Source organism: Melanostigma gelatinosum, assembly GCF_949748355.1.
Source record: "Melanostigma gelatinosum genome assembly, chromosome: 21".
Lineage (NCBI taxonomy): Eukaryota > Metazoa > Chordata > Actinopteri > Perciformes > Zoarcidae > Melanostigma > Melanostigma gelatinosum.
The window spans coordinates 13,248,179-13,390,078 of record NC_136654.1 but is presented as its reverse complement, the minus strand read 5'-3'; the positions used below and the strand labels follow the sequence as shown (position 1 = coordinate 13,390,078).

Genomic DNA, 141,900 nt, shown 5'->3' with positions numbered 1-141,900 from the left:
AAAACAAACATTTTACAGCATCAGAAAATATCAGATATTGTCTTTTGTCCTCGTACGCAACACGCCAATAACCGTACGTAGACGCACCTGTTCCTGATCTGAGTTAATCCCTTTAGTTCAACAGTTGGTGGTTTTCCAGCTTTGTGGCGACACTTTGTGTTCGTCTTTTTCTCATTTCAGCACAACAATCCAGCACAAAGCCAGCTCCATGAAGAAAAGGGTTTGACAATATAACAATGTTATTGACCCCACATCGGGGGAAATTCAGTTGTTACAGCAAAGGAATAAAAGTGATGAGGTGATAAAAAGACAAATATAACATATAAAATTACATTTATACAGCTTCTATTTATTGATGTGAACTTGACTGGTTTGCACAGAGCATACAACACCTCTGGGATGAACTGGAACTACATGTGGACCACAGATTGTTCCTCTCGGATCACGAGCTCTGATAATAACCCTGCAGTCTCTTTGTGTCTGTGGGAACCACCTCAGGAATGTTTGATCTGCTATCTTGTCTTTGTTTCAGTCACCCATTCTTACTCTTTCAATCAAAAGCCAGCGTTGGAATATCCAGTGACAGGTTTCTTTATGTGTGTGCTGAGCAGCGAAAGCTCCAGTGGGAACCTCTCCCTTATTTCCCAAAGCGGCGGCTCATGTTTCACATAAAAGACTCTCATTTCTCTTTGTCCTCACATCTCATGATGGTTATATAACGACACGGGCTGTTACTCAAACATCTTAATGATGTAAAGGCGGCTAAAATCAAATTTGCTGCACCCAAGATGAAATCTTATCTTTCAACACGTCACCCGATTGAGATCAAACTCGCTGCGATGAAGGAAGCAAAGTCGGGCCGACACTCGGTTATTTAAGAGTCTGTAGACGATGAGATTCCTTCAAAGTAACTGCTTAGAAGTGATTGAAAAGTACTTGTGCATTTACTCGTCACAAAATTGTTGTGAAAATTCAGAGAGTTAAAATTAGCATTTTCATCTTGTGAAATGTTCTTCTTGCTGAGGATTCCCTCATACTAACTGTTCTGATCCACTGGAACATCTTGAATAAAGAGTGAGAATTGAAGAGGAAGCGCCAGTCTGCTAATTAGTCGCAGCCAAACCTTTTCCAAGTAGAAGCGGTTCAACGCGAGGCTGAACATTTCCACAGTGGGCCGATCACAAGCGTTCATAAATGGGTTTTCTGGCTCTGTGCCACCTCCAGCACTTTCACTCGTATGATGGTTGCCATTTTTAGACTGCTGGCTCTGTGTGTCCATCCAAGTGTGTTCATCCGTGGTCATATCCACAGACGCTTACGTAACGAGCACTATGTGGTAAAGCCGTTCAGCGATCACATGTTCTGTGAGGTTGAATGAAACGTCAGTGATCAGACGAACTGAACGCACACAAATGTCGCTCAGTCTGTTTTTGTACGTTGTTACATGTAGAGTAAGTTTGAGTCAGTTCTATTTTTATCGCCTAATATCACAAATTTGCCTCAGAGGGATTTACAATCTGTACAACGTACAACGTCCTTGGACCCTTAAGGGGAAACCGAACCAAAAAAATACTTAAAGGGTACAAAGATACAATCACCATCCTGGTGAAGGAACCTCACAAACAGCTGTATTTCTTAAGGAAACGTAATCAGGCAAAATTCCAAGTTTCAAGTTCTTGTTAACTTTTACAGAGGAGCAACAAAAAGCATCCTGACTGGAAAGATTACAAACTGTCATGTGATGTGCACGGCCCAGGACAGGAAGGCTCTACCGCGGGTGATGTAAACCGTCCACAAAATCATTGGAACCCATCGACTGAGCATCAGTGATATTGGTGACAAGAGGTGCAAAGAGCCAAAAAGGATATTAAAAGACGAAACCCACCCAGACACAGGCTGTTCACCCTGCTGCCGTCTGGAGAGAGGGACAGGAATGTTGGATGAGATTTGTTGTTAAGGAACGTAAATTAAATTACTTAAAGAACAGAAATAAATATGCACATAGATTGAAAGGCTATGACAATTACAACTCACTCAACAGCAGCGGTAGGTGATTGTGAGTCTGTGGAACATTATCTGGGTCAGAGCTCCAGTGGCCACACGCAATAAAATAAAGATAAACATGAGGTGGAGTGCATGGCGACCTCTTTCTGTCTCCACTCTGTTCTCTAACTCCTCCTCCTCCTCTTGTCTCGGCCCTCAGCTGCCAGGAGGCCCAGGAGGAGCTGCTGGAGTTCCAGGAGGGGAGCAGGGAGCTGGAGGCCGAGCTGGAGGCTCAGCTGGGCCAAGCAGAGCACCGCATGAAGGACCTGCAGTCTGAGAACGGACGACTCAAGAACGAGGTCGACTCGCTCAAGGTAACGACAAAGTGATCTGTGTCTCTGCAACAGTGGACTCGTGGTCGTGTCATCTCAGGGTGACGTCCTATTGATGAAGAAGATGTGCTGATAAAGACATTGCTGTAATAAGTGACTGACAGTATAGCTGTTGTTTCTTATTTATGTACAAATATCTATATTATGAGAGAAAATATCAGTTTAATGTGTCCAACATATATTCCAAAATGAACTGTCAGAGACTGTGACTGACAAAGTGACTTCATTTCAGCTGTTACCAAAACTCAACTTGCTTTCAAGGATTTGAAAACAATAAAAAGAGAACATTAGAGATAGAAATAGTAGAAAGCTTTCGCATCACAAGACAACGTCTGATGAGCTTCAAGTGTTTAAGAGTGAGTGTTATTGATATGTGTGAAAACAACCGATTATGCTAACTGACGCTCGGCACAAAGTTTTTAAATTTGAGGTACATTGTGTTATTTTTGTGAAATGTAATTTAGAGCAATCTCAGTCAGTATCGGTATGAAACAGCATTTTGATTAAGTGATTAATTATTAATTTATATGTAAGAAGTAGTTTGTGTGGTGCAACACGTTTTCATTCAGTAAATCTCATAAGTAGAAAAATAATTTAGAATTTACAAAGAGGTGCAACCTGCTTCCAGATCGTTTAGTCTTAAAGGAATAGTTCTACAATTTGGGAAATACATTTATTTGCTTGCTTGCCGTGAGTTTAATGAGATATGCGTGCGGTAAATATGAGAATACAGCAGATACAATACAACAAATGTTTTCCTGTCAACTTGTGACCTCTCACATTCGCCTCCATGTTAAAAATCACTGATCTAAGCATGAACAGTGCAGTTAATGCACACTGACTGAATCAGATGATTGAGAAATACTCAAAAACCTCACTGTGCTGTAAGCTCTGAACCAAGCCAGTACAGCGTGTCTCCATATTTACCCTTGAAATTAATATTTGATGCTTGTTTTTGTTTTTTACATCACCACTCGTCCTCTAGTGCAGTCTCTTGGGAGAAGACGTGAAGTCTCGCTGTAACAGCTGCCGCTCCCCTGGATGCAGTGCTTTTATTTATTGTTTTTAACGTGGACCTGCAGCTTTGCCTCTCGGATTACAGGTCAAAGGTCACAGGAATATTGAGATCAAAGCCACACAACAAAATAACAGCTGATAAGTTGTCATCCATGACTCCATGTGCAATCTAAATGTAAAGCTCACCTCAGGAAGGTGCTGATGTGACTCTCTTTTCTAATTTCAACACTGAAGCTGATCTGTGTGACTCTCATACATTATGCATCAGGTTGTGTCTCTCGGTCTTATTCTCGCTCCATAATTACAGACAGGCGGGAGGCTCATTTGTGCGTCCATGTTGCCATCAGAGATGAGATGTTTGTGCCAAAGTGTCTGTCAGCTTTTAGCTTCCACACATTAGGTGGGAGAAAACACAACAGTGATAGTTTTCGCAGCAATATTGCACTTTTCTTTTGCTTTTTGGACATGTGTTTTTGATTTTCATGATACAACACTGTTAGCTCAGTTATATGGTTTCCCCACTGATGTTAGTCGTCAGTTCAAACAAAACATTTTCAGGAAAAGTTTTAGAAAAGTCAGCCAGTGAGACACTAACTTCGTGGTTTGCTACAGAAAGGCCTCATCCCTGCAGCACTTTATTGGAGACAGCCTAAAGTACAACGCTACGGTGGCCTTGAGGTGCAAAGCGTAACAGCACATCACACAACACGACAGCATTACCGAAAAACAACGTTTCACAAACAAATCTGAAAACACAACATTTTATAAAACAATGCATCACAGATAAACACTAACATTTCTGAAAAGATGATATTTCATATTAATTAAGTAAAAAAAAATGCAACATTGCAGAAAACATCAACAACAAATTCTTAAACCAATGTAGAAAACACAACATTTCCGGAAACGCAAACTGTAGAAATAATGCATTTTTGACATGTTTGTGTTTTGCACCGCAAGGCCACCGTGCAAACCTCACAGCACGGCATAAGATACGTCTAAACTGCTCAAATATTTCACTGCCACGTCAAAGGGACGAGGCTCAGAGTTACAAAGGGCTGTGTGGCTGCAGTCGAGTCAGACGCCTCAGTAGCAGCAGATGTAGGTCAGCCATGCAGTCGAGCCTGCCGGTACTTATCGAGCTGATTGTCTCGGAGCTGGTGGATATTTAGGTCACACTTCCAACAGAGGGGGAAACGAGGGGAGCGATGAAAAATAGATGATAACATGTAGATGGTGAGTGTGGGGAGCTGCTGAATAATGTCCTGACATGAAGCTCCCGTGTCCTAGATTAAACACATGTGATCAATAACGTGCTGAGTCTCTTCTGTCGTCCTCCTCCTCCTCCTCAGGAGAGGTTTGAGCATCAGTACTCTCAGAGCTACAAGCAGATCTCCATGCTGGAGGACGACCTCGGGCAAACACGCAGCATCAAGGAGCAGCTCCACAAATACGTCCGAGAGCTCGAACAGTCCAACGACGACCTGGAGAGAGCTAAGAGGTCTGAACGGGCCCACCAAAATAAAATACCAAAATCACTTTTCTTGAGAGTTTGATGTTCCTGAGTAGCATGTGATCATTTTTATGTGTCGCTAAATAAATATTTATTTCTTTATTTTAAGGACAATACAAGATTTAAAATATGTATTCATTTTTGTTTGTTTTATTCACTATTTCAAACAGGCTTTGTTACATTTAAATGAAATGCAACCAATGCATGTAAGATTTTTAAAAACAGACCGACAACTACTACAAACATTAATTGAAACAACAGCGACTGAAAACAACAATTAAGAACAACAAAGATGGAAAGAATTTATGTTTCCTCATAAAAGCTCATTTTTATGCCTCACTAAATAAATATGTATTTATTTGTATTCATAGGATAGTACAGTACAGACAATATTGTGACCAAATCAGCTCCTTTGTGTTTCCCTGTTTAATATTTATGGAAATTTAAAATTAGCAAATGGGTCAAATTCAATTAATATCTTCCCCTGAATGGGATTAAAATCAATGCTGCAGATATTGATCCCTTATTCGTACTTGAATAACCGGTAATAAATAGATGGGACGTGCAGGATATCAGAGGATATTTAATTAATGTTGCTTCCTCTCTGACTCTCTCTCAGAGCGACCATCATGTCTCTGGAGACCTTCGAGCAGCGTCTGAACCAGGCCATCGAGAGGAACGCCTTCCTGGAGAGCGAGCTGGATGAGAAGGAGTCGCTTCTGGAGTCTGTGCAAAGATTAAAGGACGAAGCCAGAGGTGATTAATGACTCGATCCTTTTATTTTTTACTAATGAGCCACGCTGTCAATCGCTCTCTGCTACTCATTAGCATACAGCTGCTGCAGCTTTCCCACAGATCTGTAATCAGGAGTTTCTTTGTTTTGTGTACTAATCTGCTCTCTGGGAGGAGCTAAAACTCATTTATTTATTTATTTATTTGTAGACATGCGGCAGGAGCTGGCCGTACGAGAGAGGCAGTCGGACGTGACCAGGATGTCTGCTCCAAGTTCGCCCACACAGGAGAACGAGAAGATGGACACTGCCGTTCAGGCCTCCCTCTCTCTCCCTGCAACCCCACTGAGCCAAGGTCTGGACAACGCCTTTGCCAACCCGACAGGTAGCTGCAGCCCGTCTTCCCTTGAGTGCTTTCTTTTCTCCTCTCATTCTGCAAGTAGTTCTTTGTTGTTGTTTTTAAAAGCTTTTTTCATGTAATTGTGTCCACTGATGAAATAAGGAGCACTTCTGGTGCTCTCTGAGACGAAAAACGTCACCTTAAAGAGGAGGAAATGAAATTATTTGACTATTTTTAGGGTGTAGCATAAAAGAACAAACATTTTCAGCCACTCAAGAGGATAGTTAAGAATAAAAAGCATTGATAACTTTGACAATCAGTTATTATTGGGTTAATTATTCACGTGAGTGCAAATTGTCAAAAACTAAACATTTTAGATCGTCCATGTAATTCCCAGATACCCTGCAGTATAACAATGACATCTTTATACAAATTAGAACCCTCCAAGATATTCTGTATATGCGCATGAAATGATTTATTGTCTCAATAAATTTCTGCTGGATTGGTCAGATGGTCTTTTAGGGAAAGGATTACATTTTCATATGCTTGTTTGTACACATTTTGTCGTGGTTGAGTGTAAGATTGGAAGGTGAATATCACACGTCGTACGTCAGTTACTTTCCACCATTTCATTTGAATGTGTCACATTTTAAAGATATGAAAGATGGTCATTTCACCTGTCAGAGGTAACGTCTGAAATGTCATTTTGCGTCTGACTGTCGAGTAAACTACTGATTGTTTATTTGTCGGGAGATGTTAACGAGTGAATATATGTATATTTAATAAAATAAAAAACATTTTCTGTTGTACAGCTCTGTCAAACGGTTTTGGTAGCAACTCTCCGTTGACTCCTTCTGCCAGAATATCGGCCCTCAACATCGTCAGTGACTTACTCCGGAAAGTCGGGGTGAGTCACTTCCTGTTTGCAGTGATTGACATGATTTCTTTCCCTTTTCTCCTCTACATCACAAACGTGATGTGGAAAGTCCTCGTCTGTCCTTCATCTTTACGTTCATGTTCATGTCTCCACCACAGGCTCTGGAGTCCAAGCTCGCTGCTTGCAGGAACTTTGCCATGGACCAGAAAGCCAGGAAGGCGTACGGTCTGGACAACAGCAACGCGCTCAACGCAAACACAACCAACTACTCGCAATCGCTCCACATGTCGTATTATGAGAAAGCGTGAGTGAAACCAGAAAACCCACCTGGCTTTTGTCAAGTGCTTCATCTCTTAGTAAGAAGTGAGGGATGAGTCTTGACAGTGGCGGCTGGTGGAAACTTTTCTAGGTCGGGCCATCCTATCAATTTCAGCAAACATCCCAGTATGATTTAATGCAAAAAAAATGAAAGGATCAAACACGCATTATTACTTTGCAGTTAAATATTTAACATTTATTCCAACACGAAAAAAGTAAATAAAACTTATATAATATAACATGTTACCTCTCCGCCAAATCTCCGCCAAAGTTCTCCTCTCAAACGGGTCTTGGAGGAGGAGTGCTCGCGCTCGCGCCCGCCTGTAGAGACTTCTCCTGACGAGAACGCGCAGCGAGGGGAGCAAAATCGTTTTGGCCCCACGCTGAATCTATTTGATGGCGCTGATTGGCTAAATTGTATGTCACTCATTTATATCTTCAATCAGCAATTGGCTAAACTGCCTCATAGACCCGCCTCTTTTGGGCCAAAACGATTTGGCCCCCCAAACTGTGCGTTCTGAGACGTGTCTACACACAGGCGGAGAGGACGAGCAGACGAGCACACAGGCGGAGAGGACGAGTAGGAAACGCATATATTTTGCGCAGATATCATATTTTACACACATTACTGGGTACATTCCATAGTTCAAAAACACAAATATTGACAATTTGTATAATTTATGATTTTTTTTTTTTTTTTTGTGGGGCCATGCCCTCTATTGGCCAGCCGCCACTGAGTCTTGACGAGAAGTTTGTAATTCCAGTCCCTTGTGTTTATGGGATGCCTTAGTTGTGTTATAATGGTTAAAGGTCAAATGTGTCTGATGTGTCCGCCGACTGGAGGAGAATCTGAGATCTGTGTGCGTTTCTTTCCCAGCAGGACAGAGATGGTCACGTTCCCTGCATTGATTCTGGGTAATCGTAGCTCCTCCCGTTACCTGAGTGTGTCAGGGCGCGTTCATGCATGCTGCTGGTGGTTTTAACAAACCTCTTTTCCCATTTGGTGAATAACGTAGAAATAACCATGACTGTGGGATAGATGGTGTCCACTAACTGTAATGGTGGTGGAATTTTACCGCTGTCCTTTTTAACTCTAAGGTGAACGAATAGATCTCTTTTCCTACTAGTGTGAGTTGTTTATGCTTTGTGTTGGTCCTAGGTCTAACCAGGTCTTCTTCTCCTTCATATTTTAAGCTACAGAAACCGTTCAACTATTAAAATGTTCAGCTCTTTCACCAGAGGGGTGCTATGATTTTTCATATTTTGCATATTCTAACCTTTTAACTTTTTGAATTATTAAGCTTTTTATTTTCAATGGGATCTCTATGGAGAATATTTTCAAAACTTCTTCAACTTTCAAATCCTTCAACTTCCTCATACTTTCAGCTACAGACACCATTTCAACTTTACAATGTTGAGAAAACCCTTAACTATTGCCAACATGATTCCGCTTTTTGATGTCTTTTAAACTTTTTGAACTGCAGCAATTTAACTTATGATTTTTCAGCCCTTTTCTGACTTTATAATGGGTGTGTATTGCGCAGCTTAGAGTGCGTGATGTCACCGCTAGAGTGAAGAGCAGCTTGAGATTCTTGTGAAAAAAACATTTGTGTTTTGCCACTGTGTCCACAATCTTCACTCTTCATGCATAATTTCTGGATGTAGAAGTAGCTAATATTGTCCTTGTCGTAGAAGAATTACTGTGGAATCCCACAGATTTCCACATTTGACACAGAAGCCGTTAATTGAGAGGAAAACCAACTTTCTGCTCCATAGAGACCAATGTTAAATTTTGCTTCAAAAACATCTTCCACAGAACACGGTACCCCATTTCTAGATCGCCAATTAAGCCACATTTCTTACACTACAGACACAATTTTTATAGGATCTGTTCTTCAACTCATCCTTCCTCGCACTTATTAATATCGGAGCAATAGGCGCTACGGTTATGGGAGTTTTGAGGATTTGTTTGAGAGGTGTTTCCCTGTTTTATCTCCATGACATGGCTTCAGGCACACAGGTGTTTGCGATTGACCCAATTAGTGATGTTGATAAACACACATGCACCTCTCGCTCTCTCTCTCTTTTTTTATTTATTTATTTATTTATATATATATATATATATATATATATATATATACATACATACATACATACATACATACATACATACATACATACATACATACATACATACATACAGTCATTTCAGGTCTTGGAGATTTTTAGAGGACACACACACCCCATTTTAAAATAAAAGCCGCACACATAATTTGTTGCAGCTGTTACGTGTTGCAGCTTGGCCAATCAGATATGAGTATTCTGATAAGTTTCCTGATTCGAGTGACATTTACACACACCGCGACACAAGAGGGAGAGGCGAGGAAAGACATGGCAGAGCAGGACAATAGTCATGTAAGCTGTAAAAGATAAAACATAGTACAATCTCCAAATGAGAAAATTTGCCAGCGATATCAGTCTCTCTCTCTCACTAATTCTTTCTTCTCTCTCTCTCTCTCTCCCTGTCTGTGTCTCTCTCTCTCATAGTCATTCAGGTCTTAGAGACTTTTAGAGGACCCCCACACACACACACTCCATTTCAAAATAAAAGCCCCAAAGAGTGAATTCTAATTGAAATGCTTGTGATGAAGCCAGGCATTTAATAACCTATGTTTATGTGTGTCAGACATTATGATTATGTCTCCCCCCCCACCCAGCACCACCCTTTCAAAATAAAAGCCCCATGGATTAACTGTATTTAAACAAGCTCAAAATTAGGCTTTTTGGTTAAAACAATTAATGCTCTTACTAATACTGCGACAACTACTACTGCTGCTAATATAGTATTACTATTGCTGTTACTACTACTTCTACTGTAACTTTTGCTGTTGCTACTATTACTACTACTGCTACTGCTATTACTGCTACCATCAATATTATTACTACCACTACTGCTATTACTACCACTACTACTATTACTTATACGACAACTGCTACTACTACTGCTATTCATGCTACTAAAAGTCGTAATACTACTACAGCTATTAGTACGACTGCTACTCGTACTACTACTACTGCTACATCTTCTACTGCCATTACTACTACTACTACTACTACTACTACTGTGATATTAAATACTACGACCAATACTACAGCTATTACTATGACTACTGATACTACGTCTTCTACTACTTCTTCTAATTACCAATACTTCTACTACTAATAATACTTCTACTACTACAAATATCACGACTACTACTACTAGTAGTTGTTCTAATACAAATAATACTTCTACTACAACTTATACTACTACAAATATCACCACTGATGACTTTTTTTAAGCCACAGAAACTGTTCAAATATCAAAATGTTCAGCTCTTTCAGGAGAGGTGTGATATGACTTTTCATATTTGTAATCTTTAAACCTTTTGAATTATTAAGCTTTTTGCAATTTGTTTTTCAATTGGATATCTATTTTCAGCAATGTTGCGATTAATTTCAGTTTTCAGCATTCCAACGCATTTTCAGCAGGAAATGCTTATTCTAGTTTTATTTAACAAGGTACATTTTAAAACAATGTTTGTCAGAAGCCTCAAGGAAGAGAAACTTGATGACAAAAACTACAACAACGGTGAGGCTCATTGATGACTCAGAGTAAGAGAAATACAGAATAATCACCAGACTTCTCCTTTTAAAAGTGAATCCTATTTGTTTCCCTCTGCTCATGTTGTTGTGTGAGGCCAGTGGTGTGACGCTGTTCAGTGTCTCTGCATATTGAGACGCACAGACAAACAAGGTCATTGTCCTTCTGGTGTCAGGAGGAGGGCATTTGTTATGTTCACCTTCTGGCAGTTCTTACTGTGATAGAGGACAATGTGATGAGAATAGAGCAGAGTGTTGAACCTCCGTACTTTTTTAAGTACTGACCAAATTGTTTACACATTCATTCATCAGATACTCCCTGTTCTAAAACGAGGAATTATATTTAATTGTATTTAACATTTTAAAATCTGTCCATGAATCATAAACATAAATTCTGATGCCTAATCTTCCATGAAATAAAGTTTCAAAAGAGGAACATGTGTTGTGTTGACACTGCCATGGAATGTTTTCAAACTTTACCAGCCCTCGATTTAGAATGATCTATCTTTCATTCATACTGAACGGTGCTGAGTCATGACTCAGGTCTCAACCAAACAAAGAGATACTGCTCATAGTGGGACTATCGCTCACAGAGGAAACCAGTTCAACCAGTCGGTCAGACTAACTCTGCAGCTTCCTTTTCTACTTTCAAGTTCCATTCATAGCAACAAACGCATAACTTTAAAAGACTTCATCGCTTTTGAGGAGCTGCAGCGTCCTCTTTGTGTGAAAGGATGATGATGATGATGAGTTCATAATGAGGAGGAAGAGTTTATTTCCAATCAGCGTCCCTTATTATGGGAGTCCAAATCTGCCAGGAAAAGATAAATAGACTAATCACTATATTGAATTTAGTTTTTCATGTTGTCGTTGAACATAAAATAGAAGAGTGAAGGTCGGCTAACTTTATAAGCAAACGTTAATTTCAAAAAACCTTAATAATTTGGGCAATTCATTCAATAAAAGAGATGCACTTGTTAACCCAACTGAAAATGATTTGTAATTAAAGTTTATGTTCCCTTCTTGTTGAATTGTTTGATCAACTGAAACTTTTTGAACTCAGCCTAAACTTTTTTTAGTTTTGTGTAAAAATGTATTTCACAATTCTGACCTACAATGAGTATTGTTCATTTTTGTCACTCCTAACTGTTCCTGTCACGAATGGGCTTCCATACTTTTCAGCTTGTTTCATCATCGCTGATTAAAAACAAGTAGCTTTCCTTTGGAGGCTTTGATCTGTAACTCATCAGCGGTTGGTTGTTTTACTGAGACCTTTCAGTTTAAATGGAACTCTGTTCTGTTTTTGCAGGAGGACCGTGAACGGACTGAAAGCCGGTGCCCTGACAGCCATCACCGCCCCTCCTGCTGCCTCCTCCCCGGGCTTAGTGCAGCTCGCTGTGTGACGGTGAACCCAACACATCTCTTAAGAAAAGAAAAAGAGGGAGGCCCCACACAAATACTGTAAAACTTTATTGATGTACTGTTACTCCGGGCCCTCTCTGTTGTTCTGGGTCCCTGTCTGTATATTTCATGTGTTACTGTATCTGCTGTTTGCTCACCGGCTTCTACAAAGATCTGCTCTTCACATATTTAAAGATTCCTCCAGGAGCTCACCCTGATTTGTAAAAATGTGTGCACCATATCTTCTAAAAAGAGAAAAATATTATGCAATTAAAATGTTTGTTTTTTTCTCCACTACTTTAAATAGCAATAACTTCAGTTATGGCCACAGTTAAGTGCACTCGGAAATAACTAGTTTCATGGGTTTGCAGATGTGCTGGATGGCTTCCATCAATTATTGATGTCTTCAAATTGTCCAACATGTGGTCCTCAGAGGTTCAATGTTTCAAACGTGATCTCTGGTGGTTTTGGCTTCTTACTGTTAAATCGTAACGCTCTGATTTGATTGCATTTGGTCTTTAGAAGAAGGGAAGGGGAGTCTTTGTAGTGGGTCAAACACACCATCTTTCCTCTGGACTGTGTGACAGGATGTGTACAGTATTGGTCATATTGATCATTCTCTATAGACATGATGCTGTCGTCGTGTTCGGACCAGCGTTCTTGTCTTCTGTTGTCAAAAGTGTTTTGTTCTGTTTTTAAAAGCTTTTCAGTTATTACTCGACACTTTTCACACGAGTGAAGCACTCCGACATCGTGTGAACTCACTTTTATTTTCATGTGCAATATTGCTTGTTTGTTATATTTTGTGGGTTTAATTTATTTCAGATTTCTTTTACGGCATGTTTTAATAAAATGTGTAATTAAACTTTGAATTTTGAATTTGTTTGTGTTCGACATGAAAATCAATCAGCCGTCTCTTTAAACTGGTTTGTTTTTCATTCTCAAAGTCACATTTAATCAATAATGTAACCGACTAAGGTGACTGCTGACTCAACGGTTCTTGTCAGGGTTTAGACCTCTAACAAGTCTGAAGATTCTGCCATCTGATTTGTACGCCCAATGACAACGAATGGAAGACGGGAAGGAAAAAACCTGCAACAATCTCAAACTCTATGTTGTGCGTTTGAAAAGGTCAGAAAAATAAAAGAAAATCTTGTTTGATTGATAGTTAAGGAGCTAAAACAGCAGTATGACCCTTTAAATTATCAACACTGCCCCCTGGTGGGCTTAAATGTAAGCACAAGAAAAAGGCAGCTGATTTTTAGCAATTTGGTCATTTCATAATTATTCATGTCTCAAAACAGACACAAAATAGTATCTTTAGCCTCGATCTTTAGCCTCGATAGCGCGCGGAAATATATTTAACGTTAACCTAGCTAAACTGCTATGCTTCTGCCTGTGAAATATATTTGAAATGTCAATAGCTGATCAATTAACACAGGTTTATGTTACTGTATGCTAGATGTGAACTAAGTTATATAATTACTTCAGCTCTCAACTATTATTTATTGGGACCGGTCTACTTTCTGTTCCCAGAGTCAGAACTAAACATGGAGAAGCAGCGTTCAGTTTTTCTGCTCCACATATCTGGAACAAAGTCCCAGAAAGATGCAGGTCTGCTGAGACCCTCAGCTCATTTAAATCAAGACTGAAGACTTTTCTGTTTGCTGCTGCCTTTAATTGAACCACATTCAATTCATATATTAATCAATGTCCTGCATTTCTGCATTTTACTACTGCATTTTATTTCTTGCACTGTTTTTTTATGTTTTAATGAATGTTCTTAATTGTTTTTAAATCTCATTTTCTTTTGCCTTATGTTTTGATGCTTTTAATGGTTTTATGTGAAGCACTTTGAATTACCTTGTTGTTGAAATGTGCTATACAAATAAACTTGCCTTGCCTTGCCTTGCCTTTATTAAAACTTTTTTACGAATTAAAACATGATGCCATTGCTACACGAGCAGTTAACTGAATGCAATGTTTGCTAACATTAAAAAATTCCCTTCGGTTAGAGCGGCTTCGGGCTCCATGTTTATAGCCGCTGTCTGGTGGGGTATGTAAGAAATTTGAGCAAAAAACTGTAGTTAGTAGATATAATAAAAGTGTTTAATAATTCATAATTAAGAATCCATAATTAGTCATAATCATAAGGGTTTTGGGAATGCATAATTAAGATAAACATAAAGTGATGTAGGATTAGTAGCTAAAAGAAATGAAGCTTCTGCCAAGTTTGCAGAAGTCTAGTTTATATACTGAAGGATTATCATAGAAGGAATTAAGCAATGACTGAGAATTTGAATGTGTTAGCTGCTCAGGGAGAGAGAGATGTGGAGGCAGGCGTTTACTGAGGTGTGAGAGGAGGTAGCCAATAGAAATTGAGATAGACGGAAGGGGAGGAGTCGCGAACGAATATGTGGGCGGAGTTAGAAGTGTTTTTTATGCCTCTTTCTAGCATGCGGTTTCCTGGGACGGCTGTGTCTCATGGGACCAGAGGTAGTTTTTTTCCAAAGGGGGTTAATATTGTAATATTTCGTAGGAGTATGTACTCCAATGTTTAACTGTAATCGTACTTTCATCAGTGGAATTAAATTCCTTATAATTGTAAACCAGCCTTGGTAGATTTCTTATTGCAACGTGTCGTCTGCACAAAGCAGCCGGACACACGTGCTCCGGCCTTCTCCCTGTGGGGTGTGAGTTTCAGCCTCGACAGGTAAGACAGTAAATAAACGTGTGTTTGTAACTGTAGCTTGCAAGTTAAGGTCAGAAAGCGGTGTTAACTGTTGAAGATCAGTCCTGACAATTTCAGGCACAGTGAAATGTAGTTATTTAAAATTAAAAGCTCTTTGTCCCGGACTGATCTTGTGTAGATTTAAATCCTTGGTGAAAGTGTGTGTATATAGTGATTTTATTCTGACCATACTTGTGTCTCTGCCCCAACAGGAAACCAAGAGGGAACAAAGTACATGTTCAACTCCAAAGGACTGTTTCCTGTTCCCTTCGGAAGGATAACCAGACGACGATACAAAATCAGAGTGAAGCTCGGCTTCTTAGGAATGCTGATGGCCAAAGCCATTATGGACTTCAGATTGGTAAGCACCTCTATTTTCTGTTCTGTTTTTTAAATCCATCAGTACATTCATCTTATTTAGATCTGTTGCAGTCAGAGCTTTCAGGCATCAAGGTGTCTGCTGGCAGTCAACTACACTGTTGTTATTTCAAATATTGGTCCTAATATATCTTTCAACATTTAAAACATTGTATTTTCATGCACATTTTCATTTGAACTGACTTCCTAAACCACTTTCCTCTCGCTCCTTCTGGCTGGACCTGCCTCTGGGGCTCCGTTTTTTAAGTGGATGCTCCGGCACGAGGAGTCCATCAGCTCCCATGACCTGGTGAACATTGACCCCGGTGTGGCGAAGTCCATCCAGCACTTGGAGGATGTTATCCACCAAAAGAAGAGGTTGGAACAGGACCGGTCACAGGTGAAGCACAGCACATATGACTTTTCATGAAAGCAACTAAAAGTACATCATTAGTCTCCATTGTAGTCCTGAAATACATTATTTTTCCATCTGTCTCTTTGTTTGTGTGCAACAGACAAGGGAGACCCTACAGCAGGCCCTGGAGAGCCTGAACATGAACGGCTGCTCAGAGGAAAACTGAGGCTGCTCCTCGTTTCTTCTTCCATACATCCCTTCATCCCTACCCTACATCCCTTCATCCCTCTACCTCGACCACTACCCCACATCCCATCATCCCTCTACCCTACTCCCCTTCATTCCTCGACCCCTTCCGCTTCTTGAATTTAACAATCACTCCACTATGCAATAAACCTCTCGAAACTCATACTGTTATTGGCCTGGTCCTTGTTAGTGAATAATGGTCTGGACTCTTTAACTGATGGTCTATACATCTTTATTGAACACACCGTAAGAACTATGAGGAAAATAAATAAAGACAAACGTTATTGAACACTGTTCAGCATCTTCCCTATCCTTCCCTCTAACATGCTACATTTAACCACACGGTGGAGCCTTCGAGTGGAAACAGCAGTTTGTTAGCTTGAGCTCTTTCATCAATTGATACAAAACAGAAAAACAGTAGCAACCTAAAACAATATTTTCCAAAGAATAAGTTTGAACAGGTACTAAATCATATCGGCCAGGTGCTAAACTAACAAACCCGTAACCTTCATCCTTGTTTTTAATCACTTTTTCCGTCCCTTTAGTGACTTTTCGTTTCGTACCGCTTCTTACTACCTACTTCCGGTTTTGTACCTTCAAAATCAAAGCGCAACAGGAAATGCACCGACTGCAGTGACAAAACATCCAAAATAAGACATACAAAATGAACACTTTAAATACCCTACATTCTCAGAGATCGTTTACATGATATTTCTTATATGTTCTATACAGCTAAATCAGCCTGGGGTCAAATTGACTCCAAAGAACACCGATGTGTACAGGACATTGAAAACATATGTTAATTTCATGTTTACCCAGTTGTCCCCATTAAATTAGGAGAAGTCATTAAATATGAAGCAAAAAAAATGTAAATCATTTATTTGGAGACGTTGAACATTGAATGGGGTCAAATTGACCGGAGGGTTGAGATCAGGAAAGGTAGAGACTGGCGCTCGTGGGCCGCAATCAACAGTTTCTCCTCCAATCTCTCCATGCTTTTTTTTTTTTTTGTGGGGCCATGCCCTCTATTGGCCAGCCGCCACTGAGTCTTGACGAGAAGTTTGTAATTCCAGTCCCTTGTGTTTATGGGATGCCTTAGTTGTGTTATAATGGTTAAAGGTCAAATGTGTCTGATGTGTCCGCCGACTGGAGGAGAATCTGAGATCTGTGTGCGTTTCTTTCCCAGCAGGACAGAGATGGTCACGTTCCCTGCATTGATTCTGGGTAATCGTAGCTCCTCCCGTTACCTGAGTGTGTCAGGGCGCGTTCATGCATGCTGCTGGTGGTTTTAACAAACCTCTTTTCCCATTTGGTGAATAACGTAGAAATAACCATGACTGTGGGATAGATGGTGTCCACTAACTGTAATGGTGGTGGAATTTTACCGCTGTCCTTTTTAACTCTAAGGTGAACGAATAGATCTCTTTTCCTACTAGTGTGAGTTGTTTATGCTTTGTGTTGGTCCTAGGTCTAACCAGGTCTTCTTCTCCTTCATATTTTAAGCTACAGAAACCGTTCAACTATTAAAATGTTCAGCTCTTTCACCAGAGGGGTGCTATGATTTTTCATATTTTGCATATTCTAACCTTTTAACTTTTTGAATTATTAAGCTTTTTATTTTCAATGGGATCTCTATGGAGAATATTTTCAAAACTTCTTCAACTTTCAAATCCTTCAACTTCCTCATACTTTCAGCTACAGACACCATTTCAACTTTACAATGTTGAGAAAACCCTTAACTATTGCCAACATGATTCCGCTTTTTGATGTCTTTTAAACTTTTTGAACTGCAGCAATTTAACTTATGATTTTTCAGCCCTTTTCTGACTTTATAATGGGTGTGTATTGCGCAGCTTAGAGTGCGTGATGTCACCGCTAGAGTGAAGAGCAGCTTGAGATTCTTGTGAAAAAAACATTTGTGTTTTGCCACTGTGTCCACAATCTTCACTCTTCATGCATAATTTCTGGATGTAGAAGTAGCTAATATTGTCCTTGTCGTAGAAGAATTACTGTGGAATCCCACAGATTTCCACATTTGACACAGAAGCCGTTAATTGAGAGGAAAACCAACTTTCTGCTCCATAGAGACCAATGTTAAATTTTGCTTCAAAAACATCTTCCACAGAACACGGTACCCCATTTCTAGATCGCCAATTAAGCCACATTTCTTACACTACAGACACAATTTTTATAGGATCTGTTCTTCAACTCATCCTTCCTCGCACTTATTAATATCGGAGCAATAGGCGCTACGGTTATGGGAGTTTTGAGGATTTGTTTGAGAGGTGTTTCCCTGTTTTATCTCCATGACATGGCTTCAGGCACACAGGTGTTTGCGATTGACCCAATTAGTGATGTTGATAAACACACATGCACCTCTCGCTCTCTCTCTCTTTTTTTATTTATTTATTTATTTATATATATATATATATATATATATATATATACATACATACATACATACATACATACATACATACATACATACATACATACATACATACATACAGTCATTTCAGGTCTTGGAGATTTTTAGAGGACACACACACCCCATTTTAAAATAAAAGCCGCACACATAATTTGTTGCAGCTGTTACGTGTTGCAGCTTGGCCAATCAGATATGAGTATTCTGATAAGTTTCCTGATTCGAGTGACATTTACACACACCGCGACACAAGAGGGAGAGGCGAGGAAAGACATGGCAGAGCAGGACAATAGTCATGTAAGCTGTAAAAGATAAAACATAGTACAATCTCCAAATGAGAAAATTTGCCAGCGATATCAGTCTCTCTCTCTCACTAATTCTTTCTTCTCTCTCTCTCTCTCTCCCTGTCTGTGTCTCTCTCTCTCATAGTCATTCAGGTCTTAGAGACTTTTAGAGGACCCCCACACACACACACTCCATTTCAAAATAAAAGCCCCAAAGAGTGAATTCTAATTGAAATGCTTGTGATGAAGCCAGGCATTTAATAACCTATGTTTATGTGTGTCAGACATTATGATTATGTCTCCCCCCCCACCCAGCACCACCCTTTCAAAATAAAAGCCCCATGGATTAACTGTATTTAAACAAGCTCAAAATTAGGCTTTTTGGTTAAAACAATTAATGCTCTTACTAATACTGCGACAACTACTACTGCTGCTAATATAGTATTACTATTGCTGTTACTACTACTTCTACTGTAACTTTTGCTGTTGCTACTATTACTACTACTGCTACTGCTATTACTGCTACCATCAATATTATTACTACCACTACTGCTATTACTACCACTACTACTATTACTTATACGACAACTGCTACTACTACTGCTATTCATGCTACTAAAAGTCGTAATACTACTACAGCTATTAGTACGACTGCTACTCGTACTACTACTACTGCTACATCTTCTACTGCCATTACTACTACTACTACTACTACTACTACTGTGATATTAAATACTACGACCAATACTACAGCTATTACTATGACTACTGATACTACGTCTTCTACTACTTCTTCTAATTACCAATACTTCTACTACTAATAATACTTCTACTACTACAAATATCACGACTACTACTACTAGTAGTTGTTCTAATACAAATAATACTTCTACTACAACTTATACTACTACAAATATCACCACTGATGACTTTTTTTAAGCCACAGAAACTGTTCAAATATCAAAATGTTCAGCTCTTTCAGGAGAGGTGTGATATGACTTTTCATATTTGTAATCTTTAAACCTTTTGAATTATTAAGCTTTTTGCAATTTGTTTTTCAATTGGATATCTATTTTCAGCAATGTTGCGATTAATTTCAGTTTTCAGCATTCCAACGCATTTTCAGCAGGAAATGCTTATTCTAGTTTTATTTAACAAGGTACATTTTAAAACAATGTTTGTCAGAAGCCTCAAGGAAGAGAAACTTGATGACAAAAACTACAACAACGGTGAGGCTCATTGATGACTCAGAGTAAGAGAAATACAGAATAATCACCAGACTTCTCCTTTTAAAAGTGAATCCTATTTGTTTCCCTCTGCTCATGTTGTTGTGTGAGGCCAGTGGTGTGACGCTGTTCAGTGTCTCTGCATATTGAGACGCACAGACAAACAAGGTCATTGTCCTTCTGGTGTCAGGAGGAGGGCATTTGTTATGTTCACCTTCTGGCAGTTCTTACTGTGATAGAGGACAATGTGATGAGAATAGAGCAGAGTGTTGAACCTCCGTACTTTTTTAAGTACTGACCAAATTGTTTACACATTCATTCATCAGATACTCCCTGTTCTAAAACGAGGAATTATATTTAATTGTATTTAACATTTTAAAATCTGTCCATGAATCATAAACATAAATTCTGATGCCTAATCTTCCATGAAATAAAGTTTCAAAAGAGGAACATGTGTTGTGTTGACACTGCCATGGAATGTTTTCAAACTTTACCAGCCCTCGATTTAGAATGATCTATCTTTCATTCATACTGAACGGTGCTGAGTCATGACTCAGGTCTCAACCAAACAAAGAGATACTGCTCATAGTGGGACTATCGCTCACAGAGGAAACCAGTTCAACCAGTCGGTCAGACTAACTCTGCAGCTTCCTTTTCTACTTTCAAGTTCCATTCATAGCAACAAACGCATAACTTTAAAAGACTTCATCGCTTTTGAGGAGCTGCAGCGTCCTCTTTGTGTGAAAGGATGATGATGATGATGAGTTCATAATGAGGAGGAAGAGTTTATTTCCAATCAGCGTCCCTTATTATGGGAGTCCAAATCTGCCAGGAAAAGATAAATAGACTAATCACTATATTGAATTTAGTTTTTCATGTTGTCGTTGAACATAAAATAGAAGAGTGAAGGTCGGCTAACTTTATAAGCAAACGTTAATTTCAAAAAACCTTAATAATTTGGGCAATTCATTCAATAAAAGAGATGCACTTGTTAACCCAACTGAAAATGATTTGTAATTAAAGTTTATGTTCCCTTCTTGTTGAATTGTTTGATCAACTGAAACTTTTTGAACTCAGCCTAAACTTTTTTTAGTTTTGTGTAAAAATGTATTTCACAATTCTGACCTACAATGAGTATTGTTCATTTTTGTCACTCCTAACTGTTCCTGTCACGAATGGGCTTCCATACTTTTCAGCTTGTTTCATCATCGCTGATTAAAAACAAGTAGCTTTCCTTTGGAGGCTTTGATCTGTAACTCATCAGCGGTTGGTTGTTTTACTGAGACCTTTCAGTTTAAATGGAACTCTGTTCTGTTTTTGCAGGAGGACCGTGAACGGACTGAAAGCCGGTGCCCTGACAGCCATCACCGCCCCTCCTGCTGCCTCCTCCCCGGGCTTAGTGCAGCTCGCTGTGTGACGGTGAACCCAACACATCTCTTAAGAAAAGAAAAAGAGGGAGGCCCCACACAAATACTGTAAAACTTTATTGATGTACTGTTACTCCGGGCCCTCTCTGTTGTTCTGGGTCCCTGTCTGTATATTTCATGTGTTACTGTATCTGCTGTTTGCTCACCGGCTTCTACAAAGATCTGCTCTTCACATATTTAAAGATTCCTCCAGGAGCTCACCCTGATTTGTAAAAATGTGTGCACCATATCTTCTAAAAAGAGAAAAATATTATGCAATTAAAATGTTTGTTTTTTTCTCCACTACTTTAAATAGCAATAACTTCAGTTATGGCCACAGTTAAGTGCACTCGGAAATAACTAGTTTCATGGGTTTGCAGATGTGCTGGATGGCTTCCATCAATTATTGATGTCTTCAAATTGTCCAACATGTGGTCCTCAGAGGTTCAATGTTTCAAACGTGATCTCTGGTGGTTTTGGCTTCTTACTGTTAAATCGTAACGCTCTGATTTGATTGCATTTGGTCTTTAGAAGAAGGGAAGGGGAGTCTTTGTAGTGGGTCAAACACACCATCTTTCCTCTGGACTGTGTGACAGGATGTGTACAGTATTGGTCATATTGATCATTCTCTATAGACATGATGCTGTCGTCGTGTTCGGACCAGCGTTCTTGTCTTCTGTTGTCAAAAGTGTTTTGTTCTGTTTTTAAAAGCTTTTCAGTTATTACTCGACACTTTTCACACGAGTGAAGCACTCCGACATCGTGTGAACTCACTTTTATTTTCATGTGCAATATTGCTTGTTTGTTATATTTTGTGGGTTTAATTTATTTCAGATTTCTTTTACGGCATGTTTTAATAAAATGTGTAATTAAACTTTGAATTTTGAATTTGTTTGTGTTCGACATGAAAATCAATCAGCCGTCTCTTTAAACTGGTTTGTTTTTCATTCTCAAAGTCACATTTAATCAATAATGTAACCGACTAAGGTGACTGCTGACTCAACGGTTCTTGTCAGGGTTTAGACCTCTAACAAGTCTGAAGATTCTGCCATCTGATTTGTACGCCCAATGACAACGAATGGAAGACGGGAAGGAAAAAACCTGCAACAATCTCAAACTCTATGTTGTGCGTTTGAAAAGGTCAGAAAAATAAAAGAAAATCTTGTTTGATTGATAGTTAAGGAGCTAAAACAGCAGTATGACCCTTTAAATTATCAACACTGCCCCCTGGTGGGCTTAAATGTAAGCACAAGAAAAAGGCAGCTGATTTTTAGCAATTTGGTCATTTCATAATTATTCATGTCTCAAAACAGACACAAAATAGTATCTTTAGCCTCGATCTTTAGCCTCGATAGCGCGCGGAAATATATTTAACGTTAACCTAGCTAAACTGCTATGCTTCTGCCTGTGAAATATATTTGAAATGTCAATAGCTGATCAATTAACACAGGTTTATGTTACTGTATGCTAGATGTGAACTAAGTTATATAATTACTTCAGCTCTCAACTATTATTTATTGGGACCGGTCTACTTTCTGTTCCCAGAGTCAGAACTAAACATGGAGAAGCAGCGTTCAGTTTTTCTGCTCCACATATCTGGAACAAAGTCCCAGAAAGATGCAGGTCTGCTGAGACCCTCAGCTCATTTAAATCAAGACTGAAGACTTTTCTGTTTGCTGCTGCCTTTAATTGAACCACATTCAATTCATATATTAATCAATGTCCTGCATTTCTGCATTTTACTACTGCATTTTATTTCTTGCACTGTTTTTTTATGTTTTAATGAATGTTCTTAATTGTTTTTAAATCTCATTTTCTTTTGCCTTATGTTTTGATGCTTTTAATGGTTTTATGTGAAGCACTTTGAATTACCTTGTTGTTGAAATGTGCTATACAAATAAACTTGCCTTGCCTTGCCTTGCCTTTATTAAAACTTTTTTACGAATTAAAACATGATGCCATTGCTACACGAGCAGTTAACTGAATGCAATGTTTGCTAACATTAAAAAATTCCCTTCGGTTAGAGCGGCTTCGGGCTCCATGTTTATAGCCGCTGTCTGGTGGGGTATGTAAGAAATTTGAGCAAAAAACTGTAGTTAGTAGATATAATAAAAGTGTTTAATAATTCATAATTAAGAATCCATAATTAGTCATAATCATAAGGGTTTTGGGAATGCATAATTAAGATAAACATAAAGTGATGTAGGATTAGTAGCTAAAAGAAATGAAGCTTCTGCCAAGTTTGCAGAAGTCTAGTTTATATACTGAAGGATTATCATAGAAGGAATTAAGCAATGACTGAGAATTTGAATGTGTTAGCTGCTCAGGGAGAGAGAGATGTGGAGGCAGGCGTTTACTGAGGTGTGAGAGGAGGTAGCCAATAGAAATTGAGATAGACGGAAGGGGAGGAGTCGCGAACGAATATGTGGGCGGAGTTAGAAGTGTTTTTTATGCCTCTTTCTAGCATGCGGTTTCCTGGGACGGCTGTGTCTCATGGGACCAGAGGTAGTTTTTTTCCAAAGGGGGTTAATATTGTAATATTTCGTAGGAGTATGTACTCCAATGTTTAACTGTAATCGTACTTTCATCAGTGGAATTAAATTCCTTATAATTGTAAACCAGCCTTGGTAGATTTCTTATTGCAACGTGTCGTCTGCACAAAGCAGCCGGACACACGTGCTCCGGCCTTCTCCCTGTGGGGTGTGAGTTTCAGCCTCGACAGGTAAGACAGTAAATAAACGTGTGTTTGTAACTGTAGCTTGCAAGTTAAGGTCAGAAAGCGGTGTTAACTGTTGAAGATCAGTCCTGACAATTTCAGGCACAGTGAAATGTAGTTATTTAAAATTAAAAGCTCTTTGTCCCGGACTGATCTTGTGTAGATTTAAATCCTTGGTGAAAGTGTGTGTATATAGTGATTTTATTCTGACCATACTTGTGTCTCTGCCCCAACAGGAAACCAAGAGGGAACAAAGTACATGTTCAACTCCAAAGGACTGTTTCCTGTTCCCTTCGGAAGGATAACCAGACGACGATACAAAATCAGAGTGAAGCTCGGCTTCTTAGGAATGCTGATGGCCAAAGCCATTATGGACTTCAGATTGGTAAGCACCTCTATTTTCTGTTCTGTTTTTTAAATCCATCAGTACATTCATCTTATTTAGATCTGTTGCAGTCAGAGCTTTCAGGCATCAAGGTGTCTGCTGGCAGTCAACTACACTGTTGTTATTTCAAATATTGGTCCTAATATATCTTTCAACATTTAAAACATTGTATTTTCATGCACATTTTCATTTGAACTGACTTCCTAAACCACTTTCCTCTCGCTCCTTCTGGCTGGACCTGCCTCTGGGGCTCCGTTTTTTAAGTGGATGCTCCGGCACGAGGAGTCCATCAGCTCCCATGACCTGGTGAACATTGACCCCGGTGTGGCGAAGTCCATCCAGCACTTGGAGGATGTTATCCACCAAAAGAAGAGGTTGGAACAGGACCGGTCACAGGTGAAGCACAGCACATATGACTTTTCATGAAAGCAACTAAAAGTACATCATTAGTCTCCATTGTAGTCCTGAAATACATTATTTTTCCATCTGTCTCTTTGTTTGTGTGCAACAGACAAGGGAGACCCTACAGCAGGCCCTGGAGAGCCTGAACATGAACGGCTGCTCAGAGGAAAACTGAGGCTGCTCCTCGTTTCTTCTTCCATACATCCCTTCATCCCTACCCTACATCCCTTCATCCCTCTACCTCGACCACTACCCCACATCCCATCATCCCTCTACCCTACTCCCCTTCATTCCTCGACCCCTTCCGCTTCTTGAATTTAACAATCACTCCACTATGCAATAAACCTCTCGAAACTCATACTGTTATTGGCCTGGTCCTTGTTAGTGAATAATGGTCTGGACTCTTTAACTGATGGTCTATACATCTTTATTGAACACACCGTAAGAACTATGAGGAAAATAAATAAAGACAAACGTTATTGAACACTGTTCAGCATCTTCCCTATCCTTCCCTCTAACATGCTACATTTAACCACACGGTGGAGCCTTCGAGTGGAAACAGCAGTTTGTTAGCTTGAGCTCTTTCATCAATTGATACAAAACAGAAAAACAGTAGCAACCTAAAACAATATTTTCCAAAGAATAAGTTTGAACAGGTACTAAATCATATCGGCCAGGTGCTAAACTAACAAACCCGTAACCTTCATCCTTGTTTTTAATCACTTTTTCCGTCCCTTTAGTGACTTTTCGTTTCGTACCGCTTCTTACTACCTACTTCCGGTTTTGTACCTTCAAAATCAAAGCGCAACAGGAAATGCACCGACTGCAGTGACAAAACATCCAAAATAAGACATACAAAATGAACACTTTAAATACCCTACATTCTCAGAGATCGTTTACATGATATTTCTTATATGTTCTATACAGCTAAATCAGCCTGGGGTCAAATTGACTCCAAAGAACACCGATGTGTACAGGACATTGAAAACATATGTTAATTTCATGTTTACCCAGTTGTCCCCATTAAATTAGGAGAAGTCATTAAATATGAAGCAAAAAAAATGTAAATCATTTATTTGGAGACGTTGAACATTGAATGGGGTCAAATTGACCGGAGGGTTGAGATCAGGAAAGGTAGAGACTGGCGCTCGTGGGCCGCAATCAACAGTTTCTCCTCCAATCTCTCCATGCTGGAATAGTCGGGCAGGATCAGGCAGTTGTAACAGGTCCTGACCATCGGGAAGAAGTCATCCTGGTTCTTTGCCTCGATTGTCTGCCGCATAACCGTCAGATGGGGTTTCAGGCTCCGGAAACCTGAGACACAAGAGCCAGTTAACGGGCAAAGTTTATGACCACAATGATTATAGTGCCCACAATACTTTAATAGTATTTGGGGAAACCGGATTGAAAATGATATATATATATATATATATATATATATATATATATATATATATATATATATATATATATATATATATATATATATATAATATATATATATATATATATATATAATATATATATATATATATATATATAATACTTTAATACTTTAATGAGGTGATGTGATACATAATATATATTTATGATGGAGACGTTGACTTCCTCTTTCACATTGGAACTGGACAACTTTAATAGTATTTGGGGAAACCGGATTGAAAATGATATATATATATATATAATATATTATATATATATAATATATTATATATATATATATATATATATATAAATATAATATATTATATATATATATATATACATATATATAATATATTATATATATATATATAATATATTATATATATATATAATATATTATATATATATATATATATATATATATAATATTATATATATATATAATATATTATATATATATATATATATATATAATATATATATAATATATATATATATATATATATATAATATATAATATATATATATATAATATATATATAATATATATATATATATATATATATATATATATATATATATATATATATCATTTTCAAGAAAGTGAAAGAGGAAGTCAACGTCTCCATCATAAATATATATTATGTATCACATCACCTCAACCTTAGGTACCTCTGTCTTAAGCCATTGTCTGGTAATAGCTTTTTATACTCTTCATTAATGTACCTAAATATATATTTGTCTCCCAATCTTGTAATTCCTATGTTCATTTTCCCCAAATATAACACCTCAATGTAACCCTCAGTATCTTCTCCATACCTTTGGAGTTCATAGATTTGAATGAACACGATGAATTCAAACCTTTGCATATTAGTTTACATTAGTAGTTTACTTATTTAATTATTAATTTTAACTAAGCATATCGATCTCCACTGTTCGCACTTTTCTTCGGTTGCATGTCCCGATGGCAGCCGGCCGATTCTACGCATTGTTTGCAATAAGCGAAATCCCGCTCTCAATAAATCATCAATGTGGGACGGACAAAGGAAAAGACCGCTTCACACATCAACGTGGGACAAACGTTTCACTCAGGAACTGGTACAGAAGTGCACTTACGCGATGGAAAACTCCGACCTAAGTTGAAAGGACGCGCGGACCCGGGCCAGAAAGAATTACTGCCGACGGGCCTCCAATGGCCGTCTGTTTGTTTCTTAGTTTGCTGGTACGTAACGTTACATATTATGGAGGATGAGTATCCAGCAACCCAGGTGACAGATGGCTAACTAGCTGTTGTATGTGGAGTGGATGTGAATGAGGTCCACATTAATACATAGACGAGCAATACAAATCTCAAAATGAAGAAAATCTGATTGAGAACTTGGCTGCTTCTTGCATTTTAAAAAGGTCGTGTACTGTGGACCTGTCATTGCTTGGTATGAAATGAATAATTAAATAAGTAAATGTAAACAAATATGCAAAGCTCCTGGTTAGCTCTAGTCGTATATTTACAAATGTTTTACATCCAACCATGTTCTCCTGAAGGAGAATGTCTTTGTTTGTTTGTTTGTTTCTTCCATGAATGATAGGGGTGTAACAATACGCGAATTCGTATTGAACTGTTCGGTACGAGGCTCACGGTTCGGTACGCATGACGAACCGAACAATACGTTTGAACAAAAAAAGATTTTTTTCTTTTTTTTTAACCAGGTAGTCCCATTGAGATTAAAAATCTCTTTTGCAAGGGAGACCTGGCCAAGACAGGCAGCAACACAAGAAACACATAGTTAGACAGAAAAACACAGAACAAGACAAGTTAAAATAAATTAAAAGTTATAATAATAGTATAATATAATAATAGTAATAGTATAATAATGCTAGTGCATTTGGAAAATGCAGAATCTTAAATTGTGGGAAATATTATGTTTTCGGTGGAGCCACTGTTCTCAAACTGGCAGCGTGCTCTCTGACACGCCCACCACCAAAGAAACACGTTCTACTCCTGTCGGCACTTCTGCGTTGTGAGACACGCTACAGTGTAGCACAGTTTTAATGAATAAATATATTTTAAAATCAAGTACATTTCTCTGGCATTTATAGTTTTCTACTGAACCGAAACATATCGAACCGTGGCTCCACTGTATCGTACCCAACCCAACCGAACCGTGAATTCTGTGAACCGTTACACCCCTAATGAATGAATGGCTGAGAGGTTTGTATTTAACAGTACATTGTTCCAGCCGACGGAACAAATATTATTTAACAGTACATTGTTTGCATCTTGCAATAAATATTGATATGTTCTTGGATCACTTTGTGTTGTGTCTATTTGCCTTTTCTGTTCAAAAACGAGGCACTGCTGGCCTTTCAATGTCATTCATAAATGCTTTGTAAGGCATAAATAGTCCTCACTTTAGATGAGGTCACACAAAATACTTTACTAAGGAGTAGTAACTACCGTAATAAATCATGAATTGCAGTATTAATATGCGTTTACAAAGCATATATTAACATAATAAATCATATATATATATATATATATATATATATATATATATATATATATATATGCATGAATAATGTACATCTAAATAAGTTATTAATCATTTACTAACACTTTATAAATCATCTTATTAATCATCAACAACGCCTTAATAATTTGTTTGTAAAATATATAATACTTCATTTACCAATGGGGAATCCATCATCAAGTATGAAAACACAATAATGAAAGACATAATAGACAAGCTTATTAGTCAAGAATAAAACATTTATAACTGTTGTTATGAACTGCATACTAATGAATTATTAATGTGGGAACAATGCTTTATAAATGATGAATTAAGTGTTTACTCATACTTAACGAATGCTTCATAGTGTGTAGTTATTATAAAGTGTTACCGAAGTGTCCAGTACAGAAGTCTTCAGTACACAGATGTATTCAGGCTGTGTACAGGAAGTTGTGTCCACATCCGTAGAGTCTTTAGAGTTGTGTAGTACAGCAGGGAGGTTATTCACCGCTGCTCCCTCCTCTCTTCTTCTTGGCCACCTCGTCGATCTGCCTCATCCTCCTCTCCAAGACCTCCAGCCTCTTGGCCTCGTTGCGTTCTCGCTCCTGAGCCCGGAGCTCCTCCACATCCTGGAAGAACCTGTGTCTGCATGATGGAGGAAGAGGAGGAGGAGGAAGAAGCATTATGTTGATGAATGATGGGGGGTAAAACACTGCATCATTATGGAAGTGCAGGATTCTGTGTATTTGGAGTTTAATCCATGCATTTCCATGGATTAACAGTCAGGAGATCTTAAAGGACATTCTATGCAGCTCTTTGTCATCTTTTGGTTTTAGACTGTTTTATGTTTCAGTTGGGAAAAAGAAATCCTGAGGGAACAACTTCTTCAAAGATGTATCAATCAATTGAGTAAATAATTAACAGATTTACCAATAATTAAAATAGTAATAAATTGCAACCCTGTTTTGTTTGTTTTGCGGTTTCTTTATTTCTAATATATAGTTTATTTGGTGTCATTAACATTATACCATCGTTAAATACACAAACATCCACATAACTGTCTAATATTGCATATGTATTATATAATATAGAGTGATGTTCTTATGCACTTTGTAGGTTACAGTATGTAGCTGCTGATTACTGATATCTGTAGTTTCATATTATAAAGATGAATAAGGGAATGAGGGGAAACACTTCAGACGCATCAGAAAACACTGCAGGTTTACGATACATGGTTATCTATAAGGCCCCCTTTAATATTATATACTTAACACTTCCAGGTGACAGTTAATGCAACCAAAACATGCACTAAAATCATAACTTGCCTGTTGAAGAAAGCGGTGGCTAGTCCCACGATCAGCGTCCCAAATAAAATGGGTTTAGTTCGACGCTTCACAGCTGACAGTTGGTGTTGCTTCATGACAGCTAAATACTAAAGAAACAGCTACAGGCCGAAATATAAACAGTTTTTAGCTGACCTCCAAAGCGACCATTAGCTAACTGCTACAGTTACACGCCTCCTTCTTGGAGTGCAGTTAGTCACGTAACACCACTTCCGTTTCCCACGTTTTATGAACCCAAATTATCCCGCCCAAAAAAATATAATACACATTCAACCAATAACGCCTAAAATGTATGATGGTGTATTGTGTTTTGTAGTGTCGATGTTGTAGGTTATTTAAAACGGTCAAGGTTTCGGTGGCTGGGAAGTAGGAACGGGGAGACGCGTCGTCGTACGGACACATTTAACAGACGGACCAAAACAGGAAATAGCGGTAAATTGACCGAGCTGGGATTGGCGTTAATTTGTTTGTTGAGCTCCTGCTCTAGTTTATTTGATCTGCTAACATTAACTTCACACTGGAGCTAATGCTAAGCTAACTATACTAAATATGTGGAAGAAAGGCTCGTCCGAGGGCTCCGACCGGTTTGAATATCTTCAAACTCTGGTCACTGAGTTTCAGGACACAGACAGTGACGGTGGGTCCACTGTTTACGTTTTAAATGTTGTGATTCAATGGATTGTATCATGTAAGTTCCACGAGAACCACAAAGACACATTTCAGAGGGAAATATTGTACTTTTTACTCGACTACATTGTATATTTAGATTACACAAAATATAAGTTATGATATATGACTATCCAACTAAATATAAATCACTTTTTTACTTGTAGTATATTCTACACTTTGGTAATGCTACTTTTACTTGAGTAAAAGATCTGATGTGTATATATATATATATATATATATATATATATAACCTTGGATTTGCAATAACTTTTTTTGTACATTCATAAACAAGAAATAAACGCCAAAGTAATTGCATAAGAGCCATACGCTCTGGTACTTTCACCACCACTGATATACTGGACAGAAGATATTATTATTTTCTATGTAAGTTGAAGCTTCAGTATCAATATCAATATCAGTGATTGTATGTAAACACAGTAGTCAGATCCCTTTTCCTATTATCCATCAAGACAGGTGACACACACACACACGCATATATTTTCTTTCCGATACATTTGCCTTGAAAAACTGTAAAGAGGGTGTTTGACATAATTAGATTTGTTTTTTGTTCGTTTTTATTGTCGAATGCAAAACAATTACAGAGATTGACTTTGGAGTTTTTTAGATCCCTCCAACAATCCTCATTCAAATACTTTTAAAAAGAGAATATAAGACATAAAATAATGAAGAAGTTAAAATATAACGTATGCAAAAAAAGAGAAATATTTGTGGTAGACAGGAAAAATAAACTGTAATGTAATGAGAAGTTAGGCTGATAAGTGCTGTGATTTTGATTATTTTGTTCTTCCTTTAACCTTCCAACATAACTTATTTCACATCGTCAGAGGCTAAGGAGCAGGTGCTGGCTAACCTGGCCAACTTTGCGTACGACCCAAAGAACATTGAGTATCTGAAGGAGCTGCAAGTGACCGACCTCTTCCTGGACATGCTCACTGAGGAGACAGACAACTTTGTGGAGTTTGCCATGGGTGTGAATATGTCATTATCTCTCTCCCGTTGGTTTTACATTGTGCAAATGCTGACTCCCAACCTTTAAATGTCCTCCCTTCTCTTGTGTGTGTCATGTTTTCAGGGGGGCTGTGTAACCTGAGTATGGACCCCGAATGCCGACACCTGATCCTGGAGAGCAGGGGGATCAGCTTGGTCACAAACTGTCTGTCGAGCCGGAGGGAGGAGACCGTCCTGTCGGCCATCACCACGCTGATGAACCTCACAACGCCCTCATCCCGCTCGGAGATCACGGATCCGGCCGTCCTGCAGTGCATGTTGCGCTTCTCCCTCTCAGAGAGCCCCCGCCTGCGCAGCCTGGCCGCTGTGTTTCTGCAGGACTGCTGCACTCAGGAGCAGGTGGCCCGAGCGGAGCAGCAGATGCAGGGACAGCAGACTGCAGTCGGGATCCCGCTGCCCAAGAGCTAAGATGGGGTGTTTACTCTATATGGCCAAAAATATATACAGGCGCCCGAACATCACACGCTGGTTTCAGTCGAACCTGCAGATGTTTGAACCTGCTACAGGGATTTGCTCCCATTCAGCCACAAGAGGTCCAACACTGACGTTGGTGGTGAACTGGCTCACAGTCCAGTTCATCCTAAAGGTGTTGGATGGTTGAGGTCAGGATTCTGAGCAGAACAGTCAAGTTCCTCCACACAAAACTGGGAGCACCATTTATTTTGGGAGTCTGCTTTGTCCTCTGGGGAAAAACTGTAAAGAGACAAACTGTCGCCACAAAGTTGAAACTGACTTTTTTTAAATATATTGACATTTAGACTTTCCTTAATTTGAATGTACTTTTGACGCTGAAGCGCTTTAATTCTAATGTTTCAATTAGAGAATGTTAGTGTTGTGCGCTCTCTGACCACATGAGGGAGAGTGGATAGTTTTTAAAGTGAAGGACCATTCTGATGTTCTGTGAGATTAATAAATTGCTAAAAGCACAAAAAATTACACTTTTACTGAATTCCAATCTGTTTACAGAAGGTGTACAAAGAGAACTGACTAAATCAGGCACACTGACTGTAGGATCAATATTAGTACTTATTTAATAATACTTTAGTATACTTTACTTTAGTAATACTTTATTATTATTATTCCCCAAAAATGTACATTCCTTTGGCATTGAAGTGATTTCTTAAGACCCGGGTTTTAGGAAATCGGATGCTGGAGCACCTTCAAGCCAACTGGTTGACTCTCGGTACTCTGTACAAGCGTACTATGAATCCAGACCCAAAAATATGTAATATGCTAAATAAACCTTGAGGTTCCTTCTGAAGAGCCAGGAGCGCAGTATGTTTTCTTCAAAGCTATTTCTGGGCCGAGTCCTTCAGGTCTAGACAGACGACATCCGATCCTGCGGCCCGGCCTCGTTTGGACTGCACGTGTAGCCCGTCGGACTCCAGAGGAAATTCTTTACGGCTTTGAGAGCCCGTGTGTGTCCGATACTCGCTCTCCTTAAATGCCACAAAGTTCTCATTTTCAGTAAGTGCGTTTCTGAATGGCATTCCAGGGGGTGAGTACCTGCCACAGAGATCAATATAAAAAAAAAAAAATACCCTCATTCTTCCTGGAAAAAGAAACACCCACGTCTGGTTCTAATAATGTGGTAGACGTTTATTTCGAGTTGAAGTAAAAATATTTTAAGTTTTTTTGCAGAATAAAACAGAAGACTTGTGGAGAAATGAGTGGTTCAACATCTACCACTAGTTCTGATCTTCGGTATGTATGTTCACGTTTATATTATTAAACATGAGGATGTTAAAGCAGAAGTTCGGTGTTATTCTATATTTTTGTTGTTGTCAACCCATGAAAGTCAGCTGCCATCTTGACCAATATTAAAATACTCTCGTTCATCCTGATAAAAGAGAAACGCCTAGATTTTAATAATGTGATTTATTTCAAGTTGTAGAAAAAAATATTGGTTCTATTTCATCCTTACTGACCGCCAGAGGCAGTGCTTCACACTGGATATCTTCCGTCTCGCGCATGCGCAGGTCGAATATTTATATCAACAAAGTCACGTGTGACCTCGGATGACCACCGTCGTCTATAAGTTCCGGTGTCATCCTGAGCTCAGTCCTTTTTCATCTTCTCACTACGCAGGTTAGCTACCATGGTAGCATAAACAAGGATGTGTCTACGATCAAGACATATTAGAGCTCGTCGCTGTAGCCTTGTGACCACCGGTCGGAGTTGCGGTTCTCTCGCCCTCCAAAGGCTGCGACGAGCTGTCCCTCTTCGGATGGAACATGTGTGTTCGCCGTTCGGACATCGAGCCCCGGACTGGTGGACGCCCCTATCATCGGTCGTCACCAGTCTGATAAGGGCCACCTAAGTCGTGATGACAGCAATCGGTGAGATCGATTAACATTGTTTTCTATAACAGTTGTTTGTTCCACGGCTGGCAGAGCGCTTCCGCTCTAGTTAATCGAGTGGCGCGCTAACGAGAGCGTAGAATTACGCTGTCGGCCCGCCCTTCACAGTGTTACGGCTATCACAGTTAGCAGAGTGTTCCTGCTCAGGCAAACTTGGTGAGACACTAGATCGGCATTGGCGTTGTGTCCATTGAGATTTAATCTTTACATCTGACGTAATTCGCAGTTAGCAGTGTCTTCACTCAGGCTAACTTGGTGAGATGCTAACTGGGGCTGTGGCCATCAACTTTGTAAACCTTACGGCTGTCACAGTTAACAGAGCGTCCCCGCTCAGGTTAACTCAGTGGGAAACTAGCTAAACAAAGCTGATACTGGGGCTGTGGCCATCAACTTTGTAGCATTACAACTATCACAGTTAGCAGAGTGTGCTCGCTCAGGCTAACTCGGTGAATGCTAGTTATACTAAATCAACATTGAGGTTGTGCCCATTGATGCTTTTATGCATTACGGCTGTCGCAGCTGGCAGTGGCCTCACTCAGGCTAACCTGGTGGGACACTAACCAGACTAAGTTAATGCAGGATTGTGTCCATTGATTGCTGTAAACATTACGCCATATCAGTTAGCAGAGCGTTTCGCTCCGGCTAACTAGACTAAGCTAATACTCTGATTGTGTCCATTGATTGTTGTGAACATTATGGCCATATCAGTAGCGGATATCAGTTAGCAGAGTGCCCTCGCTCAGGCTAACTGATAGCACACCAAGAGTTACAGCAACTGTCCAAGTGAAGAGAGTGTCCTCGCTCCCCTCTCACTATAAGGACTTTGCCTGACCTGTTTCCACAGTAGCAGAGTGCTCTCGCTCAGGCTAACTGGTGGGTCACCAATATCTGCAGCGGCTGTCCAAGTGAAGAGTGTCCGAAGGATCATTCTCCTCTGACTGCCCCCTGCCTGTTCTCTCAACATTCAGCAGAGCGCTCCCGCTCAGACTGATTTGGAATTCCGCATCAACTAGTGGGACAAGGGTTCCACCAGAATCGCGGCCATGTTAAACTCTCCCGGCTGTAGGACCTGTATAGCTCCTCTTCAGCCTGAGGACGGCCCTGACCTCTTGCCTTAGCCTCGAGCTTCTGAGGCAGGGCCTCTCGGAGAACCCAGGCAGGACCTGCGGCATCACGCCTTGAGCAGTAAGGTCTGCTAGGCTGGCCGAAGTGGAACACCTGATGCGTGAGGTCTACCTCCCCCTGTCAGGGCAGCTGAATCCAGCCCAACCTACCCTGGTCATTTGTATGGCGCTTGCACGCCTGGCATACACAGTAGCTGGAACATCCACCTGTGAGTGCCTTCTTCAGGCGCCTTCCCGCCCTCACCACCTTTTCTGTTCCTCCCTCCGAGGAATATCTGAGGGAGTTGCATGCATGCTGGAGACACCAGGGCTCTCTCCCGCCTTACATCAGACCATGCAGGAGGTGGCAAATCTGGCCTTGCACGTATGCCAGCCAGTTAGACGACTATTGCGTCCATCATAGTTTCCCCCGAGGAGACTCTGAGGCCCGATGCCAGGTGCCCTCGACCCAATGTCGGGTCAAAGATGACCTGCTATCCAGGGCTTATGACACAGTAGCGCTGTGCACCGTATCGACAACTCCCTCTCCCACCTCATGCTTTCCCTCGCAGATTCTCTGCAGCAGGCTACTTCGACGCTTCCGTTCAGTGATGCTTCATTGCAGGCGTTTGTGCTCATGTCGAGGGAACTTGGACGTATGATGTCCACCCTGGTTCAGACTCGCCGCCAGGTTTGGCTGGCGCAGTCACCCCTATCTGAGACATGTAAGAGGACCCTCCGTACTGTCCCAGTGGAACCTGGTGAGCTGTTTGAGTCAGCTGCTATACGGGCGCTTCAGCGAAGTGTTAGAGCTAGCCAGACCAGGCAGCAGTTCTCTGGTCTTTGCAGGGACATGCCTGCACCCCCACACCTAGGGGTCCCACTTTGGCCCCACAAGGCCGTCTTCTCAGCCTCCAGCTTGCCCTAGTAGCCGCCAGAGCCCTCGGCGTCCTGCTGAGAGGCCGGACCGCTACCTATACAACCCTACCTACGTTTCCCGCCCCCCGGGGCGCTGTACTGGGACCTTGTTCTAAGCCGCCCGAGGGGGCAGACTGTTGTCCTACATCCTTTTCTCCAACTATTGGGTGAACTGACAGCTGCCTCAACTGTCGTTCCCTTGGGTTTGCAGATGGCTGAACAGCCTTCACTTGGATGCCAAGTGGCAGATACAGGGCAATAATATTATCAAGACAGTGCCTATTCACTATCCCCATGGAGGGAGTGCATATCTGGCAAACAGTGTTCCAATCCCTGCCGCCTTCAACTATGGGTCACGGGAGGGCCCGACCGGATGCTGAGTGGCTGCATAGAACCAGTCTGACTGACTATTCTGAATGCCAGTGCGCGGTCTACCTGCCTGCAGTACAAGGAACAGGTGGAAGCTGTTCTGACTGGTGTGCGGCTTAGAACAAGGTCCCAGTACAGCGCCCCGTGCCTGCTGTACTGAGTTTCTACAGTCCCTCCTAGATAAGGGCCGGTCTCCCCTGCATGGGACCTACGCTTGGTACTGGACACCTTATGCTTGTCTTGGTTTCTGTAGAAGATATTCATCTTGTCAAACATTTGGGCACTGTGGTTTCTTTTTAACAAACGCTACAAAGACCGGAGTAAATTGTGAAATTGAGTCAAAATATACTACAAAGTGTTCATGGTAATAAAGGCACATGTCACCCAGCGTTAGTTTTGTGTATACACACTATTAGTTACTAGGATTCATTTATTGTTGGTTTTGGTCTCTCTGTCATGTTAATTAATAAACATGTTTCTTATCAGTGGGTTACAGGAAGTGGCTTCATAGCCTGCTATAGCACCTTTGATATGTTCTGATGGCTGGTTTTTTAATCCCTGTTCAACAGTATTTGAATTAAATTCATTAATCAGCTGAAAATCTCATTTGTCCTTCTTGAGTCCGAGCTGCTGCTCAGCCTCCTCGCGTAGTTCGTATTTCTGGATCTGAAAGACAAGACAGAAAATTGTGTTGAGTATGACAAAGAAAGTTATAGTATATTCTTGTGTCACCTATCTGGAATCACAACAGAAATAGGACATGGGACAGAAATAGTCTCCAGGCTCTTAAACTTGACCCCCGTGGTGATGTTTTGTACCCACTGAATACTGAGTGGATTATAAATAAAGTAAAATGAACTAAAGGAGCCTCCGATTAAAGGGCTGGTTTTATCTGATACGCTGCTGTGGGACGAGGTCCTCCGCCCCTCTGGTTTCATCTAACAGGACGCGGTGTTCGTGCAGACGAGCTATTAGCTCCCTTTCCCTCCCGTCTGGGGGGCCTGTTCAAACACCACGCCATGTAGACAGTAAATTATTTCTAACAGCATCCCATGAGGGAAACACAAGAACCAGAGGGGAGTTGGTGTTCTGGTGTTTGGACTAATTTATCACAGACTGCTGCTAATTATCTGCATTTCTCCAGATGCATGATATCGAAATAAACAGAGTCAAATAAACCTTGTTTGTTTTGTCATTTATACGAGTATATGAGCTCTTACCTTTCCAGTAACGGTGAGTGGGTAACTGGTCACAAAACGTACGTAGCGAGGGATCTTGAAGTGAGCGATCTGAAAGGAGCAGTCATTCAAACATGTTTGTCAGGAAGTAAAAGTATAAAATAATTCCAGCTCATTATGAAAGAGTAAAAAGCTAATTGGGCCTCACGTGTTGTTTGCAGTAAACTTTGATTTCTTCTGCAGTGCATTCCTCGCCGTCGATCACTTTGATACAGGCACAGATCTCTTCACCCATACGGGCATCCACAACGCCGACCACCTGACAAACAACAAGGAAACATGTAGCTCTTGTACATGTAGTTCTTCTTACTTTCAGTGTACAGAAACATTAAGATCACACCCAGACACATTTTAAGAGATTTGAAAATACACTTCAAATTACAATACCTCCTTCTCTCTCATTAAAAAAATCTAAATATAGAACTAATGCAGCTGGACACAAGATGTCTCCTGATGAACTCCATTCTCAGTTTATGAGACCTGGAGCGACTAAGTCAGGAAATAAAATGTGAGTTGCCTATTACATCACTGTGATGTGACAAAATGCTGTCAATCTCAATAAAAAGAGAATAAAAAAGTAAACAACAAAGCAGGCGTAATATTGATCAAGATCAGCACCAGTGTTTGATGAATTATTATAATTAATGATGCCTCTCCAAATAAACATTTGGAAAATATTCCTACTTTCTAAAAAAAAATATCACCTCATTAGGCAAATAGGGGCATTTAAAATGTAATACTTCAACTGGACAAAAGTGTAAACATCCATCTCTTTCTCGACATCCAGAACTATTTAAAATGTTGTAAAGTGCTGGCTGGCTGAGCTCACCTGTGCCTCCTTGACTTTGGGGTGCGTGTGCAGGAACCGTTCGATCTCCGCCGGGTAAACGTTCTCTCCTCCTCTGATGATCATGTCTTTAATTCTGCCCTTGATTCGGCAGTAGCTGAACGCGTCCATCGAGGCAAGGTCTCTGCAGGAAAACAACAAAACATCAACAAAACTAATTATATATTCATATACTTTCACATTCCATCCGATGCTTCTCAGTCGCGCCAGTAAAAACTAAAGTTTTTGTGACGAGATCTGCAGTAACCGACCGCTTCCGCTCACCCGGTTTTGTACCATCCGCATCCGGTGACGCACTCTTGTGTGTTGGCTTCGTCGCCCCAGTAACCCAGCATCACGCAGTAGCCTCTCGTCATGAGCTCCCCCGTCGCCCCCAGAGGCACCACCTGACCCGTCGTAGGGTCCACGATTTTAGCCTGTTGAGCGGTCAATTATATATCAGTTATAATACTTGATGATTCTCTTAAAAGGCTTGAAGAACAATTACATTTAATGTAATTAACCTTTAGAGGAATAACATTGTTTTATCATTTAATTCCAACAATATTACTTCATAAATGTCTCTTTTTACACACAAACTGGTTTTTTTCTGATTTAACTGTTGCATTAAACACTGGTAATTGTTTTTGATTGACACTCCAGTTTATTAGGTACACCGTTCTAAAATACATTACAAGTTAAAGTCTTGTGTTACATTCAAGATTTCACTTTAGTAAAAGTTCAAAAGTATTAATAGCTAAATGTACTCGTCGGGCAGAATGGTCCCTTTCAGAGAGTTATATTATTGTTGGAATGCTGTTAAGCATTCCAACTATTGTTATCCTGTTTCTTTATTCCACTGTTTCTTCCGTCCCCCCCATTTTTCGTTGCAACTCTTCTTCTTCATTTTTTAAGCTACAGAAACCGTTCAACTATCAAAATGTTCAGCTCCTTCAGCTCATCTCTGCTATGACTTTCTATTTCTAACCTTTAAACTTTTTGAATTATTAAGCTTTTAGCAACTTTATTTTTGAATGGGATGTCTATGGAGAATATTTTCAAATCCTCTTAAACTTCTTCAACTTCCTCATACTTTCAGCTAAAGACACCATTTCAACTTTCAAATGTTGAGAAAACCCTGAACTATTGCCGCATAATTCAGCTTTCCGATATCTTTTAAACTTTTTGAACTGCAGCAATTTAACTTTTATGATTTTTCAGCCCTTTTCTGACTTTATAATGGTGTGTATTGCGCAGCTTAGAGTGCGTGATGTCACCGCTAGAGTGAAGAGCAGCTTGAGATTCTTGTGAAAAAAACATTTGTGTTTTGCCACTGTGTCCACAATCTTCACTCTTCATGCATAATTTCTGGATGTAGAAATAGCTAATATTGTCCTTGTCGTAGAAAAATTACTGTGGAATCCCACAGATTTCCACATTTGACACAGAAGCCATTAATTGAGAGGAAAACCAACTTTCTGCTCCATAGAGACCAATGTTAAATTTTGCTTCAAAAACATCTTCCACAGAACACTGTACCCCATTTCTAGATCGCCAGTTAAGCCACATTTTTTACACTACAGACACAACTTTTACAAGATCTGTTTCTCAAGTCATCCTCCCTCTCAATTATTAATATCGGAGCAATAGGATATACGGTTATGGGAGTTTTGATGATTTGTTTGAGAGGTGTTTCCCTGTTTTATCTCCATGAAATTGCTTCAGGCACACAGGTGTTTGCGATTGAGCCAATTAGTGATGTTGATAAACACACAGACTCACAGACTCACAGACACACGTGCACATACACTCCTCTCTCCCTCTCTCTGTGTCTCTCATACAGTCATTCAGGTCTTAGGGATCTTTAGAGGTCTTTCCCCCCTCCACCCCCCCCACACACGCCATTTTTAAATAAAAGCCCCACAGAATGAATCTTAACTGAAATGCTTGTGATGAGCCTGTCATTTAATAACCGGTTTGTGTTTGTCTAACATTATGATTCTCTCTCCTCTCCCCTTCTCCCCCACACCCCATTTCAAAATAAAAGCCCCAGAGAGTGAATTCTAACTGAACTGCTTGTGATGAAGCCTGTCATTTAATAACCTCTGTTTACGTGTCAAACATGATATTATGTCTCCTCTCCCCCTCCCTTTCAAAATAAAAGCCTCATGGATTAACTATTTAAACGTTTCGCTCAAAATTAGGCTTTTTTGTTGAAATAATGAATGCTCTTACTACTACTGCTAATATTTCTAGTATTACTTCTACTACTACTACAACTTTTGCTGTTGCTACTATTACTGCTACTGCTATTACTGCTACCATAAATATTATTACTACCACTACTGCTATTACTACCACTACTATTATTACTTATTATTATTATTATTACTACAACTGCTATTCCTGCTACTACCAGTACTAATACTAATACAGCTATTAGTACGACTGCTACTAGTACTACTACTACTGCTACTTCAAAAACTGACTTTACTATTACGACTACTACTACTACTACTTATTATACTACTACTACTACTACTGTTATATAAAATACTACGACCACTACTACAGCTATTACTATGACTTCTTCTAATTACTAATACTTCGACAACAACTTCTACTACTACTGCTACTACAAATATCACTACTGCTACAACTAGTACTTATTCAAATGCTACTCATACTTATACTGCTAATAATACTTCTACTACTACTACAACAAATATCACTACCGCTGGAATTCTTTTAAGCTACAGAAACCGTTCGAATATCAAAATGTTCAGCTCTTTCAGGAGAGGTGTGATATGACTTCATATTTGTAATCTTTCAACTTTTTGAATTATTAAGCTTTTTGCAATTTTTTTAAAATTGCATATCTATTTTCAGCAATGTTTTTGAGATTCATTTCAGCTTTCAGCATTCCAACGCATTTTCAGCAGGAAATGCATTTTCTAGTTACTACTCATTATTAATAATTATCATTATCATCATTCTTCTTTCTCTTATTGTTAATGTTATTATCATTATTATATATGTCCATCTTCATTTATTTGTGCTGCACTTTTTTGTATGAAACGTGCTATAAAAATATGATGAGAACATTATTGAGGCTTTAATGTGAAACTAATCTGTTAATGTCACAGCTGGTGGAGGCGGAGCAAATTTTGATTACTTTGTACAGCACGACATCATATTTAATAAACTGATAATCATGTTTTGTTTGTAAAATCTCAATATGTAAAGAAACGTAAGCTGTCAGACAAATGGAGTGCAGTAAAAAGTACAATATTCACCCCTGAGATGTAGTAGAGTAGAAGTATCGTGAGCTCGAGATACTCAAGTTACAGTACTAAAATTTGTACTGAAAGTACAGGACCTGAATAAATGTACTCCGCAGCCTTTTTAGTCTGTGGTGGGAAATAAGTGTATAAAGTTTGTTGACAAACGTGTATTAAATATTTGTTCTTCTTTTGGTTGTATGCATTTGACACAAAGTGATGATGTAATGGTGTCATCAGCAGGTTGGAGTACCTCTGTGTGTTCCATGATGAAGCCGACGGTCTCAGACTTCCTCTCCAGGTTCTCTGTCGGCGACAGGCAGAACGTCGCGGGGCTGTTCTCCGTGGTGCCGTATGCAATCTGTCAATCACACAAACAGGAAGTGATGAGCAGCAATTCTTAAATTATACCCACAAACCAACAAACCGTAAATCAAAACCAATGTCTTTAATTAACTGATCATTAATAACCTAAGATAGACTAAGTTAGACTAAAGTTAAAAGGGCTCATAGATTCAGAATTAAATTGCTCTTTTTCACTAAAAATGTTTTTTCGTTCGGAGCGCCACAAAAATACCAACATATCTTTTGACAGATTATTTTTCCATTCAAATTTTTCTTTAAAATGTCAAACTAGAAGTATGTCAAGTTTCAGTTCCATGTCTGTCAACACCATCAATTTATTCTATGAGACATTTGTGTGAAATTGTCATAATTCCAGGTGTTCCTGAGAAATCAAGTTTATAAGAATGGACCGGACAGACTGACAGAAAACCCCAAAACAAAACGTCTGGCATGAGGACTATAAAGGCCTGTGGTTGAGCCTGACATGGGATCATGGTGGTGGAGTGAGTGTGGATGAGTGGTCCCCCTGCCCATAATTCCCAATGAGTTGATGTCTTTAAACGTCTTGTTTTGTCTGACTTACAGTCCAGAACCCAAATTTATTCACATTACAGTTTGGAGTTTGGCGTAAATCATTAAAATGCAGCAAAATCTTCACATCGGCAAATTCTAAACGACTAAATATTTGCCAATATTGCTTGAAAAAGTGGTCATTTGAATTGAACTTATCAAACAGAGATATTTAAGTATGGTAGTTGAGTAAATCTACTCAGTTTAGAGCTGAAGGGCTGTAAACCATATAGTCCTCCACATCATTTCAGAGGGAAATAAAGTGCTTTTCCTGATAAGGGACTGGTGGGCCCCATAAAATAGTGTTAACGTGTCCACAGATGCAGATTCAGTCAGAGGGACTGGTGGACAAACCGGGCATTTTAGAGGTGAGAACTTCACCTGGGAAGTCAGGGAGGGAGACGATGTTCCCGATAAAATGCCAGATTTGTTAAGTAAACTCGAGATTCCATTCGCCCTGGGTGGGTCCATCCATCTTCTCAATGCTGCCACCTGAAGCCAAACTGACCCGAGCCAGTCAAAGCCCTCAACCTTCCTTTCTTATTGAAAGCAGGTGTAACGAACACCAAAAGCTTTGTTCTGGTTGTGCTCAAGTTCATCATTCATTTTTTATTTTTTCCACAGAGACCAAAATTACTCAGTTGAAACCCGAGAGCCACTAAAGACCATTACATAATACTCCATTCCGAAGGAAAGAATGCACGCAGGAATGTAAAGCGCCATCTGAAACTTTCCTTTGCATCTTTCAGCAATTGTTATGACCTGAAACAGCATCTCACGTCTTTGCCATCTGGAGACTATTAGAGGTTATAAAGCAGCGGCTCGTTTTCCTTCGACCGCAGACTGAAAACACAATAGAGACGTCTGGGCGCGTGAGCCTAACCTGCCACGTTTTTTTAAATTTAAACATTCACCTAGTAACTAAAACTAGTAGACAGCATGTGTGTGTTCCGTTAGGATTTGTCTGCACACGTGCATCCAGCTGAACTTAACCTTCGTTTAAGTTCTGCACAAATACAGGCAGCAAAAAGAAAGTGTGTCCCGCGTCGTCTTCCTGCTCATTCAGGGTTAAATTCTCACAGACACTTGACTTCCTCTTGCAAACCTCTCACCCCGACAATCCCTCCTCGTTTTTTTCCCCCCCTCAAGTGAACGTTATAAATAGTGCTGTGTGTTCTGTTGAGCGGCCATCCTCCTCTTAAAGTGCGTCGCCCACCTTTCTCTCAGTCGCTCACCTTTTCACTCCTTCTCCCTCCGTCCGTCCGTTTCTCTCTCAACACAAACACACTTCAGTTTGACTTTTCTTCCTCAAAGATCTTCTCCATTTCCCTCTTGGTTGCTTTTTACAGGATATTTCCACTTCTTCTGCTTAAAAAAAAAAAAGACCGGAAGATACTCCCAAGTGACTCCAACGTCAGTATGTGTTGTGTGAGTTGGTTGCTGCTGGGGACATGCCTCCTGGTCCTGGGCCCCGCGGTGCAGGGCGCCCCGGGCCAATGCCCCAGCCTGTGCCACTGCCACGGCGATCTTCAGCACGTCATCTGCGACAGCGTCGGGCTGAAAAAGATCCCCCGGGTGTCGGAGGTCACCCGCTTGCTGAACCTGCAGAGGAACAACCTGGGCAGCATCCCCACAGGGGCCTTCGGCGAAAGCAAGGGGCTCATCTCTCTGCACATGCAGCACTGTCAGCTCCGAGAGATCGGATCCCAGGCCTTCAAGGGGCTGAAGAAGCTCGTCTACCTCTACCTGTCCAACAACGAGATCAGCAGCATCAAGCCCGGCGCGTTCGAGGACCTGACCGAGCTCACCTACCTCTACCTGGATGGGAACCAGATCGGCGACCTCGCCAGGGGCATCTTCTCCCCCATGATCAACCTCTTCATCCTGCAGCTCAACGACAACAAGCTCCGGGAGCTGCGACCGGGGACTTTCGCGGGCGCCAAGGACTTGCGCTGGCTTCACATGAGTGGGAACGAGCTGACGACCCTGCAGCCGGGCTCCCTGGACGACGTGGAGAACCTCGCCATACTTCACCTGGACAGGAACAGGATGTCCAGCTACCCCACTGCGGCCATGAGCAAACTGCGGGTGGTGGAGGAGCTCACGCTGGGGAAGAACCCCATGAGGACCATCCCTGACATCGCCTTCCAGAGCTTTGGGCGCTACATGGAGAAACTACACCTGGACAACATGGGTCTGGAGAAGGTCAGTCTACGGTTTTACTCGACAGACGAAGCATGATTTAAAAATCTGATGCAAAACATGTTGACATTCAAAGCAGTGGAAACTGCTGCAGCTAAAAAAGAAAAAAAAAAGAAAGCCAACCGATCTTTTATTTTCAACTCCATAAATAGCACCATAACTGTAAGGTACGATAGATCAAGTGCTCCTCATGTGTCAAAATATCACACATGAATTAAACTACTTTTTTCAGACAGAAGGAAAAGGAAGTCATCCACGGGACATGATGGAGAGGTAACTGTTTCAAGACAAATATGCCAAAAGAAACAATTGCAAATGATTTCAATCCTCGGCATTCAATGAAATAGTTTAAATTAAGTTGAGAATAACAAGTTCATCTCATGAAAAAGGTCTCTGTGTGTGTCTGTCTTCATATTTGTTGATTTATTTTGGTCTGGCGAACACAACTCAACTATATTTCATCAGCAGATTTGTGTTCGTAAGTCAACAGGCTTTTTCCACACAGTATACGTCTGGACAATTGGCTCAAATTCATTAAATCCAATTAAAAACCGATCTTGTGACTGAATCTTCCAAACAGTGGTTGGTTTATGTGTTCCTGCTTTATCTCCATCCGTCTCAGTGTGTCCTGATAATACAAACATTATGCTGCATCTTTCAATCTTTGGGACGTGAATCTTTATATCTCTCTAGATGTCTTGCGTCGATTTGTTGTGAACATAAAATTGTCTCCATGGCCGTGGCTAAGCTCAACCATCACATGCAAAGTTACTTTTGAAAAAAACTAAAAATGTAAAAGTCTGTTTAAGAATAATTGTCTTAATATAATTAATCAACCGGGCAAGTAGATTTAAACCTTTTCACCCGTCATGTCTTAATCTTCATCATGACATGATGTTCCAACATCAGAACCATGAGACAGATGTTTCCACAGCTGCCTGTAAAACACCCATCTGTTCATCCAGATCGTTGCCAGCGTGGGTATAATTGTACACAATATAAGCTCTATGTTACACCACACACTACTTCTCAGACATTCCTGAGGGCACATTTGCTTCATACTTGAGGTTAATCCAATATGTGAGTGTACCTGTGCCACAGCATAGCGTTATCCCAGAGGGGAAAACTGTAAAATAACAACCTTCTCACGCTGGGTCTGTGTGAGAGCCAGGTGAATGCAGCAGGACACGGCGAGTAGGGGGAGATTAGAACATTTTTCAACCAAACGCAGGTATTTTTAGGAGTGTTTTTGTTTGCTGGACCTCGGCCAAACAGTGGCTCAGAGTCGAATTATTACACAAGTCTTATTTTCAGCAAAGGTGTGTTTTCTACTGGAGGGTCTTGTAAACAGGTCAGGAGGGGTGAGGAGACAGGTAAATAGAGGTAGGGTGTTCCACCGGTGCATGAAGAGGAGTATTTTTAGCTTGCCATCGCCCCCGGTTGAATGGACAATTGGGCCCTTTGCGAGCCTTCCTGGCAAAGAGACGACAGAGCGAGCGAAAAACACCTCGGCCACGCTGGAAGTCATCCATCTTCCATTGCTTCAGAATACCAGAACCCTCGGCGACTTGTCGCTCCACGGTGGAAATTTCCGAACAGCCTCATCTCCTCCAGACTCACATAAAACTACCCCTTCAAAGACCAAAGCTCCTCTCTCTCATCCGCCCTCCTCGTCCTCCTGCAGGAGACAAAACTTGACACGACGAAGACCTCGCACCTCTCTGAAGCTTTTAGCGCCCTCGCAGATGCGTATGAAGTAGAAGCGGGAAGAAAAAAGGAGGACAGTGACAGACTGTGTTTACATAAGTGCTGGTGCAGAAGCAAGGATGAGAGGAGGCTTTCATGCCAGAGAAACACTGGCGGGATTCCCGCATTCTGCATCTATCTGACGGACAGGATGGGTGTGAGCCATGTTTTTATGCAAGCTAAGAATAGTTTTTGGAAGATGTGCATCGATTGATTCATGATTCCTTAAGGCTTTGATGCCCTTTGGGCAAGAAACTAAAACCCAAATCATTCCCGATAGCTGGCAGCTTGCATGGTAACTCACTGCCATTGTCGAGTTTGTGAATGACTCAAATGGTCTATAAAAATGCAGCCATTCACCAAAAACAAAACTAGATAGATGCACTCAGTGGAGTGCAGATTTCCGCCAGTTGTCTCTGCAACCACCACTGCTGTATTGTGTGATTGAAGGAATAAAACCCACAACTGGCTAACACACCAATGTACAACACACTTCATTCAAACTCAAAAACAAGCATGATGTATGCAGGCAATTGGCTCGAAGAATAAAACAGGCAATAAAAAGGTGTTTTGAGAAAGTGTGAGTCACCGCAACCATGAGATGTCCTTGAGCATGCGGCCACAAATTGCCACCCAAAGATATTACGCAATTTGCTGCAGCAGAATAAGAGATTAGCAGTGGACAGACACAGAGGTGCACACACACACACTCACACAACTGAATGCATGATCCTCCTGCCGGAGACAAACAGCAGCTCATGTACGGCTCCTCCCTCTCTCTAGTTCTCAGACGGTGCGTTCATCGGTGTGACGGCTGTCAAGTCACTGAACCTGGACAACAACAAGCTTAAGTCTCTCCCAAAAAGCCTCGACTTTGGCACCATCACCAACCTCACCCTCTCCAACAACCTGTGGAGCTGCACATGCCAGCTAGCTCCACTGCGCAGGTCAGGGCACTCTACAGCCATGCTTAGCACCTTTGTTAGGCAGCGCTAAGTAGCTAGCACAAACCCTGTCTTATCCCCCTGGTTTTCTACCTGCAGGTGGATGGACTCTATTCGCATTCGTCCGGACGCAGTGTGTGCATCTCCGCCTCACCAGAAAGGAAAGCAAGTGAGAGACAGCGCCTCCTTCAGTGGCTGCAGAGTCAAGCCGAAGAGAGCCAAAAAGGGCACGCGCCATTGAACACGCTGCTGTGCAGGTAACCGCCACTGAAACACGTGACCCGGTGCTAACATCTTCAAATCAAAAAGAGTAAAATACAGAATGAAGGATGAGGGCGATAATTCATTTAATAGGCTTGTTTTTTTGTTGAGAAAACACTCATGTCTGTGCGGTTGAATATGAAGCTGCAGCCAGGACGAGATTAGTTTGGCATACAGTGGCGGCTGGTCAATAGAGGGCCATGGGGCATGGCCCCACCATGAGCCACACAAAAAAAAATTAAAAATAAAAATTATAATAATCATAAATTATACAAATTGTCAATATTTGTGTTTTTGAACAATGGAATGGACCCAGTAAGAAGAAGAAAGAAAGAAGAAACTATTTTTATTGTCATATACATTTTTACACATACACGAAATTTGACTACTGCATTTGACCCATCCCTGTATACAGGGAGCAGTGGGCTGCCATTGATCGGCGCCCGGGGAGCCGGGGGTTCAGTGTATTGCTCAGGTACACTTCGACACGTGACACGTCCCAGTCGGGGATCGAACCGTTGACCTTCCGGTTCCCAGACGACCCTCTTAACCCAGTGCGCCACGGTTACCCCACACGACCACACGTAATGTGTGTAAAATATGATATCTGCGCAAAATATATGCTTTTCCTGCTCGTCCTCTCCGCCTGTGTGCTCTCTGCTCGTGCTCTCTGTCTGTGTGCACGACACTCTGAGAACGCGCAGCTTGGGGGGCCAAATCGTTTTGGCCCAAAAGAGGCGGGTCTATGAGGCAGTTTAGCCAATTGCTGATTCAAGATATAAATGAGTGTCATACAATTTAGCCAATCAGCGCCCTCAAATAGATTCAGCTTGGGCCAGAACGATCAGGCCCCCCTCGCTGCGCGTTCTCGTCAGGAGAAGTCTCTACAGGCGAGCGCCAGCGCGAGCACTCCTCCTCCAAGACCCGTTTGAGAGGAGAACTTTGAGGAGATTCTGCAGCCAAAGAGCTGATATCAGATCAGCCTGACCTCACAATCAGACAGCAGACTCGCGGGAAAGGGAAGCAGTACATGCGAAGCTTCTGTACTAGCTGAACACCAGACAGGTTTGGCTAGCTGGATGACGTCATGCTAATCATTTATTTAGCTTTTAAAAACAACGGGGACGGATCCAGCACGGACAGTTACGGGAGTGAGGGATGAGGAGGTAAGGAAACATGAGAACACCAGGGTAGGGAGTGAGGGATGAGGAGGTAAGGAAACATTAGAACACCAGGGTAGGGAGTGAGGGATGAGGCGGTAAGGAAACATGAGAACACCAGGGTAGGGAGTGAGGGATGAGGAGGTAAGGAAACATGAGACCACCAGGACACACATGAGAACTCTGTCAAGCTACATATTCGACAAAGTGAACATCTTTTCTTCTACATAGCTGTCCTCAGTCTCATCTGCTTAACTTGGTCATGGAGGCATCAACATGTAATAGAGATGTTAAATTAACAGTGAAAACTCATCATAGCTTAATTTAACATCAGTATTCATAATTACACTTCATGTTTACTTCTCCTGATCTTTACCTCCTATAACAAGGTCCATAGGGGCATCTCAATAAATGAACATGTTATATTATATTATATAAGTGTTATTTACTGATTGTTTTCGTGTTGGAATACATGTTAAATATTTAACTGCAAAGTAATAATGCGTGTTTGAGACTTACATTTCTTTTGCATTAAATCATACTGGGATGTTTGCTGAAATTGATAGGATGACCCGACCTAGAACATTTTCCACCAGCCGCCACTGTTAGCATAGCATAAAGACTGAAAGCTGTGCACACAAACCCACCACCTCTAAAGCTCACTAAGATAAGATAACATAAAATGGAAATAAGAACATTTCCCCAAATGCTGAACCCTTCCTTTAAAAGTCATTATTTTAGAAGGATATATTTGTTTGATTATCTTTAAAATACACATAACACTGCTTCACCTAAAGACAGTTATTACATTTGTTTACAAAACTGCTAAGGATTCAGTTCCACAACAAAATACTTTTTTAAAAGCTTCGTAATTCATCAGAGGCGTATATTTACTGACCTATTTTACATCAGAGAACTAAACGTTCAAATTGTTTACCACATTATTTCAGACATCTAACCAAAAACACATCGAGGGAACAGGAAGTGTAAAAATGGCGGCTTTAGCAATGTTACTCATAAATCAGCAACATGTGAGAGAAACCGTCGTTTGCAAAAATGCATCTAAATGTGGAACCTTCTTTATAAAAGTCAGTTCAGTTAAATGTTTTGATGATGGAACCTGGAGGTTCAGTTTTGTTCCCCACTATTTGAGTCCCTCCTGCGGTGGTTTGTTGTCAAGGTTTTCAGCTGCACTTCTCTTCAATGCGACATTGGATTCAGACGCTACCACACGAGGTTGGAGTTGGTTTTGGACCGATCCACAGACAGCTTTGAATGATTTTATTTTCCCTCTCTCTTTCTAAACCACAGAACGTTCTGTCCTCCCGTCTGAACTTTTCCATGTTGGCCCTGGGGTCCAGTACACAGAGTCCAGGTCATGATAGTCTCTGGGTTGGACGGCAGACTTTGTTTAATTTGGCTGCTGATTTTGTGTCTTTTCCTACAGGACACACCGAAGGAGGAGCCTGTCCAGGTGACTGGCTACACATGCGACGAAAAGCAATGCTAACTCATTCTACTTCAAGACTGTCCATCTATTCATCTGCCAAATAATGTCACTAGTTTAAACACATTCATGTACACACACTTGCTCTGTCTGTCTCCAAAACGCATCAAGAGCTTTATGGACCTGATACGTAACCGTTCTCTTTTGATGATCATCTATTTACATCAAAGACGAAGACATTCAGGTAACCACCAAAATACAGGACGCATTCGAGTAAATGAAGGGGCATGTTGTCTTTTCATGGTGCATTCAGGATCTTCAGGATAAACCGTGAATACAGTCTGAATGTTATGAGGATGATGGTCAAGAAAAGTTTCAATGTTTTTATTAGGATGAAGATAAACTCAAACCAGATGAGCTTAAAGGAAATATTCTTAGAGAGATCAATACCACTCTTAGGTTTTGAAGCTACAGCCGGTAGCTTAGCTTAGCATAATGACTGGAAACTGAGGGAAACAGCTAGCCTGGCTCTGTCCAACTGTTACAAAATACTCGCATCAGCACCGTAAAAGCTCACTAATTAACATGTAATATCTTGTTTATTTAATTCATACAAAAAGTTGAAAGGAACTCTTTCCACACACTCATTTGATCCACTAATGATAAAGAGAATAATTATTAGTGCAGCTTTAATATACTGGACATGAAGCCTCCTTTATTTTGGTGTTTACCTGTGTTAAAAATGAATAAGCAATGGCTCTAACAACGATAAAGAGGCAGAGAAACATCTTCCAAACCACAAAAAAACAATCAGTTGAAGAAGACTCTTAAAAGACAATAAGACTTTTAAGATGTGGGTCGGCTTATTAGATGAATCAATCTACAAATCTGCTTTCTTTTAGCATCTGTGAAACTGGATTTGGTTGTTTTTGATAAGAAGAAGTTAATCTATTACTAGATGTATACGTTGTGTTATTCTGTCTTCACTTTAATGCAAAATCTTAATAACAGACTAAACATTTTCTCAAACGCTTCACCGATTTAAATCGTACTGCCTGTTCTGCATATCTATATGTATATTCAATATCTTCACATTTCCTTGACTTTTGGAAGTGGTGGCAGGTGTTCACGTCCAATAAACCTTTTACAAAATCAGGTCTCCTTTTTATCTTGCATATGTACTTATTTCCTTTACTGACCGACTAAATGTTCATGCTGTTGCTAAATCTAACGGATGTTTCTCCAAGGATGTGTCTCCCCCTGGTGTTTGGAAGCTGAACTGCATCATTATGTAAACAAAACTATAACAATAGTATTCTGCGTCTGTTAATCGACTCACCATTATTTCCTTGACGCCCATCACAGAAATGACCTTCTTCACGAGTTCTGGAGGACACGGGGCGCCTCCCATGACGCCTACGGTTGCACAAACAAATAGAAGAGCATGTAACCTGAGAACGTTTATGGAAATAGTCTCAGACAAAAACTAACTATAGACAGGAAAGAGGCTTAATATCATTGAAAAGGCCCCTTCTTTTATACAACAGCAGAATATCAATCTTCTTCTCACCTGCCAGGACTGACGACAAGTCATGTTTAGCCACTTCCTGCTGGCTGACCATATCCACAAACATGGTGGGGGTGCCGTAGATGAAGGTGCACCTGTGAGGGAAAACACAAAAATATCAGAATGCATAATAATCACTTAGACAAATAAAACCTCAAAACCAATGGGCATGTCTTTATTTTTCATTTCAAACTCAAAATCATTATTTGAGGCAATAGAGGCTCTCAAATTCACAAGTTAAAAGTTAAAGCAACAGTGAAGATTATGCATGTGCGATGCACATTTGCACACTACATAATGTGCCCGAATGCTTTGATTAGTTTCTTTCAAATTCACTTCTATTTACTTTAATTTATTAAATTTATTTATTTAATTTTTTATTAAATTTATTTTAAATGCATTGAAGTGAAACTTCAAACAGTCAGTTTGTGATGCCGGGAAGCTTCTCTGTCGTTATGGCGCTGTGTGACTTAGGTCAAAGGCAAAGTTTGACATTTTGGGATGTATGTCTATTTGCAGAGAGTTAGATAAGAAAGATCAATATTTCCACACATGTTGCCTAAATATGAAGCTACAGCCTGTAGCTGGTTAGCTTAGCACACAGCCGAAAGAATACGACTGTTGATACAGTGACGGGGGTCAGTGGGGTTTATGTCTTTATATATTTATGTTTTTCACAGTAGAGTCTTAACAGTGAAGCTGACGTCAATAAATGTCACACCTGTGCACTCAACGTTTGAACCTTTGCCCCAATATTTCTCCACTGTGTAACCTTTTAGCATAAAAGTCCACTGCATCATTTTAAGGACGTGATAGTGAAGACTGATCCACAAATTTGAATTATGTGTAAATAAAATATATACGTCAGTGCAGATCCTTTTGTATTTTAACTACTGCTTAATGCAGGCATGTCAAACATACGGCCCGCGGGCCGGACCCGGCCCGTTGGATGATTTAATCCGGCCCGGCATAGATTTCTGAGAATGTCAAAAAAAAAAGCGAGTCTCTAGCTCATTTCTATCAAAAGTTGTGATTTTTTAAAATAATAAATACAAATCAAATGCTCCCCCCGGCCACTAGAGGGCAGCAAATGTAAAGGAGCTCACGTCCAGCATGCGGCACCGCCCCCTGATGTGTCCAGGTAAAAACTAACCGGCAATCTTGCTTCACCATTCACCACTAACACACTTGTCAACACACCCTTCCCAAAATGGCACTGTCAAAAAAAAGAAAAGTGGACACGGAGTGCAGAGTTTTCCAGGAAAAATGGACTGAGAATTACTTATTCACAGAAGTGAATGCAACACCGGTGTGCCTGGTATGTAATCAGCCTATTGCAGTGTTCAAAGAGTTTAATATTAAGCGCCACTATGAGACTCTTCATAAAGAAAAGTATGACCACTTGAAAGGACAAATAAGGAAAGACGAGATAAACAAATTGGTCGCTGGTCTGAAGAAACTACTTTTACGCGCAGCCGCGATATCTCTGATGGGGCTGTAAGAGCCAGCTACATTATTGCCAACGAGCTGGTGCAGGCATCCAAGCCGTTTTCTGATGGGGAGTTTGTAAAAACATGCATGCTGAAGGCTGCAGAAGTCGTGTGCCCTGAAAAGCGACCTGCCTTTGCCAATATCAGTCTAACGAGGAACACTGTCGCAGATCGGGTGACAGCTCTCTCAAGTGACTTGAGCAGCCAACTGAAAGAGAAAATCAAGTCATTTATCGCATTTTCAATTGCAATAGATGAGAGCACCGATGTCACAGATATTGCTCAACTGGCCATATTCATTAGAGGTGTTGATGAAACTTTGACCATCACCGAGGAGCTGCTTGAATTGGTGCCCATGAATGACACCACAACAGCAGATGACATTTTCAGCGCTCTCGTTGGAGCGCTGGACAAGGTGGGAGCGGACTGGTCCCGTGCCGTGAGCCTGGCTACCGACGGTGCGCCATCAATGGTCGGGAGAAAGGCAGGTGTTGCCACAAAATTCCGTGACAAAGTACAGTCAAATGGAGGACAAGAGTTTTGGGCATTTCACTGCATTTTGCATCAGGAGGCGTTATGTTGCAAAACACTGAAAATGGACCATCTTATGAGTGTGGTTGTGAAAACTGTCAATTTCATCAGAGCGCGTGGTCTAAATCACCATCAGTTTGACACATTTCTCAGTGATAATGACATTCATGCTGGCCTCCCATACCACACTGAGGTGCGGTGGTTAAGCAGAGGTGCAGTACTCAAGCGCTTCTTTGAGCTGCGAGGGGAAATAGGACAATTTATGGAGAAGAAGGGACGCCCAGTAAAGGAACTTAAATGCAAGGAATGGGTGCAGGATCTTGCGTTTATGGTACTGCTTATGGCACTGCTATAACTTTTATTTTGTATTTTATTTATTTCAAAGCAGTATGACATATAAGGCAAAAATATTTTTTTCATAGCTCCCACTTGAGTTTGTTTAGTGTGGTGAGTTGGTTCAGGTGTAAAACTGCATTCACTCAACTGTCAAATAAACCAGTTGTTAACACATTCACAGCCAAACATGAAAATCATTTTTTTCTCCATTGTTTGTGAATAAATGTGTTGTGCTTAGAAAAGATCCCTTGTCATCCGTGATTATAATATGTAGGGTGGGCTACAAATGTAGGCTGAATGATAAAGCATAGTACTGAAAAACAAAGCTAAATATTTGGAGTTGACATTCTTTTACTGATCCGGCCCACCTGAGAACAGAAAGTCTGGATCCGGCCCCCGAGCCAAACTGAGTTTGACATGCCTGGCTTAATGTTTACACTTTGTGGTTGAATTATTCTAACAGTCCAAAAGAAAGCAATGGTGTGTGAAAACCGGTTTGCACAGTTTAAAGTTTAAACCTTCCTACAGCTTAAGACCGAAGTCCTTCAGATTTGATGATTCAATGTGAAATAACCCCCCCCCCCCCCCTCCAAGGTACCATGAGGCTCCATAATTACTGGGGATTCAACTCTTAGCACATTTAATCCTTTTTTTAACAGAACATTAAAAGTTCAAACAGCTTTCTGTGGAACAAGTTTCATACGGTCTTTCTGAGACTAAATTTTACGGACTTGGCGAAAGGATTTCTGACATTACCTTTCGCTCTCCAGAGCTGCTAAGTTGGCCTTTCCATCGTACCCCGCAGAGGGAAAGATGGCGGAAATGCCATGGACGGCCACACACAACCCTCCACCCACGGAGCCGAAGCAGTGGTACAGAGGCACAGGAAGACAGACACGAATGTTAGGCTGCGGGACAAAACCAGGAGACAAAAGGGTCAAAATATTGGACAACGGCAAGCCTCCAACTTTTTCCCATGTTTTAGTACCAAATAAAAAAATATATATAAATATATAAATATATATATATATATATACACACACACACACACAGTATATATAACAAACTTTACTCAAACAGGGGTAACTAGTGCATTTGTTGGGGACTATTTTCAACAACAGACAAAGACAAAAAAGAAAATGTACGTGAAGAACAAACGCTGACAAGATAAGTTCAACTTTATCACTGTTAAAATCATTTTAGTAAGTTAGAGGTGCCTTTGTGCTTGTTTGTCCTCAGAAAATTCTCAGAAAAGGGCCCAAAAATAAACATTATTTGTGTCTCTTTGTAGTCATTTTGAGTCTCTTTGTAGTCGTTTTGAGTCTCTTTGTAGTCGTTTTGAGTCTCTTTGTAGTCGTTTTGTGTCTCTTTGTAGTCGTTTTGTGTCTCTTTGTAGTCAGGTTGTTTTGCTCATTTTCATACTTTTGTACTTGTGAGTCTCTTTGTAGCTGTTTTGCTTCCCTTTGTAGTCTTTTGTTTCTTTGTGGTGTTTTTTCAGTCTATTCTTGGTTGGTTTGTGTCTTTGTGTGACACTTTGGGCCCCTGGGCCTGAGCCCCGGTAGGCCTGTGTGGTAATGAATCCACAACCATGAATTCCTTGGATGTAAGATGTTTTCCCAAGGGGAAAGCCTCGAGCAAACTCAGAACATAGTCTTTAAAAAAGAGAATCCGTGCTTTGCTGTCATACAGTGCTGGTGCAGAATGGGGAAGACATTTAGTAATTCTGTAGTTAGTGCTGTTGAGGAAAAGAGATGTTTTAGTTGTTCCTGAGGGAAGCGTTATTAAGAGGGGCTGCGGCTGCTGCTTGGAGTCCTGTGGAGTATTTTTAGGTCTCGTAGATATCAGAGATGGGAGTGAGTTTGCAGCTGTTGACTTTTGAGGCGGAGCAAACAATTCTGTCCAACTGCTTCGTCTGCTGAGCTGTGGAGGTACAGAAGCACTTTCTATCAAAGCTCTGTAGAGCTGCAGATCAAGTTGTCGTCCCATTTAAAAGAGGAGGAGATCGTTTTTCAGAGGAATGTGAGGCTGTCCACCTCCAGGCCGTTAATGCTCAGTGGTGGGAACTTCAGTTTTAGTCAACCATCTCATTGTAGAGGCCTGTTAACCACCTTTAAATATCACTGAACTAATCGTTTCGTCATGGTATTATTTAACAGTCTATTGATTACCATAATGTGTTAAAGGATACGGAAAGGATACTCACTCTCCTGGCGTATCCCAGTCTCTTCCCCACAAAGTAGGCGTTGTTGACGATGTTGTGATGAGACAAGGTGACGCCCTTTGGAGCTCCAGTGGTTCCCTGGTAACACATGATTACAGAAATAAATCACCGCATTTAGAAAGCCATAACAATGGATCGACAGTGTGTAGAGGTGACTCTGATAGGCTAAGACTGCTGGTCACCAGTAAAGGTCGATAAGCTGAAAACTGTCCGGTTTCGATCGCTAGCCGATCGTTCTGTACATCAAAAAATTCCAAACTATCCCTTTAAGGTCAGCAGGAATTAGCAACGATTACCGAAGTGAACTGGATGTTTATCGGGTCGTCAAAGGAGAGCTGCTTCTGCAGGTCCTGAAGCTGCTGCATGTACTGGCTGCTGCCGGCCTGCATCACATCCTCAATGTGGAACATTCCCGGTTGTCGACTATCCAGGAGGATCACAGAGCGGAGGTCTGGGAGTCTGAGGGGGGGAAACAAACAAATGTGGGAGTCATGTTTTGAAAACTAAAGAGCTTCAAGTTACACTTTAATATTCACTTTGACTCGTTCCCTCTCTGTTTAAGCAGCGTGTTACTGTTCAATCCATGTATCCTGTGTGACGACCCCTCCCTTCCACCAGGGGTCTGTGTCCTGTTTCCTGTCAGCTTGTCTTTCAGGATGTTAATCGGCCACTGATGGGCGACACCCGAGGTTGGTTTGGTCCCAGCTATCAAGGCTGCCCCTCTTCTTTGTCTGACTCTTCTTGGCTGATGCTTTGTTTTGTTGGTTTAGTGAGGTTATTTGTGATATTTTTATCATATCATTTATTTGTGATATTTGTATTTATTTGTTATTTACTGGCCCAGGTGTCTCCTGTTGGCAATCACCACTATCTGCTGACTTAAAGGAACACAAACAAGTAACCAAGGCAGGGCACCGTCGGTTAGAACGATAAGCTGCACTAAGATGCTCCTTTTCTGACTTTTGTTGTTGTAACCGATTGAGGACTTTAAGAGCAGCTATGTTTTTATACTTTATACTGTACTTTGTTCTCTGCATTTGACCCATCCCTATACAGGGCGCAGTGGGCTGCTGAGAAGCACCCGGGGAGCAGTTAGGAGTTCAGTGTCTTTGCTCAGGGACACTTCGGCACAGGTCTCGTAGCAGCCGATGATCAAACAAATAATCTTGTCATCAGACGAACTTCATTCCTCTTCATCCTCGTGTCTAGGGGCTACTCCAGATCAGCAATGCATACGATGATCTCCTTTCTGAGTTTTTACTTTGTATTCTTTAAATAAATGTCTTTATTACTGTTATCACTCGTCTTGTCTCCCTTTTTGTTACAGCCTTGGAGCCGGGTTGTGACACCTGTTCAAGTTACTCATCGTTCTGTAAATGTAGAATCAGGACTGTAGCTTGAATGTTTAGCACATTGAGGTCAGGAGCCAATTACACCGGCTTGGCCCCATTCCCCTCAAAGGAATGTTTCACTTGGCACAACAAAAACCTGTATAAAGGCCCCGTCACACCAGCATTAAAAAAAACAGCTAAGTTTCCTTCGAGGGAACGGAGATCCAGGCAGTCCAAAATCTGAGCGAATGTGGATTATTAGCTGTGATGCACCACCAACGTTTGCCTCCTCTTTCAGACTCTGCTCCCCGAGAGGAGAACTGTTCGCAGACATGAGTCAATGTCTCAAATATGGCACTGAAAAGTTTTGAATATTTTTTGAATGCACGTCTAAAATAAAACCTGTTTCCAGCGACTCGTCTCAGTGTGATCGGTTTCTCAGGCAGACATTTTTGGATGTGGAATGTGTGTGTTTGCAAGACGGTAACCTTTGTTTTTGATGCTTCTATGTTGTGTGATGGTTTCTCTGATGTTTTTTTATATGTTTATACGTTATTCTGCAGATTGTTTGGAGCACCTGTTGTGAGACAAATTTTTTGTTTGGACGAAAAAATAAAGTTTTATCTTTTCTGTGTAGAAATGAGACATTTGATCATTTGCAGCAGCTCCATGACTCAAACATACAGAACAGTGAAAGAGTTCAGAGCGGTGAGGATGACGGGTGAGCACCAAGCAGCTGTACCTGGCGCTCCTGATGTCCCCCGGCGTGGACGACTCGATCTCCGGACATAACTGCTTCAGCATGTCACTGTACTTCTGAGTCCTGAACTTTGTGGGGCACACTACAGCTTTACAGCCAGACTGTGAACAGAGGAGCAGAGGACCCACCTCAATGTGATGGAATGTCTGTGTGTCTCAACAGAAAAAAAAGAATACAGGCGAGTAAAAGTCACCCACCTTCCGCAATGCGAACTCCACCTCCTGCACCTGGTACGCTGTGTTCACAGACACCTGTTGAGTAAAACCATAAACAGCTGCTCATGATGGAGAACACACCGGAAAGTTGACGGATTCAAAATTGGACAACACACAAAGTGAAAACAATGTGTGTGAAAAACAAACTGCTGAAGAGAGAAGTCTGACTTTACCTCTGTTAGTGGCTGTTTCACCAACACGATTTTAGTTAAAGGAGCCCGTGTGGACTGTACATATAGATAATGATGCGTGTCAGCAGTTTGTTCAACTTCATTCCTGATGTTTGTTTTCACCAATATCATTTTAGTTAAAAGGTGACCGCACGTTTGTTTGTCCTCTACTTTCTGTAACTGTTTTCTAGGGCTGACCCCCCCCCCCCCCTTAAGTTTAGTCGGTGAGTGTTTTTTTAATCTCTTTTCATGCTGAATGACTTATTTACAAGAAAGTAATAAGTACATCTCTGGTAAACACAATAAGTCTTCTCCACTGTGTAACCTGTGAACCACAATTATAAACTACTGAACTTCTTTATTTTCAAGATAGATTTACTGTATTATATTAATAATGTGTGGTTTTTTTCAAACAAACAGGAGGAAATAGTGCATGTGTTGGGGACTAGTAAGGAACATGTCTCCCAGTGCACCACTGAGGCTCTTTGATGTGTTTTTAATGGAGGTTTATTTATTTATTGGTTTATTTGAACGGGACAGTGCACATTAATAAAACGATTTCTGCAAATGTACCAGAGTTAGCCAAAAGGCTATTTTTCATCTGTCGTCCCAAGAGGCAGATGTTGCACAATAAAGCTAAAAACAATGTAAGATTAAAGTTAAACAATATGGCTCAGAGGAAGAAGCGATATCTTTCCGACAGCGTCAATTTAGAGCAGCGGTTCCCAAACTTTTTAGGCCGCGCACCCCCTTCTACATCCCGACCGGGTTCGCGCACCCCCCCCCCCCCCCCCCTTAAAAAAAAAAAAAAAAAAAAGAAGCAACAGAGCCTTTTAAGCCTTCATAGCCGCATAATAATCGGACCAATGAGAGAACAGTTTGCTCCCGGTGGCATTTGTTTACAAGATTTAGTCCGCTGTTAAATGTTGCAGTGTGAACACAAACCGAACAAAGGAGCAACTGCAACAAAGCAAACGAACTGAAGGTGTGAAAACGCCCTGAAACACTGCAACAAAGTTTCAATAACTTTCAGTGACACAAGGCGTCACTTTTAAAGAGCAATACGGATGCGAGGACACACGCACAGGCTCAGAGGCAGATTATCACATTTCATTTACAATTAATGAGCGACTAATGTAGCCAGGATGTCTTCTGACAAAGCATCGATGCGGCGACACAGTGTTGTTGGACACCGGGATCATGTCCAACTTTTTTGCTTCTTTCTCCCCAATCATACATTCCACCATCTCTCTGGCAGCTGGCAAGCTCACGTCTTCAGTGATTGTGTGCGGTAGCCCCTTTCTCGCTATTCTGTAACCAGATATGAAGCCCGTAGTGCGTCATTTATAGACCCAACACATGAATGAGACTGCAGTTGTTTTTGGCTGTTTTGTAACTCCTCCAATTTGGATATAAACAATGTAAGGGGCTTTTGACTTGCACTGGCATGCTTGGTGTTCAGGTGGCGACGTAAATAAGAGCTTCAGACTGTTAGCCAGAACCTCACTGCACACCACGCACTGTGGCTTTGGGGAATCTGCGTTGCCAATCCAAGTGAAGCCCAGACACACATACTTTTCATCATATTTCCTCTTTTTTTCCCAGTCTGCGCCGTCTCATCTTCCTCTGACTCTGGCTCGATTTCTTCTCCCGGTCTCTCCCCAATAACGCACCTCTCCGTTCCCCTCGCCTCCGATTCCTCTCTCTCTCTCTGTCCCTCTCCTCTTTTACGACTGATAGCTTCAGATGTCCCACCTGACAGTTTTTAAATTAAAATTACATTTTTTTTTTATATTTAATATTATTACACCATCAGACCGCCATTACACTTTTCCTCTCGCGCACCCCCTAGAGCAGGGATTCCCAAAGTGGGGTGCGCGCACCCCTGGGGGTGCGCGAGCTGCCTCTAGGGGGTGCGCGAGAGGAAAAATGTAATGGCGGTGCAGTCCTGTCTCCTAAAAATTATGTTCCCCCAAAACTAAAATGCATTCTCAATTACGTTTTACCACGAACGTATTTTCTCCCTGATTACGTTTGTGTTTGACGTACAAATACGCTTCTCATCAACATATCTTTGCTGTACTCTAGTCTTTATGTTTCTGTGATCTGCCTCGCCTCTACCCCGCCACCCACAAGTTATTGACCCGCGGCCTGTTCCGAGGGCTGAAGACCTGACGATCGGGTGCCTCACGGCGGGGGCGGCTGGAGACCTCGCGTCCCAGCGCCAACGGGTGAGCGCCGGCCACTCGGAACCATAAAACCAAGTCCCTGATTTCACCCGGGGGACATTCTGGAGGTATTGTGACCGGGTGATGTGCCTCGTTGCTGGGGAGGTATGAGCCGAGAGTGGCGGGGTGTTATGGAGGTATATATTACAACTCGGTGTTGTTCCCGTGCGTGGATGAGCGCATTTCTGCCGGAGACAGGCGGCGTGTTGTGGTAGTATTCTGACCGCGTAATAGGGAGGAGAGGCGGTGGTGGAGAGGGAAAAATGTTAAAGAGATGGTGGAATGTATGATTGGAGAGAGAGAAGCGAAAAAGTTAGACGTGATCCCGGTGTCCAACAACACTGTCGCGCGCATCGATGCTTTGTCCGAAGACATCCTGGCTACATTGGTCGGTCGCGTGAAGAAGAGTGAGTTTTACTCTCTGCAAGTAGACGAGCCTACAGATGTGGCCAATCTGGCCAATCGTCCGTTACCTTCGTAACGTTACGTCCGTTACCTTTTCGAAGGCACGAAAACAAACGCCACGCGCGAGCAAACTGTTCTCTCATTCGTCCGATTTTTATGCGGCTCTGTTGCTTTTTTTTATTTTTACGGTGTGTGTGTGGGGGGGGGGGGTTGGGAATCTTCTTTGGGAATCCCTGATTTAGAGAATCACTACCATTTTTCTCTCATAATGTTATTTTGCCTTCTTTCCATTGCACTGTGCCGTAGCTGTGACTCACCAGTATGATACCAGCTCTGGCTGTGGCGAACTGGAACAGGATCCATTCATAAGTGTTGGGTCCCCACATGCCGAGGCGGTCTCCTTTCTGCAGTCCAAGTGCCAGCAGCCCCGCTGCAGCCTGATCCACCTGTAGACACATGAACAGGTTTAACTTGTTTGTTGAAAAGAAGGTAACACAATTCCAGCGTGCAGAGTTTCCTTCAAGCAACACACCTCCAACCTAACGAATAAAGGAAAAGCACAGCAGCAGCAGTTGTTATAGCAGTCTTCCTACTGACGCTGGACAGTTTCTCAGTGCTCGCACAATAAATGGCAACATACAAATAATGTAAATAAAGAGTATATCAACATAATGCTAGCCTCCTCCTGGTCCTCTCTGGGAGCAAACACCGACACCACGCTGCTGGAGACCCAGGACGTATTGCTGGACCCTGTTATGGGAAAATATGTCAGTCTACTGCTTTAGGGTTAAAGAATGTAAGTTTTAGAAGAACAGGCACTAAACCTTGTGTCTTCTAAATGATTCTAGTAAATTTCGGATCCAGGTGTCTTGTTATCTTGTGAATTGTTATCTTGTGCATTGTTTCTGTCTTTAAAGACGGGGACACACACAGGGGTCATGATTGCGGTATTTCCCTTGATGGGCATCAGCTGAAGGGCATGACCCTCTGCAGGCATATATGATGGGTGATGGTTCACAGGCTTATTCCGTCTCTGCATACTGTGACTTAACTCTTTGACCAGGTCACAGTGACATCAAAGGACGCATCTGACTGGGTGTATCCATGATTTATTGTGGGGCAAACTGATAACAAAGGGATTTGTAAACAGGCCGTAAAAGCGCCTTCAGGTTATCGTAAAGACAGGACACTGTGCTTCAAAGAAAAACATCTGCCTTGACTGGTTTCCTTCTTCTGTTTATTCTTGTTTGCGAACCAAGATAACAGCATTCTAGCTGGGTATAAATGTCCATGCATTTGAATGTGTCGTCAGAGCACCTCCTGCAGATGACGGTCATGTATTTGTGAGACTGTGTTCTCTTTGCTTGCAAGCAAATAAATTGACTATTACAACTTTGATCGTTCATCCAGACTCTGTTTCATTTGACATTGATTTGATAACACTTTGACACTCTTCTCCTGACTATTCATAGAAATATTCTACAACAACCCGCTGGAGGGAAGGAAGGCACGGGAGAACCAGAACCAGGACTGAGAGGGGCAGACTGTCAGACCCTGCTGCAGTAATGAGGTTTTCTAAAGGGAGTCTGGTGCTCAGAAACACTGCTCCAGAGGGAAAACCAAATTTAACACAAGATCAAAGTTCCTCGTAGTAGCTTTAATATTAATAAAGAAACTAAAAATATTACGCTACTAGATTACCGATAAATATTTATACATAGATATATTTACAGATGGCTAGTTGGATAGACGTAAAGTATCTTGTTGTATTTTTTTAGCATATAAATAATAATACAGCAGAGCCCATTTATCAGATGACAGCTGAGATCTGAGCGCTGTTTACTGTTTACTCTCTGTGCAGGTTAATGACACCAAACTGATGACGATTCCCCTTTGACTGTGTACAACGTTCACTGGGTGAAAGTTTACAGACTGAACACGACTGTGCATGCAGGTGACTCAAGCAGCACTGTTTTTTTACACGTCATTGCATTTCTGTGAAAAAACAGCACACTGAAAGCTCCAATATTCCTTTAACCTACAGCAGACACAAATACAGTCAGCTGTAACATATAGAATATGTCTGAGGACAATAAATAATGTTTAAAGACAGTTGGGCTTTTTGTAAAGTAATGAAATATAGATTATTTTTCTGTCTTTCTTGTTTGTCTATTATAAAAGACAATTACAAAATATTAGTCAGAAACAAAATTACAAAACTAAAAAGTAGTAAAAGGAGTATCTGTGTGTTACTTCCAGCTATGGGACGGAGTAATGATTATCTAACTCTGTATAGAATGAGTTGTTAACAAGTTAATTACTGACAGGGGTGTTTCCGGTGAGGGTGACATGGCATTTATCTCCCACCGCACTTTTACAATCAGTTTGAGTTTATGTCTTTAAACAGAGTCCTCTCACCGTCAACCTGCCAAAATCCAGCTCTCATTGATGACAAAGAAAAAAAGAATGTTGAAATACTCTTCGAGGTTAATTGTCATTGTAGGTGACAGCAATGAGCGTACGGTAATGAGCAGCAGCAAGGTATTATTATTAATACTACTATCATTTTTTGGCCTTCGTTTTGCCTCTCCTGCTTCGTCCAGGCGTATGGAACCCTTTGATCGATGGAGCTTAATAGGATCAGATGAAATGAGTAAAAATCCTTAAATTACATTTGATTTATATTATGAAATTCACCTAGAAAAATTACATAATTTCAATCAACGGACACAATGAAGTAAACATGTAAATAAAAGGACTCTTCCAATAAATGGGATTAAGGATTTGGGTTTAGAAAACATGGTTGTTATTAATTAAAGCCTCCTCAAAATCTAAAATGTTTAGTCTCCTTGTGAGAGATCTGATACTTCAAACTTTCTCTCACTTTATATGGATGTAAAGCAACATGTGGGTTAGCAACAATAGCTTTCTGTATTTCATTTGGATTCACAAAGTACAAAAATTGTTAAAACACAGTCAGAGGCTACAGAATAAGAATAAGAAATTGAAGTAATGTTCCTCCCAGGACTTTCATGTTTAGCTTCAAGAGCCAAGTTTAAAGTTTTGGACCATTCGTAAAAAAACATGCAAACATGGCTACAATTGATAAGTTTGCTTGTAGGCTTTCCAACGTCCAACCTCAACATTGCCAGATTGACATTCATCAGTTGGAGCTGGAGGTTGGCACACCGACTCTGGACACACAGTGTACTTTGAGTAGAAAAGACTCACATCCTGCTGAAGCTGTGCAAAGGTCTTGCGGACTCCGTCTTGTAGGAAGATCACGGCCTCTCGGTCGGGCCAGCGCTCCACGGTCTGCAGCAGGGACTCTCCAATGGTGGTGTGGAGCAGAGATGTGGAAGATGTGCCGTGGGCGTAGCTGGTGGTGAGAGTCGGGATGATGGGTGGAGATTCCACATGAATGCCACTGCAGGAAAACAGGAGTTAGTGCTGGGCAAGTTAACGAGTTAATTTCGTGCTGACTCATTCATTAATTAACGCCGACAATTATTTTATCATCGCACGTTCACGCATTTTTTAAATTTATTATAAAAAAAAATAAAAATAATCTTTTTTTTTTCTTCTGTTTTTTAAAATTGAAAGACAAGGGACAATACATATACATAACAACAAGAGGATGACAACAGTGGGATAAAAGCCAGCAAACATCCTATAGTCAGTCATTTTAGTGCACCTATATGCTGAAATTCATGGTAAACACATTTAAATGGCGCAGATCGGGAGCGAAGGAAGGACTTTTGTCAAGAAGAGTTGAGCCCACAGCGCTGCCTCGGTAACATGCTGGCACATTCAAGGGAGTCAGGATATAAAAGTACAAAGCATATACTCAGAATAAAGTGTAATCAAGAGATAAAGTGTATGATCATTATATAACAAAATGTTTAATCAATAAGTAACGAATGTTTAATGCATAGAGTGATTTAACAAATGTAAGAATTGTTTAACAAATGTTCTGTGGAACCGGAGCTGCGATAAAAGTGTTTTGTCAGGATGAGTTGGCAGAAAGTAGAAACAGATGTTATTGGGTGGGGTTAGGAAAAGACTGTCGCAAGAGATGAGTCATAGAGGCATAACACAGGATAAAGCCTGGACTTGTCCGGACATGTTCAGGACCCAACGCCCACTCAAGTGGGTGGGGGGATGAGATCATGTATTGAACAGGAGGGGGCCGACTGAGCCCAAAAGTGTTATAAAAGAAGTAACTTGCAATTTCTCAAGTGCATTCATTTGCTCAAGTAGTAAAAAGTGCCTTGTGGCAGTAAAAAGTTAAAGCCATTGTATGTCTAACAACTGAGTTCTGTAAGGTTATCCTAGAGACCGAATCCACTTAACAATCCCTTACGGTTTTAGAAGTAATCCTAGCCGTTAAAACCTAACCTGGCATTTACCAAGAGCACGGATCCATAAGAGGGAAGCTGCCATAACCGACGCGACTGGTAGGAGCGCCCGGGGCGAGGCTGGCCCCTCAGCTGAGTGCACTCAGACCGGAGGAAGCAGGGTAGACGTCGGGAGTAACGGCAGTTAGAAGAGCCAGGCGAGTTCCCTCGCAAGAACACCAGCTCGACAATCTTTTAATAGAGAGCTGAGTCAGTAAGAAGCCCCGTATCGGGCCAGAAGTACCCCAGGATCTAACACTTTCAACATACAAACATACAACATCACACTTTCTGATTGAACCAATCTATGAACTGTCTGAAACAATAGATATCCGTAGCCCCAAATGGGCCCCAAAACAAATTGCCACGCACTATGCGTGCAAACGTGGCACTCCCCTTGGGGCTAAGCCCCCCCTTTCTTTGAATCCTAGAAACGCCCCTGGTAAGAACTATATACATACAGGTCTATCTTGGGTGCTTCTCAAGTCTCTTAATTGCATCCCCATTTCCCTCACTTGGGTCATTTCCTTGCGGCTTAGTCCCTCCCACCAGGGATGCATGAAGGAAACCATGCAAGGAGAGAGGAACGGGGGCGTGTCGGCCTCTCAAAACGCTTTTATATTCGAATATTTTTGTTATTTATATGATTTGCACACAAACACAGCGGAGGAATAGCTGTTAAACATAATGCACAGTCGAGATGTGCAACACTGAACATGGGTTTGTCGAAGAAAATATCTTTAATCAATCATGTGATCTTTTCCAAGCTGTTACATAAATAGAGTGGTCTCACCGACGTCACGATCTCCTTAGTTAGAGGTCTGTCCGCCATGTTGGAGTACATACAGTTTACTCAGTGCAAACAGACACGTGTGTTTGTTTACATTGTACATGCACGTCATTGTGTGCGTGTGTGTAGGAATTCACTTTCAACTAACTCCTAACTTCATCCCCCCCACACACATATATATACACATACATACATACATACATACATACATACATACATACATACATACATACATACATACATACATACATACATACATACATACATACATACATACATACATACGATCTGACGTTAAACTCATATCAAGCAATGCTGAGGCTGCATCCATGTGTTTCGCCTGTTGTACACGCTCGACACGTCTCTGGTACCGACTGCTGTCACGGGCCGATGAAGCTTCGGTAACCTTCTCATGTCCAAGTTTAATTTATATTTCCTTTATTAAATACTGTTCACAAACGAATTAGTAAATAAAATCACGTACCACTTATAAAGTGATCCGCACATACTCTAGTGTACGCCAAATTCCATTCCTTTATATCTCGAGAGATGCGTGACAGCCATTTCTCGCGACGTCGCTTGGAAAGCGCCTTCGTGTCATTTCCTTGATGTGTAATGACCGCTGGCAAACGAAAGAATGATTTCTTGTCTCTATCAGCTCTGCTGCCACAACCAAAGACAGCACAAAAGTTCACCACCGATAGGTTATGCGACTCAGCCGTGCATGCCAGTGGCTTTGTGTGTACTCCAACATGGCCGACAGCTAAACTGTGACGTCACACGAGACCACTCGTGACCGACCAAAAGAGGAACTTCATGCTTTTAAGAAATACCTTAAATATCCAGTATAAGTTGCCTCTGCAGCCATGTGGGCTTCAATTAAAAACTAAAGTGGTCTCGAACCAACATAATTCCCTTTTCTCATTTATTGCATGATACATATTGTATGTGACTCACCGACTCGCTGCAGATAAGCCTGGATGATGCGTCCATGGTCTCTGCAGAACTCCTAAAGATCTGGAAAAGACACAGCTGCTCCGAAGAGACTGTGAGCTCAGCACAATCCTAACGATCATTGTGTTTCGCTGCAGCTCACCACGAACCTGCACACAAAAGCTTCAGATTGTTCAGATAAACTCAAGGAAAACTCAAAACTGAACTGCGGGAAATGCAGTTTTTATAGTAGAGTGGAGCGCCTTCCTCGGACCTTGATCCGCCCCCTCCAGCGTGGAAAGAATAGTTTTCTCTGCGCCTCCAGTCCCGTCCCACTGTGGTAAACTCATGCCCTAAATTGCTTAGCGATGCGTGTTTATACCAGGCATGACGGTAAGAACTGACTTCAAGATAAGATCACAAGCATAGTTCACATTTATTCAATAAGTCAGTCTGTCAATGATAAATAAATGAACGAAAAAGGAAACAAATAAATACATACAGGAAGCTAAATTAATAAAAAAGGAGATTAAAACAAAATCAAATCATCACAAATCACGAGTCATGCACTGCAAGAAATACATCATTTAGATTCACCCTCTTATCGAGTGTCTTATCAACCCAAATCCAGACATGTTTTAACACATACAAATACTCTAACTAGTTCAACATTTAAATTACCTAACTATCCTAATTATCCGAACACTTAATGTCAACCATCCAAAATTCTAAACGCTATCCTTTTATTTTGTTAGTCTTTTATTGTGTTTATTGAAATAAATCACACAATTCAAATGCTTAGGAAATAAAAGATTGTATTTTTATTCAAATGTATTGATAAAAAAAACACTTTGGGTATTCGTAGATATTATAAGCTGCTTAGAGATACCTAAAGGAAGTTAAACAGGTCAAATCTCTAATATCTGTTTTGTAATGTGAAAACATCTCCTTCAAACAGCTGGATTTATTCATATCTCTCACAGAAAACATTTTACAAGAAACAAGTTACAATTTTACAAGATTACCTTTGAACACATGATAAAGTTATAATTTACCATACAGCTTGATTACATCATAATGTAACTTAATGCAGCCTCCTATAGGACCATGTGACCCTGCGGCTGCTAACCGCTAACGCTAACTAGCTCTCCTCCTGCACATTAACATTTTACTCAAGTAAAAGTGCAAAGTATCATAAAAGTAAGTATCTCAATCCGTAGTGGATGAATCTTTATTTTTGAAACACTGGTGACAAAAAACAAACATATTTTTATTCTCAAATGAAACTTGAATTCATAAACAAAAGCAAATCCTGGTTCTATTAAATACACTTGATGGTGTGGCTACTTGGTCTGGTCAGTAGCTAACCGTAGCTGCACTATTAGCTGATATTAATGATTATTCTATGTTCCAGCAGTTAGAATTACGAGACAACACTCTTTGCAGATAAAATTCGTGTAGAAAACAGTACAACTTCATTTATCGAGGTTTACTGAACAGCTCCTCCTTCAAACGGTGGTAGCGACCCCTCGTGGCCATGAGTTCTCGGTGCGTCCCCTCCTCCACGACGGCTCCCTTCTCTATGAAGACGATGTGATCCGCCTTCTCCACAGTCTTCAGCTGATGAGCCACCACCAGGACGGTCCGACCGCGAGCCAGAACCTCCTGCAGCACCTGAGCCCACGAAGCCCGACAGAGAAAGACACAGTTACTGGATGTGGATGACGGCGATGTTAAAACGTTGTTATTAAACACAGAGTCGTCCTCCTCTCGTCCCACCGTGTCTTCTTTACTTACAGCATGCTGCACTTCCACATCCAGTTTGCTGGTGGCCTCGTCCAGTATGATGACCTGCGGCTCTCGAACCAGAGCTCTGATGATGGCGATGCACTGCTTCTGTCCTTCTGAAAGCGCTCCACCACATTCCCCGACATCTGTGGAGACCAAAACATGGAAATATAGATTATTCACCTGTTGTGAATTCTTCACAGACAGAGACGATAAAGTTACGGAGCTTTTATTCTGAAATTGTATTTGACGTTGAGAACTAGTTCCGCTTCCGGTTGCGCTAACCGTAGATCCTACGTAGGACCAACGGTCGAATCAGATCGAGTCATTGACGAAGTCATAGAACCTATGTGGCGGAACTGTTCCGTTTGTAGTTGTACGTGGCGGAACTGTTCCGTTTGTAGTTGTACTTAATGTCCTTAAGTGCATTTACTGTCAGTAAGTGTTTTGTCATGGAATACAGCCGTTGAAATAATAGCCCAAAGTTGAGCTAAGTGGCTAACAAGTGGTCTCGTTCTTTCGTTTGCCAGCGGTCATTACACATCAAGGAAATGACACGAAGGAGCTATCCAAGCGACGTCGCGAGAAATGGCTGTCACGCATCTCTCGACATATAAAGGAATATCCTGCCTCTGCTTTTGTTTTGAAAAAAAAAGTTAAATAATTGATAAAAGTAAGTCGATAGAACATGGGAATCTTAAATAAATTTTCTAGATATCCACACCCCTGATAATATATAGTCATTGTGTGCATGTGTGTAGCCTGTAGAAATTAACTTACTTCACCCCCCCCCACACACACATATATTATATGATTACATATATACGTTATATATATATGTGTATATATATATATATATATATGTGTATATATATGTATATATATATTTATATGTATATATATATTTATATGTATATATATATATATTTATATGTATATATATATATATATATTTACATGTATATATATATATATATACATATATATATATGTATATATATATATATACATATATATATATATATATATATACATATATATATATATATGTATATATATATATATATATATACATATATATATATAATGAGGGGTTAGTTTAAAGTTAATTCCTACGCACACAATGACGTGCATGTACAATGTACACAAACACACGTGTCTGTTTGCGCTGAGTAAACATTGAATATTGCTAAATATCGGACCAGATCTGTATATATTTACCCTTCCAGTGACGAGATGAGAATTCTCGACGACCGTTGCTTTGACGTCTCGGACCCATCCACTGACAAACTGATTATAAGCGTCGAGTCCTTTGTAGCACTCCAACTCGTCTTTTGTGTAAGGACTGGGGGTGTTCACGAGATACGTGTAGATGTTGGCGTAGTTTACCGATGGAAGATAAGTAGGATCGGCACTGAAACCATCTGCTCTCATCGTATAGGGATCCAAATTACCAATAACCTTCAATTTGGCCAGGTAGCGAACCTTTGATGCACTATCCAGTGATTCAAAGTATGGTATTTTCGCCGCACTTCCTTGTTTACTCGCCACCATGTAGGATCTGTATGTACTCCAACATGGCGGACCGACCTCGTAACTAAGGAGATCGTGACGTCGGCGAGACCACTCTATTCTGTGAATGTATGTCTGTTTGCTTTAGTCAAGACTATTGCTGGTACTCAATTCGTTAATTGTGTTTCTTTCAGAAACTCGGTCATATATTGTCCAAACTCATTCATCATCTGTAAATCTGTCACCAAACTATAAGACTGAATACAGAAAATGTATGGATCAAACAGATGTCTGCGTGTTCTCTGACCGGAACCCTGTAGTGGTCAATAATCATCTTTAAATCAGCAACTCCGGGGTCGAATCCCCAACATCACCGACCCACTGTTTTGGCGCGAGTGCATTACAAAGTACACGGTGCAAGTTTTATCAACACAAAATGCATCTGCAGAAAGATTTCTTGATTCTTTATGTCATCATTTCTATCCTACATTCACAGACTTGTGTATCTTCACTGTCGATTACGACAGCTGTTCTATTTTAAGTTGAACCTACAATGTTGATTCAAAATAAGTTTTATTTTCTTTTTACATTACTTAAATAAAAGTCTGTGCCTCACCTCTCTGCCCCTCATACTATGGTCCAAATACATATATAAGAATAACAATACTACGAATGCATCAAACAGAATATTAAAACAACACAAAGACACCTTAGTGGCATTAAATGAACAATAAAGAAAACAATAAAACAACATTAGACACTTAACCTCACACTTAATAGGATGAAAAAACAATAAAATGCGCTTTATGTTTGCATTTACAGTATATCGATGCATCTTTCCACACATCTGTACCTGTGTCGTATTGGTTCTCCATTTTAGAGATGAAGTCGTCTGCGTTGGTTTTCTTTGCAGCTTCCCTCACCTTCTCGATGGTGCAGTCCTGCAGGCCGTACTCTATGTTGTATCTCAGTGAACCAGAAAACAGCACAGGATTCTGGGATACCAGGGCCATCTAGATACATGGGGTTCAACCACACACTTGTGTTAGTGCAGTGCTGGTTGAAAGGGTTTCATTTATGGTGTGCTTTGGGTTCAAATGTATTTAATTACATTTGATTAGAAAGTTGAAAAAAAGCCTGTATGCTATGACTTGCTATGACCTTTTGGGGTGTAAAAAGGTACTTTAGTAAATAAACTTCACTTTCTTGAAACTGTCTAAGCAAAAAAAAAAAGCTGCGGGCTGCAGCGCCTTCATGCTCTCCCCTCATTGGGAACAATTGAAAAGAAAAAAGATCCTATGTGAAAAAGACACGATGTGACAAAGACGCTATGTGGGCCCTTAAGCCTCCTTCCACTGAGCCACCGGTACCTTTTGATGGAGGTATTTGTGTTTGTAACGGTGTAGCGGCTCTCCGTCCAGCAGGATCTGTCCCTCTTGAGGCTCGTACAGCCTCTTCAGGAGGCTGACACAGGAAGTCTTTCCCCCGCCGGAGGGACCCACCAGGGCTGTCATCTTCCCCGGCTGAAGCTCCATAGAAACAGACTGCACAGAATCACCAATCACGAGGATTTGGATTATTGTTTAATCTAGATATATTGATGCTGTCGAACCACAAGCTACAACTCTCGGTTACCTTCAGAGCTGGTTTGTCTTCGGGAGCTGAGGGGTACGCGAATGTGACGTTTTGGAAAACAATTCTCCCCTCCAGCCTCTCAGGAGCTAACTGTCCCTCCTTCTTCCACTTTGGTGTTCTGTCAAGATAACTGAAGACTTTGGAGATGACGCCAACTGTCGACATCGTCTCTCCGTAGCAATACATGATCTCCTGTGATGAAAACAAGTCATCTTCATCAACAACAGGCATCGGATACTTAAATATGGGATGTATTTGTAACTCCGCTCACCTTTAAATTGTTTGACATGGGCTTCTGGTACAAGAAGAAGGACACGAGGCTGCCGATGCTGAGCTGACCCGACGAGATGAGAGCGCGGGCCTGAACCAGCATCAGTATCTTTATCCCCAGACTCACCAGCTGCAGGAAACACAGAGAGGAAAAAAAGAAAATAGATGAAATGTTAGAGAAGACAACTACAAAAATACTCAAATATTATGAGATATTATGTCACAGTTTTGGCTTAGTAGCTCCTCAATAAGTAAACTCGTATGGTCCTTGGATGTAGATCGCTGCCCTCTTACCCTCCGTACGAACAGGAAGACGGCGCTGTAGATTCCCGAACGAGTCTTCACGGCGCACATGCGGTCCAGAGCCTCGTTGTACCTCCTCAGCTCGTCTTTCTCTGCCTTGAAGCTGCGGACCGTGCGGATCCCGCCGATCGTCTGGTGAGCCAGGTCCTTGTTCTGAGCGTGGCAGTTCTGGATCTGGTCCTTCAGCTCCTGTTTGACAGAGACAGGAGAACACACATGAGCAGACTGATGCTGCAGTCGACACCTCGTCACAGTCTATCTAAAGTAGTCCAGGGGTCAGTCTCATCACACCTACCTGAGACACGGTGATGTATTTTTTCTGCATGATGGCCAACAGTGGCATCTCCATGCAGGTGAGCACCGTGAGCTCCCAGGACAGGTTCAACATCACCGTGAGCATGAGGCCGCTTTTCACCGTGCTGCGAACCAGCGCATTGGAGTTCAGCGCAACGGTGCGGCCCATCCGGTCCACATCCGAGTGCAGGCGGGAGGACAGACATCCTGAGTGGGGAAGGGGACAAAAGGCACTTTTTTGAGTCGGTGATCGGAAAAAACAGACATGTTGTGTGTTTACTGACAGCAGGACAGAGAGCAGGACTCTGTGTTTACATCATGATGCTTGGTGCTCAAACATTACTCAAAGCAGACGGACAATATTATCTTTCTCATGTTAATGTGAAGATGTCGGCCATATTATCTGCCCAGAGAATTGTTTTTGTTGCTGCTGTTTACATTCCTTATGATGCAAATAAAAAAATATGTTTGTTGTTGTTAGAAATGGGCTACAACTGAATTTCACTGTGCATATCTGTGTTGCATCATGACAATAAATGATCCTTGAATCCTTGAATGTGTCACCAGGGTTGTTCTCCTCGAAGAAGTGCACCTCCTGCTGCAGGAGGGTGTGAAACAGCAGACGCTTCAGTCTCTTGTTCAGTCTGGCCAGCGTGCACATAAATGTTCCTCCTCTTAAGCCAGAGAACAGAGAGCTGTCAAGATAAGAGACATTAAAAATGATTATGTTATCAAATCCCTCAAACAAATCACATCTTTGCAATCAGACAGGTGATTAGTAATCGTTGCATTTCATTACCTTCCAAGAGAGATGAGTGCCAGCTGTCCAACAGCATAACAGAAGCTGGTTTGAAGGACTGGACCTCTGAGCATATCGATGACCTTCCCCTGATACAATGGGATGAATGTATCACCTGTCAGGAAAGAGGAACATATTAGGAATACAGGAAATTATATACACCATGGTTCTGTGGTGTACATCCTAATTTCAATTATAACCTTAATAATAATTGTGTGCCGTAGAATGTCCATATTTCACTTACAGACAACACCTAAGATGAGGAAACTGAAAGCTGCGATCAGGTAAAAGGTGTCTGGTTTGAAGTATTTCAGCATCCTCACTAGCAGCCGCCTGACATCCAGTTTGACGTTGACCTTTGTCAGTTCTGAACCACCACAGAGGTACTTTTCCCAAACCACGCAGGCCAGCGATGCGGACACGGGGCCCAGGAGCAGCATGCCGAGGTCAGGAGACGGTCCCGTGTGAGGCGTCAGGAGGACACGTCCACTTTCAAAGACCGGAGAGAGGAGGCAGAGGAGCGCCACCAGCTTGCAGAGCACAGCCTCCGGCCTCCCGTCAGTCAGCGTGACGGTGAAAACATGGAGAACGGCCCACTTCACGGCCCCGAAGGCCCACACACCTGGCAGCCCACCGCAGCCGGAGCTCTTCAGCTGCACCAGTCCGACCCACAGTCCCAAACAAAGCACCGTGTCGAAAATAAGAATGAATAACCCACGAGCTGCCACGTCCCCCATTTTCCTTTGGTGGACGACGAGATTGCAGGACGTTGAATCTGACAAAAGGAACGAGAAATGTTTCTGTTAGTTTACTTGTGTACTTCTGTTTGTAGAAGTACACAAGTATCGGGGAACAAAATATAAAGTAAAAGTACTCTGCTACTGGAGTGTCTGGAGTCATTTGATTATCATCACATTCATATTTTATATTCTTTGTGTTTATTCTATACACCATATTTAAAAAACTGATGCTTCAAAGTACAGCTGTACAATATGTGGAGTTAAATAAAAGTACAATACTTCCTTCTGAAATGTAATGTAGTCGAAAAATAAAGTAGCATAAAATAGAAACATTCAAGTATATAGCTCCAAGTTGAACTAACAGTGCTTGAGTTCATGAATATGAGTGTAAACCACAACACAAACACAGTACTTCAGTTAGTAGTCTGGTACAGTCTACTGATGGTAAAGTAACTAAGTACATGTACTCAAGTACTGTACTTAGGTAGAATAGTAAGTAATAATAAGTAGAAGTATAAAGTAACGTAAGTATAAAACAGACAAGTAGTTCGAGCACAAACGGTGACACAACATAAACATTAATTTCCCGTCTTTTTTGTTAGTAGTCTGGTGTGTAAATATGAATACTGTTAACGTTAGAACGGTAACATTATGTTTTCCATAGCATGAATATGTAGCGTTAACAGCCTAAACTAGCCTTTAACATTAAACGGTCGCTTCTGTCCTTCCTGCTGTTTAGCATTTAGCTAAACGAACCTGTCACGCATTAACACGTCCACGTAGTTCATGTTGAATTTATTTATTTGAATGACTTACTGTGTGTTTTCCCCCTGAACCGTGTCCACTGCTAGCTAACTGCTAGCTGCAGACATGCATCTGTTACATTCAGTTTCACTTTCACTTTGGTGACACGTTCACACGTATCGACTACGTGCACCTGAACGAGGACACGGCAGAGCAAACACGTGCCCTCATCTTTTCCGTTTTTAGTTTTACAGTTTGTAAACTCGACTCTTTGACGTCCTGTATTTAAAACGGACTCAACTGCTGTCCGCCACAAGATGGCGGTAGTGTGCATGTTCATGAAGAAGCCCTCTTTCAAAAAAGCTGTTGAAGTACTCGATATGTTTTAATACTAGTGAAAGTAGCAGTACATCTGTGTAGAAATACTCTGTTACAAGTAAAAGTCCTGCATTCAAAATTTTACTTCAGTAAAATAATGAAACTCTAAAGTATAATTTTTAGGTACTTGTACATGATTTGAGTATTTGAGCGCTGCTTTATTGCACTAGATCTATTTAAAACAGTTACTCTGCAGACTCAGATTAATGATAAAAAATGAATAAATTAGGATAGATTATAAAAGCTAAGTTAAAATGACTAAAAACTAAAAGTGATGAAAACATCAATGCATCAATACGTCCAGTAATAGAACATACATTATTCTGAAATGGGCCACTCTGCACAAAGTACTTTTACTTTTGATACTTCAAATATATTTTGATGCCGACACTTTTACTATAGTAGTTTAAATGCAGGCCTTTTATTTGTAACACAGTATTTCTACCCTGTAGTATTACTACTTGCATATTGTATACTGAATATCGTTGGACTGCAACTATTGATGCATTCATGTGTTTATCCCTTTAATGTTGCAGCTGGTAAATGTGGAGCTCCTTTGATGTTTTTGGAGCGCATGTACATGTGAAAATTACTAAAAACACAACAAAGACTGATATTCAAACATTTATTCCCCCCCCCCCCAACCATAATGTATAAATAAAGACTATTTAAAAAAAGCTATAATTTGGCCCAAAGCAAGACAAGACCCTGAAAAGGACAAATAAATCCTGTCATTGCAGACACTTTACAGTTCATAACTGAAAAATGTAGATTTATTTTTCCATCACGTCGGACATAAAACAATCGCTCTGTTCAACAACTAAAAGATAAGTCGGTCACATTAAACCTCTGATTGGGACTGAAGGTAAACTCAGGTACAGTGTCATAAAACTCCTCTGAAATACTCTGTGCTGCTGGCAACATGAAATCATCTGCTTCTATCATCCTGAAAATACTTTTCATTTCATCCTGTGGCAGTAAATGCACCAGCTCTACAAAAAGGCACTGTTCCATTAAGGAATGAAAAACGTGAGAAACACAAGAAAAAAAAAAAAAAAGAAGTAGCAGCAGTTATAAAGTACGGACATTCATTTTGTACAGTGAAAACAAACCGATTCAATGATCTAAAGCAACCAATACTCATAAACATGGGTGTAATGTGCTCAACATGCTGCGTTTAACGCCTCCACCACACAAAGAAAATACATTTTTCTACTTAAAAAAATATCAAAGATGACAAATACTTATACTTTAACTCTTAATATAATGATTTCACCCATTTCTATGCTTGTTATTTCCTCACAACCACGTGACCTACTATAAGCTCATCATTAAAAACTCCATAAGAATGTTTTCGTGAGGTCTTCAACAAAAGGAGCATGTGTGTAACTTGGCTTGACGATACAGATTGTGTGATCACAGAGATGAGATCAGCAGCATTTCTTTTGCAATAAATAGTACAATCTCGTTGTAGCTGTAAGTGCACATCTGTTCATCTTGGATCTGACTTTGGTCAGACAGCGCAAATGTATTCACCTTGTTTGTTTTAACTTGCATCGGATCGGCAGAAAAAAAGTAAAGTTTGCAACATCTGGTGCACCGAGACCCAAACATTAGGAGATATAATCTGCAAAAGCTGTCAGAGCCAGAGATGCCTGAGGGAGTCGTTCAGATGGTGCTGATGTTCTCCGCCCCGTTGGACGAGGCCTTATCTTTGTCTCCCTCGGTGGGGACGCTGCTGTACTGACAGCCGGGGGCCAAGTCCACGGAGGGCCTCGCCGGGCCGGGCAGTGTGGACGGTTGGCCCCGCTTTGACAACTTCCTGTCCTTCGAGTCCAGCCAGTAGAACGCCACTATGAGGAACACGGCGGCGGAGGAAACGATGGCACTGCAGACGAAGAAGACGTGGAAGTAGTGACCCGTCCGGTCGATCAGGACTCCTACAGAAACAAGAACACATTATTAGAGTCATGTTCCGTTTTTCTCTTGTTTTACTTTACAGGTCTTACGTTTCTCTAAAAAAAAAAAAAAAACCCTCCTCAAATGGAACTCATAAATTCATAGGACGGTGTGCGTGTGTGTGTGTATGTATATATGCATGCAGACGTATTCACTACTTGCTTAATTATTGCTATTATTTTGTTCATGTGCCTTGTTTGTCATTTTAAAGTGGTATTTATTAGCAGAAAATAGTTAATTGCAGATTAATTAACTAATTGCTAGAGCAGTGGTTCCAAATCTGAGGAAGGCAGAATTGTGTGAATCCTTAGAAGACTTGTGAAAATGGTTCAAATGAAGCAAGAGGGGGAAAATAGATATTTGGTTTAAGGTATGACAGCTGGTAGAGACACGCAACCAGTCACAAATGTACACATTCCTTCAGCTTCAGGGGAGCAGATGTCAAAACATTTGGGAATCACTGAGTGTCAGTCGGTGCACTTCAGGTCAGCTGAACATGCAAACATGGGGAATTTGTCTGCATGCAAATGTCGACTGGCCAAAGATTTGGAATGTAGTTTCAGCCCTTTCTCCCTCTTTTCCTACTTTATGATTTATAATACCAAATATTGATTTTGCAGGAAACTTATAAAGGAATTATGATAAATTTATGGACCAATAAAAAGGGGTGACTTTGCAAAAAAGTGTTTATCTTTTTTTAGATTCAGTTGTGGTCACATGGAGGAGCAAACCCAGTCAGACTTCTGTGTGACGGGATCTGGTTGAGACTTATGGTTTCACTGCGGCCCGGCTGTCAGAAACCAGATAAACACGACGGTGCATAACCGTGATTTGAGACGAGGCCTCGTCTGACCTTTTCCCCGCTGAACTGAGACTCCAGAGTGACGAGCAGACTCCGTTCCTTTGTGTGCGCGTGGCGGTTAAACTGACTGCGAACATTGTGTTATTTACAGCGTCAGCTTCGAGCTCTCTATGTGATTTTACCAGTCACATAAAACATACAAGCAGAAACATGGCTTTAAAGAACATCCGTCTACACACAATGTCTCTGTGACATTTCTAATGTTCTTTGCATTCATTGGGGATTTGCACTGTATAAAATATGCAGGTACCAATCCTTTCCTCATAAAGGATGGGGGGGGGGGGGTAGTTCACAGTTTTACACAACAAAACCACAGCAGCAACATATGTAGTGTTTGTAATGTTGTGCATTCTCAACTAAAGGAAAAAAAGATTTGATTTTTTTCTCTCACTTTCAAAGTGTTTTCAACTGTTCGCAGTTTCATGTCAAATTCATGATTTCCTTTCGTACAAAACAGAAAAGTGCATTGACTTCTTGTGCACCAACTGCATTATACTATTAGGAAGTATTATGGGACACAGTGGTGTCTTTTATTCGTTTTGTGGGTTCCACCCCTGTTGTCTTAGACCGGTGGTTGGTTGACAATGCACCGGTCTTCCTCCAGTGCAGCTCTTCCATTCATAAAACTCTTAAAGCTCCAGTCTGCCTGAAGCCTATAAAACCAGCTGAGGCATTTTATCTGCTCCACCTGTGATGGCGACTGTGTCCCACATGTTCCCGCCATATCTTCCTTCCCCATACGTTACCTGCCAGTGGAGGCCCGATGAGCAGCGTGACGCTCTCCATGATGGCGAGCAGGCCCAGCGCCGAGGGGAAGCGGCTCATCTCCACCACATCCATGAGGACGGTGAACATCAGGGAGCCCACCACGCTCATGGAGAGCCCGTAGACGATCACGTACGCCACCAGGACGTGGAAGCCGGGCCCGATGCAGCAGATGCTGTTACTGAGCCCGTTGACCAGCAGCGCCCAGGCAAAGACATAGATGTGTCGCCCTTTGAACCAGGGCATGTTGAAGAGGATGCCGAAGGGCGGCCGCACCACGATGTTCACCAAACCCAGGATGGAGAACAGCAGCGCGGCGCGGCTCTGCTCCATGTTGTTGGCCGTGGCGTAGGGAACCAGGTAGATTAAGGGCACCACGAAGCCGAGCATCATCCAGGTGATGCCCACGGCATACACACAGTAACGGGGGTTGTGGCACAGCTGGTCAAAGGCCATGTGTTTGCTCAGAGAAGCCACCAGGTAGCTCCACATCCGTCTCATCATCCCTCCCTCCTCCTCGGGCGGAGGCGGTCCGTGGTTCATCAGCGGCTGGCCCCGGCGCTCGGGGGCCCGCAGGGGCCTCATCAACGCGCCGCACACGCAGCAGTTCAGCAGCACGCCGCCGAGAACGAGGAAGCTCCCCCTCCAGCCCAGCTCCGTGTGGAGGTAGTTACCCAGGACGGGCAGAGTGCACAGCCCCAGCGCCGTGCCCGTGGAGGACAAGGCATTGGCGAACGCCCGGCGACGCAGGAAGTAGTGGCCGAGGATCGTCACCGCAGGCTGGAAGCTGAAGCAGAAACCGAGTCCTGTGACCATGAAAGACGTTCAGAGTGGGACGAGAGGGGCAGTATTGCATTTACTCATTTGAAAGATTATGTTTCGAAAATGTGCACACAGATTTAGTGGTGAAGAGCTTTACTTTATACTTCTACTCTAGTGGAGGGAACCAGAAGTGCCAAAATGCTGACTCATTTGTGTTCCTTCCTGCTGCTTTCTACAACATCCTGTCTGTTTAGAATTACATGATGAGAAGAGGAGTGCAAGTGCAGCTGGATTCTGTCGTCTTTCCCTAAATTCTGATGAATTCTCCTTCACATCTTTCCTTGACCTCGCGGTAAAGTGGTTCTCAGCAATTATCTTCAGTCATAAATATTTTCCAAAACTATGAAAATTAGATCCAAGTTGTCAAGTTTAAAATTAGTTTTGTTTCTAATACCTAAAGTTTCAAGTTGCATTAATTGAATGACCAACTAACACACTCTCACATGGAGCAACATTAGCTTTCATGTTTTTGTCCCATATTTCTGTTTTGGTCTCCACCAATCCCGAGAGAGCTGCTGGACGTCTCCAGCTGCTGTTTCGGTGACAGGTTGCCTACAGTCGAATCATCCCGGGTAATAAATCAGCCGAATGTTTGCTGACCTGTGATAACCCCGGCGGTGACGTAGAGCTGCTCAACTGACTGGGTAAACGAACTGGCAGCCATTCCCAGCCCACTCAGGACGCCGCCCAACATGATTGTCGCCCGGCAACCGAGTCGCTCCACCAGCACGCTACAAAAGGGACCTGTGGATCAAACATAATGCTCTGAGTGTTAATGCGTACCGAGCAGGAACCAGCACAGGGCTTACACCCGAGGCCTTGATCCTGCAGCACACAACTTGTGTTGAGCTGTAATCTGTACCAGTGGAATGAAAGCATGACTGACCATATGTTTTCTCTGTGTGCGCGCGCGTATGTGTGTGTGTGTGAGAGAGTGAGTGAGTAAGAGGTGTGTAACTGATGCATGGCAGTTGGCCGACCCATATAACTCCAATTCTGTTTGCTGCGTCGTTTCAGAGCAAACTCATTGGTTTCCCATCTCTACCGTCATCTGGCCTCATAAGGCCTGAAGAGGAAGTTGCATATTCTGAGGCCTTAGTGCTAAACACATCGGGTATATTGGTTAAAAAGGTCATCGAAGGGGCCACCGCCCTTCGTAGTTAGGAAACACTGAGGCTCCGTTTGCCAAAATAAAAGGATAAAAGATAAATCATTAAAACCCTTAACTGTATCTACTTGTTTCAATTGCCGCTGAATCGATTCTCCAACCTGCAGAAATTCACATGTCTGAACTTTGTGCAGCTTAATGAAGATAAACTTCAGATTCTAGTCACATTCATGTCAGCGCAGGAAGATTTCTAAGATCAAAGCATTCCTGTTGGCAAGAAACATGAGAACTGGTCAGAAACAGAAAACAGGCCCTGTAATTTAGCTCTGAATGCAGCAGCTTAAATAAATCTGGTCTATAATTAACTTAAAAAAAATAAACCTGTGAAGAACAAGACCGAATACTTTTAGTTCATTAAAAAGGTGCAATGTAGCCACCTGCTCCAAACAAAGAGGGGCAAAGTCCCTCCCCTTCCAATGGACCACCATGGGACCGTATAATATGTATGGAGTCGATGGCGAGAGACAAACACTTCTTCGATCCCGTTTGAATTGTGCCATGCATTTCACATATGATGTTTGTCAATTTAAAAGATTATTTTGCACGTCAACAAAGTCATTTTGTCGTAAAGCTGAAGTGTCAGACTGTGAAACTACGTCATTAGAAAGACGACACACCCAAGCGTCGTCTCTCTGAAGCTACGATGCGTTTCCTACCAACATGTTCTCACACCAACAGCACGTCTCACTCCTCCTCTCCTCCTGGTCGATAAAGAGAGTCGCTGGAGAATCGTTATTAAACCGATCTGATAACAGATGTTACAATTTATTGACGGACTTTAAAACACTTGTTCTAGAAACAACAGTTTGCGATTTTGCACTTTAAAAACTGTTCAAATAAAATGGTAAACTTGTATTATTTGGATCTATCCCTCCACCAAGATATCCACTTACACAAAACAAACTGTTTTTCCTTCCAACATAAAAGGACTCCTGGACTGAATTAGAGGGCTCGACTAACATTCCCTCCGGTTAGTGCGTTCAAGGGTTGGATATCCTGTCGTGCCCTCACCACACTCCTCTGTAGTTTCACTGCTGCTTCAAACAGACAGAAACATGAAGGCATTCACCTTGATCCTCTAGAGCAGGGCTCTCAAACTCATTTTCACTCCGGGCCACATCAGCATCACGGTCGCCCACAAAGGGCCGGTTGTAAATGTAACTACTCGTAACATATTGTTAAATAACTCTCTGCATTCACAGTTTAAAGTAGTCTTTAATGTGCTCACAATACATTTCCATGTTAAATGTACAGTAACCAGCCAAAGAGCTGCTTCTAACTGTTTAAGTATCTCATCATTTTGACTTTCAATCTCATCATTTTGACTTTCTATCTAGAATTATGGCTTTCTATCATAGTTATGACTTTCTATCTCATAACTTCGACTTTCTATCTCATCATTTTTATTATCAAGTCTAACTTTAAAAAAAAACGAAAAAAAAAACATTTTAAACATTTTTATTTATTTTTTTGCTGGCGGATTCGCGGGCCACATAAAATGACGTAGAGCCGGGAGTTTGAGACCCCTGCTCTAGATTGACTTTGTTTGCCTTTGCACAGCCAACACTACTCCCTGTTTAATGCAGGTTACATAATGCTCAGAAGAATGTGTGAAAGAGGAAGGAAGTAGATATTGACGAGCGAGCGAGCCTCACTTTGAGCACCACACTCAGGACTTGTGCGCTGACAAAAGGATAAAGGATCAGCAGACATTTGTGTCAATACGTTTGACACTATTGATGATCACCATGTTTTCAGCAATAGCTATTCAGTGTATTTACATTCTTACATAACTTATGAATAGCTTGGAGCAATGGTGTGTTTCATTGTTCATGACTTCAACTTTTCTTCTGTAAAGGAGTTAATGTGCCATTTCATCTCTTAAAAATGACATAACATCCCTTTAAAGTTTGCATAACCCTGAAGTCCTGATTTGTAGAACACTAAAGTCCCTGTGAGCTGTGGGTAACAAGCGAGCTACAGCCTCTCATGGAATAATCTTCTTTAAATCAACACAGCAAGACACTTTAAAGCCTTAACAAATCGTTCAGGTTTCACATTTTCCTCGAAACAGGTAGGAACTAAACTTACCAAACCAAAGTTAGGAGGCATTAAAGGGTAACTGAAATGTTACACACTGAATAATGTCAGCTAATAAAGACGTCACGGTAAATGAGGCGTGTACAGTATTTAAAGTTACACCTTGACTAAACAGAGCCCAGTTGTCTACTTTACCTCCTGCGTGGAGCACTGACATCATGATGGAGGGCACCCAGGAGGTCTCGCTGTTGGAGGCGTGGAACTCATTCTGCAGGTCGGTGTAGAAGATTCCCACGCAGGAGGGGAAGCCCAGGGTCAGAGCCAGGACTATGATGGTGGCAGTCAGCACCACCCAGCCCCAACCGCCATCTGGAGCCGTGACTGCGGCCGTTGCGGCCGCCGGGTCTCCGCATTCACCTCGCTGCATAACCCCCTCCTCGGAGTCACAGTCGTTGGCCTTTTGAACTTTCTCCACACTATCGGCGTGCTCGAGGTCGCCGAAGGCCTTCGGGCAGAGGCAGCCATCGCTCGTCCCTCTGATTCCATCTGCCCGAGTCATTTTCTGCTCTGCAGTTCAGAGGAGGCAGCTGCGTTGGCTCTGCAGGGTGTGTATTTACCTCTGCTGCCCATGTCACTGTAGCTGCTGCAACCTTCAGGGACACCTAAAGCAACAAAGGAAACAATCCATCAGGTTGTGCAGAAGAAAAGTTTCTCTCAGGTCCAGTTCTGTGGCTGTTCAGCTGAGTTTCATTCACCACGCAGTGGAAACAGAAGTTCACAACAAAGCTGTAGAATTCTCTCGAACCGGTTAGCACATTTAAACAACAAGGCAATTCAAAGTGCTTCACGTAAAACCATTCAAAGTATCTGCAGTCTGCTGGTAGGGAGCTCTATTGTGCAGAGAAATTGTTCCCGTCAGTCCCCGTCCCGCACATGTTTCACGTAAACGAGTAAAACTGCTTTGTTTGCGGTCTTTTATACTGGGCCCCCACTCTGCTGATTGGCCCGCTTGAATCTGTGGAACCCAATCACCTGATTGGCACCTGAAGCGGAAACAATGGAAGGAGAGAGAAAGAAAGGCAGGAGAGGAGAAAAGACATAACACGTAACAGAACTCAACTTACGAGTCTGTAGGCGTGGATTAGCAGGGGCTCAATACAGGTCTGTTTTACAAAGCAATAGGTGATTAATACATGAAGGTGTGACCGCTTACACGGCTGGTTTCACTCAGAGGTTTGTTCATTGTTGTAAAATAGATTCTGTCTGCACAGACTTTACTGTCACAGACAGAACTGGAAGGAAGACACAGGCAATATAAAAGAATAGAGTTCATACAATTTAAAGACAGAACATTTTCTTCTACGAGAGCAACTGAAGCAGCGAGAGGACATTCATGTTCCCTATTCATGAACTTTGATTCCAACTCATCTTAAATTAAACTAATCCTTGTTGGTGTAACCCAGCCTGAATGTCTGCAGGTCAGAGTGTGAGTAAACAGAGGGGAAGTCTGCTGGCTTAAATATACCTGTGCGGATGCAAAGGGAATCTCAATCTGGCAACCATGAGGCTAACATGCACTTGTGGAAACCCTCGAGAATGAATGAACCTTTGTGCAAATGCTGCAGTAGAATTTCCCCTCAAAGCCTCTCAATCTCATTTCCAGATGTACCAACGGACTGAGCGGAACAACGTGTTCCTAGATTATGTTCCCGATGATACAACTCTGAGCTAATGTTCCTGTACTCAGACATGCATCTGTGGCCAAATGTATGTCGACACCTCAACATTACACGCATGTCAATACAATATTTTACAGAGGCTTTGCTTCAATTTTCACACCAGCAAAACTTGTGAGGCAAAAAGACGACAATGACAACTTCTTACCTTTAAATTAAAGCCTGAAGTGCAGAACACTCGAGCACATGCTTGGCCCTCGGACTACAGAGGTAGATATTTGCACAGGTGTCAGCGCTTATCACTCAGAGTAACCACCAGTCCAATCATTTGTAACACGTGCTTGCAATCAGCAACGCAGCACTGTGCTGAGACGCAATGCAACATAATTGCAAACATTTAATAATTTACAATAAAACACAATGCATTACATTGCGCATTAGTTTAAATGTTGCCATACATGTATCAAGAGTCTGTTGCAGTACGTACTGTAAACTCTGGTTTAATGGTTTATGTATTACAGTATTTTAGTTACAGACAGAACTGCAACTTCAATAAAAACGTGTTCATGGATGCAGTGAAGTCACAAAAATATTTCTGTTGGATCGTGTAAAGTCAGATTCTGCACTACATTATCTTTATATATTTACAGTAACGCAGCAGGTTCAATCAATTAAAAGCAAATATTTCTTATTCTAAATCATTTTGAATACTAACATCTGGATGTTGTTTTTCCTTCACTGTTTGGATAATCTTGCAGAACTGACCATGCAGACAGATGTTTTGATAAATGAGTTACCGTTTGGACAGAGCCAGGCTAGCCGTGTCCCCTTGTCTCCAGTATTTGTGCTAAGCTAAGCTAACTTAGCAGGCTGCTTTACATTTGCAGCACAGATAACTCTTGGCAAGACAGCAATATGTCCTCAAAAAATGCCAAACATTTCCATATCCATGGCCAGAACAAAAGCACAGAAAAATATGTGGACTATGCAGTGGTGACCACACACGTTTGACCGTATAGAGCATCTTCATCTCTTAAGTCTCCCCTTCATATTCCTCTTCCTGCTCTGAGTGCGTAATGGATCTGTGTGCCCCCCCCCCCCCCACCAACAGGAGTCCTCACATATCTCAGCAATCTGATCTGATCCACCAAGCCATGAACTGTTTATATCTCCTGCATGCCAAGGGGCCCAAAGAGTCAGGACCCCCCTAACATTCACCAGCCAAATGTCATTAGAGGCTCGTATACCAACCAGGAAGAGACACAAAATCACTACAAAGAGACACAAAAAGACTACAAAGAGACATGAAACAACTAAAAAGAAAAACACAAAATGACTACAAAGCGATACAACACAACAAAAATAGGCTAAATAACTACAGAAAGACTCCAAATGCTTAAAAAAAAGACAAAATAACAAAAACAACCAATTAAGACACACAATGACTACATAAAAGACACTAAATGACTAGACACAAATTGACCAAAAAAAAAAAGACACGAAACAACTAAAAGAGGGCAAACAACGATAAAGTCTGTGAGTTTTGATGTAGGAGATATGGCCTTATGCAAGTCATAGTTGTTTTTATAACCCGCCCATGACTCATGTCCTGCAGCCATGTGTCCTCTTCTACATAATTAATTAACTTACCTTGAAGAGAACACTCTGTGAGTCTCCCTAGTCAAATAAAAGTGATGCTGAGCAGCTGGTTCTTCCTGAGGGACGGCCCACGAAGGGATGGGAGCCCCGCAGCGTATCTGTGGCCTCTTTAACATGTCAAATTAGAGGCTCGTATACCAACCAGGAAGAGACACAAAATCACTACAAAGAGACACGTACCAACCAGGAAGAGACACAAAATCACTACAAAGAGACACGTACCAACCAGGAAGAGACAAAATCACTACAGAGACACGTACCAACCAGGAAGAGACACAAAATCACTACAAAGAGACACGTACCAACCAGGAAGAGACACAAAATCACTACAAAGAGACACAACATCACTACAAAGAGACACGTACCAACCAGGAAGAGACAAAATCACTACAGAGACACGTACCAACCAGGAAGAGACACAAAATCACTACAAAGAGACACGTACCAACCAGGAAGAGACACAAAATCACTACAAAGAGACACAACATCACTACAAAGAGACACGTACCAACCAGGAAGAGACACAAAATCACTACAAAGAGACACAACATCACTACAAAGAGACACGTACCAACCAGGAAGAGACACAAAATCACTACAAAGAGACACAACATCACTACAAAGAGACACGTACCAACCAGGAAGAGACACAAAATCACTACAAAGAGACACAAAAAGACTACAAAGAGACATGAAACAACTAAAAAGAAAAACACAAAATGACTACAAAGAGATACAACACAACAAAAATAGGCTAAATAACTACAGAAAGACTCCAAATGCTTAAAAAAAAGACAAAATAACAAAAACAACCAATTAAGACACACAATGACTACATAAAAGACACTAAATGACTAGACACAAATTGACCAAAAAAAAAAAGACACGAAACAACTAAAAGAGGGCAAACAACGATAAAGTCTGTGAGTTTTGATGTAGGAGATATGGCCTTATGCAAGTCATAGTTGTTTTTATAACCCGCCCATGACTCATGTCCTGCAGCCATGTGTCCTCTTCTACATAATTAATAAACTTACCTTGAAGAGAACACTCTGTGTCTCCCTAGTCAAATAAAAGTGATGCTGAGCAGCTGGTTCTTCCTGCGGGACGGCCCACGAAGGGATGGGAGCCCCGCAGCGTATCTGTGGCCTCTTTGACATATCAAATAGTGGAATATGCAGCGAAAAACTGAGCTGCTTCAGCATTAAATCGTTAAACTGCACATTTTAAACGGTATTACACATCCACCCACGTGTCAACTCGTGATGGTTTTCGGCTTGTTTACGGATGTTAAGCGAACCTCCAGACCCCATCACGATATCTCTACTAACTATCGCTCTTTAATTAAAGCAGATTATTTTACGCAGACGTGAGAGTGGTTCCACCCTCACGCACAAACATCCTGGTCATCACTGCATCAGTACTTTCGCTACAAAGACAATCAGAATCAGCTTTATTGGCCATGTATGCGTGGGCATACGTGGAATTTGACTCCGGTTACACATTACTCTCATCGTACATACATACATATGAAATATATACAATAAACAAGAGAAATATAAGAAAAACAAGGACATTTAACAGCTATATACAATATAAGTACAACTATATCCCGCACAAAAGTGTGTATATATATATCAACCTATAGAGGAAGCGATTTAAGCATCTCTTCCGTGACATTATGAGGAAATGCAATTAAAACATCACCTTTCTTTTAATGCTGATCGTGGTCCTGCAGCTCCCCCGTTAATCACACTGTTTACAGGCGCGGTCGCTGCTCAATGACGGTTCAGTACCGGGCGGGGTCTGCTCCTCCTCCTCACGGTGGGAGGAGACTGACGTGGCCGTGATGGGAGGGTCGGATGCGGCGGGGCGCTGCTGTGCAGACCCCCGGCAATAGCAGAGGACAGCCGGGGAGCTGCTGCTGTGTGAACCCTGAAGGACTCTACTGCACCCGTACTGCACCTTTAAAGTACTATATGCGAGTATTTCCATGTATTCTACTTTGAATTGGTGAAAAGTAACTAAGTACATTTACTCAAGTAGGAGACTGTACTTTGTTCACATTTTTAGCTATTTCATTAAAATCGTCACATGTAAAGAAACGACAATTCTTTTGTAGACAAAATTCCAAAAAACATTAAATAAATAAAAGTGAAACAAACGATCAGACAACAAAAAAATAGTTTTGTCAGCTTCCAAAATGTTTTTTTTCTCCATCGACAATATTCACATGTGACATCAATACTGTTGCTAAATGAACAGAAAGTAACGGTTAATAGGTGACATTTCATCAATACAATGAGTACAAGAGGTGCATGTCCACAAACGCATGCAGTGTGTTTACAGGTTAACTGGCAACATGATGCATGGATTCAAACAAAAAAAGCTTTATTTTGTGTGTTGAGTAAATGCTTTAAAACAGAGGTGTGTGTGTGTGTGTGTGTGTGTGTGGGTGGGGGGGGGGGGGTACTTTTTGTTCAATCTATTCTGCATCTAGAAGTTGAGTTAAACTGACGTCACAAAGATACAATAAAACAACCAAGAAACATGACGTGTGAGGCGGAGAACGTGTCTTGCTGTAGACCAACTGTTCCACACACGAACTCTACACCCCCCCTTCACCACCATGCATCACATACACTTTGCACCAACATGGAGGTCTGACAAACTCCAGTACACAGTACACGTCATAATCTCTAGAACAATGCATGCTCTCGTGTTCTCACGTGCCCGAACAACAGATATATATTTATATTTTCTTTTTGCAGATTTGTTATAATTGCACATAATCTGTTTGACTAACTAGTGCAGGTGAAAGTAAAAACTAAATGGCAGAAAGTAATTTTTTTGTTTTAGGTCAGCGGTTCCAAACCTGTTTAAGACTCTTTAAAAGCAGCGGCGACCAGTTCAACAACAAACTCTTCATAATCACTTATTTGACTCCTGAACGACAGAGAACTGTCCAGTAATCCACAGAGAAACTAGTGTGCAGCCCTGTTAGCATGCTTATGCTCAGCAGGTATGATCTTTACCTTTTCTAACGTCTTACTTTAACATTCTAACATTTTATTTATGAGCAAAGTTTTGAACAGTTAACATTTTGACCTCATGTTAAAATAAACTACGGCTGAATTTCTAATAAATTAATCCGACGACTTTGAACACCTCAAGTTAAATTTAGTGAAATTATCTTTCTCTTCACTCCGGGCACAGAAAACTATATTTCACCATCTCTATTTGTTAAATCTTAATATTAAACGTACAGATTTACATCTGACTTTTGCTTTGTAATCTTTGAAGTTGGCCCTGAGGCCTGACAAAACTTAAATGAAACGACAAATAAATAAGTTAGTTTTTGCTCTTCGATCTTTTTTTAACCATCTTGCGACGCTCCCTCAGTTTGGGAACCGTTGAACGATAAGCAACCGATGGGAGATCCAACTGGGACCAAGAAGGTGACGGGTATAAGTGCTTCTAATGAGGTTGGTTACGTACAGTTAAAAGACTGGGATCATCAGAGGTGGCTTCAGCATGCAACTCAAGAAGAAATCTGAACGGTCAAATCGACTTCTGATCACAACAAGAGCACAGCTGGAGTGTTACTAAGATTAAAGCTGATTTCTTCCTGCTTTCCTCCCATTTTGGTAAAACACAAACCAAAACCACCGCCAGTGTTCTCAGCAGATTTAACTGGAGGAGTGATGTGAACAGTTTTAGCTCTGAAGCAAATGGCACAAAGGAAAGCAGCTGTGTCATAAGAGAACCTTTGTTTGTTTGGCTTCTCGCTGAAACACTGACAATAAAAAAACAAGCCAGCGACCGCAGGGGGGAGACAACTGTGCAAAACACAGGTCAAAAGGCACAACACTGGACACAGACGAAGGGGAAACACCCATGGTGCTTTGCAAAACAAGGCCCGGAGATACAACGAGGGAGGAATGACTGCTCCTCAATGAGACGTTAGCAGCTCACGACTCAGATTAGCAGAATTAAAACCGCACAAAAAGAAAACGGAACAAAGAGGAAGTTAAATCAAAGTTTGAGCCTCAGGGACCGGGACAACAGCACAGCTATTCTTCTGTTTGTTCATGCGTGATATAACATAACTGCATCGAATATGTTCTCTGTACAAAGAAAGGTGTGTCTGAGTAACTCTTCTGTTTCTTCTTTTTTAGCTTTTCAGGGATTTAAAATGTTCAGTCTGAGATTCTCCATCTGATATGTGTGAGTACAGCTCAAACTCTGCATTAAGTTGCTCGTATAACAAGGCTGCATTTACACCAGTAACAACGTTAAACTGTCATTGTGAACATCAATCAAAAGAAAAGTCCATCAACCAGCAAAAACTCACGGTTTCAGTTTCTCTGTTTTAGATCAATGAAAAGCAGCTTGAAGACGTCACCGGGAACTCTGCGAACTTTCACTTTTCACTACTTTCTTAACCGATTAACTGAAAAACAGAATCCTCATGAATGAACGCAATCATTGTTTGATGACAGCTATGACTGCAACCAACGATGATTTTACAGATTACTTTCTCTATAAACATTAATAGTTTAGTCTAAAAATAGTGTACCATGTCACATTTCCCCCAGAGCCCAAGGAGACATCTTCAAACCTCAAAGATATTTAATTTACAACGATAAGAAACAGAGAAAAATAAAGCTAATAATATTTGATCTATTAATCAGATATTTGATATCAGCTTTAGTTACTTGTAGCTTTTACAGGAAATGCACATTTTAATGGCGCGGCAAATTCAGTTTTACTTGCACAAAAAAAGTGCATTTCACAATCAATTTAGAAACACATACTTGGAACATATTCAGCCTGATAATCAGGTGGTTCCGGTTATGATCGAGGACAGTTTACGTGTATTGTTGTTACATGTCTTAACATCAGCACCGTCACACTGCAACTTAATGCCAAGTAGATTTAAGAAAAATACACTTCAAGCCAAGTTATTTTCTATCTGCGGGCACAGCAAAAACAACGTCAAAAAATTGGAACTATAAAAGCTTTGCTCCGAAGCTCGGGGGGGAACTGAGGACACCGTGTGGCAGGTTAGCTTACAGTCCGTAAAGCGTCGACGTGGGCTCAGGTATCTCAGGTATCTCTTGAGCGAGACGAGAGGGATTCAGCGCGCTCGCGCCACAGTTGCTACGAGTTGCTGCAGAACATGAGACGGCACTTCAGCAGATGGAGGCGGTGAGATCAGCACGAGGTGCAACACAAACCGGGCCACAGTCCACAGCGACACGTTTCCTCTTCCCCTAATTACAATTTTTAAGATATGCAAGAGATCAAAGCGGGATATTGAAGAGAAAACTTCTTTTTTTGTGTTTTTTTTTTGGGAGGAACACGACAGAAAGCATGCAGCTGAAAAAGGAGGTGAAAGTTCAGTCGTGGACATTTAAAAAGCAGAGAGGCACTGCACACACGTACTCACATCCATGTGACCGGGTTTCAATCTGGTTATGAAAAGTGATATTTTCTCCCGTCGTTTAAATACCCACTGAGAATATGTAAATATATGACAACTATGATACAGAAATCAGTAATTACATCATTTTCAGATTATTTCATCATGTAGCCTATATAGATTTATATAGATTCCTCACATGCCTCCACTAATTGTACACAGTCTTCTTTGAGTCAGTTGGTTTCTTCTTTTTTTTGCACGGAAAATATCCCAAACAGGAGCGGCCGACTCGAGCACCGGGAGCAGGAAACAGAGGAGGAGGGCGAGATGTCAGGAAGGCAGAAAGACGTTCGGTTAGTCACTCGTTTAAGGTGTTTCTAAAAGAGGAAAACGAAGCATCCGGCTGGCTCAAACAGAGCGATCGGACTCCACCTCCACCCTTCGTTTGTTGTGTCGGCGCCGGTGACCTGCCTCGGACATCTAGCCGAGGATACTGGGAGTGCAGAGAGGGAGGCGGCAGCGGCGCCGGTGGGCTGTTCGCTCCATCAGCGGGTTCAGGTTAAAATCCGCAGAGTTGTGTTCGTTCCTCTATGTCCTTTAAGAGTCCAGAGAAGATTTCTGCTGAGTCGACAGAGCCAAATGTAAAAGTGATGATGATGATGATGCTCTGTGTGTCCATCAGCACCGCAGTGACACTGACCATCAAGAGGGAAAAAAGCTGCTTTGAGGAGAACCCGCTCACTTGTAATCCCTTTTATACTCCGCCTGAATCCGCAATGGAGGAGGAAGAGGAGGAGGAGGAAGAGGGTCGGGGTCCTGTTGGAGCACAGGAGGAGAGGGAAGAGCGAGGGTTTGATGATGACGGTGGCAGGAGGGTAAACTCGTGGATCTCAATGAAAACGGGAGAAAATGTTCCGTGTTATTGTTTTGTTTCTTTTTTTTTGTTGATAAAGTTTTATTTAGCTCGCCGTCTCTTCACATCCGCGAGCCTCGCTCCTGAAGGATCTGTGAGAACGGACAGAAACACAAAGTCACACAAGTCCCCTAAAATCTCAAAGTGAAGCTCAGTTACTGGTGATGTCATCAGAGCAGAAAGCTGCTCAAGGTTCTTAAATATGGAGATGTACTGTTCATCTCTTTTCAATGAATGAACCTTTAGAAAGGGTTTGTTTATGTTGTTAGCTGCAGATTAAAACGTGGAAACTATGTTTGGTTAAATCAGAATAAAAACACTATAACTCGTATCCGGTACACAGAGACTCCCGGTTGGTTTTGGTCTTCTCGTGGGTAAAGAACAGAACGTCGGGCTCACCTTGGCCTTCTCGGTGGGCTCGATGACGATGCCGTTGGAGGAGTTGTTGAGTTCACGAGAAACTACACATAGAAACTCTGCCTGGTCCTCGTTCCCGTAGTTATAAGAGGAGCCGATGCTTATAAGCTGAGGACGGGAAAAAACACGAGAGGGGGAAATATTAAGTTCACTGAAAAGTTCTGTGACTCATCAGAGTTTAAACAATCGGAATTGTGGGTAATATTTCTATTCACTTTAAATAAATGAATTCACTTTAAACAGCTGTGAATATATGAAGTTATTTCAGCTAAATGTAAATTATGTATTATGTAAATGTATTATGATTAATAAATGATCCTTAGATACAACCTTAAATATCACAATACATGATGCTAAGTATCTGTACTTTTTATAGTAAAACATGTACCGGTATATTTGGTTGGAACTAACATGGACTAACATGATTGAACTGGCTTCCCAAAATGTATCCTTCTGGAACAAATATGTAAATGTTGCATGAAGCATGAACTAAAACATGACAAAAAGGAATGAAATAAATAAAAAGCAGTATTTTCTGCACCTGCTCAAACTTCCAGCCGTCCGACATGGTCGAGACCATCTGTGTGAGCTCCTCTTCCTGGCACTGAAGTACTCGATACACATGTTTCACGGGTCCCTGAGGGCCACGACACAAACAGAAACACACAGAGAGACAGAGAGAGAGGGAGAGAACTTTAACAATCTGCACAGTCTGGATTAGTCAGAGGAGGAAGTGTGGTGTCTGTACCTGAGAAGTCCGGTTCTCGTTGTCCCGTATCCTCTCCTTCACCAGCCTCACCAGAGACGCGATGTTGTAGAACTCGGCTTCCTCCAGAACACCTGAGGAGCAAATGTTTGAATCCTGAGACCTCACTGGGTTTTCTGGTCTCTGTGCGTTCTGAATCAGATCACAACGTTCTTACCTTCCTCCGCCAGGTTCTTATCCATGATCAGCTTCCCGTGACGAAGGTAGTTGAGGATGGGGCCGAAGTATGTGGGGTCCCTGTCGATCAGGTAGGCCCCTGTCTCGTCCTGCAGGGGGGGGGGGGGGGGGGGGGCACGACAAATAAGAAAAGGTTGAGGAGGATTTGGGTTGTCCTCACTGTTAAGACATGAACAGCCAAAAATAAAGCTCTTTACCACTGCAAGTTTGATTATTTAATTTTTCATGCATATGATTGGAGCAAAGTCTGAAAACATATCAGTTTGGACAAAATAATAAAAACATTTCTGCTGAAGGAAAAAAATAAAACAAACCTTTAAGATCCAAATATTCATTTAGTATGTGGAGTTTGTTTTGTTTCCATGAATATTTCCATTTTATGTTACTAACTTTATACTATCACCTCATTTCAGAGGTACGGTTTGGTTCCTAGTTACTTTATAAATTATACAATATATATATATATATATATATATATATATATATATATATATATATATATATATATAAATAGTAAACCATTGTACCAGCATCAATCAATTTTCTTTAAAGATGCGTTTGCACGCACATCTTATGACACATACCTGGGTACAATTGTGAGGTGCTTGTATTTTACTTGAGTATTTCCATTTTCTGCTACTTTATACTTTTACTCCACTACAGATATTTGACGCTTTAGTTACTTGTTAGTTTGCAAATTCAGATTATTAAAACTAGATTCTAAGATAATAAACTATGATGTATTATTATGGATTGAGATACTCAGCAGTATACAAAGTAATTAAAATCAATACATTTAATTTACTTTAATACGCTAGTTTTAATTGTAACAGATTACTTCTACACGGTAGTATTACTACTTTTACTTAAATTACATTTTTCACGATGTAAAATCTACATAGAATGTGCCTTTAATTGAATTTAATAGAATATTAAAAATAATACCAACTAAATTAGAAGTAAAGAAGGGATACTGGATATTAATATTACATTATTCTCCTTTTTATGTATTTTCTTATGCTATTTACCTTATTATTGTTGTTATACTACTATCAGACAATAAATACTACTATAATAGAAGTGTAAATAAATTACATTATTATGACTTTATGCGCTCACCTTGTCGGAGTCCAGGTCGGGGTCTTCTTGACACAGTCGGAACAGGAACGACTTGGGATCCCGACACAGCGTCTGTTTGGTAGTGATGAAGTACGTCCCTCCGACGTTCAGGCGAACCCAGCGCGAACCGGGTTCGGAAGGAGAGTTCGTGTTGCTCTTCGCCGCGAACCCGAACACCGAGCGTCCACCGCCTCCGCCGCTTCCGCTCGACACCCCGCCGGGACTGAGCTGCTGGCTGCCGCCGCTGCTGCTGCTCCGCGGCGGAACCATGATCGTGGGCGACGCGAGGCGCAGAGAGCCGCGAACATCGCGGTGGTGGTGCTGTTCGGGCTGCTCGATGGTGCCAGTGCCGCTCGGTTCCACAACATGCAGTTCAGCCATGTTTTTTTTTTATTTTCTTCGTCTGTAAAACACACACACAACCGCGCGATTATCTAACGACACACTGCGGGGAAAAAATGTCTTCCTCCCAGCCAATTTGTAAACAGAGCGAGGGTATTTTTCTCTGGCATCAGGGCGTTGCTCCTCACACCTCAACCGCCTCCTTTCCTCCTCTCTCCTCCTCGAAGATTAACACACGGATATGACTCCTAACGGCTGTACGGCGGCGGCAGCACCGCGTTTAATCGTCTCTTCACGAGATAAATCGCTCATTCTCTCGTCCGTTCAAACGTTAATCAGAGGAAGGAAAAAAAGAGGCAACACTTCCGGGTTGTAACGTGATTACTGTTTACTTCCGCTGTGTTGTCGTCTTTCAAAATAAAAGCAAACACAGTCATATTTGGTTAGTGGAATTTTATCTTCTCATGTAGTAGTCATGTATCTATCTATCTATCTCTCTAAAATATAGATAGATAGATAGATAGATAGATAGATAGATAGATAGATAGATAGATAGATAGATAGATAGATAGATAGATAGATAGATTCTATCTATCTATCTATCTATCTATCTATCTATCTATCTATCTATATATATGTAGGAAATAAGATGTTTCAGCTGAAGTTCCAAGTAGTATTAATGGTATAACTGTTTTTAAATAATAAATTATTATAATTATTATCATTTTGCCTCTGTCTATTTATTGTATTTTTACCTTTTGAAGTGTGTTTCGTGTGTTTATATGGAAAATAAGCATGTCAATTCCATGTTTTGTCATCTTTGAAAATGAATCTTCACAATAATATAACTTGAAACAGCACATGTAAAACAATAATAAACGTTAAAAAAATTATTATTTAAAAAAAAGTGCAGTAAATGTACAGTTATACAAGCAATGAATGAAGTGATGTAATTATTATCTGCTGATATATAAAGTTGCAGTACCGTAGTTAACCTGTGGAGGACAGTGTTGCGCCAGTGCTGCGAGTATTATAGCAACAGAAGAAGAAGAATTTGACTCGTTGTGGGCGCGTTTAGTTTCTTGCTCGTGTGTTTGCTGTTGTTATTGAACCAGACGCTACTGACAGGTACAGTGCTCGGTAGAGACTCGGGTTACACCTGTACTAAACCTTACGATCACCGAGTTACGTTGTTATAACGAATTATATGTTTAATTTCGGATAAGATAGCTACGTAGTTAGCGTCCTCAGAGTTCATTTTACCCAGAAGCTGGCTGTTTTAGCCAGTTAGCAAGCTAGCATCAAATAACGCTTAGCTTAGCATCACTAGTAAGAGAAGATAGATGGTGCATGCATGCTGACTTTACAATAGTTGGTAGAGACAGATTTAGTTTAATTAGTTTATCAGTATGAGCTAACTGGGGCTAGGCTAGCCTCCAACACCAAATATCTGTGCATTATAAATATTTATGATTAATAATTATTCTTTCTGTATATATAATATTTTAGTTATTGTGGATTTTTTACTGTATGTACGTATATATACTCCTCTATGCTGCAGTAGTCCTGTAAATTGTGGGACTAATATAGGATCTATCTTATCTCTTCCTCTCTCCTTTAGTAAAGTGTGTTGTCATTTTAGAGCCATGAGCGAGTTCAGGATCCACCACGATGTGAACGAGTTGCTCAGCCTGCTTCACGTTCGAGGAGGCGATGGAGCGGAGGGCTACATCGACCTCCTGCAGAAACACAGGACTCCTTATGTCACCACGACCGTGTCTGCTCACAGTGCCAAGGTGGGTGTTACACACTCAGGGATGCCTTAAGACAACTCTCAGGGCACAGAAAAGTCTTGGAACAAGACCATAATGTCCTGAAGGTGATGAGGATGATATTCGGATCTTTTGCAGGTATCATTAGCCAACAAAATGGTGTTTTTTGCCAGATGTACATGCAACAAATGGTAGGATAAATTAGGGCTCTGTTCAGATAGATTGAGTACTTTATTAATCCTAGCAGGAACTGTTAACGTTACAGCAGCTGAGAGCAAAAAAGAGAACGATAGTGTGCAAAAATAACTGTACACAACGATTAACAGTAGTTTAAATAACTCAGATAATCTACACCGTACATATGTAATAATGTGCAGTGGTAGAAAAGCAAAACCATGTGAGGTGCAAGTATTCCAAACAGGATCTCCTGTGGCGGTCCTTGTCACAGCAGAGTTTGACCTGAGTTGTATTTGAGTTGTACTTTATATAAGTAAAGGCTGTTATACAGCAAGAACAATTACAGAGTTTAAATCAGGTTTGAAAGAAGCAAGAAGCATATGACTGTGAAAATGATTTCTCACTCCCTGTGGAAATGAATGTGTTGCTAACTGGATGTTCTCCTGATAATGGCTGTTAAATCGTTTCCAGGTGAAAATAGCAGAGTTCTCCAAAACCCCTGAGGACTTCTTGAGGAAGTATGAGGAGCTCAAGTCCAAAAATGTTCGAAACCTGGACCCTCTGGTTTACCTGCTCTCCAAACTCTGTGAGGATAAAGAGGTAATGCATCGTTAATAAGCAGCTTATAAACTGGTTTTGTTTGTTATCACTTCAAATTGATTTATTTCACTCTTTTGGTGTTTCAGATTTAATATGATTATGATGTAAAGAATGAATCGTGTGTTTTCATGTGATTGTTTTTCATCTCTCAACAACGATAGTAGTGTTAATAAAGAAGTGAAATATGAAGTAAATTCAGCTACAAAAACAAAAGACAAACAGCTCATGAGACCGATGTAAATAGAAGATTGAAACACATTCTAAAGGTGTTGAAAGTGGCTTGATTTGTTGATCTACACGTTTTAAAAAGTTTGATGAACTGCCAGATTCACCCTTAATAGTTCACCTTTCTTATCGCAATATCTCACAGCTTTGTCGTAATATTTCTTTTTTAGACGCTCCAGTTTCTGCAGCAGAATGCCAAAGAGAGGTCGGAGTCATCGGCGAACACAACATCAACCACGACTACCAGCTACACTCTGCCTCAGACCAGCACCAAGATGTCCATGCAGGAACTGGATGAGCTGCGAAAGAAGCTCGGCAATGTGACGGCCAGCTCCAACGCTCCTCTGGTGAGCGGTTCTTACTCCGATGCATTTTATCTGAGCCGTGAAATCTCATCTTGCGTGAGTCACAATAAATGATGCTTGTATTGTGTGTTTGAGAGTTCACCTGAAGGGCTGCTTTAAACATTTCACTGGAAACCAAAACTCCAGCCTTATATCTGCCAAAAAGTGCGAAATTAAATTAAAATATCCTGTGTCTTCGTGGTTTTGTCTGCAGCCGGCTGAGGTCACGCGGAAGATGCTGAGGGACAAACACAACAAGAAGAACCCCACGCAGCCCAACCCCGTGTTTCCTAACTGGGTGTACGACCGCCCCGCTCTCCTCGGAGACTTCATCACCAGCCCGACTCCTCCAGGAGATCCAGCAGCGGCCATCGGTAAGACTTTTAATACTGGATCATCAACTAGGTGGGAACCAGCGGTTGTGTTACGTCACTCCTCCTCAGTCCATATATGGTCACTTGCTGTGCGCTGGTTGCAAAAAACCAAGATGGCGACGGCCAAAACGCCGAACTCGAGGCTCCAAAACGGTAGTCCATGCGAACAATCAATTGTGTATTCCAGCAAACGCCTGTGTGTGTTGTTCAGGTACGATGGGGCTGCCGGCGCAGGAACACGCTCTGGTGGAGGATCTGCTGTTCGTCCTGGTTGGAGTTGACGGACGAGACATCACAGCTCAGCCCGTTCTGGGGAGACAGAACCGCTCCTTCATCGTCGACTCCACGCTGGACATGTCCATCAAAGAGCTGGTCAACAGAATACTACCGGTGGCGTCGTATTACTCCACTATAACACGGTGAGAATGTGATTGACTCATTTGTTCTCTCTCTGAGGACAGATTGTTGGATGAGTGGCGTTTCATTTGTCCCTCAGCTTCATTGAGGAGAAGTCATCCTTTGAGTACGGCCAGGTGAACCACGCGCTGACGGCGGCGATGAGGACCCTGATGAAGGAGTATCTGATCCTGGTCACTCAGCTGGAGCACCTCCAGAGGCAGGGCCTGCTGTCCCTGCAGAAGCTCTGGTTTTACATCCAGCCCACCATGAGGACCATGGAGATCCTGGCCTCCATTGGTAAGAGTCTGGAGAACACCAGTTTTGTGTCTTTTGTGCACATGGACCAGTTCAGACATGAGAACGACGTGTAAATCGTCTGCACGTTTATGTAACGAGGTGAAAGTCTGTCGGGCTCGTGTGAACACCGGCTGCTGGTTTTAACCACTTGAGGGCGCTCTGAACCCGGTTCACAGAGGAAACTACAGCACCAGCAGGATGAGCACAGATGACATCTGTTGTTTCATCACCAAACAATACAAGAGCAAACTAATTTAAACTGTTGTAGCGTTGGTTGATCCTGTACTGTTAGTTTCTCTTTTCATGCCATCAAATGTTTAAGATTAATACACAAAGTCAACAACCAAAGGCACATTTTGACATCAACATCAAAAAGTACATGCTAAGAAAAAAAATGAAATTATATCTACACAACATGAAATAACGAAACAAAATCACATCAATTTAAGCGTTTTTTACCGCTGAAGAATTTATAAAAATGATCAGAAATCTCTCCAAAATGCCACATTAAGACACCAAGACCTTAAAGAACATCGTAGAAAAATCCATGCTCTGATTTAGAATCGGAAACCTTTGGAAATGAGGAGATTTCTCCAAGAATTCAATTTTGTCCAAACATCGTCTGAATGCCCTCAGTCTCTAGTTTGTGGTTGTAAAGTTTCATGAGGCTGTGATTGTCCTCGTTCCTGCAGCACTCTTTTTTCCAGAAGATGACTGCACTAATCAAACTGTTACTATTCCACTGCTTTGTGTTTTTATCCTTTTGAAAGTGAAGTAATGTTCCTCCACTTGTTCCGCAGCGTCCTCGGTGGACAAAGGGGAGTGTATGGGCGGGTCGACGCTGAGTCTCCTTCACGACCGAACCTTCAACTACACGGGCGACAGCCAGGCTCAGGAGCTGTGCCTCTACCTCACCAAAGCAGCCAGCGTCCCTTACTTTGAAATACTGGAGAAGTGGGTCTACAGGGGCATCATCAAGGATCCGTACAGGCACGGCTTTAAACCGACGCTCAGAATATCAAAACACACTTCTACCGCCGTGTCCGCTCCGTGTTTTTAATCTTGTTGTGTCCTCACAGCGAGTTCATGGTGGAGGAGCACGAGCTGCAGAAAGAGAAGATTCAGGAGGACTACAATGACAAGTACTGGGATCAGAGGTACACCATCGTACAGCATCGGATTCCCTCCTTTCTACAGAAAATGGCGGACAAAATATTAAGCACAGGTAAAAAACAACAAATGGAAACCATTCTAAGAGCCTTTCTTAGAAAACCGATTTGAATTCCCTTCTTTTGTCATTTCATAGGGAAATACCTGAATGTGGTTCGGGAGTGCGGCCGTGACGTGACGTGTCCGGATGCCAGAGAGGTGCTGTACACCCTGAAGGAGAGAGCCTATGTGGAGCAGATAGAGAAAGCTTACAACTACGCCAGCAAAGTGCTGCTGGCCTTCCTCATGGAGGAGAAGGAGCTGGTTTCACGCCTGAGGTAAGTGGTTAAAGGCAGGGTGGATAATCTTGAGAAACTAGCAAGAGTAGGCTAGATTTTAAAAAGATCCAACATAAAAAAGAATAATAAACAGCCTAATGTTGCCAGATCTTTTCCAATGAAAGCAGCTCGCAGCACTAGCTCCAAAAGTTGCTAAATGTAGCGAGAAAGTCGCCAAGTGGACGGAGTCGTTTTAAAGCCTCGCGTTCAGCATTTTGGCCGTCGCCATCTTGTTTTTTTGCAACCAGCAAAAACAGGAAGTGACCATATTTGGACTGTGGAGGAGTGACACAGAGCGAAGCATTTATTTCTAATAATAACAGTCTATTCAAGTTTAAGCTACTTTCATGTTACTCCAGGACAGTTTACATTTAGAAAAACAACATTAATTAAAAGCTTGGATAAAAAGATCCGTCTTGAAGCTGGATTGCTGGACTTTTATAAAATCAGTTTGTATGTAGTGATTTACTGTGTTGTTTTCATTCAGATCCATCAAGCACTACTTCTTGATGGACAAAGGGGACTTCTTCGTGCACTTCATGGACCTGACGGAGGAGGAGCTGAAGAAGCCCGTGGACGACATCGTTCCTCCCAGACTGGAAGCCCTGCTGGAGCTGGCTCTGAGGATGAGCACAGCCAACACAGACCCCTTCAAAGACGACCTCAAGGTGGGCGCTAAACACTCCGAGTCAGACGGCATGAATATGAATCTGATGTTAGACCTGTTTGTATGACTACAGTATTTACACTGACTACCGACTACAGGAACTGATACAAGAGCTTCCAACCATCCACTCCTTCATGTACCGACACTAATCTTCCTCTCGTCTCTCCGCAGATTGACTTGATGCCCCATGACGTCATCACTCAGCTGCTGCGCGTTCTGGCCATCGAGACCAAACAGGAGAAGAGCATCATCAACGCGGAGCCGACGGATGTGGCCCTCAGCGGGCTGGAGGCCTTCTCCTTCGATTACATCGTCAAGTGGCCGCTCTCGCTCATCATCAACAGGTTTTATATTGTTTCGTTTTCTTAACTTTTTAGACACTTCAGCATCTTTGGAAATATTATAATCAACAATAAATCCTAAATACAGTTATGATTTTGTTCAAAATTAAAACAAACAAACATTCATTCCAGGAATATTATTATTATTCATACTAATTTTCCAGGAAAGCCCTGACGAGGTACCAGATGTTGTTCAGACACTTGTTCTACTGCAAACATGTGGAGAGGCTGCTCTGCAACGTGTGGATCAACAACAAGGATTTCAAGCTGTACTCTTCACATTGTGCCAAATGGTGAGTTCATGCACAGTTTTAAGGTGAATTTTTATGCAAAACAAGCGCAAAATGTCCTCACACTCCGTTCACTCTGCAGGTTTGCGGCTGCGTTCGCCCTCCGACAGCGCATGCTCAACTTCGTGCAGAACATCCAGTACTACATGATGTTTGAGGTGATGGAGCCCACGTGGCATGTCATGGAGAACAACCTGAAAACAGTGAGTAAAGCACAGCCAGCCGACCGACGCTGACGTTCGTGTTTGTTGACCGTTGGTCTTCTTCTTCTCCTCCAGGCGTCAAACATCGACGATGTACTTTGCCATCACACCAGCTTCCTGGACAACTGCCTGAAGGACTGCATGCTGACCAACCCAGAGCTCCTCAGGATCTTCTCCAAACTCATGACGGTCTGCGTCATGTTCACAAACTGCATGCAGGTTTGTTGATGAAGAGGAAATGTTTTTTCTCCTCGTAGTCATTTTCTCATAGACTTCTATACAACCAGAGGAGTCGCCCCCTGATGGATCCTTGTTCTGATCTTTTTTCTTTCCCCGACTGTTGCAGCGCGTCACTCAGAGCATGAGGTTGGAGCGCCTCTCTCTGGAACAGGCCACCATGGACGGGCCTCCCACTCAGAGCGAACATGCTGATGAGGCAGAGAAGAAGAGAGCGACCACAAAGGTATTTCTGAAGAAACGCTCATCGTCAAGGCCAAAGAAACACGTGAACATGTTTATGGAAACCAGAAAACATTCCAACTACTTAACAACTGGTGCACGAAAAATACTGCAGCTTTGTTTGTTTGTGTTCAGTTGTTAGCAGAGCACGCGGACACCCTGCAGTCAGACATCAGCAAGTTTGACAGTAACTTCAGCACGCTGCTGCTGGACCTGCTGGACAAGCTGAGCATCTACAGCACCAACGACTGTGAGCACAGCATGATCAGCATCATATACAGGTACACCGCTGTTCAATTCAATGTGCGTTCTGCATGTCATTGATGGGTTTTTTTTGTAAACTTCCTTTAATAGTCTTGCTAACTCTGCTCTTATTATTTCACAGGTTGGATTTCAACGGGTTCTACACTGAGCGGCTGGAGAGGATGGCCATAGAGCGGAGTCAGAAAGCATCAGCGTAGCATTAAAAACGTCCTTTACTCGCGTCTGCCCGTCACTACCAACAGATAACCTCCATCCAGACAACAGAGCTGACGCTTCAGTGTGTATATTATATATCCTGTACTTTTTCAGTTACTTTGGAAATGATAAACGAATGTGTTTATTCTGATATGAAAATTGAAAATCGTGGCACTCCATATGGGTAACTTATTGTACAATGAAAATGTATGTTTGTATTCATTAAAATGAGATTTTACTGAATGAATTTAGACTCTCGACGTCCTTTAAACCTTTAAAAGAATGTTTACCATTAGGTACAATAGTCTGAAGATTATTTATTTAAAAGCCTCTGGGCAATGTTCTCAGAATTTTGTTTTTTTAACAACTTTTACAGAATATTTTGGAAACATTTCCAGAAGATTATGTTACAGAACTTAAATTGAACGTCTGTTGGAAAAACCTTTTTAAGATCCTTTTAGGGAACAATCAGAAGATTGTCTTTTAAGAAAACCTTCCAAGAACCTCGAGAAAACCCTTTACAGAACCTTTAGGGAAAGTTCCCAAATGTGCAGTGTAGTTTAGACTAAAGGGGCAAATTTACAAATATTATTTCACAGTATAATATAGTAAACTGGGCCCACATAGTACATTAGCCGACTATATGTTTTTATCCACAGTAGTGAAACACTGAGATTATAACCCCAGAACATGGTAACGTTACTGATTTGTAATTTTGAAATATTTATCATATAATAACAATAAAAAACGTTAAATAATGAAGAGTTGCGTTTTAGTGACTCAATGAGTGAAGTTCGTGTCAACGGTTCAGTGCTGCTTCCGGTCTGTAGAGCCGTTGATACATCAATGAATGGGTCATAACACATTTTTCTTTAAGAATTTGTTACAATATACACTTAAAAACAACAACGTTTGCCTCGATAGTTCACCGCATAGATTATAAACGCGTCCTATACAAGCTCGCTGTAAACGTTAGCTAGCTAGCGCTTTTATTTTGACATGTTTTATTTCACCGGAAGTCTTTGTTTTTTTGCGTGTTACTTCTAATTATAGCTCACTTGACTGTTCGTTATTCCGGTAAATATGTGAGGAGGCGATAAGAACCAACCGGAGGAGGAGCTTTCTTCGGAAGAGCTCTTATCGATGATTCACGGTGAGATGAGCGGAGGTGACCGAGCAGAGCGCACCATCGTGGGGGTGAACATGGTCTCACTGTGGCTGATGTGGGGTAAGTGTTCAATCATATCATAAATAGTTTTATTATGAGAGTTTCCCGACATTAGAAAAGTTGAAGGATGTTTGAACAGGACAAGGTTGTTGCTTATTATAATAACATTAATTGTGTTGTTTGGGAAACTGCATAAAAAAAGTATTTGTTGTTTTAATGTTTTTTGGTTATTAACAACAGTAAAACAAGTGGACAGCTCCACATTCCACAAGAGTGTAAATGTCCTCCACCTTGAAATGGGCGGAAATCACCATTATTATTCTAAGGAAAGCACCAGAGACTTTCTCCTTAAAAAACAATTTTTAAAATGTCCAATATATTCATTTTATTGAATTTAAATTCCAGAAATATTGGAGTTTTAAAGGACACATCTCGCCTTTTTAATTCTCTAAAACTTAGACGCATTAAATCAGGTTCCAGAGAGAGGCTCTCACTCTTTATCTAGTGGGTCCTGTGATGTTGTTGCTATATTCCCTACAGGTGATAGTGTTGTTTATTATCTCTGGTGTTCTTGTGATTTAGTTTGATGCTGTTTTGATTCTACAGGTAAGTTTTGAACTTTGTTTAATGTATTATGTGCTCTATGAGTGAATGTCTTCACTATTTTCCTCTTTCTCTGTCTTTGTCAGGCAAATAAACCATATTAATGTGGCAATAAAGTAGTGAATTGTTTCAAAAAGACTGTACTTAATCGTAAGACAATTTGCTTAAAGTCATTCTTTTACAGATTATTGATGTTATTCGTCATTTCAATGACATTCATACGATTTGAACCCTTTTCCAACTGCTTCACATGTATCCAGCGTTCACACCGTAGTTGTGTTTAGAGTTCGGTTTGATTTATTTCTGTTGATGCATTTGCTCCAAGTGTTCAGAATTGAGTGCATAGTTCTAATTTTTGTGTGTAATCAATGTCTTTTGGGGGAACGTCAGCACAGACACAGTTTGTACTGAAATATATAAATATTGCAATACTTTAATCAGGGGTACATGGCTGTAGGTGACTTTACAGAGATTTATTGAAACTGAAATCTTTAAGATTGCCACTTTAAGTAAAAGTAACAAAAGGCTGACCACACTGTAAAAATACTAAAAGTAACGGGTCTGAATTATACTCGAGTAAAAGTACAGAAGTATCAAATGTAAAGTACTCAGCATGCAGACTGGGCTCCTGTCAGAGTTACATTGTGGAGCCTTCAAGCTCCTGAAAGATGATTTCAAAAGATAATAAGTTATTATCCTGAGCAAGAAGATTAAAATAGTGTTTTTAGGACTAGAGCAGTATAAACAGGAAGTGTTGATTATGTCTCGTCTGTCAAACAGATTGAAAGGCAGATTTAAGTTCCTTCACATATTCAGTGTGAACGTTAAATAACGGTGTTTTGTTGTCGTGTGTAGTGTGTGTCGTGCAGACTTCGGGGATGTTGTCTCACGTGGAGAAGTACGAGGTGGTCACACCTCAGAGGCTTCAGGGGAGACCGAGGAGGAGCCTGCAGGACCACCAGGTGACCTCACCTGAGACATCACGTCAGGAATATATGTGATCAGCTGATAGAATGTGAACAATGTTCAAAATGTCACTTTAGTGCAGCTACAGAAGTGTGGACAGCAAAAACATGATTCTGTCAGTGAATTATTATTATTATTGATTCATTACTGTGCATACAGGGCTGTACTGCTGTAGTTAGAAGTAGTTAATTCATTGTACGACCTTATATACTGTTGGGTCGTTAAATCTAAAAGAGTGCCTCATATTTTATGCAAAAAACATATATAATGATTATCAAAGTTGTCAAATTTTTTGCAGTAAAAAATACAATACTCCCCTCTGAAATGTGATGTAGCGCAAAGTAGTATAAAAGCGCAGAGTAAATGTACTTAAATATACCAGCTTTATAACATTAAAATGTGAGCATTAATAACAATAATTCATTATATATCATTTACAATAAGAGAGACATTCTGCACTTTTACATACTGTGGTTTTGCTGTATTTCTTTTACCCGAGTAAAGGATGAGAGAACTTCTCCCTGAACTGCAAAATGATCGCATTTCTATTTTGATCAATCGTTGTTTTGTGACTGACGGACGTTTTTCAAACAGCTTTATCCTGATGAGGTTCAGTACGAGTTGACCATTGAAGGAAGGAAACACACAATTCACCTGGAGAAAAACAGGTTAACACCGTTTTTTAATTCAAACTTACATTGAGTCTTTAAAAATATATACATATATATATATATATATATATGTATATATATAAATATTATATATTTTATATTTTACAGGAATCTCATTGGGAGAGGCTTCACTGAAACACATTATTCAGGAGATGGAAAACGGGTGACGACGTCTCCAAATGAGGTGAGACTTTGATTTCATTTACGTCTGAAGCTTTAAATGAAGGCAAGGCAAGTTTATTTGTATAGCACATTTCAACAACAAGGTAATTCAAAGTGCTTCACATAAAACCATTAAAAGCATCAAAACATAAGGCAAAAGAAAAGGAGATTTAAAAACAATTAAGAACATTCATTAAAACATTAAAAAGCAGTGGAAGAAATAAAATGCAGAAATGCAGGAAATTGATGAATATATTAATTGAATGTGGTTCAATTAAAGGCAGCAGCAAACAGAAAGGTCTTCAATCTTGATTTAAATGAGCTGAGGGTCTCAGCAGACCTGCAGCTTTCTGGGACTTTGTTCCAGATATGTGGAGCAGAAAAACTGAACGCTGCTTCTCCATGTTTAGTTCTGACTCTGGGAACAGAAAGTAGACCGGTCCCAGACGACCTGAGGGGTCGGGATGGTTCATAAGGTAGCAGCAGATCAGAGATGTATTTTGGCCCTAAACCATTCAGTGCTTTGTAAACCAACAGCAGGATTTTAAAGTCAATTCTTTGTTGGACAGGAAGCCAGTGCAAAGACATCAGAACTGGGGTGATATGATCCACCCTCCTGGTCTTAGTGAGGACTCGAGCTGCAGCGTTCTGAATCAGCTGCAGCTTTCTGACGGATTTTTTACAGAGACCTGTAAACACACCGTTACAGTAGTCCAGTCTGCTGAAGATAAATGCGTGGACAAGTTTTTAAAGACGCAGGTGTGGGTGTAGCAACATTAATAACGTTGTTGATAGTTTGGAAATAAGGTGTTTTTTCTCTATTGTTTGACATTTAATTTAAAAGAAATATATGGATTCATTATAAAAGATAATCAAGAGATATAAAGATCTGGATGTTTTTTCCTGCACAGAAATCAATATTTAAATTGTCACATTATAGCAAATACACAGAAATATTTACATTTGTATCTGGAAACCTGAGTACTTTGTCCTCAAAGTTATATAATGAGAGAGTTTAAGTGAACCCAACGTGATAAAGATCAAACACTCCTGATTGATTCATAAAGTCGTATGAAAACAGAAAGCCTTTGAGAGTAAGCAAACACGCTGATGTCTTTAATGTGATGAGTGTGTTTCCGTGCAGGAGCACTGCTACTATCACGGCCACGTTAAAGGCACGGAGGACTCTTCAGTCAGCGTTGGGATTTGTTCAGGCATTAGGTAAGAACATTCAAACTTCCTTTTTCTAATTTCCCGCTTACATTATCTCCGGTAAGAGTTTCTCAGATATTTGTGAAATGTGTTGCTTCATGATATTTAGTAATCGGTTAGTTTTTGAAGTCTGCGTAAGTAAAAGCAGCTTGTTACACTGTACCTGCACAATAACTGTATTTCTAGTCTTTTAATTTCCTTTTTATCGTGTCTTTAAATATTGTTCTGATGAATTCATTTTCCTTATTTCAGCCCCTTTGAATCGTGTCTTTTAGAGTTGCCTTGTAGGAAGCGAAACCAAAACATACAGAACAGATTGATCGATCTGTGTCGACACTCTGTAGAGAACTAAATCATTTCCATTCGTCTGTTCGATCATGTTTATTTTTTACTTCAGGACGTAAATGAAGCGCTCGTCTTCTTGTTGTCTGTGCTTGCAGTGGCTTCGTGAGATCCCGGCAGCAGGTTTACTTGATCGAGCCTCTGGGACAGACTGATGATGGTGACCATGCAGTTTACAGACAGGAGAACCTGAAGATCAGCGGCAGGCCCGGCTGTGGCTCCTCTCCCACCGCCACCATGCCGTACGACCAGGACCAGGGTCCCCGGCTCGCTGGCCTCTTCAGGTCCAGATCGTGGGTAGGTGACATGGGGACGGTTTTATGGTTTACGGTTGATCCATTTATGAACATCAATGTGAACGTTTCCTTCTTTCCTTCAGAAAACTAAACCCATCGCAGGTCCACAGAAGTTTGTGGAGCTGTTTGTGGTCGTGGACAATACTGAGGTAAATATTTAAATTCCTTTACGACAATTTGGCAGCAGGTAAAGTCAGGGACCTGGATCAGTAATGTCAAAATGATTGAGGTCCTCTCCATACATCTTAAGATACGTTGTTAAAGTCAAAATGATCGCGTCAATAGCGTAGAAATGATTGTCATGTCAGCAGAATGATGAATAAATCTGATCATGTTTGTGTCTTCGCTTCCTCTAGTATCAGCTGTATGGAAGCCAGACTAGATCCCGTGTTCTCGGAGCTATAAATCACGTTGACAAGGTAATTGTTGTGGAAACTCTTAACCGACAGCTCTCAGCACCTTCGCTCCTGAGTAACATCTCCTCCTCTGCCTGCAGCTGTATCGACCTCTGAACATCCGCATCATGCTGGTGGGCTTGGAGATTTGGACGCAGAGAGACTACATCGACGTTGGCATTAATTCGGAGACCACCCTGGACAATTTCCTCCTGTGGCGACAGGCCGATCTGCTGCAGAGGGAGAACCACGACAATGCCCAGTTTGTGACGTGAGGACCGGCCTTAGACGTCTGTGCAGATGTTGAACAAAGCGATGCTGTCGGTTTGACCTGATGTTTGACTTTTTTTTGCCTCAACAGTGGCAAAGATTTTGACGGAGATACAGTCGGACTGGCGAATAAGTTCGCCATGTGCACTGGAAACTCAGGTGGAGTCAATCAGGTATTTCAAAAACGGACTTCCTTTGCATGAATCCTGGAGATGAGGGGAGTGTATGGCTACATTACAATAACATCCTGCTTAATTTAGGAAGTGCATTTCTCTTTCAGGACCATCATGACAACCCAATAGGCCTCGCCTCCACCATCGCTCATGAGATGGGACATAACTTCGGCTTGTCCCATGACGCTGCAGGCTGTCTGTGCGGTCCATCTTACAGCAGTGGGAACTGTGTGATGGCAGAGAAGCTCAGGTGAGCTTAGGTCTGTCTTGCTGCAGCCGATATTTATTTTTGCAAGGTACAATACAGTGTCATATTTCAGCCAGAACATCATGAACTTCCAGTTTGTACATACAAAATATGTGGCAAAAGTACAGTATGTACACAAAGCCCTGTCCTTGGTTTGAGCCACTTCAGCTCCAATTCAGGGAAATCACCCGGCTACAGATGATGGAGTTCTTCCAGCAGCTTGTGTTCGTCTCTTTCCTGTTTCAACATTCAAATCACGGTCCAGAAAGCCAGCTTCACATAGTAATGGTTTCCCCAGTGTGGTGTAGAATAACTGCTCAGAGTCCTGACCTCAACCATCCAACACCTTCAGGATGAACTGGACTGTGAGCCGGACATGATCACCAACATCCTCACCAAAGCCTCGGTTATACTTTCTGCAAGAACATTCCCAGCTGACTCCGGATCCTGACGAGGAAACGTTTGGATCTTTTGTACTCCGTGCGGGTTTCTCCTCGAAGCAAAGCGACATTCTCAAAGTTCTCCAGTTTCTCCGTCCATGCACGTCCGCGTAGTTAGAAAACGTTGGATGTACACGGACATGGCCAACGTGTGTCTCATGTGTCCAAATGGGAGCAAATCCCTGCAGCAGGTTCAACGTCCGGTGGAAAGACTGAAACCAGGAGAGTGGAGGTCGTTACACCTGCAAATGAATGCCCATAGTTGTGGCCAATAATGGCCAAGTGTATATACTGGTTTATCTCTATCTTAAATCAGAAATCTCTTTGCTCCTCTTCAGGACAGGAAATCAAGCGTTCCCGGAGTTCTTCAGCAGCTGCAGCGTGGAGCAGCTTGCTGAGTTCATGGAGCGAGCTCAGCCCAGCTGCTTGTTCAAACCCAGCTCCAGTCGGAGCATCGCCGCGGGCCCGAGCTGCGGCAACGCCCTGCTGGACCCTGGAGAGGAGTGTGACTGCGGCACTGTGGAGGTAAAACCTTGGAAAGTTGAATTATATCCTTTGGTGAGGAACGATACTATTTGGATCTCTGTTTTAGCTGACTGGTGTGGTTTCCTGTGAGCTAATAAAAGGAGAAGAAGGCAGTTGTGATTCAGAGCATATGCCAAGCTGGAGTTTGGCCTCAAAAAATAAAAATAGTTTTCCTGTGTGCTCACAGCAGAGAGACAACATTCTTGGCAGAGATGCTGCTTGTGTGGGAGATTTAAATATGATCTGTTCTGAAAAACTGAAAGAATATGTTTTTCTGTAGGAATGCAATAACCCGTGTTGTGACGCCTCAACATGTCGCCTGACTGAAGGATCCCAGTGTGCTCATGGACAATGCTGTGACAACTGCCAGGTACTTCAGCTCCCATTGATGCTCTTAAAGAAAACTCAACGAAACAAAGCAAATGTTTTCCTCTTCAGCACGCTAGTGTTTGCTAATTAGCACCTAAAGCACAGATGAGGCTGATGGGACGTCATTGATTTTGCAGGTATTTGGTCACAAACCAAAGTATTAGACGAATACAAACTTTGAAAAGGTCTGGGGATTACCAAAGTTATGAGAATTTATCCAGAGGGGGGACTTGAATGTGTCATATTTTATGGCAATCCATCAAATATTGGTCCAATCAGAACCGCAGATGTGAACCTCATGGTGGCACTAAAGGAAAGGTCAAGTCTTTAGAATTCATCCTCTGGGGATCATGCATGTCTAAACAAAGCTTTGTGCCAATCGGTTCAGTAGAAGTTGAGATATTCACAATGTGTTAGTGAAGTCCTTGACCTGTTGATTGCACTGGCAGAGGAGTCAGAAGATCATCTAAGTTGTTCGGATTCATCCTCTGGGGATCATGAATGTCGAAACAAAGCTTTGTGCCAATCCATCCAGTAGAATCTGAGATATTTCAGTCTGGACCAAACACCCGGCGTCTGGCTAATAACTGAGGACATTAAAACAGCAGTTCGATAACAGGAAATAGAGGGTGATGTACTTCACCACATCCTTCCTCAAATGACAGTTTCAAAGACTGGAAGTCATGCAATATGACACAGCTAATTACATATCCTGTTTTATCCACTGAATCACCTGAAATGTGCTTCAACCCGACAGTTCAAACCGGCTGGAAGTGTATGCAGAGAGTCAGCCGGGGACTGCGACCTGTCTGAGTACTGTACCGGAGCGTCGGAGGAGTGTCCCGAAGACGGCTTTGAGATGAACGGCAAACCCTGCTACCAGGGCTACTGCTACAACGGGCAATGCCCCACACATCAGCAGCACTGCTGGAGGCTGTTTGGACCAGGTACCCTCCACACAAAGACACCGTTTCACTGTTTTCTTTCCAAAAGAGGAAGCCGAGCCTCCAGGAGTCTGTTTCTAGTAGTCTCAGTAAATTTCACCGTCACATGGTGGTACTGACCAATCAGTGGATTTGTGATTACAGAATCATTCTGTGCAGCCGAACCACGTCCGTCCTGTCCTTTCTTGTAAATGTATCTCAGGAACGTCTGGAGGGAATTTCTCCAAATTTGGCACAAACTTCCACTTAGACTCAAACATGATCTGATTAGAATTTGGTGGTCGAAGGTGACTGAAAACTCAATAATTCACGTGCTAATTATGAGAAAATAATGAAAACAAAAAGACATTTTGAACAGACAGGGATGAAACTGCATCTTGTCTGGTTGGTGGAGGCATACACCAACCAGATCTATTTGTTTTGTCTCCTGTCATGAATACGCCATAATTCAAAAGGTTAACTATGAATATCTTTTCTCCTCAGGGGCCAAAGTTGGATCAGATGTGTGTTTCAACCTGAACAGACGGGGCGAAGAAGGCGCTAACTGTGGGAGGAACAAATTGGGCTACATCCCCTGCGCTGCACCGTACGTATCATCGTAGTCTGGCTCGCTTTCTGTCCAAATGTTTATCACAAAAATAAGCACATGAAATAAGCCAGCACCAGCACTGAAAAGTAGCAAAAGAACACATGAAATGTTGTATGTTTCAAGCTAGTTTTTGTGGCAACAAGTTCTTGATTTGTCCTTTTTGTTTTTGCAGGAATCTTAAGTGCGGATCTATGTTTTGTGGAGGCGGGGGCGAGTCCATCACAGGTAAAAGGGCAGCGTACACCGTGTACAGCATCGAATGTAAACTGGCTGTGGACGACGATAAGACCAGAAACATGGACATGGTGCCCAACGGAACCAGATGTGGACCCAATAAGGTAAAAGCGGGGAGACGCCTTCGTTACGTTACTGATGTTGGATGTTTTGCTCAGAATCAAACATTTGTTCGCAGGTTTGCCTCGGCAGCAGATGTGTGGATCTGTCTGTTTACGGGAAAAAGGGCGATTGTGAAAAGAAATGCAACAATAATGGGGCGAGTTCTTTTTTTCATTTTTTCAGGCTTTAAAAAATGTTGTGCAGCTGTTTTGAATCTGACAGAAGTTGTCTGGACTCGGGTGTTGAGATGAATGTTGTTGCGTTTGATCCTCAGGTGTGTAATCACAAGAAAGAGTGCCACTGTGATCCTGGCTGGGCTCCACCGTACTGTGACATCCAGTATGCAGATTTACCTCAAGGTACAGGACCTCATGACAGCACACTGTGTGGTCGGTTTGACCGTCAGCTCTCAGTGAGCAGCACTCACACAAACACAGGTCACACCTGATGAGTCATTCTTCCAGTAAGAAACATGAATGATTCATTATGAGCTCCTATTTCTTCCAGCGTCGACCGAATCAAGTTTTCCTGATGCCGGAGATCTAAGAACTGACCTCAGTTAAAAGCCATGATGACTTTTCTTTAACTATCAACTGATAAAACGATAGAACATCAGTAGTGGCCTTTCACGTGAGATATGACGGTTTGTTCAGTGATTGTGCAACTATTCGGTCGTCACAGTAAACGGCTAAAAACACAAATAAAAGAAGGAAGAAGAGACACTTTGCGGGCGGAAGTTTTGAAATACTTTGGTACACGGTGTACAACACTTTCCTCACCTCTTCCCCGCCTGCAGGTCAGAGTGGGATCATAGCTGGAGTGTGTGCGGCCGTCTCCATCCTCCTGCTGATCGCTGCAGTGACTGCAGGACTGCTGTGCTGCAAGAAGGACACCATGGACAACTACACCTCCAAAAGGTGGCCGAATGCATCCCCTCATATTCGTCTCCTTTGTGTTCGTCTCAGACTTCACCAGCTGAATATACGTTTCCTTCTTTTCACAGGAAAGTGCACTCGGCTCCAGACCGGCTGAACCCCATGTTTCAGGAGCACAGTGTGCTCAGACCTCAGATCAGTCCGCCCACCTTCATGGAGTCGACAGCAACACAAGCCTGCGCTCCTCTGATCGTCACCGTGAGTCCCAGCAGAGCTGCTCCTCAGGTACAGACGCCATGCATCACGTATTCACAGATGACCTGATTAAAATGCAAATAACTGAGACACTCATGAACCGCTTTCTTCTTCCAGCCACCGAAGAAACTCTCCTCAGCGCCGCAGACTGAGCCGGTAAGCTTTAAAAGAACAAAAACAACTTGCCACGTGATCAGTCTCTGCATAATGCAGACTGAGGATCGCATTCAGAGTCGGCGACTTTAGTCTGCTGAAGTTCAGAGACTTTGATAAAACATGGAGATAAATATCTGTATTCAGACATGTGGTGAGCAACTGCTCAGAAAGGGAAGGTCTGTGGTTTTATTACCGTAAACAAATCCCACGAAACGACCAAAACCAACAATCTCATTACAACATTCATTTTAACACAGCACATCACAAATATGTAGTTTCATTTAAAAAAAAGTCTCAACAGTTTCCTAAAACAGCTGCTAACGTTAGTTTGTATTAAAGTAAACAGGAGTAAATAGTGCATTTCTTTTGGGACTATTTTCAGCGGCGGATGAATCCACATGTGGCGCTCTAGTTGGTGTTTATATGTGTGATTGAGTCAGAATAAACTAGTGTGTTGGTGGTGATGAAGGAGCGACAGTGAGGCTCATTGATGTGTTTTTAATGGACATCAATGGAGATCACTGTACGCCAAAACAACCAGATTCAAAAACAGATTCTCCCTTCAGACCGTCACTCGGGTGTCAAAAACCCTCCAACAGTTTAGCCACACATGATCATTTGACACTTTCTGATGCACAATTAGTTTGCTGGTGAACACGTTATCTCAAGAACGCCTGGAGGGAACTTCTTTAAATTTGGCACAAACCAAGGACGAACGGATAAGATTGTTTGTGGTCAAAAGTCACTGTGACCTCACAAAACACGTTTATTGGCCATAACTCAAGAATTGATATGCTAATTATGACAATTTCACACAAATGTCTAAAAGGATAAAATGATGAAGTGATGACATTTTAGACATGAATGTAAACTGACTTCATTGGTTGGTGGAGGGATACATAATCCTAGTTGAATAAGTCCCACACTTTATTTACAGTGGACATATTTACATGCACACACTGTACGTACTCATACAGTCCATGGACCATTTATTTATAGAATGCTTTTTGTTTATAGACGTTTTATTTAAAAAATGTTGTTGGTCATTGGTGCTATATATAAATATATATTATATATATATATATATGTATGTATGTGCTTGCATACTTGGGCCAATCGATATGATTGTGAGGGTCAGAGGAAGAATGACACACACACACTACTTTTACACATTCCCTGATGGTTTTGGTCTTTTCATGAGATTTGTTAATAAGTAATATATAGAATACCACCAGACTGAATACAACTATGATTGAACACAAATATCTTCTTCTTCTTCACCAGACAAAACCTGTACCTCCATCTAAACCTTTACCTCCTCTGAGTAAAACTCAGGTGAGTCACTTCTGCTGCTCTCACTGCTCAGCGGTGAAGCTGACCAGCCAACAGTTCTGATCATCGATTCATAATTTAAATAAGTTTGTGAAGTAAAAGAGAAGCCAAACATTTGTCGGCTCCAGCGTCTTCATCAGTTGAGAGTTTCTTGTGCTGCTGCAACATGTTTTCTGTCATGACTCAAAGCCACCAAATGAATTCACAAGTAGCAACGTGATATTTATAAACGTGTCGAAAATGCATCTTTTGTTTTCCAGTGTATTGCAGCCAGACCTCCTCCTCCTCCCGTCCCTCCGGTCAAACCCAGCCCTCCTCGGCTCCCAGCGAAGCCACGACTTCACAGACTCACGTCTCACTGAAAGAATCGCGTTTCACATCCAGCATGCGGTTACACATTTAGAAAGAGAGTCTTTGTCTTGAAGATGGCCGACTGAGAATGTCTCTGATGACCAACAGCTTCACAGCAGCTGTGGGAAAAAAAACTTTTGAAGTTGTCTCATGACAGCGTGAGCAGTGGTGCTCACATGAAAACAGTACTTTTAAAATGTTTATTTAATGTCTGTGCAAGGGACCGTATGAAAATGATTAGAGTGTGAAGAGTTGTGTGTTATTCTAAGAAGCATTTTCTAATCTGAGAAAACAGAGAGGCTGGAACGTCTGGGAAGTCATGATTATTAATGTGACGTTTGGTTTGTAGCTCTGTTTTTGGTCTCCACCACCAAATATCTGGCTTGTTTTAGCTGCTAAACGCTCCACTATGCTCACCAGCTAGACTCTAACTCAGTCGGTCTGCTGTTTGCTGCTCAGCAGGTAGAGTACGGCAGGTTTTTAGAGCTTTTTCCTCTGTAAACGCGGCTATGAGAGCGCTGAGAGTGAAACAGAATAAACTATGAGCCGAAACTCACGATAAAGCTCCCAAAAGATCTCGGTTCATCCCGACCAGAAACACCTTTCATGTTGTCATTTCATACATTGATAATATACAAATATTGATGAAAGCTAGGGCCGGGTATCGCTACTCAGCTACAACACATACAGCCGGGATCGATGGCTCTGAACAGAGAGATGTCTGATCTAGCGGCTAGAAGCTAACGGTCCTAGCAGCGCAAACGATTGCAACAGTGCTGACGAAGCTCGCAGGAACCATTTTTCTCCAATAAAATAGTTAAATAAAGCTGAGCAGAGCCTCAGTTGTCCTCCACACACACTAATCGTTTCCATACAGTCCCTAAACTGTCCAAAGCCAGTCTGTGCCTTCTACAAGGTTCATTTTGTACCACTTTTTTTGCACTGTACTTGAAAACCTACGAATGGTACTCACAGTATTCTGATTACTACTAGTATTAGTTTACTGTGGTTCAGCTTGAAACATTTACATGCTCCTTTGTTTCCAGTCTCGAGGGGAGGTGTGTGACGGAGCCTCGAGGAACAAGTAGCTGTTGTTTTACTGCACTTGTTTTTTTTAGCTGTTTTACTGCACTTTTCTTTCTAAGGCAGCAGAAACACAGAGGTTCATACCGCCACGGCATGAACAAATCAGCAGGATATCACCGAATGGTCTGAAAACTTGAGTTTGGAGCGATGATCTTTTTTTAATCCGTCGTGACTGAATGAAAGTAAAAACTAAATGAATTCCCACGAGAGGCCTCTGCAACAAATATAGTGCACTTCATTACAAAAGTATGTTGCATTAGTATCTGCTGTTTTTTCTTCAGAAATGTATTTATGTGAATTGCAAAATTATTAAAAGTTTCATTTTTCTCAATAAAGTCCATTGTGTTTACTTCTCTGTAACATATTTATTAACCTACCGTGAAATCTTCTATTGTTCTTCCCAGCAAAACACATCAGTTACCAGTTCATCAGTATTTCCTGGTCTCTGGTGGGACGCGAAAGGAAAGGGGTCAGAGTGAGTCATCTGGGTTTCCTGCTCCAGTCGGACACAAAGGATGATGGGATTTGGTTGTTTCCACTTTAACACAGGCTCAAGAGTTCTCGTGGGGAAAAAAAACAAGAAATTTCAAGGAAAGTTAGCAGTAAGAGTCTGCATTCATGTTCCCCAGAGGCTGCATCCTGCTGGCTTTTTCCTCCAGCGCCACAATGAGATTCACATTTGTAGATTTTTGGGTAAAATGTCTCCACAACTATTGAGCGGATCACCATGAAATGTTGGCTCAGACATTCATGTTCCTCTGAGGATGAATAACTTTTCTGACTCTTCATCTGGCGACATCATCAGGTCAAACACTTTAATTTATCCAATAAAAAATACCTCCGGAATGAATAACATCCCCATCAGCTGTGCTGTTTGAGTAAAGCCTCACACAGAGCGACTCCAGACTCTGATCTTCACACTTACGGGCGACAAAAGCATCAAAACAGCGACGCGTTGCTACATTTTCACCGAGTCGACATGAAGTGTTTCTCAAGCGCTCCTCGTCTTAGTCACGTCGTTATCAGCGCTGACGACAAGATAGCGGAATTTTCTTCAGATAGGAACAGAACAGGGTGAACCAAAAACATGATTTGTTGGATGATTGTCATTTGGAACGTGGTAACAGTACTATTATACTACTATACAGAACTAGTACTGTAGTGAGTACTAACAGTACTAACAGTACTCACTACAGCCATGTAGTGTTGATAACTTGGCAACTTTCTCTTTTTTTAATCCAGCGTACTTTCGCTGGTTTTATCCAGATTACCAACCTTGCCTCAGTGTGAACGCAGCATCAGTCAAACATAAAGAACATCTCAGTACATTTCTTTGTGCGGGCCGTTTAGATTGACTCTCACAGCTCTCATCAGCAGCAGCAGGGCCACAAATATATGACAGATACATTGTTAGTTTTACTCCATTCCAGACTCGGTCAAGTTCAGACATGTGATACATACAACACGACAAGAGGCTGAATTCTCAGCAGGGACCAGGTCTTACTCTCTCTCTCTCTCTCTCTCTCTCTCCTGGTTTCAGTCTTTCCACCAGATGCAGGGATTGTGTTCCCCTTCTGCTGGAGATCAGGTCTCAGTTCCTCCTATCTCTATGCGTCCTCTGATCTTTTGCTCACATGACATACTGTTTTACAAGCTGCTCACAAAAGCAAGCATGACAACTCTGAAACCTATTGAGTCTCTTTACAAACAGACGGTGTCTTACAACATGTAGCAAGTCTTAAACAGCCTCATTGAGTTAAGAGGAAGCAGTAATAACCTTTAACCATCATGAGTAATCAGACTACCTCATCTTTGACACGACCGTTACATACGTACTCTCATTGTTCTTACCAAATGTATTTTATTGTATTGTGCTGGACTATAGTGTTTGCTGTTGCACTGATATTCGGCTACTACAGATGAGAGTTAGCTCTCTAGCTAACTCTAGTACATGTACATTGAGGTGGAAACTGAAATGTTGATAAATGTGCTCTGTCCCTGGCGAATAAATAAATACAAAAAAAGATGGTGGATAGTTGAGGTCACACCAAACTGGGAAAAACATTGATGGAGCCGACTTTGTGCACAAGTTGAAAGAACAAATACGCAGCAAACGTTTCTCTTTGTTCGACCCAACGAAGAGTAAATCCTTCATCACACTCATCCCAGACGTCTAAATTGAAGTGTAAAGTAGGAGGGAGGGAGGAGGGAGTTGAGGAATGCGGCCGTGTTTTCTCTCTGCTTCACTTCATGATTCAGCTCATAAAACACTGTTTACAGAGAGTGAGGCTTGTTCTCTGCTTGCTGCTCACTCACATCTCACTGGAGATGATGCGCCATGACGACATCCTCAAAGGGGGTCTGAGCGTTTAGTCAAACAAGGAGCCGTCTGTGTGTTTGAACTCCAGTTTCAGAATAATCCACGAGAACAAGAGAAGAAGGTAAAACCAGGACAGGTCTGTGTGGTTTCAGGGTTTCTGGCCACATTCTGTGACAAATCACTTTAAATGTCAAACAGACAGAACATCACTGATGAGCTCGTTCATATTTCTGCAACAAAGTCATCAAACACTGCTTACGAATCACTTCCACATGTTGTAGAAAACACTTAAAAGCGCCTCAAAAGTGACTCACTGTTAGTCACTCACTTTGAAGGCTGAGGAACTGGACATTCTCTTCCTGGTTACATGGTATCTCCATTGTTCTGTTTAAACCAGGACAAACTCAAACTGTACTTTTACAAGTTCAACTTGAACAGATCGTGACGTCTTTCTTAAAAGAAAACAAAGAAACGTGTGAACAATTCAACTCCATAAAGTTCCTGCTCTCTGAGAACAGTTGATTTCAAAGACAAAGTATTCTTTACTTTAGTAAAAGTACCACTGACAGTGTAGAAATACTCTGTTACAAGAAAAAGTCCTGCGTTCAAGATCGTACTAAAGTACAAAAGTATTGGCACTAAAATATACTTGAAGTACCAAAAGCAAAAGTACTCTTCATGCAGAATATTACTGGATTATAATTGTTGATGCATTAATGTGTTCATCACATTATTTATATAATGGTGGCTCAACCTATAATAACGCATCATAATTTACGAGTTTCATTTTATATAAATAATCTAATAAAAGTAATTTAAGTCATCAAATAAATGTAGGAGAAATAAAGAGTACAATACTTCCTTCTGAGACGCAGCAGAGAAGAAGCAGAAACAAACATATTTTATTTATTTATGCTCCGAGGTGCTGTTAGCTCAATGCTAACATGCTAACGTTTCACACAGGGCTCTCAAACTCATTTTCACTCCGGGCCACATCAGCATCATGGTCGCCCACAAAGGGCCGGTTGTAAATGTAACTACTCGTAACATATTGTTAAATAACTCTCTGCATTTGATTATTGTTTATTCAAGTGTAAAAATATTGTACATGCATGCATATAAATGTAAACATATATTTAAGCACATTTCTGTTGTTATAACTTAAATCCTTTTAATTTAGGGTTAAGAAACCCACATTACTCTATCAAAGATCAAACTATTAAAGAAAATAGCAAAGACAAATATTAAACAAGTTATTACAATAACTGTTCAATGTATCAAATGTACAGTAACCAGCCAAAGAGCTGCTTCTATGACTGTTTAAGTATCTCATCATTTTGACTTTCCATTCCATAATTTTGACTTTCTATCATAGTTATGACTTTCTATCTCATAATGTTGACGATGGGGATATTGTTATTATCAAGTCTAACTTAAAAATATATATATATTTTTTTTACTTTTTACTGGCGGATTCGCGGGCCACATAAAATGACGTGGCGGGCCGGGAGTTTGAGACCCCTGGTTTCACAGGTACGACGCTCACCCTCTTAGCTAACATTTTCTAAACAGTACAAATGTTGAGAGGAAAACTTCAGGGATCACTAAAGTTACTAGAATTCATTCTAAAAGGTGAAATATGAATCAAAAAGTGAGTCATGCCAAAGTCATTTTATTTTATTACCAGGCAAACATTTGATCTTTATACAGACGTTCTTTCCAAATTAAACACTCAGAGACAGATGGAAACAAATACTGAAATGGAAAGAAAACCGACAGATCGAGTTACTTAAATACAAAAGAAATAAACTTTTCATTGCACTAGAACTTCATAAATAGAACTCTGAGGCCCAACGTCAACCTGAACCTGCAGTACATTCAACCGCTCACTGGTTTCCAAGAAGTCATTGATTTCACTGAAGACACCGACTGTGCTGCGATGTCACGTTCATGTCATAGACGGAAGATTTAAACGACTAGCGCTGCAAAGATCAGCCGATTAATCGATTGATTGTACGGAGACTGTTTTCTTAACTGATCGTTTCTTTGGGTTTCAGACTGTTGGATAAATTAAGTTATTTGAATTTATGCGGATTATTAAACAAACTGTTTCATACACCGAATAATCCAGATCACCAGAAAGTCATTGGCGAGTTCCGGTCCCGTTGAATGACTATAAATCAGCTGATTACTAACTGGATCAATTGATTCATCGTTTGTCAGATGTCACAAAATGGTGAAATATGCTCATAATAATTTCTCACATGTTGCTCGTTTATCCGTTCTCTCTCTTTCAAATGTCGGTTTTCTGGACTTCTGGACTCAGTCGTCCCCCCAGCATTGAGGTCTTGGACTGTGGTTCCCTCATGTGACGCCTACTACTGGGCTGACTTTAGTGAAGAGCGGACCGAAGAAGAACCCGATACATTCTGGAGTGGATCCAGATCACGCGGCGGGAACCTGAACTATTGTTCTCTCTTTATGGTTCTTCTAGCTCCATCATGTTTTCTACATCCTGTTAACTGGCGCTCTTTGAACGACGACTTCTTCTTCTGTGGTGGTTTGACGACACCTGACTGGAGCTGTTTATCGCCTAATAGTCACATGACAGCAGTGGATGGAAACGTTCCATCTTCTGCAGATGTTCTGAACGTAAACAAACAGTTTGAACCTTTTATGACATGAACGCAGCACGAACAGAACCTCTTAGCATCAGACAATAATAAAAGAGATGTACACTGTAGACGTAGAAACGTGATGACCAGCCACGTCCGTCACGTATATCATGACTAAAGACCCCTATGATACATAGAACACGTTGATAAACTAATCAAAAGAACATGGACATATAATCTAAACCCCAGACTGTGTAGAGTGAAACATATCAAACCGATTATGAGTGATAACAACAGTTAAACTGTAAATCTGAACATCCTGCAGCCTGTCTCTACAGAGAGGATACATGGGAGTATCAAAGTGCTGTTTGCTTGATTGTAATTTCCTCCTCACCCCCCCCCCCCCCCCCCCGCCCCAAACCCCTTCCTGTGTTTCCCCACACGTCACACGGCTGAACTTGTTCCCATGTTTCTGTCTCTTTACCTCAAACCCTCCGATCTGGTGCTACACTTTTTACTATATATGTTTTTTTGCAACTACGGTAATAATGAATATCCTCAGATGTTATGGATTATTATGATCTGTATTGTGCAGAAAGGAAAAACAGAAAGTAGAGTGACACAGCTTCATTGTAAAAACAAGACTATTCCTCAAACTGTCCCCCGTGTGAGACGTAGGAGAGGACAGACGGCGTGTTAAGAGTCCGTGTCGACTGATCAGTCTTTATGTGACGGCGGCTCACAGGCGTTAGTGTCAGTCGGAGCGCAGGCAGCGATGGAAGGACGCTCACGCATTTCTCTTTTTTAACTTTGTCGTTAAGGTTTCGTATTTGGTCCAGCTCCAGTCTTGGTCCTTGAAAAAGGAAAACCACCAGATTAAAAGAACAATATCTCTAAAGATTATCAGAAACAAAAACAAATCATTTGTTTTCTGCATGAATTGCTGCTTTTCCCCCTTTTAGTGGGATTTGTAATAAATATACATACTGTGTACATTTTTATATACACAGTATGTATGAATATATATATATATATTTTAAATTGAAAGAATTATTTTCATCAAGAACTAGTTAATTGGTGCTCTGTCACACCACTGAACTAATAATTGAATCACATCTTCCTGCTTCTTGTCTGGTGATCTTATCTTTATACGATTTTATTGACACTTTAACCGCGCAGAAACTGAACAAATCATTTCTGCCTTCAGGTAATTGAGAGACGTTCGGTTTGAAAGGTGGACGGGCGATTGTTGGATGTAAATGTGACGGCGCTGCATTAAAAACCTCCAGGATCACAACACAAGAGAACTCACCACGATGCTTTTGGCCTGTTCATCAGTCGCTTCCTGCATCAGGCTGGTCAGCTGACTGAGGTACTTCTCGTTCTCCTGCAGCAGACGTGGTGCAGCGTCACTGAAAAAAAAACACACACACACCTGTTAGCCACCACTGCATCACATGAGACCTCCATCACATGTACAATGGTCTCAGTATTTCACCGGCTACAGCACAAGACACACTGACCTACAAAACCCTGCACAGCAGACACACCTTTATTCGGTTGTAAAAAATGTCAAAATATTCACAACACATTAAGTATTTAAGCACATGGCTTTTTATGTGTTTTATGAACAACAAAACTAAACAAAAGAAGGTGAATGGATGTGATCAGGACTTATTTTATAACACTGATCAGCAGAAACATCTGTGCATCTAAATTAAAGTACAAATCAAGTATAATAGAGGAGAGGTCATGTGATCCACCAGCGTTTAGCAGAGAGATATTTCTCTCAGGAGTTGGTGGAGACCAAACACAGAAATAAAAGGAGATTAAATATTCGTCTTAGAAACAGGAATCTAAAGGAAAGCTCGCTTATTCATTTGAACCCCAAAACTAAAACAGTAAAAAATGTAAAGTTCAATATTTACAGCAGGTAGAGACTCCTTCCTTTCCCCCAACCTTGTTCACACTTGTGGCAACTTCTTGCATAAATAGATTCCATCGTTTGACAAGGTTTGTAAAATAAACAATCAAAGAAATGATTTTCTTTTTTATGATTTATGGCATTGAAACTCTTGAAGTTCTCTCTTCTTCTAGCCATGGTTGTGATGAGGTGCAGGATTTATATAATGCAGTAAATATCAAGGCTACAGAGGAGCAAAAAACACACAGACACTTCTTGAGGTTCAGAGGATTAAGAGATAAAATGTCAGTGTTGTGTGTTTACAGCTGGTTTCTGCTGCCCCCAAGTGGACAAAGGTCATTATTACTGACTAAAGGTATTGACTTGAAAGCGGGTCAACATTTACACAATCAACTATTTTGTGTTCTCCGTTTATACCGATATTAGATCAGTTTGTTTTCACACAGTTCAACATGAAAAAGGTCAAAGGGGTTGACACCTTGTACACAGGCACTAATCACGAGTCACATGATTCATCTGGATGGGTTACCTGTCATTGGGCCCAGGTAGGGAGGTGAGGGGATGTGGGGAGCTGACTGGCTGAGCCGACTGGGACCACTGAGACACCTGCAGCAGGTTGGACGACTCGGGACTCGCTGCTATTGAGTTTCGGGTCAAGTTTTGAGCCTGGAGGAGGAGGAGGAGGAGGAGGGAGAGAGAGCGAGAGCGAGCGAGAGATCGTACAGTTACATCCAGGAATAACAAACAGAGTCTATCTCCTACTAGAAGGAAGCTCTTCATGTTTGTGTTCATTCAGAGCAGCAAAGTTGTGCTTAATTAACAGATTACTCTGAATATTAGGGCCCTCACTGACCCTCAATGCCCGAGTGTTGCTACTCGATCAACTATACAACTAAACTGAACTGATGAAGTCACTCACGCAGGCGATCTTCAGTAAATGCCAGAACTCTCTCTGTCTCTTGATCTGCATCTGCATCACTGTGTTGTCCGCATCCTTGATGCTCTCCAAGGTTTTCTCGATCCGTGGAAACAAGTCGATGATCTTCTGTTTGCTGATCAGGATCTTACTGTTGGGAGGAGGCGAGGCAGACGTTGACACGCAGTGAACACACAGTTGAACACACAGGTGTGACTACAGCGCTGCATGTCTTGGAGGAGTGCTGGTCTCTTACCTGAGGTGGGTGTACAGGTCTTTGAGGACCTTATCCTGGTTCTGGACCGTCTGAATGATGGCCTTCACCATCTCAGAGCTGTCGCTGCTCACATCTGGCTCAGGTACTGAGAGACAATCGGATAACAAATGGGTTCATTTGATTTCTGTTTGGCTGTCTGAGGAACATCAAAGCCGTTCAGTTGATTTCACATTTTGAATAAATTAGATGAAGACGTTTCTTACTTTTGCATTTCATCTTCATTTGCTTGTAGAGCTCAATCGCCTTTTCTTCTCTGCGATAAAACAAATTAGTCACATATAAATTATATATCTACAAGACTGCATTCTAAAGGCAGCGGCCCAAATCACCGTACTTTTCGGACTATAAGCCGCTACTTTTTACCCCACGCTTTGAGGCGTCGGCTTATAGTCCGGTGCGCTTTATATACGGATTTTTCCGTAGCTTTTCTCCGCCACAACAACAACGCAACTTCCGGTTCCGGTCTAACACAACATTTACTAGCTACCGACACAGAACAGTTGCTACCAGCAACCCCTCTGCTACCAGCTGTTACTGTCAGGGTCGCTACAATATGGATGAAGTACCTTTGACCTACCTCTCACTAGGACTGTTAACAAAAAAGGTTGAAGTTTGTTGTTCAGCGTGTTGTTGAAAGCATTTGTCACGGAGAAAAATACCGGAAATAGTCCAGACATATTAAAATAAAAGTCAGAAAAAAAAGTCCATAAAAAAAGTCCATATGCTCCGTGGTGAGACCACGGAGCATATGGAGCATTTTTCTCCATGACAAATGCTTTCAACAACACGGCGAATGATCTTAGTTCATGTATAATTGTGTTTACAATGGCTGGTATGATGATGTTGCGCAGACTTTTTTTTCTGACTTTTATTTTAATATGTCTGTACTATTTCCGGTATTTTTCTCCGTGACAAATGCTTTCAACAACACGCTGAATGCTACACTTTTCTAAACATTGTCCTAACTGTACCCCCCCCAGCATGCGAGTAATATGTGTGTTTTCATAGTCTGCTTTATCTCAGCCATTCGTTGTTATTCAGCCATGAAGGTACCGGTACATGATGTGGTGTGTTCAAGGACCCAAATGCAGACTCTGGACAGCAGAGTTATATTGCAAACCAAGATCATTTATTTCTCTCACTCAAAAACACGCACACAAAAACACTCATTGCGCTGTCCCCTTAATCACATAGTATCCCAGCCTTTCAGAACCCGTTGGTGATGATGGATTCTTTCACACTGCTCCACGCTGTTAGGATCCACTGGCAGACTTGAGAAAACGCTGATCTTCTCTGCTCATAGCTCTGAATAGCATTTACGGCTAACTGGCTTGGCCAGTTGCTGCTAGCACAACAGCTATTCAGAGCTATGAGCAACAACAGTTATTGCCTCATTGCTTTTCGTTTGGTAGCCGTGAGAGACCTTAGTCTGCAATGCAAGTATGTCTGCATGAAAAGATGTACGAAGATATATTATATATTCGCTAATGCTAATCGCGGTTAGCATTTCCCCATTGGCCGTAATGTTAAAATTAGCTTAGAAGCTAGCGACATGTTATGCTGTTCATAGAAGAAGACAACTTTAGTGCTGTTGAAAGCATCTTGCTGTTCAACGGGGACCCCTGCGGCTTATAGACCAGTGCGGCTTATCTATGTACACCTTCTTTTTTTCTTTTAAAAATGAGCTGGTGCGGCCTATATACCGGTGCGCTCTATAGTCCGGAAAGTACGGTGCATACATATCTGTAAAACTCTTTATGAATAGTTCACACTGCACGACTTGAGCCCAGTTGTTGATGTAATCCACGATAGCTCGGCGCTCGCACATCGCCGCTTGACGATAGGCCGGTGCACCGTAGACTGATTCCAGATATCTAGCAGGCTAAACATCTGGATGTGTCGGGGAGCTACAGCCAATCAGAGTTCAAGACGGGTGTTGAGGGGAAACCTGGCGGAGGAGTCTCCTCACCTGTAGTGTACCTGTGTGCGCTAGCTGTTGCATTTGCAACACTGACCAAAGGTGTCGTTGTGTATTGGACGTTTGCACAATTAAACATAACACAGTGAGTCTACACCGGGTGCAATAGTAGTAAAGACATGTGGAAGCAGACTATTATGTCAACATTAGGGGTGTAACGGTTCACAAAACTCACGGTTGGGTTCGCTACGATACAGTGGAGCCACGGTTCGGTACGTTTCGGTACGGTAGAAAACTATAAATGCCAGAGAAATGTACTTGATTTTAAAATATATTTATTCATTACAACTAACATCATCAAGTTATTCTTTGACTTTGAACAATGATGGAACTATACCTGAGTGACCCGTCTTCTGGGGTGTCTTCTTAGCAACACATAAGCATAAAAAACAAAAACTGCTCCTTAATGTCATGTAGTATTGTTACTTACATCTGGCTTACATCTTGTATTGTTACTTACATCTTGTATTGTTATTTACATCTCGCAAAAGAGATTTTTAATCTCAATGGGACTACCTGGTTAAATAAAGGTTAAAAAAAAAAAAAAAAAATTTAAATTTTTTTATTCAAACGTATTCGGTTCGTCATGCGTACCGAACCGTGAGCCTCGTACCGAACGGTTCAATACGAATACGCGTATCGTTACACCCCTAGTCAACATGTGTGCCGATGACAACATCAACGAGCATCACTACACCAGAGTCACTTCTTTAGTGACTTTTTAAACGTAGTTTGAAGACGTTAACTGGGATTCCTCCTGAGGAAAGATCTGATAGAGTGTGACCACCTGTGGACTCAGTCACGTATTGTGAAAACCACAAAGACTTCAAGACATCAAGTGTTGTAGAGTGAGTACTAAGGAGATCAGTCTTTCAAATTAACTAAACCCGAGAGAGCCTATTGATAACTGTATAGATGAAATATTAGTATTGTCGGACCACAGTAACACTCACAGCTGCTCCATCTTGTCTCCTTGGCGTCGAGCGTACGGACTCCTCTGAAGTTCCACTATCTCTGAGTGCAGAGCCATGATTTCATCATCCAGGTGGCTCACCTCTGCCACCTGCAGGGCGAACCAGGAATCACACCACCATCAAAGATTTACATTGAGAAACATTACAGGCCTTTTTAATGTTTTAAATGTGAAAAACAAACATGCATTACCTGTGCAAAAGCAGCAGCTCGCTCCTCGTTCTCCTGCCAGGCTTTCAGCATCTTCTCAGAGGCTTCAAATACACACACAGCTCATCAAAACAAACATCTGGCTCAGTGCTGTATTACATGTTCCCATATGTTAAAATGTCCTCCATCAGAGGGTCAAGCGTCAAACTGAAACAACCAGCTGCCGGGAAGCACTCACATATGCCGTAGTGCATCTGATCGCTGTATTTCTCCAGGTCGTACTGGATGCTGCTCTTAAAGAAGTCCAGCTTGGCCTTCAGCTGCTGAGAGAAGCCGAACATGCTGTTCTTACACCTGGTCAGGTTGGTGTTGTAGCGCAGGAGACTCAACCTGGAGGGAGGAGACGATTAAGGATTAGAGAGCGTTGGGAGGAAGAGGAGGAGGGTTCAGTTCCCTCTGGTGGGGCTGGCTGCATCATCCAGCAGAACGTCTACAAATCTGTTGATTTATATCAAAAGATATTCAGTTCACTGTCACAGAGGAGGAAAGAAACCAGACAATATTTCATATTTAAGAAGCTAGAAATCAGAGAATGTTTTAAGTTAAAAGAATTATTCAAACCAATTATTGGATTATAAAAATAGCTCTAAAATAAAGAACCTAACCTGGATTAAATGATCGTTATGCAAAATAAAAAAAGGTTCTACTGCAATTAATAAACAACTGACAACTTAACTATTAATAAATGGACTTCAACGTCAACTAAATAAAAATAAAATTGTAAAAAAAACATAAAAAAGAAGATATTTTTGAGTTGAGACGAACACAAAATTGTGGTGTCTTTCGTCGATGTTAAAACAACCACAGATTACTCACATAGCAGCTCTCTGTCCTTGGAACAGCCTGCTGTAGTCGTCCTTCAGCCCACAGATGTAGCTCACCGCTTCACCCCAAACCTTCTTCAGCAGCACCAGAGGAATCTGCGTCTTGGCCTCTTGCACTGAGAAGTTACAACCAGACTCATGAGAGCTGCACTACGTGGTGTTAAAGTGGAGCAGGGAAACACAACTCCGCCATTTATTAAGTTAAGACACTATGATGATGCTAATCACAGCTAAACATATATATTTCATTACATCATTGATCTGAGAGAAACACAGGAAGTCTGTAGAAAGGAGTAAACCTGTGATTTGTGAAATGCATCGAGGTTCATTCAACAGTTCATCGTCTCATCGACAGCAGACACTCCTTAAAATAGACCCACCTATCGTGTTGACTTTTTCAGGCAGCTGTCTGGCACTGAGGGGTCCAGAGTACTTGGTGATGCTCTTGTCAAACAGATAGACGATGTAGCTGTCCCACCCTCTCTACACAGGGGACAAGAACAGCACCACTTACACAGCCTGCACATACCTTTCCTGTCGCTTAAAACAGCTCTTTCCTGCAGCGTTATTGTTTTTATCCCTGAAACAAGTCTTTTACAGATATATCTCCCGTCTTTGTAAAGGGTCCAAAGGGAGAGACTAACATACAATAGCTTGTTTGTTTGCTTCATGAGCAGTGGGACACCGTAAGGACATGAAGAGAGAGAAAATACAAGAGAGATACGCAGCAAGACTCCATTTGTGGGCGTTGCCAGCTCATGGTTGGTGTCTTTAACCCGTAGAAACACGAGGACACCCTTTCAGCTGCATCGAGAGCCAACTCACCACTCCATCTAGGACACACTGAGCAGCGGCCTTCCTGGGATCCAGCGACACTCCCGTCTCCTGCAGCAGCTCCTGGTTCACCACCTCGATCTTGGTCTCGGCCTCGATGCGCTTCTGCAGACTGTGGAGACTTTCGTCTGGGGTCAGCTGGAAAGAGTGGACCTGAGCTGTGGTCATGTTCAGGATGTGGACGACCTAAAGGAGACAGAGGAGACAAACGGTTTGGTGTAAAAAACGGGTCGTCGTTTACAGAAACAGCTTAAAAGAGACCTCACACTGATTTAAATCAATGCAGCAGAAGCAGAGATATCGTGTTTTTATAGGAATGTACCGAAAAGTTCAAAGCTTCTGTAAATATAGTTCTTATTTCTTATGTATTAATTTTGTTTAAAGCAGTTATTTCTGCACAGTGTCGTATAAAGCACTGATTAAACGCCAACTCTTAGGATCTAAAGGTCTGCCGGTAACTCACCTTCATACTCAGGATCTGCTCCATTTCTTCAAAGCACGAGGGTTTCTTGGTGTCGGTGTTGAGTTTGCCTCCTCTGTAATCAGGATCCCACTTTAACATCAGCTGCAGCAGCATTTCCATCGGGCCCAACATCGTCCTAAATAACAGCGAATAAAGCACGAGTTCAGGGAGAGGAATCACTAAACGATACTTGGAACACACAGCGACTCGAGTCTATAGTACTTTCTCCAGCTTAGGAAGAACATGCCGTCGCCCCCCCCTGTGTGCTTAGTGATTGATGTGAGTCACGGCGTCCTGACCTGCTCAGGCTGTTGGGGTAGGGGAGTTGTGTGGAGAACCTCACTTCTCCGTTCGGGTCCTCTACAGCCATGATGTCTCTAGGACCTTTAGTCCTCACTTTGCTCGCCCTGTGAATGAAAAGACGGCGATGATTTACATCTTAAACTCATTGCTGTTTGATTTTATATTCAAAGCACAAAAGCATAGCAGCAGTCTGATGGGAAATAAAACATATCATATTTGGTAACACTTTAAAATTGACAGTTTTCAGTTATTTCCAGCAAACATTATTGAGTCACTTGTGTTTTGTTTAGACAGGTGAGCAAAGGTTTTGTTTGAATTTTTGGTTTGCTAAGTCAGGCAGGTGGTTGCTGTGATAATAAATATGATAAGTTATAAATGATGATAAGTTCATTTTACATTTGTTTTGGTGACCTGACTCCAGCGGCTGCATCTCAGTATTTTGCTGCTCGTCTGAGTTTTCTTAATTGTGTTACATTTGTATCTAATTTACCTAAAAACCTGATATTTGACAAGAAGTCTCCCGGGTGTGGGAGTGAATATACTCCGATGGCTTTTCACCGCTGTGTAACGGCTCCACCCGTCATAACTGGATCAAATGGGGTAAACAGGAAATGCTGCCACGGAGTCAGTTAAACTAGATACCTGATCCCTGTTGTATTTTTTTTTAACTGTTATTTGTTTAACTGGCAACAATAAAAACATGCAGAATTAGCTGTTAGCAGCTCTTGTTGTCATTGAACCCATTAAAGTACAAAAAGTACCTTTCACTCATCCTCTGCAGTAGACTGACGAGGTGAATCAAAGTGTCTTTTATTTGATTTTATAAGCCAACTTAACTCTCCAAAACCCTTGTTATCCCTCCGGTAAAACAAACCACTCCTGTGCAACACGTACACGTCATGGTGTTTTGCTTATCAGGTCAACTCACCACTGCACAGGCTGAAGGTTGTGCAGGAACGGACGGAAACCACAAATGCATTCAAATAGCATGGTGCCGAAGCTCCAGTAGTCCACAGTCACCGTGTATGGCTTGTTCTCAAACAGCTCAGGAGCCTAGAGAGAAAAAGTGATGCAACGTCACACAATTGATCGACATCGATGACCACGTTAGCTAGCATTTCTACATCTGTGAAGGAAGGAAGCGTCATAGATGTGATAAAGCGAGGTGCACCTGAGGATGAAGACATCGTTATTTGTTTGCTTACCAGGTACTGAAGCGTGCCAACGAAGGAGGTGCACAGACTGCCCTGGTCCAGGTCTTTAGCGTAGCCCAGGTCAATGATTTTGTGAACCAGCTGTAGAAGAAGAAAAAGAACATTTCAGACAGTTTCCTCAAGATGTAAAGTCAAACAGAACAAAACGGTGAAGCGTCAGTTTACCTTTCCGTTGATATCTTGCAGCACTATGTTTTCAGGTTTAAGGTCTCTGTGTATGATCTTGTTCTCGTGAAGATACTGGATACCAGATCCTGGAACACAAAACAAGCAGTTTAACTGAAAGATGAGGCTCTAACACAAAAAATAAGACTCATCTGAATGAACAAAACATGACATACCAACATCATTGAGCAACGAAAGAACTTCACTCTCTTTCAATCCGCAGCAGTTATCAGGTTTGCTCAGCATCTGTAATCACATCACATCTGCAGTAAATCTACATTACAGATGTGTGTGTATGACGTACAGTGCAGCATGTGTTGCAACTTCAACCATTGCCCATCTACACTGTAATGACACACACACACACACACACACACACACACACGCACGCACACGCACACGCACACGCACACGCACACTCCAATTTACATCGTTTTCTGTTCTTGTTATCAGACAACAGCACATTTGATTACAGCGTATAAAAACTATGTGTTAACCAGGTGAACAGTACTGCTTCCTCCTAAAAGTCAACTCACTGCATTTTTTTTGCTGACTCATTGTGCAGAGAGCAATGCAGGAGCAACAGCATGGCAGGCAGTAAACTTTACAATAGAGACTGGTCTTAAAATGACAATCCGCACGGAGCCTAACAGCATGACTCATGCCGATGTTGTGATGTTTAACCAGACGCTGGTACGACCTCCTCTGCTGCCCTCCAGGAGTGACGCTCCATGGTGCACTATTACCAGGAAGGACGCACACTTACTTTCTCTGACTGGGTGGAAATCTGATGAACACTGGAGTCTGACAGGTAAAACGTGTTTGTTGATATGGGAGTTTAGTGAGGCGGCTGCTCTGTAAGGTGATCTGACTCTTAACTGAAGAGGGAAGTGAATGATGCATTTCTTATATTTGTAGGTAAGGTGTACTGAACAATGGCTCAATGTGGACATATTCTAAGCTTCCTCACCTTCCTCAGGTCTCCTCTGGAGCAGTACTCCATGGCCAACAGCGGGAGATCATTTAGGGCGATGTGTCTCATTTCCTCCGGGACATCTCGGGCTGACACGACATTGATGTGATTCAACCTGATTGGGAGAGATGGAGGAGTCAATACTGCTATTACTATTTAATGATACTCATGCATGATCATAGTAACTGTGAATAAGTATCATTATGATACCAGGACATTACTGTATATAATGCCTTTGAATCAATGTGCTAATGAACTGTCACCTAACGGAATAAAGTACATAAAAATTGGTCAAACTTTTTCATGATCTGGATTTCTCTGCCCCATCTGTCCTTATTCCTTGGCGTGAGCTCCAGACGGCACATTTTCACAGCTAGTTTTTCATTTGTATCCTACAACACAGACAAAAATAAACTGTTATGTCACTGCATAAAAGAGTACCACAAAACAGCAAGTTTGTGTTTAGCTATTCCCCAATATATCTTCATAAAATTACACAATACTTCAGGGTACTTTAGGACGTAAAGTGGTGTAGATAAGTAGTAAATGTTATGGTTGTTTTGAGAGGTGTCAGTGTTTAGTGTCACATTTATCTGCAGTGTCAGGGTCATATAAATGAACTTACATGATGTTGGTACAGGTAAACATGTCCAAATCCGCCCATTCCCAGCCTCTCCTTCAGCTCCCAGTCTCCGCAGTTCTGGTTCTGCCTGAAGGGAGGTTTCTCCATTGTTGTGACGCAAGATAAACTGAAATATATAAACAACGTTTACATGACAGTAAAGTTATATTATATCCAGTAATATTTAATCTAAACCGCATTTGTAGTGATCACAAACTGACTGCGACGTTTAAATTCCTACCTAGTTAGCAAACTAAAAACCAAGGACATGGCTACATCCTGGAAGGCATGCCAAGCTAATGTCAGCTGACACAGATATTTGAACAATATTGATGTTAAATTACGTTTTTGGCACAAGTGGCCTGTTAATTACAGATAGCATGTATGAAAAACACAACATTTAAATATTATAGTTGACTAAATTGGCTAATTTTAGCAGGTAGCTAGCTAACGGGCAGTCAACAGTGTAGCCAAAACAACGGCAGCCCCCATACATTCCAGAAATAGACGGCGCCGGCTCGTTAGCATTACCTACAAACTGAATGGCTTCGACGCCACTTAAATTAAGTTTTAAGTGGATGCTTCCGTCGATAAAAAAGCAAGTTTTTTTAGACTTACTTTGTGTTTCTATGTAAGTGTCATGAGCCGTTTTTTCGGTGTAACTGCGTGCTGTCCGGTTGTTTTTTCGGCACCGTGAGAATGTGTGTACTTTCCGTCGCGATGTCACCAGAGTACCCGGATGTTCTTTTTCTTGCAAAATTAAAAGCGAGGTTGCGTTCAGGGACGCGAACACCAGCAGCGGTCAACTAAAATTGTTGATGACCGTAAAAATCAACAGGCCTTTATAAACAAATATAAATAATAAACAAATTACTATTTTCATATATCACTTTATATATAATACACGTTTGATCATATGACACGCAATGTATATTTACTCAATTAAAAGTACCCATTAGGAAGAATCACTCATTTTTACAATATCATGTTGTTGAATTTTACAGTTGGGACAAATTTGAACTACTTTTTATACTGCTGGGTATCTTAATTAATCCAGATGTTTTCCATTTGTTTTAATCCAAGGACTCATAAAACAGAGAATATACCTGGTCATTGCTGGAACCAGGGGCGGACTCGGGGAAAAAAGTGGCCCGGGAGTTTACTGTCAGACCGGCCCACTTAATGCATCGCACGTATCGATGTCAGTGGCCTACTTGGAAAAATACCCATACACTTAACATTATTTTCGATGATTACAAAGAAATTACATCATATATGGTTTTTTTTATAACATTTGGATCCACCAATTTGCCTGGATGGACACATTGAATAAAATAATACTCCAAGGTAGTAGTTTGCTCGATGAATATGCTGAACTTTGGGCTAGTATCAGATGGTTATACGTATAACTACAGAGCCTTAAGGAATGAATGTCAGCAGAGAAAGACCACACAATAAAGAAACTGGAATCAGAGGGTAGAATTAGTTTGAACTATATTGAAATGAACAGAACATACGATGGGGTGTGAACATCAGTGGTATCAGTAGTGTTGCATGCTGGGTGTGTGATTGTGTGTGTGTGTGTGTGTGTAGGGGTGTTGAAGGTGCATAACAAAACAATAAGTTAAGTAACAGAACCTAAACTAACTCTGCCAGCCCAGGTGCATTATAGTCACATAGTAATAAAAAACAATATCAGTATACTCATGTGTTATTATTACCTCACTACACGAGTAGTTTTTGCAGCAGCTCACTCTTTTCTGCAACACCGTCTATGATTTTCTCACTGTCCAGCATCTGCAAAACATCTGTCTGAGTAGCCATCAACATAAAAGCCTCCAGGTGCTGTTGAGAGCTGGTTAACTTAAACATTATTTGACATAAATTATTAGAAATGATAAGATTGCCCTCTTTACAACTACCACCATGGATAGCTTGCTCATCGATTGTAAGCAAGTAACTACGGCTAACATGTTAAATTAAATAATCTCGATGATGCGAACAGCGCCAGCTTGCTTATTTGACCAGATCATAACGGTCTCAATTTTGGACATTTATCATTTATCTAGCTAACGTTAGCTAGGCTAGCTTGTAGCCGAACACTACCTCATCTGTGAAAAGCAAGCTAACATTGGCCAAGTCAATGCCACAACTTACCATCATAACACTGTCACCAGTCGGTGGTTTCTGTTGTGAAAATAAAGCTGTCTTTCACACTTAGAGCGGGTTTAAGAATGAAACAGAAAGCTCTCAGAGGCGTATAGTTATATCAAAGCAATAGATTTATTTATCAACAGAGTTATTCAGCCCAGCAATTAAACATGCATGGGATTTCTAATAGTTTCACTTCGCAGAGATCCACCATCAGAACACACTTCAACACGGCAGTGTGAAGCTTAATAAAGGGTTTCACCCCTTGATACACATTGGTCAAAGTCAAAGATGCAGGCGTGGCACATTTGTATGTGTATGACACCTGGATGGAGGCCGTGGACGTCCGTCCACCTTGGCCCCTCCCAGAAGGCGTTGGCTTCCATCAGTGTGCGTGAAATGTTGCATGAAAACGGACCTGAGAAACAAGTTGTCAAGAGTTGGGCTCTGATGGGGCATTGTCCCTCTCTTGAATCTCACTGTCCATTGTTCCTGTCTTATCTATCTGAAGATGGCGTCCTGTTCCTTGTGGCGCAGTTAAGTCTGTAATCTCTCTCCTGCTTCTTCCTGGCCCTAGTGTGTGCTGTGGGTAATGCGTGAGTGGTTAATAAAGCCTCATAAGGTAATGGTTATTAAAACTACAAATATACTAGTGATTAATTAAACTGTATATAAGCTAATTGCTGATTAAAGCTGTATATAAGCTAGTTGCTACTTAAAGCTGCATATAAGCTAGCTGCTGATTAAGCTGTATATAAGCTAATTTTATCAACAAATCCCTCTCTTGACGTCTGAAGGACGTCACTTTCTTAACCTTCCTACCCTGTTCACACGCTTGTGTCTGCCTCTGCCTCTCCTGACCCTACCAGGCTGTTCTGCTCTTCCCATACTGGGTAAGCTCCATAAGGAGGGGGTGGTGGTGGTTCCTTGGAGAGGGCAGTGGTGATAAGATGGCCAACCAAAGAACGAATACAGGGTATTATACAACATCCACATGACACCAGTATTGCAATGAACACTCCCACTGACACTGCTATTGAGAAGATCAGGTGCTTCCATTTTCCAAACATGTTTTCCATCCAATCTCCAAATGGATTGTTCACACCTGATGCTTCCTGCATTTCGTTTGACAGTGCCCTCAGACTATTCAGTGCTTTTGTGACTGAACCGTCCGGCGCAGTGTTGTTGGGGATGATAGTGCAACACAGGTCTCCAAACATTGAGCAAACACCTCCTTTTTCAGCAAGCAACATGTCCAAAGCCATTCTGTTTTGCACAGCAATCAAAGAAGTTGGGGCCAGCTGCTCAGCCAGACCCTCTATTGCATCCCTAGTATGATTAGCCAAACGAAGAACATTGTAATGCACATAATTGATACGATCAACATTTTTATTCACTGTTATCCATGGAATTATACTCGCGATACTCTCAAAACCTGCTGCAATTTGGTCTATCAATTTGTATTCATTAGGCACTCCTCTGGGCACTCCGATTGCATCTATGTAGGTTGGACCTCTGTCCAGACTGAACTCAGTTCCAGCTGCTCTTTTTGCTAAGATATGTCTGCGTCTGCGTTGGGTCAGGTTTTGTACTTTGTTTTGCTCCTGTAGTATTTTGTCTCCCACTAAGGTAAGTGGCATTGCTAGCCTCACCATAGCACACACTCCCATCGTAGATGCTGGTATGTTAGAGAATAAGCGCAGACCCCCACAGTAGTAGAATAGCCCTCCCCTAGCCCAAGAACCTATCTCTGAGCCTGGTCGTGTCATGTTGCACCAGTCTTCTGGCACACTACCTAGGTTGGTTAGAGCTCTATCGTTGGTGAAATGGTAACAGACATATCTGGATCCTAGTCCTTTGTAAGCTTTGAAATAACCTACTGCAGTTTGGTTGTCAATCGGTGGAAATATGGATGCCAGAGTCGTGCAATTTGGTGGAGTAGCCATTTTAGTCATATTAGTCATGCACGCGTATCCTGTTGGGTCAGATTCAGGATATAGTGGTGCTGGTTCGGTGAACATAGCTGGTCTAGCTGCAGCACAAGCTACACAGCCACTCATTTTGTTTTTTATAGCATTGTCAACAATCCAATTTAACCAAACATTGTCGCTTCCTTGTCCTGTAGCTAATTGGATCACCTGTTGGGGAGTCCATTTAGAAAAGTCTTCTGATAAGACAATTGGTGGGTCCGGTGGTGGCGGTGGTCTGTGCGGAATTATGTTTATCTGAATTCCTACTCTCGGGTCTTTGCCGGGGACGTCCACTAATAGGGCGAACCATATTATGTTTTTTCCTGTGCTGCTTTTGGTGACGTTGTTTAGAGACAGAGATAAGGGATTGGTTGTTGCTGAAAAGTCTCGTTGGAATTCTATTTTGTCCCATAAGGTCGTTCTCGGACTTTTCCCTCGCATTCTCGGCTTCCACCGCCCTGTGTATTTTGTTACCGCGCCCCAGGAATAACAAAACGCCGTGTACGCGACGTTCACGTAATTCTCACATCTGTTGACTATGGCATTGTCAGCACACAAATACACAGCATAACCTCTCCATGCTTTTGGTCTTCTTCCACAGTTAATCACATCACACAAATCAAAAGTAAAAACGGTCTTGCTCCCCTTGGTGTAGTTTAAGGTCAGATATGCACGACACACTTTTGGTGGTGGCTTGTATGCCGGTTCTGAGGCATCTCTTTTTTGCCTACTCTTCCCTCTCTTGAGGTCGTTTTGAGTTTTGTTCACATCCTCGCCGCTTGTTGTCAGATTGCAGCTTGGATGACGCTCAAACCTTGTCAGATTTTGCATGTTCACATCCTTGCCGCTTGTTGTCAGATTGCAGCTTGGATGACGCTCAAACTCTGTCAGATTTTGCTCTGCTTCTGGCAGGCTACCATTGTTTCCGCTAGCTAGTTTGTTCACTGTTTTGTCCGCCATTTTCAATCCCAAAATCAAGAGTATCACAAATGCCACACCCAAACCCATTAGAATCCACCCGGTTCTTTTACCTATACCCATGTCTTTCCAGGTGACTGGGGGATGAATCCCCAGTGGCTGGATGTCCGTTCTCCCAAACAGATAAACCGGCATTTTGTGTCAGATTACGTCGGACCTCTTCTAAGGTTCTGGAAGGGTCAGGTACTGAGGCACAATGTGACAGGTGGTGCCAAGGTGCTCCTGATTTACCTATGACCTGGACCGAGTGTGAAGTAATCTCCTTCACTTCGTACGGCCCTGTCCACCTGGGGTCAGTCCACTTTCTCTTGTGAACTTTGACCCTGACCCAGTCACCCACTCGGATGAGATTTTTTACTTCCTCCTGGTCAGCTGCACTGGTCCGCTGGACCTGTTTGGAGAGAGCCTCCGTGAGAGTGATTAAAGCAGTCATATATGCCTTCATTTCAACTTGCTGCACATCTAAGGCCGGTATATGACTACCGTCTCTTGGAGGACCAGGCATTTGCCTCCCTGTCATTAACTCATGTGGTGAAAGATGCGTCTCATTTCCTTGTGCGCTCCTCATTGCCATTAGAGCTAATGGTAAAGCTTCAACCCATGTCAGCTTTGATGCTGCACATGTCTTTGCTATTTTGGATTTTAGCGTCTGATTTGCCCTCTCTACCAGTCCTTGTGACTGTGGATGATACACTGATCCATACCTATGTCTGATTCCTAGTCTGGCTTCCACTTCCTGCAAATGCTTATTACTGAAATGTGAACCATTATCGGACCTTATGCATCTAGGAACTCCATAGCGAGGTATCAGTTCTGTTTGCAACCACTTTATTACTGTCTGTGCGTCTTCTCTTTTAGTTGGGATTGCCTCCACCCACTTTGAGAATCTGTCCACCATTACCAAGATGTACCTTTTTCCTTGTACTCTGTTTTCATGTCCCATGTCAGTAAAGTCTATGCTGATGTCTTGGAAGCAGGCTGATGGTACAGGATAAGAGCCCATAGGTGTTTTGTACGGTTTCTTCACATTGTGATCCCCACAGGTGGTGCATTCGTCGCAGAAGAGGGACACCATACTTTCCATATGTGGGTGCCACCACAGTGCTTGCATCCTTTGTAATGTTCCTTTCCTTCCTTCGTGCGTTGGGCCATGTGCCTCTGGTATCAGTGAGACACACAGTTCTGCTGGTGCTACCACTCTGCCATCATGGGATCTCCAAAGTCCACTTTCTCCTTTTGTCGCTCCTTTCCTTTGCCATTCGGACCATTCGTATGGTCCAGCCTTCTTCTGTATCTCAATCAGTGTTTCTTCAGTGATTTCGGGTTCTTGTATGGCTATTTTCAGAACCATCTGTTTTCGTCTGTATCCTCCTACTTCTTTAGCAGCTTCATCTGCCATGTCGTTTCCTGCAGCTATCCTGGTCCTTGTTTTACCATCATGTCCTTTGCATTTCATGATTGCCACTCTTTTTGGTAGCTTCATAGCTTCCACCAGTGCCATGATTTCTTGCTTGTGTTTGATGGGTGCGTCCATTGATGTCGTGTATCCTCTTATTCGCCACATGGGCCCATCAACGTGAGCTGCTCCATGTGCGTAAGCCGAATCTGTGAAGATGTTTACTGATTTTCCTTCCGCTATTATCAAGGCTTGTATGAGCGCTTCGACTTCTGCCAGTTGCGCTGATGCTGGTTGAGGTAGGATACCTGATGCTACTATTGCGTGTTCCCTGTCTTCGGATTGTCTCACCACAGCATAGGATGCTATGTTTCCTTCATCTCCTTTGTAGCAACATCCGTCCGTGTATAACCACATTTCTGCTCCTAGGATTGGTGTATTTCCTAGGTCTGGCCTTAGTTTGTTTTCAATGATTGCCCTTGCTTCGCAGCTGTGTGGTTG

At 41.6% G+C, this 141,900-nt stretch overlaps 10 protein-coding genes and 1 long non-coding RNA gene across 13 annotated transcripts in view; 5 read left to right on the top strand and 6 right to left on the bottom strand.

The window, feature by feature from the left end:
• Positions 1-13,057, top strand: part of ndel1a (nudE neurodevelopment protein 1-like 1a) — a 14,817-nt gene extending 1,760 nt beyond the window's left edge. Inside the window, exons 3-9 of the mRNA XM_079293766.1 lie at positions 2,204-2,357; positions 4,745-4,893; positions 5,525-5,661; positions 5,848-6,021; positions 6,789-6,883; positions 7,012-7,157; positions 12,123-13,057. Of these exons, the coding sequence (XP_079149892.1) occupies positions 2,204-2,357; positions 4,745-4,893; positions 5,525-5,661; positions 5,848-6,021; positions 6,789-6,883; positions 7,012-7,157; positions 12,123-12,216 (949 nt within the window). The 3' untranslated portion in view covers positions 12,217-13,057. The remainder of the gene's footprint in view (positions 1-2,203; positions 2,358-4,744; positions 4,894-5,524; positions 5,662-5,847; positions 6,022-6,788; positions 6,884-7,011; positions 7,158-12,122) is intronic.
• Positions 13,058-25,264: 12,207 nt separating this feature from the next.
• Positions 25,265-30,190, bottom strand: LOC306795228. The gene is made up of 3 exons (XR_013772969.1): positions 30,005-30,190; positions 29,071-29,324; positions 25,265-26,061 (listed from the first exon to the last, which is right to left on the bottom strand). It is a non-coding gene; the product is annotated as an uncharacterized lncRNA (long non-coding RNA).
• Positions 30,191-30,479: 289 nt separating this feature from the next.
• Positions 30,480-33,096, top strand: armc7 (armadillo repeat containing 7). Its single transcript, XM_079292805.1, has 3 exons — positions 30,480-30,659; positions 31,537-31,680; positions 31,785-33,096. The coding sequence occupies exons 1-3, from the start codon at positions 30,572-30,574 to the stop codon at positions 32,126-32,128; spliced, it is 576 nt and encodes a 191-aa protein (XP_079148931.1). The 5' UTR covers positions 30,480-30,571; the 3' UTR covers positions 32,129-33,096.
• Positions 33,097-33,310: 214 nt separating this feature from the next.
• acsf2 (acyl-CoA synthetase family member 2) lies at positions 33,311-68,198 on the bottom strand. 2 transcript variants are annotated; one of them, XM_079293948.1, is made up of 16 exons: positions 67,889-68,198; positions 64,976-65,171; positions 62,062-62,190; positions 58,924-58,977; positions 58,709-58,827; positions 56,932-57,094; positions 56,618-56,713; positions 55,171-55,322; positions 52,061-52,152; positions 51,830-51,906; positions 42,069-42,176; positions 38,820-38,971; positions 38,538-38,679; positions 37,857-37,967; positions 37,691-37,759; positions 33,311-37,136 (listed from the first exon to the last, which is right to left on the bottom strand). In XM_079293948.1, exons 1-16 carry the CDS (start codon positions 68,005-68,007, stop codon positions 37,074-37,076), a joined length of 1,842 nt encoding a protein of 613 aa, XP_079150074.1. In that variant the 5' UTR covers positions 68,008-68,198; the 3' UTR covers positions 33,311-37,073. The 2 variants fall into 2 exon arrangements, with proteins under 2 accessions (XP_079150074.1, XP_079150075.1); XM_079293949.1 differs by lacking the exon at positions 67,889-68,198 and adding an exon at positions 67,416-67,641.
• Positions 43,946-51,617, top strand: chad (chondroadherin). Its single transcript, XM_079293950.1, has 4 exons — positions 43,946-44,935; positions 47,462-47,625; positions 47,722-47,879; positions 50,491-51,617. Exons 1-3 carry the CDS (start codon positions 44,150-44,152, stop codon positions 47,861-47,863), a joined length of 1,092 nt encoding a protein of 363 aa, XP_079150076.1. The 5' UTR covers positions 43,946-44,149; the 3' UTR covers positions 47,864-47,879; positions 50,491-51,617.
• A 470-nt stretch (positions 68,199-68,668) lies between the features above and the next one.
• tap2t (transporter associated with antigen processing, subunit type t, teleost specific) lies at positions 68,669-76,156 on the bottom strand. Its single transcript, XM_079293019.1, has 12 exons — positions 76,022-76,156; positions 74,710-75,240; positions 74,466-74,580; positions 74,231-74,361; positions 73,668-73,873; positions 73,364-73,561; positions 73,071-73,199; positions 72,800-72,991; positions 72,535-72,708; positions 72,018-72,177; positions 69,662-69,798; positions 68,669-69,538 (listed from the first exon to the last, which is right to left on the bottom strand). Exons 2-12 carry the CDS (start codon positions 75,200-75,202, stop codon positions 69,344-69,346), a joined length of 2,130 nt encoding a protein of 709 aa, XP_079149145.1. The 5' UTR covers positions 75,203-75,240; positions 76,022-76,156; the 3' UTR covers positions 68,669-69,343.
• An 843-nt stretch (positions 76,157-76,999) lies between these two features.
• slc16a5a (solute carrier family 16 member 5a) lies at positions 77,000-89,305 on the bottom strand. Its single transcript, XM_079293772.1, has 5 exons — positions 88,986-89,305; positions 84,139-84,605; positions 81,336-81,479; positions 79,895-80,719; positions 77,000-78,267 (listed from the first exon to the last, which is right to left on the bottom strand). Exons 2-5 carry the CDS (start codon positions 84,500-84,502, stop codon positions 77,996-77,998), a joined length of 1,605 nt encoding a protein of 534 aa, XP_079149898.1. The 5' UTR covers positions 84,503-84,605; positions 88,986-89,305; the 3' UTR covers positions 77,000-77,995.
• Positions 89,306-89,362: 57 nt separating this feature from the next.
• Positions 89,363-96,761, bottom strand: kctd2 (potassium channel tetramerization domain containing 2). Its single transcript, XM_079293773.1, has 6 exons — positions 96,096-96,761; positions 94,957-95,065; positions 94,782-94,873; positions 94,575-94,670; positions 94,016-94,141; positions 89,363-93,708 (listed from the first exon to the last, which is right to left on the bottom strand). Exons 1-6 carry the CDS (start codon positions 96,474-96,476, stop codon positions 93,679-93,681), a joined length of 834 nt encoding a protein of 277 aa, XP_079149899.1. The 5' UTR covers positions 96,477-96,761; the 3' UTR covers positions 89,363-93,678.
• Positions 96,762-97,489: 728 nt separating this feature from the next.
• Positions 97,490-104,765, top strand: tubgcp2 (tubulin gamma complex component 2). 2 transcript variants are annotated; one of them, XM_079293122.1, is made up of 18 exons: positions 97,490-97,565; positions 98,059-98,233; positions 98,858-98,986; positions 99,382-99,558; positions 99,770-99,929; positions 100,141-100,348; positions 100,426-100,625; positions 101,426-101,615; positions 101,705-101,850; positions 101,932-102,112; positions 102,600-102,780; positions 102,951-103,123; positions 103,285-103,413; positions 103,493-103,613; positions 103,689-103,832; positions 103,960-104,076; positions 104,208-104,353; positions 104,458-104,765. In XM_079293122.1, exons 2-18 carry the CDS (start codon positions 98,084-98,086, stop codon positions 104,531-104,533), a joined length of 2,628 nt encoding a protein of 875 aa, XP_079149248.1. In that variant the 5' UTR covers positions 97,490-97,565; positions 98,059-98,083; the 3' UTR covers positions 104,534-104,765. The 2 variants fall into 2 exon arrangements, with proteins under 2 accessions (XP_079149248.1, XP_079149249.1); XM_079293123.1 differs by having other exon boundaries at positions 97,543-97,565; positions 98,080-98,233.
• A 913-nt stretch (positions 104,766-105,678) lies between these two features.
• LOC306795258 (zinc metalloproteinase-disintegrin-like 2d) lies at positions 105,679-118,623 on the top strand. The gene is made up of 23 exons (XM_079293716.1): positions 105,679-105,759; positions 107,158-107,264; positions 107,863-107,936; positions 108,048-108,123; positions 109,246-109,322; positions 109,754-109,952; positions 110,035-110,100; positions 110,308-110,370; positions 110,448-110,617; positions 110,708-110,789; positions 110,897-111,039; positions 111,815-112,001; positions 112,282-112,371; positions 113,128-113,317; positions 113,798-113,900; positions 114,076-114,241; positions 114,316-114,396; positions 114,514-114,598; positions 115,036-115,156; positions 115,243-115,399; positions 115,487-115,525; positions 116,810-116,860; positions 117,118-118,623. The coding sequence occupies exons 1-23, from the start codon at positions 105,690-105,692 to the stop codon at positions 117,217-117,219; spliced, it is 2,499 nt and encodes an 832-aa protein (XP_079149842.1). The 5' UTR covers positions 105,679-105,689; the 3' UTR covers positions 117,220-118,623.
• A 5,040-nt stretch (positions 118,624-123,663) lies between these two features.
• On the bottom strand, positions 123,664-135,632 carry LOC306794707 (inhibitor of nuclear factor kappa-B kinase subunit alpha-like). Its single transcript, XM_079292891.1, has 22 exons — positions 135,523-135,632; positions 134,908-135,031; positions 134,580-134,674; positions 134,280-134,397; positions 133,486-133,555; positions 133,310-133,398; positions 133,136-133,225; positions 132,859-132,983; positions 131,927-132,034; positions 131,628-131,763; positions 131,156-131,350; positions 130,711-130,813; positions 130,323-130,446; positions 129,685-129,836; positions 129,489-129,550; positions 129,278-129,387; positions 126,550-126,599; positions 126,326-126,431; positions 126,073-126,220; positions 125,683-125,819; positions 124,542-124,641; positions 123,664-124,082 (listed from the first exon to the last, which is right to left on the bottom strand). The coding sequence occupies exons 2-22, from the start codon at positions 135,010-135,012 to the stop codon at positions 124,017-124,019; spliced, it is 2,289 nt and encodes a 762-aa protein (XP_079149017.1). The 5' UTR covers positions 135,013-135,031; positions 135,523-135,632; the 3' UTR covers positions 123,664-124,016.
• Positions 135,633-141,900: the final 6,268 nt, after the last annotated feature.

Excerpts from the sequence above, each read along its gene's own strand:
- armc7 (XM_079292805.1), top strand. The coding sequence starts at position 30,572 with ATGTGGAAGAAAGGCTCGTCCGAGGGCTCCGACCGGTTTGAATATCTT. Across the intron at positions 30,660-31,536 it reads TCAGGACACAGACAGTGACG|AGGCTAAGGAGCAGGTGCTG; the intron begins GTGGGTCCACTG and ends TCACATCGTCAG. Across the intron at positions 31,681-31,784 it reads CTTTGTGGAGTTTGCCATGG|GGGGGCTGTGTAACCTGAGT; the intron begins GTGTGAATATGT and ends TCATGTTTTCAG.
- chad (XM_079293950.1), top strand. The coding sequence starts at position 44,150 with ATGTGTTGTGTGAGTTGGTTGCTGCTGGGGACATGCCTCCTGGTCCTG. Across the intron at positions 44,936-47,461 it reads ACAACATGGGTCTGGAGAAG|TTCTCAGACGGTGCGTTCAT; the intron begins GTCAGTCTACGG and ends CCCTCTCTCTAG. Across the intron at positions 47,626-47,721 it reads CAGCTAGCTCCACTGCGCAG|GTGGATGGACTCTATTCGCA; the intron begins GTCAGGGCACTC and ends TTCTACCTGCAG.
- acsf2 (XM_079293948.1), bottom strand. The coding sequence starts at position 68,007 with ATGATCGTTAGGATTGTGCTGAGCTCACAGTCTCTTCGGAGCAGCTGT. Across the intron at positions 65,172-67,888 it reads GGCTTATCTGCAGCGAGTCG|TGGCATTCATGTGGAATCTC; the intron begins GTGAGTCACATA and ends GTTTTCCTGCAG. Across the intron at positions 37,968-38,537 it reads CCAAAGTCAAGGAGGCACAG|GTGGTCGGCGTTGTGGATGC; the intron begins GTGAGCTCAGCC and ends GTTGTTTGTCAG.
- tap2t (XM_079293019.1), bottom strand. The coding sequence starts at position 75,202 with ATGGGGGACGTGGCAGCTCGTGGGTTATTCATTCTTATTTTCGACACG. Across the intron at positions 74,581-74,709 it reads CCTCATCTTAGGTGTTGTCT|GTGATACATTCATCCCATTG; the intron begins GTAAGTGAAATA and ends CTTTCCTGACAG. Across the intron at positions 73,874-74,230 it reads CTTCGAGGAGAACAACCCTG|GATGTCTGTCCTCCCGCCTG; the intron begins GTGACACATTCA and ends TTCCCCACTCAG.
- slc16a5a (XM_079293772.1), bottom strand. The coding sequence starts at position 84,502 with ATGACTCGGGCAGATGGAATCAGAGGGACGAGCGATGGCTGCCTCTGC. Across the intron at positions 81,480-84,138 it reads GTCAGTGCTCCACGCAGGAG|GTCCCTTTTGTAGCGTGCTG; the intron begins GTAAAGTAGACA and ends TTTGATCCACAG. Across the intron at positions 78,268-79,894 it reads CATCGGGCCTCCACTGGCAG|GAGTCCTGATCGACCGGACG; the intron begins GTAACGTATGGG and ends TTGTTTCTGTAG.
- kctd2 (XM_079293773.1), bottom strand. The coding sequence starts at position 96,476 with ATGGCTGAACTGCATGTTGTGGAACCGAGCGGCACTGGCACCATCGAG. Across the intron at positions 94,874-94,956 it reads TAAGAACCTGGCGGAGGAAG|GTGTTCTGGAGGAAGCCGAG; the intron begins GTAAGAACGTTG and ends TTTGCTCCTCAG. Across the intron at positions 94,142-94,574 it reads ACGGCTGGAAGTTTGAGCAG|CTTATAAGCATCGGCTCCTC; the intron begins GTGCAGAAAATA and ends TCCCGTCCTCAG.
- tubgcp2 (XM_079293122.1), top strand. The coding sequence starts at position 98,084 with ATGAGCGAGTTCAGGATCCACCACGATGTGAACGAGTTGCTCAGCCTG. Across the intron at positions 99,559-99,769 it reads CCAGCTCCAACGCTCCTCTG|CCGGCTGAGGTCACGCGGAA; the intron begins GTGAGCGGTTCT and ends TTTTGTCTGCAG. Across the intron at positions 102,781-102,950 it reads CCTTCAAAGACGACCTCAAG|ATTGACTTGATGCCCCATGA; the intron begins GTGGGCGCTAAA and ends GTCTCTCCGCAG.
- LOC306795258 (XM_079293716.1), top strand. The coding sequence starts at position 105,690 with ATGAGCGGAGGTGACCGAGCAGAGCGCACCATCGTGGGGGTGAACATG. Across the intron at positions 105,760-107,157 it reads CTCACTGTGGCTGATGTGGG|TGTGTGTCGTGCAGACTTCG; the intron begins GTAAGTGTTCAA and ends TGTCGTGTGTAG. Across the intron at positions 107,265-107,862 it reads GGAGCCTGCAGGACCACCAG|CTTTATCCTGATGAGGTTCA; the intron begins GTGACCTCACCT and ends TTTTTCAAACAG.
- LOC306794707 (XM_079292891.1), bottom strand. The coding sequence starts at position 135,012 with ATGGAGAAACCTCCCTTCAGGCAGAACCAGAACTGCGGAGACTGGGAG. Across the intron at positions 132,035-132,858 it reads AACCTTCAGCCTGTGCAGTG|GGCGAGCAAAGTGAGGACTA; the intron begins GTGAGTTGACCT and ends TTTCATTCACAG. Across the intron at positions 125,820-126,072 it reads ATTTACTGAAGATCGCCTGC|GCTCAAAACTTGACCCGAAA; the intron begins GTGAGTGACTTC and ends CTCCTCCTCCAG.